General features: G+C 51.8%; 3 protein-coding genes, 2 long non-coding RNA genes and 2 pseudogenes across 12 annotated transcripts; 3 read left to right on the top strand and 4 right to left on the bottom strand.

The window, feature by feature from the left end:
• Positions 1–289: 289 nt before the first annotated feature.
• Positions 290–5,726, bottom strand: LOC128930731 (ADP/ATP translocase 3). Its single transcript, XM_054251640.2, has 4 exons — positions 5,512–5,726; positions 2,281–2,767; positions 1,298–1,438; positions 290–806 (listed from the first exon to the last, which is right to left on the bottom strand). The coding sequence occupies exons 1-4, from the start codon at positions 5,620–5,622 to the stop codon at positions 649–651; spliced, it is 897 nt and encodes a 298-aa protein (XP_054107615.1). The 5' UTR covers positions 5,623–5,726; the 3' UTR covers positions 290–648.
• Positions 5,727–5,983: 257 nt separating this feature from the next.
• LOC128930730 (uncharacterized) lies at positions 5,984–13,970 on the top strand. Of its 4 annotated transcripts, none has more exons than XR_013531658.1 (6): positions 5,984–7,415; positions 9,128–9,347; positions 10,363–10,426; positions 11,901–12,066; positions 13,446–13,487; positions 13,651–13,970. It is a non-coding gene; the product is annotated as an uncharacterized LOC128930730 (long non-coding RNA). The 4 variants fall into 4 exon arrangements; XR_013531656.1 differs by having other exon boundaries at positions 11,898–12,066; XR_013531659.1 differs by lacking the exon at positions 10,363–10,426 and having other exon boundaries at positions 11,898–12,062.
• Positions 11,579–38,527, bottom strand: LOC118150588 (putative bifunctional dTTP/UTP pyrophosphatase/methyltransferase protein). Of its 3 annotated transcripts, XM_078363533.1 has the most exons (3): positions 38,356–38,527; positions 36,530–37,138; positions 11,579–11,926 (listed from the first exon to the last, which is right to left on the bottom strand). In XM_078363533.1, the coding sequence occupies exons 2-3, from the start codon at positions 36,873–36,875 to the stop codon at positions 11,706–11,708; spliced, it is 567 nt and encodes a 188-aa protein (XP_078219659.1). In that variant the 5' UTR covers positions 36,876–37,138; positions 38,356–38,527; the 3' UTR covers positions 11,579–11,705. The 3 variants fall into 3 exon arrangements, 2 of the variants coding, with proteins under 2 accessions (XP_078219659.1, XP_078219658.1); XR_013531655.1 differs by lacking the exon at positions 36,530–37,138; XM_078363532.1 differs by having other exon boundaries at positions 11,579–37,138.
• A 375-nt stretch (positions 38,528–38,902) lies between these two features.
• LOC108589957 (uncharacterized) lies at positions 38,903–52,473 on the top strand. Of its 2 annotated transcripts, none has more exons than XR_013531663.1 (4): positions 38,903–39,008; positions 40,163–40,268; positions 45,807–47,206; positions 51,433–52,473. It is a non-coding gene; the product is annotated as an uncharacterized LOC108589957 (long non-coding RNA). The 2 variants fall into 2 exon arrangements; XR_013531662.1 differs by having other exon boundaries at positions 38,903–39,231.
• On the bottom strand, positions 46,822–92,598 carry LOC128930662 (putative bifunctional dTTP/UTP pyrophosphatase/methyltransferase protein). Of its 2 annotated transcripts, XM_078363528.1 has the most exons (13): positions 92,459–92,598; positions 84,944–85,075; positions 80,776–80,823; positions 78,977–79,041; positions 76,344–76,405; positions 72,083–72,191; positions 70,583–70,949; positions 68,359–68,521; positions 63,105–63,289; positions 60,632–60,764; positions 59,727–59,870; positions 54,901–55,023; positions 46,822–47,167 (listed from the first exon to the last, which is right to left on the bottom strand). In XM_078363528.1, exons 1-13 carry the CDS (start codon positions 92,549–92,551, stop codon positions 46,947–46,949), a joined length of 1,845 nt encoding a protein of 614 aa, XP_078219654.1. In that variant the 5' UTR covers positions 92,552–92,598; the 3' UTR covers positions 46,822–46,946. The 2 variants fall into 2 exon arrangements, with proteins under 2 accessions (XP_078219654.1, XP_078219655.1); XM_078363529.1 differs by lacking the exon at positions 54,901–55,023.
• Positions 52,919–55,690, top strand: LOC144581156 (uncharacterized; annotated as a pseudogene).
• Positions 92,599–97,209: 4,611 nt separating the features above from the next.
• On the bottom strand, positions 97,210–97,289 carry LOC118150686 (small nucleolar RNA U3; annotated as a pseudogene).
• Positions 97,290–121,896: the final 24,607 nt, after the last annotated feature.

The following is a 121,896-nucleotide window of genomic DNA, read 5'->3' as shown; positions in this document are numbered from 1 at the left end:
CAGCCGTCGTGGGGGTCTCGCCATCTACTGGGGAGCCCGCCTCCTCAGCCTTGTTTCAACACCACCCCTTCCCAGCTGGGACACCGGCCTCTGTCCCCGGCGTGCTGGGAGGCAGCACCCAGGCCAGGGAAATGGGGGGAGAGTGCACGGCCCCGCCGTGTCCCTGGACCCAATGCCCAGTTCTGGAGCCCAGGCGGGTGCCCTGCTCTGCGCTGTACTGTTTTGCAGTGAAACTGCCACACGTGGAAGCTACGTACAAGTACCCTGCTGTGCAAAGGAGGGGCAACGCTTACGTACAAACAGAAGACATGGTTCTCTTGTTTTAAATAAATAGTTAAACACGACTTGGGTCCTACAAGCATCTGGACTGCAGGTCTGAGCACTGGAGTGTCTCACCCGGGGCCCGAGAGGAAGCCATGGTTCCCTCCCCCCGTGATCAAGACATGGAATCGGGCATGGATGGCTGGATCACAGTGTGCCCCCTTTTCTAGAACCTTCCCTGGCTGTCTGCACGCAGGATCCGGCTGGGAAAGAGACTGGAATTTCTGGAAGGTTGATGGTCCGCTCGGTTGAGGATTCTACGTGGTTGTGTTGGGGTGTGTGTATGTGTGTGTGCGTGTGTGTATGTGTGCGTGTGACGCCGCACCCTTAGATGACCTTCTTCAGCTCGTCGTACAGGACCAGCACGAAGGCGCCCCCCATGCCGCGGAGGACGTTGGACCAGGCACCCTTGAAGAAGGCCTTGCCCCCCTCGTCTCTGAAGATCTTCCGCCAACAGTCGACGGTGCCCGTGTACATGATGTCAGCTGCAACGAGAGGCAGAGTCAGGGCATCGCCGCACGTTCCTCGGGACGCGGACGCCACCTGGACCCCCGCAGATGCTTCATAGAAGGGACATCCCAGACGCCTGAACTACAGTTCTGATTATAGGGGCGGAAACTGAGGCCCTGGTCACCGAGTGCCCCCAGCTCAAGCCGTCCTCCTAAGCCACTGTCTCCTCGATGACTTGACAGTGGACTTGAGGCCCCACCCGGGGAGCCCCCAGCTCCCCCTGCATCCAGGCAGAGAGGGCAGGATCAAGGGTGCGTATGTAACCAGTGGTCCTGGGAGGTGGGATTTTGAGATTACTGCCTGGACCATGAAATCTCAAAAAGATCCGAAGCTGATCATGCAGGAAAACGCTTCCACATCGCAGGGTTACTGTGTGACACGCCACTGCTAACAGGCCCCGGCCTCCCACGGGCCCATGCCCAGGAGCCCCTGGCTCCCCTTACGGCCACCTCAGCCCGCGCGGTACCTCCTTTGCGGCCTGACTGCATCATCATGCGCCGGCGCACCGTGTCGAAGGGGTAGGAGACCACGCCGGCCACAGCCGTCACCGTCTGCGCGATCATCCAGCTCACCACGATGTGTGTGTTCTTGGGGTCGGGCAGCATGCCTGTGGGGAAACGGCATGTCACCTGACGGCGCCTGCAGTGCCACCCGAGCTCTGCCAGGACCCCCAGAGCTGGAGCAGGGCCAGGAGGGGGAAATGCCACCTGCCGCCTGCCGGAGTCCGGTAAGACAGCCCCAGAGGCCGGGTGAGGCCTGTGTGAGGAAGAGCACAGGGCCACGTGCAGGTGTTTCTGCCATGTCAGGGCAGGTGACCTACCCGAGGTGTTTCTGCCACATTGTGGGAGCCTTTATTTCCGCAGGCCTGGGCCTGACCTTCTGAACGGTCACGGTTACTATGAGACTTACACCGTGTCCTTGAAATCCACAAACTGAAGTCCCAGCCCCCACCCCCAGACCTCAGAATGCAGCTGTCCTTGCATATAAGATCTTTAAGTCTAAAGGAGGTCAGTAGGGCAGGCCGCGATCCTATGGGCCTAGTTCTCTTCTAAAGAGAGATGAGGACAGACACACACACAGAGGGACGACCCTGTGAGGACACGGGGAGAAGACAGCGTCTCCAAGCCCAGGAGAGAGGCCTCAGGAGGAGCCGGCCCTGCCCGCACCTGGATCTCAGACCTCCCGCCTCCAGGACTGTCGGAGAATCAACGTCTGCTGTTTCTAAGCCACCCAGTCTATGGTGTTCTGTGACAGCAGCCTGAAATGGACTCGGAGATATCAACAGAAGAGGTGAGGGCACAGACACACAGAGGGACGACCGCTTGAGGACACGGGGAGAAGACGGCCTCTGCAGGCCCAGGAGCGAGGCCTCAGGAGGAGCCGGCCCTGCAGGAATGTGCGTGTGAAGCCCCAGCCTCGGGCCGCCGCGCGGCAGCCTCAGTCACGTACCCTTGGCCGTGTCGTAGACGCCGAAGTAGGCGGCGCGGTAGATGATGATGCCCTGCACGGAGACGCTGAAGCCCTGGTACAGGCCGCGGACGCCGTCGGACTTGGTGATCTTCACCAGGCAGTCTCCCAGGCCGCGGAACTCGCGCTCTGTGCCCGACTTGCCCACGTCGGCGGCCAGGCGGGTTCTGGCGAAATCCAGGGGGTACACGAAGCAGAGGGAGGTGGCGCCGGCCGCCCCGCCAGAGGCCAGGTTGCCCGCAAAGTACCGCCAGAACTGCGTGTGCTTGTCCACGCCCCCCAGGAAGATCTGCTTGTACTTATCCTTGAAGGCGAAGTTGAGGGCTTGCGTGGGGAAGTAGCGGATGACGTTGGCCAGGTTGCCCCTCCAGAAGGACAGCACGCCCTGCTCCTTGGGGATGCGGACGATGCAGTCCACGATGCCCTTGTACTGCTTGTCCGCGGCGATCTGCTTGCTGGCGTGCTGGACCTGGGGGCGCACAGGGCGTTCGTGCATTCAGACCACTCCTGTGCCCAACCACCCGGAAACAGCCCCACTAGACACGGCACTCCCCTTTGTTTTTGAGACAAATTTTTGCTCTCGTTGCCCAGGCTGCAGTGCAATGGTGCAATGTCGGCTCACTGCGTCCTCCACCTCCCGGGTTCAAGCAATTCTCCTGCCTCAGCCTCCCCAGTAGCTGGGATTAAAGGCACTCACCACCACACTCGACTAATTTTGTATTTTAGTAGAGACAGGGTTTCTCCATGTTGGCAAGGCTGGTCTGGAACCCCTGACCTCAGGTGATCCGACCACCTCGGCCTCTCAAAATGCTGGGATTACAGGCGTAAACCACCATGCCCGCCTTTTTGAGACAGTTTCACTCTTGCTGCCCAAGCAAAAGTGCAATGGCACGTTCTTGGCTCACTGCAACCTCCACCTCCCGGGTTCAAGCGATTCTCCTGCCTCAGCCTCCTGAGTAGCTGGGGAAGTGCAGGGATTACAGGTGTGAGCCAGGCACCGAGCCAGGGTGCATCCTGTTTAGAAAATTACCTTGTGTTACCTGGAATACTCTCAGGGAAAAAAACAAAACAAATAAAAAAATTAGCCTGGGTCACTGAGTGTGGTGCCTCACGCCTGTACTCACAGCACTCCGGGAGGCCGAGGCGGCCGCATCACCCGAGGTTGGGAGACAGAACTCCCATGCGGGCATTAATGGTAAGTTGTCCTTGTGCCTTTCACCTGGACAAGCCCCTTTCTTTCTCTCCTTTTTTTTTGAGACAGAGTCTCACTCAGTTGCCAGGCTGGAGTGCAGTGACGTGATCTCGGCTCACTGCAATCTCTGCCTCTCAGTTCAACAAGAGATTCTCCTGCCTCGCCTCCCCAGTAGCTGGGACTACAGGTGCCCACCACCATTCCCAGCTAATTTTTGGTATTTTTAGTAGAGACGGGGTTCACCACGTTGGTCAGGCTGGCCTCAGTCTCCTGACCGCAGGTGTTCCTCAGCCTCCTAAAGTGTTGGGATTACAGTTGTGAGTCACTGAACCGTTTTCTGTTTGTTTTTTAAAGAGACATGGTCTCACGTACTTCACTGCCACAGCCTCCAAATGCTGCATTCTGTCATCCTCCTACCTCAGTCTCCTGAGTACCTGGGCCTACAGGGGCGCAGCCATGAAACCTCACTAACTCAAAAAATTATTTCTAGAGATGGAGTGTTGCTATATTGCCCAAGCTAGTCTCAAGCTACCGAGGCTCAGATGATCCTCCCTGGGCCTCTCAAAGGGCTGGGACACCCCACGCTGCTACGCTTAAAAAATTTTCCTGGCTGGCTGCGGTGGCTCCCACCTGTAATCCCAGCACTTTAGGAGGCTGAGGTGGGTGGATCACCTGGAGGTCAGGAGTTAAGAGACCAGCCTGGCCAGACCCCGTCTCTACTAAAAATACAAAAATTAGCTGGGTATAGTGGTGTAGGCCTGTAATCCCAGCCTCTCGGGAGGCTGAGCCAGGAGAATCGCTTGAACCTGGGCTACAAACCCAAGAAACTCCCATCTCAAAAAAAAGTAATTCGTTTTTAGAAGTGGGGGTCTTGCTATGTTGTCCTGGCTATTTGCAAACTCCTGGGCTCAAGCGATCCTCCCCCCAGGGCCTCTCTGCTTTGTTAAATGACAAAAAAACTTTTTTTTGAGGTGGGGTCTTTCTCTGTCGCCGTGGCTGGCCTCAAGCCATCTTCTGCAGGCCTCTCAAAGCGCTGAGATGGCAGGCGGGAGCCACCAGGCTCAGACCACACCTGTCCCTAGAACCAAGCCTGTTAGTCCGATTCCCAGTATCACCGGGAGTGCAGCTACCAATGACATCCTCATCAGCAATGTCCCTAACCATGATGCCAGTTTATTGTTTTTTTGAGACGTGGCCTGACCCTGTTGCCAGGCTGGAGTGCAGTGGCGTGACCTCTGCCCACGGCAACCCCCCCCCCGCGTCCCGGGTTCAAGTCATTCTCCTGCCTCAGCCTCCCGAGTAGCTGGGACTACAGGCAACGGCCACCACACCCGGCTAATATTTTTAAAATCCGTGATAGATACGCGCTTTCACCATGTTGGCCAGGGTGGCCTTGAACTCCTGACCTCGTGATCCACCTGCCTTGGCCTCCCAAAGTGCTGGGATTACAGGTGTGAGCCACCACGCCCGGCCCCATCATGCCACTTTTAATAACACTTCAAAGTGTTATTGACACTTGGGAGCAAGAGATAAAAACAAGCATTGCTCTGCATGAAAGTGGCGCAAATGGGCTACGAAGGGGTTAAGAACCAGCAGAACCACACGCTGGCTATTCCAGGACACCTGCCGGCAGGCTCGCTGCCCCGTTGGCCTTAGAGTTGCCATTCTCGGAGGAGGGTGCAGAGCAGACACTGGCCAGCAGGGGTGGTCTGAGTCCCGCGAATCTGCAGGATGACGAGTTCAAGGTCAAGACCCGCTCGCCGCAGGTTCACGTTCATGCGCCGTGCGGCCCGCACCTCATTTCCCCCTCCCGCCGGGCCCAGTGCGCACGCGTGAGGTCCCCACCCCTGCGGCAACAATCACGTGACGCAGGCCCCGGAAGCCGGCGGCGCGTGGACAAAGCGCCCGCGGCCTTCCACTTCCGGTGCCTGCCTGCAGGGCCGGCTGACCTCGACCCGCCCGGCCAGGCCACCCGGTTCCCATCCCCTCGCCGCGGGGCGGCCGCGCCCGCGTCTCCCCACCTGCAGCAGCAGTTTGACCCGCTCAATCGGGGCCACGGCCGTCTTGGAGATGGCGGCGGCGATGCCTCCGGCGAGGAAGTCCTTGGCGAAGGAGATGGCCTGTTCCGTCATGGTGGCGGGGCGGGCAGCGGGGCGGGTGGACAGCCGGAGAGCGGGCGAGGAGAGTCAAGGGAGGGTGTCTCTGGATCAGCCCTGCCGCCGCCGGGACCGAAAGGATGGGGCTACCAGCACGCAGCCGCTAAGACGCCGACGCCACACCCACTCCCCGCCCCGCGCCCCCGCGCGCTGCGTTCATTGGCTGCGTCGCCCGGCCACGCCCCTCCCTCAGCCTGCGTACCTCGCCCTCGAGGGCTGCCGGGTACCGCGCCGCGGCCCGCCCGGCGCACCAGCGTACGGCGCCCATTGGCTGCGCTCCCGGGCGACGCCGCGCCCCGCACCGTGAGGTATGCCGGGAGCCCGACCCCGCCCATGCGCAGTAGGGGCTGGGGGGGGGATGTGTAGAGGCGTCCGCAGCAAACTTGACCTTGTGAAGGTCACGGCGTTGCCGGTGCTCGAGTGGGCGGCCGGGCGTCTGCGGAGTCAGGAGTCCATCCCGTTGGAGGTGACTTCCGAGAGCGCCGTCCGCTTTCTCCCGGAGGCCGCGGCGATCTCGCCGGGACGCACTACACGTGGTTCCCCTATCCCCGACCTTTGACCCTTGACCTTCAAGCTGGTGGGACTCCCCCCTCCCCCAACTCCTCCGTCTCCAGGGTGGCGCGTCGGGAGACCCTGGCCCCTGCCCGCGTGAGGCCTGCGGCGGTTCGGTCCCGCCTCGGAACTGGGACCCCGCGCCCGGCCTGTGCGAGGCGCGGGGGTGGGTCCCTGGGCCTCTGACCTTTGACCCCGCGGTGCCTTCCGCGGCCTGCCTGGGGGGTCCCTGGCCGCGCCCACCTGCCCGGGGCACCCGCCGTCTCCCTGTGTCTGCCCGGCTGGGGCTCGCCGTCCATCCTCCTCTCTCTTCCCGGCCTCCTCCCTCCCTCCTTCCTCCCGCCTTTTCAGCCTCCTCCTACTGCGTTTTCTCCTTTCTGGCTCCCTCCTTCCCTCCCTGCCTTTGCTCTTTTCCTCTTTTCCCCTTCCTCCTTTTTCTGCCTCTTTCCGTGTCTCGCTCCCTGCTTTCCCTCCCTCCCCCCTTTCCCTCCCTTTCCTTCCTTCCCTCCCTCTTCCTTTCTTTCATTTCCCATCTCCCTTCCTCTTCTCTTTCTCCCCTTTTTCTCTATTCTGCTCCCTCTTTTTATTTCCTTCCTCCGTCCTTTCCTTTTTTTTTTCCTTATTTTCTTCCTCCGTCTTTCCTTTTTTTTTCTTTCTTTTTTTTAAAAAATATGTTTTTATTCTTAAAGACGGGGTTTCACCATATTGGTCAGGCTGGTCTGGAACTTCTGACCTCAGGTGATCCGCCCGCCTCAGCCTCCCAAAGCGCTGGGATTACAGGCGTGAGCCAGCACGGCTGGCTGTTTCCTGTATTTTTTTCTTCCCTCCCTCCTTTTTCTCCCTCTGTCTCTCTCTCTCTCTCTCTCTCTTTTTCCTCCCTCCCTCTTACTCTTTCCTTCCTTCCCTCCCTTTTCCTTTCATTTTCCCATCTCCCTCCCTCCTTTCTCTGTCTCCCCTTTTTCTCTTCTCCCTCGTTCTCCTTTCCTCCCTCCTTCCTCTCTCCCTCTTTCCATCTTTCTGTCCCTGCTTTTCCTCTCTTTTCTTCCTTCCGTCTCCTTTTCTTCTTTCATTTCCCATCTCCTCTTCCTTTGTCTTTCTCTCGCCTTTTTTTTTTTGTTTTTAGGAGAAGGGATTTCACCATCTTGGTCAGGCTGGTCTCTATCTCCTGACCTCTTGATCTGCCGGCCTTGGCCTCCGAAAGTGCAGCGATGACAAGTGTGAGCCACCGCGTAGAGCCTTTCCTCCATCTGTCCTGCCCTGTTTTTCTTTCCTGTCTCCCTCCATCCCTCCTTACTTTCTTTTCTCCCCTCCTTTCTGTTTTTTTCTTCCTCTCTCCCTCCTTTGTTTTTCTCCTTCCCCTTTCCTCTTTATTTCCATTTCCCTGTTCCCTTTCTCTCTGATTTTCCCCGTCTCCCCCATTTTTCTTTTCTTTTTTATTCTCCCTTTTTTAATTTATTTATTTGGAGACAGAGTTTCGCTCTTGTCACCCAGGCTGGAGTGCAATGACGCGATCTCGGCTCACGGCAGCCTCCGCCTCCTGGGTTCAGGCAATTCTCCTGCCTCAGCCTCCCGAGGAGCTGGGACTACAGGCACGCGCCACCATCCCCAGCTAATTTTTGTATTTTTAGTAAAGACGGGGTTTCACCTTGACCAGGATGGTCTCGATCTCTTGACCTCGTGATCCACCCGCCTCGGCCTCCCAAAGTGCTGGGATTACAGGCTTGAGTCACCGCGGGATTTTTTAAGAAGGAGTCTGGGTCCGTGGCCCAGGCTGGAGTGCAGTGGCTCAATCTCGGCTCACTGCAACCTCCACCTCCCGGGGTCAAGCGACTGTCCTGTCTCAGCCGCCTGAGTAGCTGAGATTACAGTTGTGTGTCACCACGCCCGGCTAATTTTTGTCATTTTTAGTAGAGACGGGGCTTCACCATGTTGGCCAGGCTGGTCTGTAACTTCTGACCTCAGGGGATGCGCCCTCCTCAGCCTCCCAAAGTGCTGGATAACAGGCTGAGCCCCGCGCCCGGCCTTCCTTCCCTTTTCCTTTAGTCCCTCCCGCCCTGCCTCCGTCTTTCGTCCCTCCTCCTCCTTTTTTCTTTTTTTTCTTCTCTCCCTCCGTCCTTTCTCCACTTTTCCCTCTTGCCCCTTTTTTTCTCCCTTCTCTCTTTTTCTTCCTTTCCCCGTTTCTCCCTCCATCCCCTTTTTTTCTCTTTCCTATCTCCCTGCCTCCTCCTCTTCTCTCTTCCTCCGTTTCTCCCGCCCCTCCCTTCCTTCTTCCCTCCCCTTCCTTTCATTTGCTGCCTTTCCCCGTCTCTCCCTCTTTCCCTTTTTCCTCCCCGTCTCCTTCCTTCTTCCATTTTCGTCCCTCCCTCCTCTTCTTTCCCTGTGTGTTTTTTCTTTCCTTCTGCTTCCTTGTCCCCTCCTTTCTTTTCTCTCCGTGTCTGTCTTTCTCGCTCTTGCTTTTCCTGTCCCTTGTGTACTGGGAAGGCGGTGGTCCCTGACTTGGGTGAACCCTTAGTGCAGTGTCGCTGTGAGCCCTGCCTGAGGCCATTCCTGACCTCTGGGGAGGGCGGTTGGAGCGGGCTCTGGGTGCTGGGGTGGCTGCTGGATGGGGAGACGGTGGCTCAGAAGTCACTGAGCCGTGGAAAGGTCTGACCTCGGGAGATTGCTGTGGGGAGGGCTGTGGAGACCAAGCGCATTCCTGACGCTTTCCCGCTAGGACCCAGACTGAGCCAGGTTCCCTGCATGGGCCCTGGAGTAGGGGACAGAGGCTGGGCGGGGGTGGGGAGTTTGCTGAGGCCCAAGTTCATTTCCCAGCATCAGCCGGTTCTCAGCGCCCAGGGAGCCGGAGCTGCTGTTTCCAGATGTTGGTTTGCAGGTGCTCCGGCAGGGGCTGCAGGCCTGGTGTTCCAAGTCCGCAAATCCTGTCTTACAGGAGAAGAAGGTCCCTTCCATGCGGGCGGGGACCGCTAACAGTGTCCAGACGCTGAGACGGCCCTCTGTGTGCTGAGCCCTCAGCTGACCCGGGCTTGCTGACTGTGACAGGCAGGGCGGTGCTGTCTGCCGGCTTTGAACGATGCCTGGGTGCCTGGGCCTCGCACCCAGGATGCGCTCAGCAAATGCTTCTGGAATGTATGAATGAATTGCTGAGTAGGGTGAGTGAATGCATGAATTGCTCCCTGGGATGAAAATGAATCACTAACTGGGATGAATGAATGAATGCCTAAATGGGGTGAATGAATGAATTGCTAACTGGGGTGACTGAATGAATGCCTAAATGGGGTGAATGAATGAATCACTAACTGGGGTGAATGAATGAATGCCTAAATGGGGTGAATGAATGAATTGCTAACTGGGATTGGGATGAATGAATGAATTAGTCGCTAATCAGGGCTGCACGTGGACTTAGCCTTGGACACTCATGCGTTTTCCTTTCCTATCTGGGAGGTAACAACACACTCCCTGGGCCTGAATAGCACCTGACCTGGGAGGTCTCGGGGGCCACCTGCTCCCGAACGTGGAGACACGGCCTTCCTAGAAGAGGAGGGTCCAGGTGGGCCTCGCACCCGGGAACTGGGAATGGGAGACACAACATCTGCTGTGGAGTGGGGGCAGAGCTGTGTGTCTCACCACCCGCCCCCTCCAAGAACCGAGGACAGAGGAATGAGGCACTCCCCTGCCACCTGCCAGTCACCCTTCTCTGCCAGCCTCTGATGAAATGACCGGTGGGCATTAGAGATCACAGCTGCCTGATAAGCAGATGCCCTCGTGGAATCTGCATCCTGAAAGGCCCTGGCGGGGCAGAGCTGCTTTGTATTTTTTTTTTAATTTTTTTGAGATGGAGTCTCACCCTGTTGCCCAGGCTGGAGTGCAGTGGCGTGATCTCGGCTCGCTGCAACCTCTGCTTCTGGGTTCAAGCCTCCCCTGAAGAACTGAAATTACAGGTTTCTGCCACCACGCCTGGCTGATTTTTGTATTTTTAGGAGAGATGGGTTTTGCCATGTTGGCCAGGCTGGTCTCAAACTCCTGACCTCAGAACATCTGACGACCTCAGGCTCCCAGATTGCTGGGATTACAGGCGTGAGCCACCGTTCCCGGCCAGAATTTCTCTGTGCTTATGTATTTGAGAAGTTACGTGGGTGTCTAAACCCCTGCGGCTGTTTTCTACAGGAACGCGAAGCCTGCGGGAAACGTGTAAGCTCAGGGAGCCTGTTTGAAAGTGCTAGATGGACAGGTGGGTGTGGTTTTCTTCAGAGGTCACACACGTCTCAGTAACCCCCAAATCAAGCCGCTCCACCCTTACAATTGCCTGACATCAGGAAAGAATCTCTAGGAGGTTTGGTGCTTGTTTTTTTTATAAAGACGGGGTTTCACCATGTTGGTCAGGCTGGTCTTGAACTCCTGACGTCAGGTGATCCACCCGCCTTGGCCTCCAAAGTGCTTGGATTACAGGCGTGAGCCACCACACCCGGCCGTTTTGTGCTTAAGAAAACAGATAAACTAGGCCTGGCGAGGTGGCTCCCAGCACTTTGGGAGGCTGGGGCGGGTGAATCAGCTGAGGTCAGGAGTTTGAGACCCGCGTGGCCAACGCGGTGAAACCTAGTTTGTACTAAAAATACAAAAAATAGCGGGTGTGTTAGCAGACGCCTGTAATCGCAGCTACTCGGGAGGCTGAGGCAGGAGAATCGCTTAAACCCGGGAGGCAGAGGTTGCGGTGAGCCGAAAGTGCGCCATTGCTCTCTGGCCTTGGCAATGAGAGCAAAACAGTCTGGGGGAAAAAAAAAAAACAGGCTGGAGTTCAGTGTGTGGTAATTTTTCCTCCCCAGATGCACCCTCCTTCCCTTCCTCCCCAGATGCACCCTCCTTCCCTTCCTCCCCAGATGCACCCTCCTTCCCTTCCTCCCCAGATGCACCCTCCTTCCCTTCCTCCCCAGATGCACCCTCCTTCCCTTCCTCCCCAGATGCACCCACCTTCCCTTCCTCCCCAGATGCACCCTCCTTCCCTTCCTCCCCAGATGCACCCTCCTTCCCTTCCTCCCCAGATGCACCCTCCTTCCCTTCCTCCCCAGATGCACCCACCTTCCCTTCCTCCCCAGATGCACCCACCTTCCCTTCCTCCCCAGATGCACCCTCCTTCCCTTCCTCCCCAAATGCACCCTCCTTCCCTTCCTCCCCAGATGCACCCACCTTCCCTTCCTCCCCAGATGCACCCACCTTCCCTTCCTCCCCAGATGCACCCTCCTTCCCTTACTCCCCAAATGCAGCCTCCTTCACCTCCTCCCCAAATGCAGTGTCCTTTCCCTCCTTCCCCTCCTCCGCAGATGCAGCCTCCGTCCCAGATGCAGCCTCTTCCCTCATCAAACCCCCCACAGAGGAGCCAGACACAGGCTTTCGCTTTCTTTATTCACCCACGACTGCATGTTTCTGTGTGACTGTCCTGTGGCAGCTGGGGATGGGGCGGCCCCCTGCAGCCTGCGGGAGGGTGTCCCTATCATGAGCATGCTGCCTGGGTTTCAGGGACCCACTCTGGTGGCCAGCATGGCATCCAGGATACCCCCCAAGTGTGCCACCTGCACCTGGCAGAAGCCGTGTTGCTCTAGCAAGCGCTGGTACTCGCCCGGGCTCCGCTCCTTGCCCCCCACCTGCACCAGCATGTTCAGCGACTGCAGCAGGGCGACCCGGGCCTCCCTCTTCTCTTCGTCCAGCAGTGTCTCCACCAGCAGCAGGCCGGCCCCTGAGGGGAGAGCAGAGAGCTGGAGTCTTGGCCAGCCAGGCAGGGATCCTTCAGGGGCCAGCAGGGCACACAGCGGGCAACTGGAGCTCAGAACAGTGAACAGAGGCTGCCGAGAAGCCCTGCCCAGGAGAGCCACGCAAGTAGGGGAGGGGAGAGAGATGGAGACTCCATGCAGGGCGGAGAGACAGGGAGAAGATTAGATTGAGAGATGGCTGGCTGGCTGGCTGCATGGCCTGGGCCTGTTCCCGTTCTCCTGGATGGATGGATGAACAGATGGTAGAAAGATGCATGGATGATGGATGGCAGATGGATGGATGGATGCATGCATGGACGAGAAGGATGGATGGATAAATGGGACATGATGGGTGGGTAGGTAGAGAGATGGACGGATGGATACATGGATGCAAGGATGAGAAGGATGGATGGATGAATAGATGCTGGGTGATGCATAGGCGGATGGATGGATAGATTGATGGATGGATGAATAGATAGATAATGCACACCGAGATAAATGGATGGATAGATGGAGGCATGGATGAGAAGGATGGATGAGTGAATACATGGTGGGTGATGGATAGGTGGATGGATGGATGGGTGCATGGGTGAGAAGGATGGATGGGTGAATAGATGGTAAATGATGGGTAGATGGATGGATGGGTGAGAAGGTGGGTGGGTGAATAGATGGTAGATGACGGATGGGTAGATGGATGGATGCATGGGTGAGAAGGATGGATGGATGAATAGATGATAGATGATGAATGGATGAGATGGATGGATGGATGGGTAGGTAGGTGGATGGATGGATGCATGGGTGAGAAGGATGGATGGGTGAATAGATGGTAGATGATGGGTAGATAGATGGATGGATGGATGCAGGGTGAGAAGGATACATGGGTGAATAGATGATGGATGATGGGTGGATGGATGGGTAGGTGGATGGATGGATGGATGCATGGGTGAGAAAGATGGATGAATTGATGGGTAGATGGACGGATGGATAGATAATAAATGATGGACAGAAGACGGATAGGTGACAGATGATTGTTACAAGGCCAGACACTGTGGCTCACGCCTGCCATGCTAGCACTTTGGGAGGGTAAGGTGGGGGGATGGTTTGAGCCCAGGAGTTTGAAACCAACCTGAGCAACGTAGTGTAGTTAGTCCCAGCTACTCAGGAGGCTAAGGTGGGGGGATGGCTTCAGCCCCGAAGGCAAGGCTGCCGGGAGCTGTGACTGTGCCACTGCATACCAGCCTGGGTCTCCGGGTGAGACCTTGTCTCAAAAACATAAGTGAGCAGATACATATGGCTGGGCGCAGTGGCTCAGGCCTGTAATCCAAGCACTTTGGGAGGCTGAGGTGGGTAGATCACGAGGTCAGGAGTTCTAGACCAGCCTAACCAATATGGTGAAACCCCATCTCTACTAAAAATACAAAAATTAGTAGAAACCCCGTCTCTACTAAAAATATAAAAAGTATGAGCATATGAGCGATGCCCTCAAAGCCTTTCTTTAATATCTAGGTGCTTTTATAGGAAGAACAACTCTCCTATCAATTGCAGTTGGTAAGATAACCTTTCTGAGGTTTCTTACGTGATAATGATGCTCGATTTCTATTAAGTGCACGAATCTGCTTCGTAACATCTAAATGCTTTAGAAAGTAGCTGTCATTTCCGTTGGGTGGGGTTGTTCTGGATCTGATCGGCTCCCCTTCATTATTTAAAACAGAGATTGTGGTCGAGCGCGGAGACTCAGGCCTGTCATCCCAGCACTTTGGGAGGCCGAAAGGGGAGGATCGCCTGAGGTCGGGAGTTCGAGACCAGCCTGGCCAACACGGAGAAACACCGTCTCTACTAAAAATACAAAATTAGCCGGGCGTGGTTACCGGTGCCTGTAATCCCAGGTACTCGGGAGGCTGAGGCAGGAGAATCACTTGAACCCGGGAGGCGGAGGTTGCAGTGAGCTGAGATGGCGCCATTGCACTCCAGCCTGGGCGAGACAGCGAGACTCTGCCTCAAAAAATAAATAAATGACACCGAGATTCTTCTGAGCCCGAATATCAGCCCCAAAGTGAGGTCTGGAATGACAGGCAGGCGGCCCTCCACCAATACGGTAGGAGGAAGGGCTGTTGCTGTTGCCTTTGGCGAGCAGGAATACCTGACAAGCAGGTCACGTGCCCGGGTCCCGCGTCGCACATTCCCGGGGCTCCCCGTCCCACATTCCCGGGTTCCGCGTCGCACATGCCCCTGGTTCTGCGTCCCACATGCCCCGGGTTCCCCTTCCCACATTCCCGGGGTTCCCCTTCCCGGGTTCCCCGTCCCACATGCCCCGGGTTTCTCATCCCATATTTCCGGGGTTCCGCATTTCACATTCCCCGGGTTCCGCGTCCCGCATTCACTGGGTCACCATCCCGCATTCCCCGGCTTTCCGTCCCACATGCCACGGGTTCCCCGTGTTCCCCGTCCCACATTCTCGGGGTTCCGCATCCCACGTTTCCTGGGTTCCCCTTCCTACATGCCCCCGGTTCCCCGTCCCACATTCCCAGGGTTCCGTGTCCCAAATGCCCCGGGTTCCCCTTCCCACGTTCCGCGGGTTCTCCATCCCACATTCCCGGGGGTCCCCGTCTCTCATTTCCTGGGTTCCCCTTCCCACATTCCCGGGATTCCGCGTCGCACACGCCCCTGGTTCTACGTCCCACATGCCCCGGGTTCCCCGTCCCAGATTCCCCGAGTTCCCTGTCCCGGATTTCCGGGGCTTCCGTCCCACATGCTCCGGGTTTCTCATCCCACATTTCCGGGGTTCCGCATTCCACATGCCCAGGGTTCAGAGTTCCACGTTCCCTGAGGTCCCCGTCTCACATGCCGCGGGTTCCGCGTCCGAAATTTCTGGGGTTCCCCTTCCCACATTATCCGGGTTCCCTGCCCCACATTCCCCGGGTTCCGTATCCCACATTCCCTGGATTCCCCTTCCCGCATTCCCCAGGTACCATGTCCCACATTCCCTGGGTTCCGCGTCCCGCATTCCCCGGGTTCCACGTGCCACATTCCCAGGGTTGCGCGTCCCACATTCCCGGGGTTCTCCTTCCCACATTCCCCGGGTTCCACGTCCCGCATTCACCGGGTTCCCCTTCCCGCATTCCCTGGGTTTCCGTCCCACATGCCACGGGTTCCCCGTGTTCCCCGTCCCACATTCCCGGGGTTCCGCATCCCACATTTCCTGGGTTCCCCTTCCTACATGCCCCCGGTTCCCCGTCCCACATTCCCAGGGTTCCGTGTCCCAAATGCCCGGGGTACCCCTTCCCGCGTTCCGCGGGTTCTCCATCCCACATTCCCGGGGCTCCCCGTCTCTCATTTCCCGGGTTCCCCTTCCCACATTCCCCGGGTTTCCGTCTTACATGCTCCGGGTTCCCCGTCCCACATTTCCCGGGTTCCCGTCCCACATTCCCCGGGTTCCCGTCCCACATTCCCTGGGTTTCCGTCCCACATGCCCCGGGTTTCTCATCCCACATTTCCCGGGTTCCCCGTCCCACATTCCCCGGGTTCCCCGTCCCACATTTCCGGGGTTCCGCATCCCACATGCCCCGGGGTTCCCCGTCCCACATTCCCCGGGTTCCGCATCCCACATGCCCCCGGTTCCACGTCCCGCATTCCTGTCGTTCCGCTTTCCACATTTTCTTGGCACGTGGCTAGTGAGGGCCCCCTTCCTGCAGTCCGGGAAGTAAAAACTGCGTGGCTGAAAGATCCTCTGTCTCAGGGCTGATTTTCTTTGCAGCACTGAGTATCTATTTCCAACACCGTCATCTCTGAAATTCATGGGTTAAAGCCTGAACCCCGAGGACCTCAGAGTGTTAGGATGTTTAAAGAGGTAATTCGGGTAAAATGAGGTCATCAATATGGGCTCTAATCTGATATGAATGTTGCTGCACCAGGAGAGGGATTAAGACCCAGACATGCTTCCTGCCTCCCAGATCCTCTAGGGATGGACGGACTTCTCCTTCAGCGTCTGTGTCTCCTCGTCTGTCTCTTAAAAGGACACGTGTCATTGCCTGTAGGGGCCTTCTTATACTGAGAACGACGTTGGAAGAGTTCATATTATGTGTTCACTTGACTGGAGCATGGGGTGCCTAGGTGTTCGATTGAACATTACTCTGGGGTATCTGTAAGGGTGGAAGGGAGGATCCTTCTGGCCTCCCCGAGGTCTGGGGGCTCCAGCATCCCTGGGCTTGTGGCCGCAGCACTCCACTCTGTGCCTCTGTCCCCACGTGGCCTTCTCAAGGGTCTGCTATAATGACCTCCTCTTGACTTAATTCCATCTGCAAAGATCCTATTTCTAAATTAGGTCCCAGTCAGAGGTATTTGGAGTTAGGACACTAGAAATATAAATTCCATTTGACCCAGGAATCCCATTACTGGGTATATACCCAAAGGACTATAAATCGTTCTAGTATAAGGACACATGCACGCGAATGTTCACTGCAGCACAGTTTACAATAGCAAAGACCTGGAACCAACCCAAATGCCCATTGATGGTAGACTGGACAGGGAAAATGTAGCACATATACACCATGGAATACTACGCAGCCATCAAAAAAGAGTTTGTATCCTTTGTAGGGACATGGACTAAGCTGGAAACCATCATCCTCAGCAAACTGACAAAAGAACAGAAAATCAAACACCACATGTTCTCACTCATAGGTGGGTGTTGAACAATGAGAACACATGGACACAGGGAGGGGAGCATCACACACTGGGGTATGTTGGGGGAAATAGGGGAGGGACAGTGGGGGGTGGGGACTTGGAAAGAGATAGCATGGGGAGAAATGCCAGATACAAGTAATGTGGAGGAAGGCAGCAAATCACACTGCTACGTGTGTACCTATGCAACTATCCTACATGTTCTTCACATGTACCCCCAAACCTAAAATGCAATAAAATTATATATATAATACATAATAAAAATTTTAGTATATATTATGTATTATATAATAATTAAATAATATATAATTATATATAACATATATATATAAAACATATATATATAATTAATGGTGGCCGGGGGCAGTGGCTCAAACCTGTAATCCCAGCACTTTGGGAAGCTGAGGCAGGTAGATTATTTGAGGTCAGGAGTTTGAGATCAGCCTGGTCCACATAACGAAGCCCCGTCTCTTCTAAAAACACAAAAATTCGCCAGGCATCATGGTGGGTGTCTAATCCCAGCTACTTGGGAGGCTGAGGTGAGAGAATTCCTGGAACCCGGGAGGCGGAGGCTGCAGTGAGCCGAGATGGCATCACTGCACTCCAGCCTGGCCTAGAGAGCAAAACTTCACCTCAAAAAGGAAAGAAGAGTGAATGGCATATGAATGAAGCCCTCAAAGCCTTTCTTTAATACTAGGTGCTTTTATAGGAAGAACAACTCTCTTATCAATTGCAGTTGGTAAGATAACCTTCCTGAGGTTTCTTACGTGATAATGATGCTCGATTTCTATTAAGTGCACGAATCTGCTTCGTAACATCTAAATGCTTTAGAAAGTAGCTGTCATTTCCGTTGGGTGGGGTTGTTCTGGATCTGATCGGCTCCCCTTCATTATTTAAAACAGAGATTGTGGTCGAGCGCGGAGACTCAGGCCTGTCATCCCAGCACTTTGGGAGGCCGAAAGGGGAGGATCGCCTGAGGTCGGGAGTTCGAGACCAGCCTGGCCAACACGGAGAGACCCCATCTCTACTAAAAATACAAAATTAGCCGGGCGTGGTGACGGGTGCCTGTAATCCCAGGTACTCGGGAGGCTGAGGCAGGAGAATCACTTGAACCCGGGAGGCGGAGGTTGCAGTGAGCTGAGATGGCGCCATTGCACTCCAGCCTGGGCGAGACAGCGAGACTCTGCCTCAAAAAATAAATACATGACACCGAGATTCTTCTGAGCCCGAATATCAGCCCCAAAGTGAGGTCTGGAATGACAGGCAGGCGGCCCTCCACCAATACGGTAGGAGGAAGGGCTGTTGCTGTTGCCTTTGGCGAGCAGGAATACCTGACAAGCAGGTCACGTGCCCGGGTCCCGCGTCGCACATTCCCGGGGTTCCCCTTCCCGTATTCCCCGGGTTCCCCGTCCCACATTCCCGGGTTCCGCGTCGCACATGCCCCTGGTTCTGCGTCCCACATGCCCCGGGTTTCCCTTCCCACATTTCCCGGGTTCCCCGTCCCGCATTCCCCGGGTTCCACGTGCCACATTCCCAGGGTTCGGCGTCCCACATTCCTCGGGTTCCGCGTCCCGCATTCACTGGGTCACCATCCCGCATTCCCCGGGTTCCCCTTCCCACATTCCCCGGCTTTCCGTCCCACATGCCACGGGTTCCCCGTGTTCCCCGTCCCACATTCTCGGGGTTCCGCATCCCACATTTCCTGGGTTCCCCGTCCCACATTCCCAGGGTTCCGTGTCCCAAATGCCCGGGGTTCCCCTTCCCGCGTTCCGCGGGTTCTCCATCCCACATTCCCGGGGCTCCCCGTCTCTCATTTCCCGGGTTCCCATTCCCCGGGTTTCCGTCTTACATGCTCCGGGTTCCCCGTGTACCCCGTCCCACATTCCCCGGGGCTCACCGTCCCACATTCCCCGGGTTCCCATCCCGCATTCCCGTGGCTCCCCGTCCCACATTCCCCGGGTTCCCCGTCCCACATTTCCCAGGTTCCGCATCCCACATGCCCCGGGTTCCCCGTCCCGCATTTCCCGGGTTCCCCGTCACACATTCCCGGGGCTCCCCTTCCCACATTCCCCGGGTTCCCATCCCACATTTCCGGGGTTCCCCGTCCCACATGCCCCAGGTTTCGCATCCAACATTTCCGGGCTTCTGCATTACACATGCCCCGGGTTCGGAGTCCCACATTCCGTGGAGTCCCCGTCTCACATGCCGCGGGTTCCGCGTCCGAAATTTCTGCGGTTCCCCTTCCCACATTCCCTGGGTTCCACATCCCACATTCCCGGGATTCCCCTTCCTGCATTCCCCGGGTTCTCCGTCCCGCATTTCTCCGGTTCCTGGTCCCACATTCCCCAGGGTTCCCCTTCGCACATGCGCCGGGTTCCCCATCCCAAATTCCCGGAGTTTCGCGTCCCACATGCCCCGGGTTCCCCTTCCCACATTCCCCAAGTTACCCGACCCACATTCCCAGTATTCCCCCGTTCCACATTCTCCGGGATTCCCCTTCCCACGTGCCCCGGGTTCCCTGTGTTCCCCTTCCCACATTCCCCGGGTTCCCGATCCCACATTCCCGGTGTTCCCCGTCCCACATTCCCGGTGTTTCCCGTCCCACATGCCCCAGGTTCCCCATCAGGTATTCTCCAGGGTTCCCCTTCCCACATGCCCCTGGTTCCGCGTCACACATACCCGGGGTTCCCCTTCCCGCATTCCCCGGGTTCCCCTTTCCACATGCCCCGGGTTCCCCGTCCCGCATTCCCCGTGTTCCGTTTCCCGCATTTCCCGGGCTCCCCTTCCCACATTCCCTGGGTTCCCGTCCCAGATTTCCAGGGTTCCTGGTCCCACATTTCCGGGGTTTCCCGTCCCACATGCCCCAGGTTTCGCATCCAACATTTCCGGGCTTCTGCATTACACATGCCCCGGGTTCGGAGTCCCACATTCCGTGGAGTCCCCGTCTCACATGCCGCGGGTTCCACGTCCGAAATTTCCGCGGTTCTCCTTCCCACATTCCCTGGGTTCCACATCCCACATTCCCGGGATTCCCCTTCCTGCATTCCCCGAGTTCTCCGTCCCGCATTTCCGGGGTTCCCCTTCCCGCATTTCTCCGGTTCCCCGTCCCACATTCCCCAGGGTTCCCCTTCGCACATGCGCCGGGTTCCCCATCCCAAATTCCCGGGGTTCCGCGTCCCACATGCCCCGGGTTCCCTGTCCCACATCCCCCGGTGTTCCCCTTCCCACATTCCCCAAGTTACCCGACCCACATTCCCGGTATTCCCCCGTTCCACATTCTCCGGGATTCCCCTTCCCACGTGCCCCGGGTTCCGCGTTCCACATTCCCCGGGTTCCCGATCACACATTCCCGGTGTTCCCCGTCCCACATTCCCGGTGTTCCCCGTCCCACATTCCCGGTGTTTCCCGTCCCACATTCCCGGTGTTCCCTGTCCCACATTCCCGGTGTTGGCCGTCCCACATTCACGGTGTTTCCCGTCCCACATGCCCCGGGTTCCTGTTCCCACATGCCCCAGGTTCCCCATCAGGTATTCTCCGGGGTTCCCCTTCCCGCATTCCCCGGGTTCCCCTTTCCACATGCCCCGGGTTCCCCGTCCCGCATTCCCCGTGTTCCCTTTCCCGCATTTCCCGGGCTCCCCTTCCCACATTCCCTGGGTTCCCGTCCCAGATTTCCAGGGTTCCTGGTCCCACATTTCCGGGGTTTCCCGTCCCACATGCCCAGGTTCCGCATCCAACATTTCCGGGCTTCTGCATTACAGATGCCCCGGATTCGGAGTCCCACGTTCCGTGGAGTCCCCGTCTCACATGCCGCGGGTTCCACGTCCGAAATTTCCGCGGTTCCCCTTCCCACATTCCCGGGATTCCCCTTCCTGCATTCCCCGAGTTCTCCGTCCCGCATTTCCGGGGTTCCGCATCTCACATTTCCGGGGTTCCCCGTCCCACATTCCCCAGGGTTCCCCTTCTCACATGCGCCGGGTTCCCCCCGTCCCACATTCCCCAGGGTTCCCCTTCTCACATGCGCCGGGTTCCCCCCGTCCCACATTCCCGGGGTTCCGCGTCCCACATCCCCCAGGTTACCTGACACACATTCCCGGTGTTCCCCCGTTCCACATTCTCCGGGATTCACCTTCCCACGTGTCCCGGGTTCCCTGTGTTCCCCTTCCCACATTCCCGGTGTTTCCCGTCCCACATTCACGGTGTTTCCCGTCCGACATGCCCCGGGTTCCAGGTCCCACATGCCCCAGGTTCCCCATCACGCATTCTCCGGCTTTCCGTGTCCCACATGCCTCGGGTTCCGCGTCCCACATTCTCCGGCTTTCCGTGTCCCACATGCCTCGGGTTCCGCGTCCCACATGCCTCGGGTTCCGCGTCCCACATGCCCTAGGTTCCCCATCACGCATTCTCCGGGGTTCCCCGTCCGGCATTCCCCGGGTTCCGCGTCCCACATGCCTCGGGTTCCGCGTCCCACATGCCTCGGGTTCCCCGTCCCACAGGTATATTTAGTAGAGATGGGGTTTCACCATCTTGGTCAGGATGATCTCTGTCTCTTGACCCCATGATCTGCCCGCCTCGGCCTCCCAAAGTGCTGGGAGTACAGGCACGAGCCACCGTACAGTCCCTTTAGAATTGAATGCTAGGAATAGGCCACTGGCCGTAGAATTGGCCACGCCGTTCTTCTCAATAAGACAAGGAGAAGTATCAGAGCAATGACATTTCCCTCTGGCTCCGGAGAGGCCCAGAGGCAGTCCACTTGCTACACAATTTCCTTAACAACACTTCAAGGTGGCTGAACGCTCGTAGCTCTTGCTTCTTTCACATATATATAAATACATTTTAATTCTGTGAATAAAGCACACGGTCTACGTATCGTAACGGAGGCGGTGAAAGGGAAGTATCCTCGGTCCCCAAAATCAAAAGCTAAAAAAACAAAGTCAAGCTGGGACGTGCTCAAGGGCAACCTGCTTCCATTCTGCGCACTCAGCCCTGCGGTCACTGGGGTAGACGGATGTCTCACGGCCGCCTTGGGAAACACTTGGCTGGGCATGCTGGCTGTCATCCCAGGACTTTGCGAGGCTGAGGCAGGCGGATCATGAGGTCAGGAGATCGAGACCACCCTGGCCAACATGGTGAAACCCCGTCTCTACTAAAAATACAAAAAATTGGCCATGCCTGTACTCCCAGCTACTTGGGAGGCTGAGGCAGGAGAATCACTTGAACCTGGGAGGCAGAGGTGCGGTGAGCCGAGATTCTGCTACTGCACTCCAACCTGGGCAACACAGCAAGACTCCATCTCAAAAAAAGAAATAAGAATGCACCATTTCTATCTCACCCACCTGTGAACCGGAAGCCCCCTCCCTGCCCCAGTTGTCCGTGCCTCTCAATGACTGTATTTCCTTTTTTTTTTTTTGCTCTTGTAGCACAGGCTGGAGTGCAAGGCACAGTCTCAGCTCTCTGCAACCTCCAACTTCTAGGTTCTAGTGATTCTCCTGCCTCAGCCTCCCCAGTAGCTGGGAGGATAGGTGCCCACCACCACGCCTGGCAAATTTTTTGTATTTTTAGTGGAAATGGGGTTTCACTATGTTGGCCAGACTGGTCTCGAACTCCTGACCTCAGGTGATACACCCAGCTCAGCCTCCCAAAGTGCTGGGATTACAGGTGTGAGCCACCGAGCCCGCCCCAATGTACTTCATACATATATTAATTGATGTCTCACATGTCCCTACAGTAATAAAACCATGCTCTGCCCTGACCACCAGGAACATGTATCATCAGGATCTCCTGAGGCTATGTCACGGGCATGCGTCCTTAAGTTTGGCAAAATAAACTTTCTACATTAACTGAGTCCTGTCTCAAATTGTCGGGGTTCAGCAAACCATCTCAGATGCAGTTTGAATATCTGCATGCTATTTATGCTAAATAAATAAAGACTAAAAGCATAAAAGAACGTTTAACACATTCAAAAGGGTAAAAGAAACACACAGTCATCATATGCATTTCAGAAAAACGCATCAGTGAAGAGCCAGTGCATCTTACCTACAAAGGCCTTTCCTAAGTAAGAATAGAAAACGGAAATAAACGAACGACACTTTGACCTGAGGCTTTGGAAAAGAAGAATCACAACGCTTTCCCATGGAAAACGCGCAAAAGAAAACCAAAAAGATCACAGCAAATGAGAAACAGAGATGAAAACGGTCTACACATACGCGAAATCACGGGGGAACACAGCCTGGCGCTGCTTTCTTTTCCCTGACCTTGTTGTTTTTACTTCACAGAGTCTCACGCTGTTGCCCAGGCTGGAGTGCAGAGGTTCGATCTCGGCTCACCGCAACCTCCGCCTCCAGGGTTCCAGCGATTCTCCTGCCTCAGCCTCCTGAGTAGCTGGGACTACAGCCGCTCGCAACCACACCCAGATGATTTTTAAGTTCATAGTAGACACGGGGCTTTATCAGGAGAGCCAGGCTGGTCTCGAACTCCTGACGTTAGGTGATATGCCCGCCTCGGCTTCCCAAAGTGCTGGGATGACAGACATGAACGGCTGGCCCTGGTGTTGCTTTGTCCTCTTCCTGTTATAAAATGTTCAATAGACACCATATTTCCCAGATGAAAAGCAGAACTTCACAACTACAGAGCAGACAGGAAACTATATAAAACAATTAGATACCCGCTATATTAATGTATTTATTTTTTCATAAAGTAAATGAACAAAACCAACAATTATGCCTCTGTTGGGTCTCAGAAAAGGACACCCTAAAATGAAGAGCTTATAAGCAGCCTCAGAAGCAAACCTTTCTCTCCGACCTTCTCCCACCCACCTGTCTCTCAGACCGATTTTGCCCCAAGGAAGCCATAGAAACTAGAATCCGTCTTTCCCAACGTGGGTCCTAGAAACCGAAACACCTGTACCTCAATGCCAGCCATAAACCCTAAAAACAGAACTCTAACTTTCCCTCCACCCTGAGGATATAAAAGCTGGCCATAAAGAAATTCCCTGGCCTGGCACGGTAGCTCACGTGTGTAATCGAAGCACTTTGGGAGGCTGAGGTGGGTGGATCACTTGAGGTCAGGAGTTCGAGACCAGCCTGGCAGACATGGAGAAATCCTGTCTCTACTAAAAATACAAAATTAGCCAGGCGTGGTGGCAGGTGCCTCTCATACCAGCTACTTGGGAGGCTGAGGCAGGAGAATCGCTTGAACCCGGGAGGCGAAGGTTACAGTGACCTGAGATGGCGCCACTGCACTCCAGTCTGGGTGACAGAGTGAGACTCTGGGGAAAAAAAATTAAGAGACTGCAAGAATTAAGACAAGGAAATTGAGCTGTTCAGAGCTCAAGTCCCCTCTCTGATCCAAGATAAACCGCAAACCCCCAATTACTGTCGAGATATCTTTTTAGGCAAACTTCTCTGATCTCCTCACCTCGGAAAATGGGGGAACAGGGAGTCATTAAGAGCAGGGAGGCACAGACTGGCTTTCCTGCTGCGTCTTTTAACTGTCACGTACCAGCATTTGCTTCTCAATCTGCGGGGTTGATTGATGGGTAAGACGAATGGTTACTTTAAAAAGCAGAGCATGTACCATCCAAAGGCGGATTTCTCCAGGGTAAATGGATGGTCTGTGTCGGCTTTATGCCGTCGCGTGGAGAAGAGAGAACTAACATTGTTTAAATGTACCTTGTTTTTGCTTAGAGAAGAAAAAACAAGTAGAGTGGAAGTGTCTGAAGAGAAACTGAATACATATGGGGAAATGTGATGATGGTTATTGATAGGTTATTCAATAAATTGTGTTTTGGAAGAAAAAAATATTACAAAAACTGCAAAAAAAAAAAATACACTGTGGGGGCGGGGGAAAGTCAACAAATGTCTCTACAGGAGGTGTAGAAATGAGTTGAACAGGGCACGTAGTTTCAGCAGAGATTCCCTGGGGTGGAAGTTAGGGATAAAGCCGTATCCACACCATAAATGGGAAAGAATGGGCCGGGCGCGGTGGCTCGCACCTGTAATCCTAGCACTTTGGGAGGCCAAGGTGGGCGGATCACCTGAGGTTGGGAGTTAGAGACCAGCCTGACAACCTCAATGGAGAAAGCCCATCTTTACTAAAAATACAACATTAGCCAGGAGTGGTGGCACATGCCCGTAATCCCCGCTACTCAGGAGGCTGAGGCAGGAGAATCGCTTGAACCCGGGAGGCGGAGGTTGTGGTGAGCGGACATGGTGCCATTGCACTCCAGCCTGGGCAACAAGAGTGAAACTCCATCTCAAGAAAAAAAAAGAATAAATAAATAAAAAGAAATGGGGAAGAATGAAAGCAAATACACAGGAAGCCACAGTTGCCCATGAAGGTTTCTAAATGAAACCCTCAAGACGGACAAAACTCATTGGTATTAGGCGGGGCGTGGTGGCTCACACCTGGAATCCCAGCACTTTGGGAGGCTGAGGCAGGCGGATCACGAGGTCAGGAGTTTGAGACCAGCCTGGACAACGTGGTGAAACGCTGTCTCTACTAAAAATACAAAAATCAGCTGAGCGTGCTGCTGAGTGCCTGTAATCCCAGCTACCAGGGAGGCTGAGGCAGGAGAATCGCTTGAACCCAGGAGGTGGAGGGTGCAGTGAGCCGATATCGCGCCACCGCACTGCAGCCTGGTGACACGGCGAGACTCTGTCTCAAAAATAAAAGTAAAAGAAAGAAATCATGAAGACTGAGCCGACTTTGAGTGCTGATGATAGGAAAGGGGCTGTTTCTATGTTACCGTGTAAGTACTGTAGAGTGTACACATGTAATATCTTGGTACCCCACCAGCCAGCCTCTGTAAACGGTGCCCTTTTATATGGATCAACAGGCAGTATTTTATGCACTCTGAGACGCAGTGGTGTAGAAGCAGAGACAACGGAATGGTCTTATGTTCACTTCCTGTGAACACGTTGCATTGCAGTGCATTTCCATTGCAGGAGAGGAGTGGGTAATCACGTGGCAAATGCAATTATGGAAACTCAATCTGCTACTCATGACGTAGTTGAACGTACGTATTTTTCCAGTGCTCGTTAAACCTGATGACAATCACTGTTTCAACGAGTAACTATGGCTGGCATCTAATACACTGATAACAATCCTTCGTGTCTACATTGAATTTTCCCTTTGAGAGGACAAATAACCCTGGTATATTCTTTCTAGGATACCTACATTTAACATACTTGATAGCTGCCATCTATATGTAACATTCTCCACAACTATCACCTACATGGAACGTTCCCGACAACTATCACCTACATGGAACATTCCCGACAACTATCACCTACATGAAACGTTCTCGGCGACAACTATCACCTACATGGAACTTTCCCGACAACTGTCACCTACATGAAACGTTCTCGGCGACAACTATCACCTACATGGAAGTTTCCCGACAACTGTCACCTACATGGAACTTTCCCGACAACTGTCACCTACATGGAACATTCCCGACAACTATCACCTACATGAAACGTTCTCGGCGACAACTATCACCTACATGAAACGTTCTCGGCGACAACTATCACCTACATGGAACTTTCCCGACAACTGTCACCTACATGAAATGTTCTCGGCGACAACTATCACCTACATGGAAGTTTCCCGACAACTGTCACCTACATGGAACTTTCCCGACAACTGTCACCTACATGAAACGTTCTCGGCGACAACTGTCACCTACATGGAACTTTCCCGACAACGATCACCTACATGAAACGTTCTCGGCGACAACTATCACCTACATGGAACTTTCCCGACAACTGTCACCTACATGGAACTTTCCCGACAACTGTCACCTACATGGAACTTTCCCGACAACTGTCACCTACATGGAACTTTCCCGACAACTGTCACCTACATGAAACGTTCTCGGCGACAACTGTCACCTACGTGGAACTTTCCCGACAACTGTCGCCTACGTGGAACTTTCCCGACAACTGTCGCCTACGTGGAACTTTCCCGACAACTGTCGCCTACGTGGAACTTTCCCGACAACTGTCGCCTACGTGGAACGTTCCCGACAACTGTCGCCTACGTGGAACGTTCCCGACAACTGTCGCCTACGTGGAACGTTCCCGACAACTGTCGCCTACGTGGAACGTTACCGACAACTGTCGCCTACGTGGAACGTTCCCGACAACTGTCGCCTACGTGGAACGTTCCCGACAACTGTCGCCTACGTGGAACGTTCCCGACAACTGTCGCCTACGTGGAACGTTCCCGACAACTGTCGCCTACGTGGAACGTTCCCGACAACTGTCGCCTACGTGGAACGTTCCCGACAACTGTCGCCTACGTGGAACGTTCCCGACAACTGTCGCCTACGTGGAACGTTCTCTAGAACTATGGCCTAAATGGAACGTTCTCTAGAACTATGGCCTACATGGAACGTTCTCTAGAACTATGGCCTACATGAAACATTCCCGACAAGTATCACCTACATGGAACGTTCCCGACAACTATCACCTACATGGAACGTTCCCGACAACTATCACCTACATGGAAGGTTCTCGACAACTATCACCTACGTGGAACGTTCCCGACAACTATCAGCTCCATGGATCTTTCCCGACAACTATCACCTACTTGGAACGTTCCCGACAACTATCACCCACATGGAATGTTCCCGAGAACTATCACATACATGGAAGGTTCCCGACAACTATCTTTCCCGACAACTATCACCTACATGGAACTTTCCCGACAACTATCACCTACATGAAACGTTCCCGACAACTATCACATACATGGAACTTTCCCGACAACTATCACCTACATGGAACTTTCCCGACAACTATCACCTACATGGAACGTACCCGACAACTATCACCTACATGGAACATTCCCGACAACTATCACCTACATGGAACGTTCCCGACAACTATCATCTACATGGAACGTTCCCAACAACTATCACCTACATGAAACGTTCTCGAAGACAACTATCACCTACATGGAACGTTCCCGACAACTATCATCTACATGGAACGTTCCCGACAACTATCATCTACATGGAACGTTCCCAACAACTATCACCTACATGAAACGTTCTCAAAGACAACTATCACCTACATGGAACGTTCCCGACAACTATCACATACATGGAACTTTCCCGACAACTATCACCTACATGGAACGTTCCCGACAACTATCACCTACATGGAACGTTCCCGACAACTATCACCTACATGGAAGGTTCTTGACAACTATCACCTACGTGGAACGTTCCCGACAACTATCAGCTCCGTGGATCTTTCCCGACAACTATCACCTACTTGGAACGTTCCCGACAACTATCACCCACATGGAATGTTCCCGAGAACTATCACATACATGGAAGGTTCCCGACAACTATCTTTCCCGACAACTATCACCTACATGGAACTTTCCCGACAACTATCACCTACATGAAACGTTCCCGACAACTATCACATACATGGAACTTTCCCGACAACTATCACCTACATGGAACTTTCCCGACAACTATCGCCTACATGAAACGTTCCCGACAACTGTCGCCTACATGAAACGTTCCCAACAACTGTCGCCTACATGAAACGTTCCCGACAAGTATCGCCTACATGAAACGTTCCCGACAAGTATCGCCTACATGAAACGTTCCCGACAAGTATCGCCTACATGAAACGTTCCCGACAAGTATCGCCTACATGAAACGTTCCCGACAAGTATCGCCTACATGGAACGTTCCCGACAACTATCACCTACATGGAACATTCCCGACAACTATCACCTACATGGAACGTTCCCGACAACTATCACCTACATGGAACGTTCCCAACAACTATCACCTATATGGAACGTTCTCGAAGACAACTATCAGCTACATGAAACGTTCTCGAAGACAACTATCACCTACATGAAACGTTCCCGACAACTATCACATACATGGAACTTTCCCGACAACTATCACCTACATGGAACTTTCCCGACAACTATCACATACATGGAACTTTCCCGACAACTATCACCTACATGGAACTTTCCCGACAACTGTCACCTACATGGAACGTTCCCGACAACTATCACCTACATGGAACGTTCCCGACAACTATCACCTACATGAAACGTTCTCTACAACTATCACCTACATGAAACATTCTCTAGAACTATGGCCTACATGAAACGTTCCCGACAACTATCACCTACATGAAACGTTCCCGACAACTATCACCTACATGAAACGTTCCCGACAACTATCACCTACATGGAACTTTCCCGACAACTATCACCTACATGAAACATTCCCGACAAGTATCGCCTACATGAAACATTCCCGACAACTATCGCCTACATGAAACGTTCCCGACAACTGTCGCCTACATGAAACGTTCCCGACAACTGTCGCCTACATGAAACGTTCCCGACAACTATCGCCTACATGAAACGTTCCCGACAACTATCGCCTACATGAAACGTTCCCGACAACTGTCGCCTACATGAAACGTTCCCGACAACTGTCGCCTACATGAAACGTTCCCGACAAGTATCGCCTACATGAAACGTTCCCGACAACTGTCGCCTACATGAAACGTTCCCGACAAGTATCGCCTACATGAAACGTTCCCGACAAGTATCGCCTACATGAAACGTTCCCGACAAGTATCGCCTACATGAAACGTTCCCGACAACTATCGCCTACATGAAACGTTCTCGACAGCTATCGCGTACATGTAACATTCTCGACAGGTATCGCCTGCATGGAACATTCTCGACAGCTGTCGCCTGCATGGAACATTCTCGACAGCTGTCATCTACATGTAACATTCTTGATAACTGTCATCTACATGTAACATTCTTGATAAGTATCATCTACATGTAACATTCTTGATAAGTATCATCTACATGTAACATTCTTGATAACTAACATCTACATTTAACATCCTTGATATCTATCGTCTACATGTAACATCCTTGATATCTATCATCTACATTTAACATTCTTGATAACTATCATCTACATTTAACATTCTTCATAACTATCATCTACATTTAACATTCTTGATAACTATCATCTACATTTAACATTCTTGATATCTATCATCTACATGTAACATTCTTGATAACTAACATCTACATTTAACATCCTTGATATCTATCATCTACATGTAACATCCTTGATATCTATCATCTACATTTAACATTCTTGATAACTATATCTACATTTAACATTCTAGATAACTATCATCTACATGTAACGTTCTTCATAAGTATCATCTACGTTTAACATTCTTCATAAGTATCATCTACATTTAACATTCTTGATAACTATCATCTACATTTAACATTCTTGATATCTATCATCTACATGTAACATTCTTGATAACTAACATCTACATTTAACATCCTTGATATCTATCATCTACATGTAACATCCTTGATATCTATCATCTACATTTAACATTCTTGATAACTATCAACCCAACTCAGAACATACTGTGAACGAAGAGACTTCTTTGAGTTTTTCCATTAAGAGAAAAAAGACAAAACAACCCGGACATGGCATGTATCTTGTAACCGGTAGCCTCATCCAAACACCCTGATACTTTGGCTAATAGACACACAGTGAGTGTAGCAGTTGCCTGATGTGTATCTCTCAACACAGGAGGAACGTGTTAAACCTTTACTGAAATCCGAATCGCTACTGGATAGCACACTCAAAACACGTTTCACAGCTCACAGTCTATACACGATAGTTTCACCGGATGTGAAGACATGTTTAGAAACAAAATAATAAAGAAGTGACCCGAAGTTACCTAAGTTGAGAAACTCAAACCAAACCAGCCACGTTCACAGAGAGGCACTCCCATACCTACAACACCTCCATCACTGCGTCTTTAAAGGGACATCAGAGGGAAATAAAGAATTTCTTATATAAAGAATCTACGATGGCTGGATGCGGTGACTCATGCCTGTAATCCCACCATTTTGGAAAGCTGAGGTGGGTGGATCATTTGAGGTCAGGAGTTCAAGACCAGCCTGACCAACATGGTGAAAACACATCTCTACAAAAAAATACAAAAATTAGCCGGGCGTGGTGGTGGTGCCTATAATTCCAAGCACTCGGGAGGCTGATACAGGAGAGTTGCTTCAATCTAGGAGGCGGAGGTTGCAGTGAGCTGAGATCACGCCACTGCACTCCAGCATGGCTGCCTGATGGATCCCAAGAGCAAAACTCCATCTCAAATAAAATAAAACATAACAAATTTAAGGGTCTCACAGGAAAGGAATCTTAAGGATTAGAAGATATGTTGGGAGATATGTGTCCCTTTTTTTTTTTGAGAGGTTGTCTTGTGCTGTCACTCAGGCTGGGCTGGAGTGCAGTGGCTCGATCTTGGCTCACTGTAACCTCCCCTCCCTGGTTCAAGCAATTCTCCTGCCTCAGCCTCCCAAGTAGCTGGGATTGCAGGCGACTGCCACCTAGCCTGGTTGATTTTTTTGTAGAGATGGGATTTTGCCATGTTGGCCAGGCTGTTCTCGAACTCCTGACCTCAAGGGATCTCTCTCCTCTTCTGGAACTTTGTTTTCAATAGCTCATGCCTGGCAGGAAATACAGACACTGTCTACAGACACTCTTCATCCATGATTTAATGACTGTAGCAGAAGGGACTGAGTCAAAGGTCAGCAGGTGCACTGCACACAGATCAAACACGGAGCTGAGGTTCCTGAACTGTGAGTGTGAGACCCAATCTAGATGCTGAAGTAAAGCATAGTATCCCAGTGACTAGAGAAGCTAGGCGGGAGGATCGCTTGAGGCCAGGAGTTCAAGACCAGCCTGGGCAACACGGCGAGATCCTGTCTCTACAAAGTATTTAATAATTAGCTGGGTGTGGTGGTGCACATCTGAACCCTCAGCTACTGGGAGGTGAAGCAGGAGGATCACTTGAGGCCAGCAGTTCAAGACCAGCCTGGGCAACATAGCCAGACCCTGTCTCTACAAATAAAATTATAAAAACCAGGTGGGCATCGTGGCACACACCTGTTGCACCAGCTACATGGGAAACCGAGGTAGGAGGATCATTTGAGGCTGGGAGGTCGAGGCTGCAGTGAGCAAATGATGCCACTGCACTCCAGCTTGGGTGACGGAGCAAGACCGTTTATAAAAAAACAAACAAAAAAAAAAAACAAAAAAGCAATTCCTCGTCTACTCATCAATAAATTAAATAATGAACAGTTGATATGTTGAAGTTTTTTTCTGCTTGTAATTGGAGCTACTGTAAAAACTGGAGTGTTTGTTTCCTGGCAACAGGACTTCCCGGCACGTCGTGCAATTGACGGACCTTGTGCACAGATACTCTCTACTGTCATTTCTTAACAGGAACATGCATCGGGTGGTGGACAAACTAGAAATAACGGTAACGGAAATAATCCACGAATGTTTATCCCCGACCACTAAAGATTTTTTTTTTTTCCCGAGATGGAGTCTTACTCAGGCGCCCAGGCTGCACATGCCCCGGGTTCGGAGTCCCACATTCCCTGGGGTCCCGTCTCACAAGCCATGGGTTCCGCGTCCGAAATTTCTGGGGTTCCCCTTCCCATATTCCCGGGATTCCCTTTCCCGCATTCCCCGGGTTCCGCATTCCCCACGTTCCCCTTCCCACATTCCACGAGTTCCCCGTCCCACATTCCCCGGGTTCCGCATCCCACATTTCCGGGGTTCCCTTCCCACATTCCCCCGGGTTCCCCGTCTCACATTTCCGGGGTTCCGCATTCCACATGCCCTGGTTCGGAGTCCCACATTCCCTGGGGTCCCGTCTCACATGCCGTGGGTTCCCCGTCCGAAATTTCTGGGGTTCCCCTTCCCACATGCCCCGGGTTCCCCGTGTTTCCTGTCCCGCATTCCCGGGGTTCCCCTTCCCACATGCCCCGGGTTCCCTGCCCCACATGCTCTGGGTTCCCCGTGTTTCCCGTCCCACATTCCCGGTGTTCCCAGTCCTACACCCCCCCGGGTTCCCCGTCCCGCATTCCCGGGGTTCCCCTTCCCACATGCCCCGGGTTCCCTGCCCCACATGCTCTGGGTTCCCCGTGTTTCCCGTCCCACATTCCCGGTGTTCCCAGTCCTACACCCCCCCGGGTTCCCCGTCCCGCATTCCCGGGGTTCCCCTTCCCACATGCCCCGGGTTCCCTGCCCCACATGCTCTGGGGTCCCCGTGTTCCCGTCCCACATTCCCGGTGTTCCCAGTCCTACATCCCCCCGGGTTCCCCGTCCCACATTCCCGGTGTTCCCAGTCCTACACCCCCCCGGGTTCCCCGTCCCGCATTCCCGGGGTTCCCCTTCCCACATGCCCCGGGTTCCCTGCCCCACATGCTCTGGGTTCCCCGTGTTTCCCGTCCCACATTCCCGGTGTTCCCAGTCCTACACCCCCCCGGGTTCCCCGTCCCGCATTCCCGGGGTTCCCCTTCCCACATGCCCCGGGTTCCCTGCCCCACATGCTCTGGGTTCCCCGTGTTTCCCGTCCCGCATTCCCGGCGTTCCCAGTCCTACACCCCCCCGGGTTCCCCGTCCCGCATTCCCGGGGTTCCCCTTCCCACATGCCCCGGGTTCCCTGCCCCACATGCTCTGGGTTCCCCGTGTTTCCCGTCCCACATTCCCGGTGTTCCCAGTCCTACACCCCCCCGGGTTCCCCGTCCCGCATTCCCGGGGTTCCCCTTCCCACATGCCCCGGGTTCCCTGCCCCACATGCTCTGGGTTCCCCGTGTTCCCAGTCCTACATCCCCCCGGGTTCCCCGTCCCGCATTCCCGGTGTTCCCAGTCCGACATCCCCACGGGTTCCCCGTCCCGCATTCCCGGTGTTCCCAGTCCTACATCCCCCCGGGTTCCCCGTCCCGCATTCCCGGTGTTCCCAGTCCGACATCCCCCCCGGTTCCCCGTCCCGCATTCCCGGTGTTCCCAGTCCTACATCCCCCCGGGTTCCCCGTCCCACATTCCCGGTGTTCCCAGTCCTACATCCCCCCGGGTTCCCCGTCCCACATTCCCGGTGTTCCCAGTCCTACACCCCCCTGGGTTCCCCGTCCGGCATTCCCAGTCCTACATCCCCCCGGGTTCCCCGTCCCACATTCCCTAGGTTCCGCATCCCACATGCCCCGGGTTCCCCATCCCACTCCGTGCGTTGCTCAGTGACTGTTGTCTGCAGCACGAGCTGCTGGCTGTGCCGAGACCCCTCCTAACTCCTGCCTCCTCCCTCCTCCCTCCCGCCAGGCCCTCCTGCACAGCAGGCACCACACACACTCCTGGAGCCCCGAGTGGCTGTCACAGCAGGCTTGCCCCCCCATGCACCCAGCCCTGCCTCCGGCCTGGGGTTAGGAAAACCAGGCATGGCAGGGCTGTTCTTGCTAGGGCGTCCCAGGTAAATCCTTCAGCATGGAGCCAGAGGCGGGAGGTCTACGCGGTCCTGCAGGGAGAGCTGATGGGAAGGATGCATGGAGCATCACACCCTGAGCACCTCTGTCCTGCAGACACAGGGAGCACCGTCCCCAGAGCACCGGTGTCCAGCAGATGCAGGGAGCACCACTGCCCAGCAGACACAGGGAGTACTGTCCTCAGAGCACTGGTGTCCAGCAGACACGGGGAACACCGTCCCCAGAGCACGGCTGCCCAGCAGACACAGGGAGTACCGTCCTCAGAGCACTGGTGTTCAGCAGACATGGGGAACACCATCCCCAGAGCACGGCTGCCCAGCAGACACAGGGAGCACTGTCCATAGAGCACCGATGTCCAGCAGATGCACGGAGCACCACTGTCCAGCAGACACAGGGAGCACTGTCCATAGAGCACCGATGTCCAACGGATGCAGGGAGCACCACTGCCCAGCAGACAAAAGGAGCCCCGTCCCCAGAGCACCTGTGCCCAGCACATTCAGGGAGCACCGTTCCCAGAGCCACTATCCCCTACATGGAACATTCTTGACAACTATCATCTACACTGCACTCCAGCCTTGGTGCCTGATGTATCCTAAAAGCAAAACTCCATCTCAAATAAAATAAAACAAATTTAACGGTCTCACAGGAAAGGAATCTTAAAGATTAGAAGATATGTTGGGAGATACGTGTCCCCCCACCCTTTTTTTTTGACAAGTTGTCTTGTGCTGTCACTCAGGCTGGGCTGCGGTGGAGTGGCTCGATCTTGGCTCACTGCAACCTCCCCTCCCTGGTTCAAGCGATTCTCCTGACTCAGCCTCCCGAATAGCTGGGATTACAGGCACCTGCCACCACATCCAGCTAATACTTTTATTTTTGGTAGAGACAGGGTTTCACTGTCTTGGCAAGGCTGGTCTCAAACTCCTGATCTCAGGTGATCCTCCTGCCTCAGCCTCCCAAAGTGCTGGGATTAGTGAGCCACGGTGCCCAGCCAATTGTGTTTCTTTAAAAACTAGAAAGGTACCCAGAAACCTTGGGGGGAAGAGGGGCATGGAGGTGCCCAGCACCTCTGCCCGCAGGCCTGGCTGACGTTGGATGCTGCCGAGTTATGGCTCGGGAGGTGTCTCCTCTCAATCCGTGCGGGCACCTGCGGCCGCGACCTGGAAGTTCTCCCCTCACTCTAACCTGGGGCTGCCCTGTTGCAGCTCTTGTGTGGTTTCCTTCTGTGGCCTCGGTGCCGTGGACGCCCGTGGTCACGGAGGTCAGCCGTTACCCTTCCCCCCACCCCCCACCTGGCCCAGTACCTACACCCAGGATAGCTTCACACAGCCGCCCACCTGGTGGTTCTTTTGTATTTATTATTATTATTATGTTCTTGTTTATTTGAGGTGGAGTTTTGCTCATATCCCAGGCTGGAGTGCACTGGTCTGATCTCGGCTCACTGCGACCTCCGCCTCCCTCCTGGGTTCAAGTGATTCTTCTGCTTCAGTCTCCCGAGTCGCTGGGATTACAGGTGCCCACCACCACACCCAGCTAAGTTTTTTGTATTTTTTGTTTTTTAAGATGCGGTTTCACCATGTTGGTCAGGCTGGTCTTGAACTCCCGACCTCAGGTGATCCACCTGCCATGGCCTCCAAAGTGCTGGGATTACAGGCGTCAGCCACCGTGCCCGGCCGAGTTTTTTGTATTTTTACTAGAGATGGGGTTTCTCCATGTTGGTCAGGTTGGTTTTGAACTCTCGACCTCAGGTGATCCGCCCACCTCGGCCTCCCAAAGTGCTGGGATTACAGGTGTGAGCCACCGTGCCCGGTCACGTCTACCTGTTTAGAGATGCCTTCGTGTCTCTGTGTACCCACACACACACATCCACAGGCATACCCACGGACGCAGACAGACACACATGCATCACATGCCACAAACAGGCACCCACAGACACGCACGGACACGCAGAGATACACCCGCAGACAGGGACATGCAGACGGAGACAAAATGCAGAGATGGGCACCCACAGACGTGGACATGCAGAGACTCACTGACAGGTACCCACACGCAGACAGATGCAGGCACACACACACACACACATGTACAGAGATGCAGAAACACACACAGACACACAAACGCGGATGCAGCAGTCACATATGCACACCCACAGCCACACACCATGCACACAGATGCAGACACACACACAGGCACACACATACACGCAGCAGTCACATATGCACAGGCACCTATGACACACACCACACAGCACAGACATGCCATGCACACACACATGTGCAGACGCAGACACAGAGACAGAGTATCACGCACAGACACACAAGGTCATACCACACAGAGACACACATACACACACACCACACATACAAGGACATAGCACACAGAGACACACAAGCACAGCACAGTCAGCTATGCACACAGACACCCAGAGACACACAGCGTGGAAACGCACACGCAGAAACACGCATGCACGCACGCCGCCCCGCGTGCTCTCTGGAAGGCGGTGAGGCAGCAGGGCAAACGCTGGGAAGCCTCACCGGCAGCGAATCGGACCTGAGCCGCCTGCGGCCCGGCGGGTTGGAAGTGTGCGGCCAGCTCGATGGTTTCGGGGAGGTCGAACACGGTCACCTGCAGATGCGGGTTCTCCCGGACCAGCTCTTGGGCCAGCGCGCCGCGGAAGCAAATGCCTGCTGTGCGGCCGGGTCGTCCCGGCGCCGATGGAACCCTGACCACCCTCCAAAGCTCTATCGAGCAGAAGTAACGTTCACGCAATGGCCGGTGCCACAGCAGCCATTCTGGGCCACGTGTGGGGACACAGACTTGGAGGGAAATCCTTCCAGCCCGGGGTGGGGGTCTGTACTCCTCCCTTCTCCTTCCTGCCATGGGGATGCAGACACCATGGCCAGGGACGGTGGCTCACGCCTGTCATCCCAGCACTTTGGGAGGCCGAGGCGGGTGGATCACCAGGTCAAGACATCGAGACCAGCCTGCCCAAAAATTAGCCGGTTGTGGTGGCAGGTGCCTGTAATCCCAGCTACTCGGGAGGCTGAGGAGGAGAACTGCTTGAACCCTGGAGGTGGAGGTTGCAGTGAGCCGAGATTGCACCACTGCACTCCAGTCCGGGCAACCAGAGCGAAACTCCGTGTCTAAATAAATAAATAAATAAAATAAAATAAAATAAAAATAAAGCAAAGCAGTCTTACCATAATTATTCTTTCAATAAAACTGGAAAGAGAAAAATTATGTTTCAAAGCCTGTCGTCACACCTGCTGTTACATTCTGGTCTTGTCTAGCGGTTTTTGGTTTTTATTATTTTCTCCAGTTTGTATTCAATTCTAATTCTTCTGGCTACAAGCCTTCAAAGTAATGTTTTCAGGTTTTTTTCCTTTTTCTTTTTGCCATTTGTTCTAACTGAAAACCACTGAAACCTAAGCTGTGCTTTCTCATAGCTCTATGAATGAAAAACTAGATGTTTCAACGGGGGATGGCTGGAAGCCCTCCAAAATAAAGACCGGGAACAAACCAGTCTTCTCCCCTCCAGTGCTCTCCGCCATGTGATTAGGCTTCCAGAAGAAGCAGACACCCACTGCCTAGGCGCCTAGCACCCACAATCAAATCTCCCCCACCCAGGGTTCCAAAAAACACTTCCCACAGGCCACCTGCAAAGCCAACTTTCAGCCACTAGGACCCACTCCATCCCTAGAAGACTGAAGTCCCTCTTTTCTCCCACATCACTAGGAGTCCTGGGTCACTCTGCCCCCTCCCCTCATCCCTAGGGGTCCCGGGTCACTCCCCTGCCCCTTCGCTATGGGTCCTGGGTCACTCTCACCCCCTATCCCTAGGGGTTCCAAGTCAGTCTCCCGTCCCCCACTCATACAGGTCCAGGTCGCTCTCCCCTCCCTCATCCCTAGGGGTCTCTCTCCTCCTCCATCCCTAGGGGTCCCGGGTCACTCTCCCCTCCCCTATCCGTAGGGGTCCCGGGTCACTCTCCCCGCCCCCATCCCTAGGGGTCCCGGGTCACTCTCCCCTCCCCCATCCCTAGGGGTCCCGGGTCACTCTCCCCTCCCCTATCCCTAGGGGTCCCGGTAACTCTCCCCTCCCCCATCCCTAGGAGTCCCGGGTCGCTCTCCCCTCCTCCATCCTTGGGGGTCCCGGGTCGCTCTCCCCTCCCCCATCCCTAGGGGTCCCGGGTCGCTCTCCCCTCCCCCATCCCTAGGGGTCCCGGGTCGCTCTCCCCTCCCCCATCCCTAGGGGTCCCGGGTCACTCTCCCCTCCCCCATCCCTAGAGGTCCTGAGTCGCTGGGCCCGGCTGGTTCGGCCCCTCCGTCCCCGTCCCCCCGCCCCGCCCAGGCCCAGGCCGCACCGCGTTGCTGAGGATCTCCTGGCGGCGTGGAGAGGCGCTGGCCAGCACCACGCGTTTGTGCAGCAGCTTCCCGATAACCGGGAACAGCACCATGGCGTCCACGCCGGGAGCCGGGAGGCCGCAGACTTCAGCCCGGAGCCGCCGGCGTGAGCGGCGCGGATCCGGAAATACCGCGGCCGGAGATACGCCTCCGCGAGTCCACGCCTAGACCACGCCTCCATCGACCTCCCGCGAGGTCAAGCTAAGCCCCACCGCTCTTGATCTCGCCACTAGGCCACGCCCAGACCACGCCTCCATCGACCTCCCGCGAGGTCACGCCCAAGCCCCGTAGCCATTGACCTCCAGTGAGGCCACGCCCAGGCCACGCCTCCATCGACCTCCCGCGAGGTATCGCCCAAGCACGCCTCCATTACCTCCCTCGAGGCCACGCCCAGCCCACGCCTCCATCGACCTCCTGCGAGGTCACGCCCAAGCCACGCCCCTATGCCCTTGCCTCTAGGCCACGCCCAGGGCACACACCTCCGGGCTCCCGTCAGGCTCCGCCCCCGCTGCTGGCGAAACTCCGCCCTTATCCTGGCCTCCCGGGCTCTGTCCGCGCCCCTGGCGCTAGCCCCGCCCGCCCGCGGAGGCTGACATTCCCGCTGGACCCGCAGGTTGGGGGCGTCCCTTGGGAGGAAAGGCGGGAGTGGATGTTTGGGGTTCCTTGCGGGCGCCACGTGGATCATGGAAATGCTGGTGTTCCCTTGGCTGTTGTACTGGGCAGCTGTGGGGCTGGAGGTTTCTTATCCGCACAGGAGGGCCGGGCTTTGACATGGGGGTCTTGTGGGCACCACGTCTGAGAATGTGGAGGAGACGGGGGTTCCCCGAGGGCCAGGGGTGAGTGTCTTGGAGTTGGGGGCTCCCTCTAGGCCAGGTGCGGGTGGCGTGGAGTTGGAGTCCCGGGTTACTCTCCCCTCCCCAGTCCTTAGGGGGCTCCGGTTACTCTCCCACCCCTAACCCTCGGGGGTCTCGGGTTACTCTCCGCTGCCCCATCCAGGTTGGAGGGGCGCGGATATGGGGGTCCCCGAGGGCACGGTGGGAGGGGCGTGGGGGTTGGGGGTTCTGTCGTGCCAGGTGGGAGGGGCGTGGATATGGGGGTCCCCGCGGGCATGGTGGGAGGGGCGTGGAGAAGGGGGTCCCCTCGGGCCAGGTGGGAGGGGTGTGGAGATGGGGGTCCCCTCGGGCCAGGTGGGAGGGGTGTGGAGATGGGGGTTCCCTCAGGCCAGGTGGGAGGGGCGTGGGGGTGGGGGTACCCGTCGTGCCAGATGGGAGGGGCGTGGGGCTGGGGGTCCCCGCGGCCATGGTGGGAGGGGTGTGGAGAAGGGGGTCCCCTCGGAGCGTGGTGATGGGCGCGGCGTGGGGACTCTCTGTGGGCGCAGGGTGGGCGCTGTGAGGTCTGGGGCACCTTGGTGTCGGCTGTGCCTTCACCCCCTAAACGGACCCCACCTCCAGGTCGCCGGGTCCCTGGCGCGCCGCAGGCTGCAGGGGGCGCCCGTGAGCTGTGCGAGGAGTTTTTTTCTTAAACCCCAGGAAGTTTCACACCCACCTGCTGGGTGCACACCCAGTGTGCTGTGGAGACTCGGGTACCGTTTCCCAGCCTCTGTGACGCAAAAGATTGTGAAATAAAATGTTAGAAATAATCATGTGGGCATTATGGTCCAAGGTAATAGTAATAATAATGTACCCAGATCATATTGCAGTCATGTCTATGCACAGAAAATAATTACACAGTTAATTTTGTTAACTGTGAAAATCCCACCATGTCCAGCACATTCTGGGGAAAACGAAGAACCGTATTGACAGAAGTCACAGAAGAGTCGGATCGATGGGAGGAAAAAAACATGGAAACCGTGTGATGTCTCTTTTTAAATATGGTAAGTTTTTGAGAAACAATTTTTTTTACAGAGCGGCAAATAGATTGTGATTTCAGATTTTTGCAGGAGTAAGTGTCTCCATTTTGAAGCAATAGAAGGAACCACAGCTTCACAGACCGTGGTGCATATAAGATAAAGTCGTGTAGGCGAGTTTTGTTTCTTTCCTTGTTTTCTAATTATTTATTTTATTATGTGTTTATTTTGAGATGGAGTCTCCCTGTGTTGCAGTGGCCTGATCTCAGCTCAGTGCAACCTCTGCCTCCCGGGTTCAAGCGAGTCTCCTGCCTCAGCTTCCCTGAGTAGCTGGGAGCATGGTGGTGCATACCTCATATCCCAGCTACTTGGGAGGCTGAGGCAGGAGACTCGCTTGAACCCGGGAGGTGCAGGTCGCAGTGAGCCGAGATCGTTCCCCTGCACTGGAGCCTGGGAGACACAGCGAGAGTCCGTCAAAAAAAAAAAAATTCACCATTTCAATCTTCCACCATACAGGGCGTATTAGCGATGGTTCTCTAGGGGGACAGAACTCATATATATGTATATTCCATTATATATATATACATTCTATTGTATATATATGTGATAAATACACCTTATATATATTTCATTATATGTTATATATATTCCATTATAAATATGCATTTATATTCCATTATGCTGTACACACATTATAAATATATGTTATATATATTCCATTATCTATACACCTTATCTATATATTCTGTTATACATATACATTATATATATTCTATTACAAATATGTATTATATATCCATTATATAAACATATGCTATATATATTTCATTATATATACATTTTGTATATATTCCATTATATATACAATTATATATATTTCATTATAAATATGCATTATATATTCTATTTATATATATGTTATATATATTCCACTATATATACCTTCTATATATTCCATTATATATGTACATTATGTATATTCCATTATAAATATGCATTATATATATTCCATTATATGTGTTATATATATTCCATTATGTATACACCTTGTCTATATTCCATTATATATAAATTATGTATATTCCATTATAAATATGCATTATATATATTTCATTATATGTGTTATATATATTCCATTATATATACACCTTGTCTATATTCCATTATATATAAATTATGTATATTCCATTATAAATATGCATTATATATATTCCATTATATGTGTTATATATATTCCATTATATATACACCTTGTCTATATTCCATTATATATAAATTATGTATATTCCATTATAAATATGCATTATATATATTCCATTATATGTGTTATATATATTCCATTATATATACACCTTGTCTATATTCCATCATATATAAATTATGTATATTCCATTATAAATATGCATTATATATATTCCATTATATGTGTTATATATATTCCATTATATATACACCTTATCTATATTCCATTATATATAAATTATGTATATTCCATTATAAATATGCATTATATATTCTATTATATATATAAATATATGTTATGTATATTCCTGTATATATACACCTTATACATATTCCATTATATGTATACATTATATATAGTATTACAAATACGCATTGTATAGTCCATTATGTATATAAACATATATGTTATATATATTTCATTATATAAACATCTTATATAGATTTCATTATATATACATTATATATATTCCATTATAAATATGCATTATATATTCTATTATATATATAAATGTATATGTTATGTATATTCCTGTATATATACACCTTATATATATTCCTATATATATTATATATTTATATTCCATTATAAATATGCATCATATATATTCCATTATGTGTTATATATATTCTATTATATGTACACCTTATATATAGTCCATTATATATACATTATGTATATCCATTATAAATATGCATTATATATTCCATATGTTATATTTATTCCATTATAGATACAGCATATATATATTTCAATATATATACATTATATGTATTCAGTTATATATACCTTATATATTCCATTATGTTTATATATTATATGTTCCATTATAAATATGCCTTATGTGTTCCATTATATGTTATATATATTCCATTAAATATACACCTTATAATATATTCCATTATATATATACATTATGTATATTCCATTATAAATATGCATTATATATTCCATTATATATGTTATATATATTCTATTATATATACACTTTATATATATTTTAACATATATATACATTATATTCAATTATATATACCTTATATATTCCATTGTTTATATAATATATATTCCATTATAAATATGCATTATATATTTCATTACATATAAATATATGTAATGTATATATATTCATTATGTATATACCTTATATATATTCCATTATACATTATATATATTCCATCATAAATATGCATTATATATTCTCATGTATATGCATTATATATACCATTTTTAATATACACATATACATAAATACATATCTAATATATAAATATATAATGTATACATATAAATATATATAACTTCCATATGTATATATAGTAGCTAATTAGTAATTATATATAGATACATTTAAAAAGGAAGTATATACATATATAAAGAAGTTTTATTTATATATATTTATGTATCTATATATAAAGGACTTAATGACTAACTGACACAGTCACAAGGTCCCACCATAGGCCATCTGCAGGCTGAGGGGCAAGGAGAGCCAGTCCGCGTCCCCACAGTGAAGAACTTGCAGTTCAGTATTTAAGAGCAGGAAGCGTCCAGCACGGGAGAAAGGTGGAGGCTGCGAGGAGAGGCCAGGCCCTGTTTTACATTTCTCTGCCTGCTTTATACTCCAGCCGTGCCCCCGCGCCCAGCCAGAACTGGAGCATTTGGAAGGTGTAAGTGGACGTGGTGTCTGCCCTCAGGCCCCCTTCTCCCATTAGACGCAGGTCTCGCAGCCTCAGCACTGCTGATGTTTGGGGCTGGAGGCTTCTTTGCTGTGGGCCACCCTGGGTGCTAGAGGGTACTGAGCATCATTTGTGGGCTCCACCCACCAGGTGCCAGGAGCACCCCCCACCCCCATAGGGACACCAAAGATGAACGCAGACACTGAACAGTGTTCCCCAACGGGGGATGGGGTGGGGGGACCTGCTCTTGGTTGAGATCCAATGCCATATGCACAAAGGTATATATAGAGAGATAGATGGGTAGATGAATACATAGATAATAGATGGATAGGTGATGGATAAAGATATATGGATAGATAGATGATGGATATATAGATGATAGATGGATAGATAGATGATAGATGGACAGATGATGGATAGATGATAGATGGATAGATGATGGATAGATAGGTGATAGATGGATAGATGATGGATACATCGATGATAGATGGATAGATAGATGATGGATACATAGATGATAGATCGATAGATGGATAGATAGATGATAGATGGTTAGATGATGGATAGATAGATGATAGATGGATAGATGATGGATAGATAATAGATGATGGATAGATGATAGAGAGATGATAGATGATAGATACATGTACACATAGATGAATGATAGATAATGGATAGATAATAGATGATGGATAGATGATAGATGGATAGATGATGGTGGATAGATAATAGTAGATGATGGATAGATGATAGATGGATAGATAGATGATAGATACATGTACACACAGACAAATGATAATGGATAGATAATAGATGATGGATAGATAGATGATAGAGAGATGATAGATGGATAGATGATAGATGCACACATAGACGAATGATAGATAATAAATAGATGATAGATGGATAGATAGATGATGGATATATACATGATAGATGGATAGATGATAGAGAGATGATAGATGATAGATACATGTACACATAGATGAATGATAGATAATGGATAGATAATAGATGATGGATAGATGATAGATGGATAGATGATGGTGGATAGATGATGGATAGATGATAGATAGATGATGGATAGATAGATGATAGATGGATAGATGATGGATACATCGATGATAGATGGATAGATAGATGATGGATACATAGATGATAGATCGATAGATGGATAGATAGATGATAGATGGTTAGATGATGGATAGATAGATGATAGATGGATAGATGATGGATAGATAATAGATGATGGATAGATGATAGAGAGATGATAGATAGATGATAGATACATGTACACATAGATGAATGATAGATAATGGATAGATAATAGATGATGGATAGATGATGGATAGATGATAGATGGATAGATGATGGTGGATAGATTATAGATGGATAGATGATAGATGGATAGATAGATGATAGATACATGTACACAGAGACAAATGATAATGGATAGATAATAGATGATGGATAGATAGATGATAGATGGATAGATGATAGATGTACACATAGACGAATGATAATAAATAGATGATAGATGGATAGATAGATGATGGATATATACATGATAGATGGATAGATGATGGATATATACATGATGGATAGATGATAGGTAGATGTACACATAGATGAATGATAGATAGATGATGGATAGATGATAGATGGATAGATAGATGATGGATACATGGATGGATAGATGATAGATGGATAGATAGATGATAGATGGATAGATAGATGATGGATGGATGGATAGATGATGCATAAATACATGATAGATGGACAGGTATGGCTTTCTTCAGTGGGGACACACAGTCTCAGTAACCCCCAAATCAAGCCGCTCCACCCTTCCAATTGCCTGACATCACGAAAGAATGTGTAGGTGGTTTGGTGCTTTTTTTTTTATAAAGACGGGGTTTCACCATGTTGGTCAGGCTGGTCTTGAACTCCTGACGTCAGGTGATCCACCCGCCTTGGCCTCCAAAGTGCTTGGATTACAGGCGTGAGCCACCACGCCCTGCCGTTTTGTGCTTAAGAAAACAGATAAAATAGGCCTGGAGAGGTGGCTCCCAGCACTTTGGGAGGCTGGGGCGGGCGAATCAGCTGAGGTCAGGAGTTTGAGACCAGCCTGGCCAACGCGGTGAAACTCCGTTTGTACTAAAAATACAAAAAATAGCGGGTGTGGTGGCACACGCCTGGAATCCCAGCTACTCGGGAGGCTGAGGCAGGAGAATAGCTTAAACCCGGGAGGCAGAGGTTGCTGTGAGCCGAGATTGCGCCATTGCTCTCTGGCCTTGGCAACAAGAGCAAAACAGTCTGAAAAAAAAAAAAAGCCAGACGAGGTGGCTCATGCCTGTAATCCCAGCACTTTCAGAGGCCGAGGCAGGTGGATCACCTGAGGTCCAGCGTTCAAGACCAGCCTTGCCAGTGTGGCGAAACCCCGTGTCTACTAAAAACACAGAAAAGCTGAGGCACAAGGATTGCTTGAACCCACGTGGCGGAGGTTGCGGTGAGCTGAGACAGGCCACTGCACTCCAGCCTGGGTGACAGTCAGACTCCTTTTTTTTCCCCCCTACTCTTAGGATATGCTTAAGTTAGAGACTCCATCTCAATTAAAAGAAAAATGTGTGGGTTGCTTTGTGCTTTCAGAAAACAGCTGAAGTAGGCCAGGCGCGGTGGCTCACGCCTGTAATCCCTGCCCTTTGGGAGGCCGAGGTGGGCAGATCCCCTGAGGTTAGGAGTTCAAGACCAGCCTGGCCAACACGAAGCCCTGTCTCTCCTAAAAATACAAAAATTAGCCCAGCATGGTGGTGCACACCTGAATTCCTAGCTACTCAAGAGGCTGAGGCAGGACAATCACTTGAACCCGGGACGTGAAGGTTGCGAGGAGCTGAGATCCTGTCACTGCACTCCAGCCCAGGTGATAAGAGTGAAACTCCATCTCAAAAAAAAAAAAAAAGATGCATTTCAGTCCCGCGGCAGGGGCTAGAGGGAGTCCCGCTCATGGGAGTTGCTGCACCAAGTCAGGAGACATGGAAGCTGCCTGGAGAACTGTCGCCCCACGGCCTGTGGGCATTCAGGGGTGAGCAGCAGTGATGCGATGGTGTCCCACGCAGGAAATGCCCTGGAAATCGTGCGGAAGAGGGGAAGATGCAGGCAGGACTGAGACCCTGACAGGCAGACACGGGCACCGTCACAGCGGCCGTCAGACCGTGAGGAAGCATGAGAAAGCCCTGTGTCCACCACCTGCCCCGGGAGTCCACACCGGCTACTCTGCAAGGCTCCTGGCTCCCAGGATGTCTCCTGGGCTGAAGTGTCATCCCTGGCTGTCCCTCTGTTCCCTCCTCCACAAACTCAGCCTCTGTCTTCTCCTCCCCAAATGCAGCCTCCACCGCTCCTCCCCAAACTCAGGCTCCTTTCCCCACTCCCTAAATCGAGCCTCCATCCCCTCTGCAAATGCACCTCCTTCCCTTCCTCCCCAGATGCACCCTCCTTCCCTTCCTCCCCAAATGCAGCCTCCTTCCCTTCCTCCCCAAATGCAGCCTCCTTCACCTCCTCCCCAAATGCAGTGTCCTTTCCCTCCTTCCCCTCCTCCGCAGATGCAGCCTCCGTCCCAGATGCAGCCTCTTCCCTCATCAAACCCCCCACAGAGGATCCAGACACAGGCTTTTGCTTTCTTTATTCACCCACGACTGCATGTTTCTGTGACTGTCCTGTGGCAGCTGGGGATGGGGCGGCCCCCTGCAGCCTGCGGGAGGGTGTCCCTATCACGAGCATGCTGCCTGGGTTTCAGGGACCCACTCTGGTGGCCAGCATGGCATCCAGGATACCCCCCAAGTGTGCCACCTGCACCTGGCAGAAGCCGTGTTGCTCTAGCAAGCACTGGTACTCGCCCGGGCTCCGCTCCCTGCCCCCCAACTGCACCAGCATGTTCAGCGACTGCAGCAGGGCGACCCGGGCCTCCCTCTTCTCTTCGTCCAGCAGTGTCTCCACCAGCAGCAGGCCGGCCCCTGAGGGGAGAGCAGAGAGCTGGAGTCTTGGCCAGCCAGGTAGGGATCCTTCAGGGGCCAGCAGGGCACACAGCGGGCAACTGGAGCTCAGAACAGTGAACAGAGGCTGCCGAGAAGCCCTGCCCAGGAGACCCACGCAAGTAGGGGAGGGGAGAGAGATGGAGACTCCATGCAGGGCGGAGAGACAGGGAGAAGATTAGATTGAGAGATGGCTGGCTGGCTGGCTGCATGGCCTGGGCCTGTTCCCGTTCTCCTGGATGGATGGATGAACAGATGGTAGAAAGATGCATGGATGATGGATGGCAGATGGATGGATGGATGCATGCATGGACGAGAAGGATGGATGGATAAATGGGACATGATGGGTGGGTAGGTTGACAGATGGATGGATGGATACATGGATGCAAGGATGAGAAGGATGGATGAATGAATAGATGCTGGGTGTGCATAGGCAGATGGATGGATGGATATATGGATGCATGGAAGAAGAAGGATGGATGGATGGATGAATAGATAGATAATGCACGCCGAGATAAATGGATGGATACATGGAAGCATGGATGAGAAGGATGGATGAGTGAATACAAGGTGGGTGATGGACAGGTGGATGGATGGATGGATGGATGGATGAGGACAGATGGGTGAGTGAACAGATGGCAGATAATATATAGGTAGATGGATGGATGGATGGATGGGTGCATGGGTGAGAAGGATGGATGGGTGAATAGATGTTAGATGATGGGTAGACGGATGGATGAGATAGATGGACGGATGGGTAGTTAGATGGATGTATGGGTGAGAAGGATGGATGGGTAAATAGATGGTAGATGATGGATGGGTAGATGGATGAATGGATGGGTAGGTGGATGGATGGATGCATGGGTGAGAAGGATGGATGGGTAAATAGATGGTAGATGATGGGTAGATGGATGGCTGGATGGATGGGTAGTTAGATGGATGTATGCGTGAGAAGGATGTGTGGGTAAATAGATGGTAGATGATGGGTAGATGGATGGATGGATGCATGGGTGAGAAGGATGGATGGGTGAATAGATGGTAGATGATGGGTAGATGGATGGATGGATGCAAGGGAGAGAAGGATGGATGGGTAGATGGATGGATGGATGCATTGGGTGAGAAGGATGGGTTGATGGGTGGATGGATGGGTGAGATGGATGGATGGGTGAATAGATGATGGATGGGTAGATGGATGGATGATGGGTGGATGGATGGATGGATGGATGGATGGGTAGGTGGGTGGATGGATGGATGCATGGGTGAGAAGGATGGATGGGTGAATAGATGGTAGGTGATGGATGGGTAGATGGATGGATGGATGCATGGGTGAGAAGGATGGATGGATGGATGCATGGGTGAGAAGGATGGATGGGTGAATAGATGGTAGATGGTGGATGGGTAGATGGATGGATGGATGCATGGGTGAGAAGGATGGATGGGTGAGAAGGATGGATGGGTGAATAGATGGTAGATGGTGGATGGGTAGGTGGATGGATGGATGCATGGGTGAGAAGGACGGATGGTGAATAGATGGTAGGTGATGGATGGGTAGGTGGATGGATGGATGCATGGGTGAGAAGGATGGATGGGTGAATAGATGGTAGATGGTGGATGGGTAGGTGGATGGATGGATGCATGGGTGAGAAGGATGGATGGGTGAATAGATGGTAGATGATGGGTAGATGGATGGATGGGTGTATAGATGATAGATGATGGATGATGGGTGGATGGATGGATGAGATGGATAGATGGATGGGTAGGTAGATTGATGGATGGATGCATGGGTGAGAAGGATGCATGGGTGAATAGATGGTAGATGATGGGTAGATGGATGGATGGGTGTATAGATGATAGATGATGGATGATGGGTGGATGGATGGATGAGATGGATAGATGGATGGGTAGGTAGATGGATGGACGGATGGATGCATGGGTGAGAAGGATGCATGGGTGAATAGATGGTAGATGGTGGGTAGATGGATGGATGGGTGTATAGATGATAGATGATGGATGATGGGTGGATGGATGGATGAGATGGATAGATGGATGGGTAGGTAGATGGATGGATGGATGGATGCATGGGTGAGAAGGATGCATGGGTGAATAGATGGTAGATGGTGGATGGGTAGGTGGATGGATGGATGCATGGGTGAGAAGGATGGATGGGTGAATAGATGGTAGATGATGGGTAGATGGATGGATGGATGCATGGGTGAGAAGGATGGATGGGTGTATAGATGATAGATGATGGATGGATGATGGGTGGATAGATGGATAGATGGATGGGTAGGTAGATGGATGGATGGATGCATGGGTGAGAAGGATGCATGGGTGAATAGACGGTAGATGGTAGATCGTGGATGGGTAGGTGGATGGATGGATGCATGGGTGAGAAGGATGGATGGGTGAATAGATGGTAGGTGATGGGTAGATGGATGGATGGATGGACGGATGGATAGATAATAAATGATGGACAGAAGACAGATAGGTGACAGATGATTGTTACAAGCCCAGACACAGTGGCTCACGCCTGCCATGCTAGCATTTTGGGAGGGTAAGGCGGGGGGATGGTTTGAGCCCAGGAGTTTGAAACCAACCTGAGCAACACAGTGAGAGAGACCCTGTCTCTATTGTATTTTTTTAAAGGAGGATGACAGATGATAGATGTATAAAGAGAGACACAGACGGGGTGGGGAGAGGGAGGAAGAGACAGAGAGACATAAGGCAGGAGCGGAGAAGGAGGAAAGAGGAGAAACAGAAAGATATTGATGATAGATGAGACACATAAAAAGACAGAGGAGGAGAGAGAGGAAGAGGAAGAAAGACAGAAAGACAGGGTGCAGTGGGTCACATCTTTAACCCCGGCGCTTTGGGAGGCTGAGGCGGGAGGATCGCTTGAGCCCAGGAGTTTGAGAGCAGCCTGGGCAACATAGCAAGACCCCATCTCTACAAAAAAACAAAACATTTTTAAACTATCAGGGCATGGTGACATGTATGTGAACTCTCAGCTACTCGGGAGGCCGAGGTGGGAGGATTGCTTGAACTCCGGAGGTCAAGGCTGCAGTGACTTATGATGACAGATGGTCCTCCAGCCTGAGTGACAGAGTGAGACTCCAATCACCATAAAAAAAAATTTTTTTTTTTTTTTGAGACAGAGTCTCGCTGTGTCGCCCAGGCTGGTGTACAGTGGCGAGATCTCAGCTCACTGCGACCTCTGCTTCCGGGTTCAAGCCATTCTCCTGCCTCAGTCTCCATGGTATTACAGGCGGCCACCACCACACCCAGCTAATTTTTTATATTTTTAGTGAAGATGGGGTTTTACCGTGTTAGCTGGGATGGTGTCGATCTCCTGACCTCGCGATCCACCCGCCTCGGCCTCCCAAAGTGCTTGGATTACAGGCGTGAGCCACTGCGCCCGGCCACAAAAAACTTTTTTTTTTGAGACCAAGTCTTGCTCTTGTCATCCAGGCTGGGGTGCAGTGGTGTGACCTCGGCTCACTGCAACCTCCGTCTCCCGGGTTCAAGTGATTCTCCTGCCTCAGCCTCTTGAGTAGCTGGGACTACAGGCACCCACCACCATGTACAGCTACTTTTTTTTTTTTTTTTTGTATTTTTAGTAGAGACAGGATTTCACCATGTTGGCCAGGCTGGTCTCAAACTCCTGACCACAGGTGACTCACCCCACTTTGTCCTCCCAAAGTGCTGGGATTACTGGTGTGAACCACCATGCCAAGCCACAAAAAAAAGTTTTAAAAAATTAGCTGGGCATGGTGACGCATGTGTGTAGTTAGTCCCAGCTACTCAGGAGGCTAAGGTGGGGGGATGGCTTCAGCCCCGAGGGCAAGGCTGCCGTGAGCTGTGACTGTGCCACTGCATACCAGCCTGGGTCTCCGAGTAAGAACTTGTCTCAAAAAAATACGTGAGTAGGTAGATATGGCTGGGCGCAGTGGCTCATGCCTGTAATCCAAGCACTTTAGGAGGCTGAGGTGGCTGGATCACCCGACGTCGGGAGTTTGAGACCGGCCTGACCAACATGGTGAAAACCTCTCTACTAGAAGAAATAAAAAATTGCAAATATTAGCCGGGTGTGGCGGCTCACGCCTGTAATCCCAGCCCTTTGGGAAGCTGAGGCAGGCAGATCACGGGGTCAGCAGTTCGAGATCAGCCTGGCTAACACGGTGAAACCTTATCTATACTAAAAACACAAAAAATTAGTTGGGTGTGATGGTACATGTGTGTCGTCCCAGCCATTCAGGAGGCTGAGGCGGGAGAATTGCTGGAACCCGGGAGGCAGAGGCTGCAGTGAGCCGAGATCGCACCACTGCCCTCCAGCCTGGATGACAAGAGCAAGACTCCATCTCAAGAAGAACAAAGAGAGAAATGGATACGCACACACACAGAGAGAGAGAGAGGGAGAGAGAAATGAGTGGAGGCCCCTTGAGCAGCTGAGCCTGTGGGGAGTCCCGTTTCAACCCACAGGAAGTGAGGCTCCTGGCCCTGGCTCTGTTAAGCTCATCAAGCGTTTTCTCTGCAAATATTCGAGGAATTTTCACTGCGGCTGCAACGTTCAACTCTTGAGTCCGGGAACAGAGCCTGAGCACCTGCGAGACTGCCTCAGGGCCAGCTCCTGTCACTGTGGAAATCTGGTGCATGGCCCTTGCTGGACCCCTGGAGCTTGGGGTTCCTGCAGCCCCACCTGCTCCAGGAGCAGCCTGGGTACTCGGGGAGACACGTGGTGTGAAGACTTTGAGCTGAGATGCTGTGTGCTGTGTGTGTGCACGGGCACGGGTGCCTGTGTAGAAACATACATTAGTCACAGCTGACCCTTGAGTAACATGGATTTAAACCGCAGGGTCCACGGCTGTGTGCATTTTCCTACGTCTCGGCCACCCCTGACATGGCAGGAGCTACTCATGCTTCCTCCTCCTCTGCAGCCTCCTCAAAGATAAAGATGTTTGAGGCCGGGCTCGGTGGCTCACAGCACTTAGGGAGGCTGAGGTGGGCAGATCACGAGGTCAGGAGTTCGAGACCAGCCTGGCCAACATGCTGAAACCCCGTCTCTACTAAAAATAGAAAAATTGCCTGGATGTGGTGGTGCGTGCCTGAAATCCCAGCTACTCGGGAGGCTGAGGCTGGAGAACCGGTGAACCTAGGAGGCGGCGGGTGCGGTGAGCCGAGATGGCGCCACTGTATTCCAGCCTCGGAGACAAAGCGAGACTCCACCTCAAAAATAAATAAATAAAAGATGACCCACTTGAATACTAAATAAACTTTACTATTTGAATGAACACTAAATACACTTTCTCTTCCTTAGGATTTTTATTTTTTTGGATTCGGAGTCTCACTGTGTTGCCCAGGCTGGGCAGTCTTCATCTCGGCCTCCCGGGTTCAGCTCCTCCTGCCTCAGCCTCCCGAGTAACTGGGAATAGAGGCGCTTGCCATCACGCCTGGCTAATTTTTTTTTAGCAGAGATGGCATTTTGCCACGTCGGCCAGGCTGGTGTTGAACTCCTGACCTCGGCTGATGTACCCAGCTTGACCTCCCAAAGGGATGTGAGTCTGCGCCTGGCTGGCTGAGATGAACATTTCACTCAGCAGACTTTGGGGTGTTTTTATTGAGACAGACGCTCACTCCTTCGCCGAGGCTGCATTGTATGGGCCGGGTCACAGGTCTCTGCAGCCTCAAACTCCCGGGCTGAAGCCATTCTCCCACCGTGGCCCCCTGCCTGTGGGGATGAGAGGTGTCTATTGGCCTACTTTACTTTTAAACTTTTTTAATTTTCAATTTTTGAGATGGTGTTTCGCTCTTGTCGCCCAAGCTGGAGTGCAGTGGCGCGATCTCGGCTCACCGCAGCCTCTGCTTCCTGGGTTCAAGCGATTCTCCTGCCTCAGCCTCCTGACTGTCTGTGTGTGTGTATCTGTGTCTGTGTCTCTGTGTATGAGTGTGTGTCTGTGTCTCTGTGTATGTGTGTGTGTATGTGTATATGTGTGTGTGCCTGTATATGTGTATGTGTGTGTATGTGTATATGTGTATGTGTGTGTATGTGTATATGTGTATGTGTGTGTCTCTGTATATGTGTATGTGTCTGTGTATATGTGTGTATGTGTATGTGTGTGTCTGTGTATATGTGTCTCTGTGTGTGTGTATATCTGTGTGTCTGTATGTGTATGTGTATCCCTCTTGTTGCCCAGGCTGGACTGCAATGGCACGATCTCAGCTCACCGCAGCCTCTGCCTCCTGGGTTCAAGCGATTCTCCTGCCTCAGCCTCCTGACTGTCTGTGTGTGTGTATCTGTGTCTGTGTCTCTGTGTATGAGTGTGTGTCTGTGTATATGTGTATGTGTGTGTGTCTGTGTATATGTGTGTGTGTGTGTCTGTGTATATGTGTATGTGTGTCTGTGTATATGTGTATGTGTGTGTGTATGTGTATGTGTGTCTGTGTATATGTGTCTCTGTGTGTGTGTATATGTGTGTCTGTATGTGTATGTGTATCCCTCTTGTTGCCCAGGCTGGACTGCAATGGCACGATCTCAGCTCACCGCAGCCTCTGCCTCCTGGGTTCAAGCGATTCTCCTGCCTCAGCCTGCTGTCTGTGTGTATGTATCTGTGTCTGTGTCTCTGTGTATGAGTGTGTCTGTGTATATGTGTATATGTGTCTCTGTGTGTGTGTATATCTGTGTGTCTGTATGTGTATGTGTATCCCTCTTGTTGCCCAGGCTGGAGTGCAATGGCGTCATCTCGGCTCACCGCAGCCTCTGCCTCCTGGGTTCAAGCAATTCTCCTGCCTCAGCCTCCTGTCTATGTGTGTGTATCTGTGTCTGTGTCTCTGTGTATGAGTGTGTGTCTGTGTATATGTGTATGTGTGTGTGTATGTGTATACGTGTATGTGTGTGTCTGTGTATATGTGTGTGTGTATGTGTATATGTGTATGTGTGTGTCTGTGTATATGTGTATGTGTGTGTGTATGTGTATATGTGTATGTGTGTGTGTATGTGTATATGTGTATGTGTGTGTGTCTGTGTATGTGTGTGTGTATGTGTATATGTGTATGTGTGTGTGTATGTGTATATGTGTATGTGTGTGTGTCTGTGTATGTGTGTGTGTATGTGTATATGTGTATGTGTGTGTGTATGTGTATATGTGTATGAGTGTGTGTCTGTGTATATGTGTATGTGTGTGTATGTGTATACGTGTATGTGTGTGTGTCTGTGTATATGTGTGTGTATGTGTATATGTGTATGTGTGTGTCTGTGTATATGTGTATGTGTGTGTGTATGTGTATATGTGTATGTGTGTGTGTATGTGTATATGTGTATGTGTGTGTGTCTGTGTATATGTGTATGTGTGTGTGTATGTGTGTCTGTATGTGTATGTGTATCCCTCTTATTGCCCAGGCTGGAGTGCAATGGCATGATCTCCGCTCACCGCAGCCTCTGCCTCCTGGGTGCAAGCGATTCTCCTGCCTCTGCCTCCTGAGTAGCTGGGATTACAGGCACCCAACCGCACGTCTGGCTAATTTTGTATTTTTAGTAGAGACGGGGTTTCACCATGTTGGCCAGGTTGGTCTCGAACTCCTGACCTCAGGTGATCCTCCTGCCTTGGCCTCCCAAAGTGCTGGGACTACAGGCGTGAGCCACCGTGTCCGGCCACCTGTGGAAACTTGAACCAAAGACACAACGTGCGAACGAAAACGTGAACCTGACGAGTGTTGCTCACCTGGCTTGCAGCTCTGGGCGACCCTGCTGAGTATCTCGTGAACTCTGTCATCCGGCCAGTCATGGATGATCTGGCACAGGATGTACAGGTCTGCGGGGGGGAGGCGGTCCCGGAAAAAGTCACCTGGTTTAAAGGCAAAAGGTAACACGTCCGTCAGGTATGGGAGAAGTGGTCCTCCATTTTTTTTTTAGACAGAGTCTCACTCTGTCGCAGAGGCTGGAGTGCAGGCCACAATCTCAGCTCACTGCAACCTCCGCCTCCCAGGTTCAAGTGATTCTCCTGCCTCAGCCTCCCGAGTAGCTGTGATTACAGCCGTGCAGCAGCACACCCGGCTAACGTTTTTATTTTTAGTAGAGACGGGGTTTCACCATGTTGACCAGGCTGGTCTCGAACTCTGGACCTCGTGATCACCAGCCTTGGCCTCACAAAGTGCTGAGATGACAGGTGTGACCCACGAAGCCATCCTGCCATGACAGATGCTGGGACGGCCACCCGCGTCCTAAATCAGGCAGGGAGAAGAGATGGGCGTGGGTGTGAATGGGTGTGCCCGAGGTATATCCCCGTGGGGACTTGAACGCAGCACCGTGAAGAGCTGGTTAGTGATGTCCCACCCGTGTGATTTGATTCCGGCAGGGAAAGGATCAGCCGCGGTGGCTCACCCCTGTAACCTCGGCACTTTGGGAGCCTGAGGTGGGTGGACAGTCTGAGGTCGGGTGTTCCAGACCAGCCTGGGCAACATGGCGAAACCCCACATCTAATCGCTACTAAAAATACAAGTTAGCCGGGCGTGCTGGCGGGTACCTGTAATTCTAGCTGCTTGGGCAGCTGAGGCCGAACAGTCGCTCGAACCTGGGAGGGGGAGGTTGAAGGGAGCCGAGATTGCACCACTGCCCTCCAGCCTGGCTGACCAAAAAAAATTTTAAAAAAAGGCAGGAAATTCAGGGGTGTGATCCGGGCAAGGCAGGCAGAGTCAGCATGAAGCAGAGTCTCCGTCTGCCAGGGGGGAGTCAGGTCTTCGCTGGCAATTCCCCGATTCAGGCGCCCGGGGAGGGTTGGGTGCAGGGGGTGTACGTAGCTACACACCGCTCGGTAATTGTGGAAATAAGATGGTCTGCTGTAGGGCAGTGAACGGTCTCCCCTTAAAACATACATTCAAGGCTGGGCGCGGTGGCTCAGGCCTGTAATCCTGGCACTTTGGGAGGCCGAGGCGGGTGGATCACATGTGCTGAGGAGTTCGACATCAGCCTGGCCAACGCGGTGAAACCCCGTCTCTACTAAAAAAGCAAAACTTTGCTGGGTGTGGCGGCGTGTGCTGTCGTCCCAGCTACTAGGGAGGCTGAGGCAGGAGGACCACGTGCACCCGGGAAGTGGAGGTTGCCCTGAGCTGAGACAGTGGCACCGCACTCCAGCCTGGGCGACTGAGGGAGACACCGTCTCAAACTCAAAAAGGAAACAAAACAAAATAGCTGGGTGCAGTGGATCATGCCTGTCATCCCCGTACATTCAGAGGCCGAGCTGAGCGGATCACCTGAGGTCAGGAGTTTGAGACCAGCCTGGCCAACGTGGTGAAACCCCGACTACCTACTAAAAATACAAAAAACCCATCTATCTACTAAAAATACAAAAATTACCCGGGTGTGGTGTGGGCGCCTGTAATCCCAGCTACTCGGGAGGCTGAGGCAGGAGAATCGCTCAAACCCGGGACGTGGAGGCTGCAGTGAGCTGAGATCACACCACTTTACTTAAGCATGGCTGACAGAGCAAGACTCAAAAAGTAAAATAAACTTTAGCATTTCTGTTTCTCCTGCAGACGAGCTGTAGGGCGACTGTGGCGTGTGTGTGGACGTTTTGAGATGGAGTCTCTCTGTGTCACCGGGCTGCAGTGGCTCGATTATCGGCTCACTGCAACCTCCACCTCAGCGATTCTCCTGCATCAGCCTCCTGAGTAGCTGGGATTACAGGCACCTGCCACCACATCTGGCTAATTTTTGTATTTTTAGTAGAGACAGGGTTTCACCATGTTGACCAGGACGGTCTCGATCTCTTGACCTTGTGATCCTCCTGCCTCAGTCTCCCAAAGTGCTGGGTTTAGTGATGTGAGCCACGGTGCCCGGCCAATTGTGTTTCTTTAAAAACTAGAAAGGTACCCAGAAACCTTGGGGGGAAGAGGGGCATGGAGGTGCCCAGCGCCTCTGCCCGCAGGCCTGGCCGACGTCGGATGCCGCCGAGTCACGGCTCGGGAGGCATCTCCTCTCAATCCGTGCAGGCACCTGTGGCTGCCACCTCTCTCAGTCTAACCTGGGGCCGCCCTGTTGCAGCTCTTGAGTGGTCTCCTTCTGTGGCCTCGGTGCCATGGACGCCCGTGGTCACGGAGGTCAGCCGTTCCCCATCTCCACTCCCCACTGACTACCTGCACCCAGGACAGCTTCACACAGCCGCCCACCTGGTGGTTCTTTTGTATTTATTATTATTATTTTCTTCTTTATTTGAGATGGAGTTTTGCTCTTGTTGCCCAGGCTGGAGTGCACTGGTCTGATCTCAGCTGACTGCTACCTCCGCCTCCCTCCTGGGTTCAAGTGATTCTCTGCCTCAGCCTCCTGAGTAGCTGGGATTTCAGGCACCAGCCGCTAAGCCTGGCTGATTTCTTTCTATTTTTTTTTTTTGAGACGGGGTTTCGCTCTTGTTACCCAGGCCGGAGTGTAATGGCACGATCTCGGCTCACCGCAACCTCCGCCTCCTGGGTTCAGGCAATTCTCCTGCCTCAGCCTCCTGAGTAGCTGGGATTACAGGCACGTGCCACCACGTCCAGCTAATTTTTGTATTTTTAGTAGAGACAGCGTTTCACCTTGTTGACCAGGATGGTCTCGATCTCTAGACCTCCTGGTCCACCCGCCTCGGCCTCCCAAAGTGCTGGGATGACAGGCGTGAGCCACCACATCCGGCGTATTTACCATTACTATTATTGTTTTATTTATTTATTTTTTCCGAGGTGGAGTTTCGCTCATTGCCCAGGCTGGAGTGCACTGGCCTGATCTCGGCTCACTGAGACCTCCACCTACCTCCTGGGTTCAAGTGATTCTTCTGCCTGAGTCTCCCGAATAGCTGGGATTACAGGCATCAGCCACCACACCAGGCTAAGTTTTTTGTATTTTTTTTTTTTAAGATGGGGTTTCACCATGTTGGTCAGGCTGGTCTCGAACACCCGACCTCAGGTGATCTGCCCACCTTGGCCTCCAAAGTGCTGGGATTACAGGCATCAGCCACTGTGCCCAGCCGAGTTTTTGTATTTTTACTAGAGATGGGGTTTCTCCATGTTGGTCGGGTTGGATTCGATCTCTCCACCTCTGGTGATCCACCCACCTCGGCCTCCCAAAGTGCTGGGATTACAGGCATAAGCCACCGCGCCTGGCCACGTCTACCTGGTTAGAGATGCCCTCGTGTCTCTGTGTACCCACACACACACACACACACACACACAGGCATACCCAGGGACGCAGACACACGGGCATCGCACATATAGCCACACAGATGCACCGACGCACATACAGTCACAGACACACATGCATCACACGCCACAAACAGGTACCCACAGACATGCACGGACACGCAGAGACGCACCCACACACAGGTACACACACACACACACGCAGCAGTCACATACACACAGACACCCACAGCCACACACCATGCACGCAGAGGGAGACACACAGACATGCACTCATACACCCGCAGAGACACACACACACACACACACCCTCTCAGAAACATACACAACCACACACCACAGAGAACTGCACACACACACACACGCACACACACAGACGGTCTCATGCACAGACACACATGGAAGAACATAACAGACACACATGCATACACAAACACCCACACGGCCATACACAAACACAGAAAGCCACACAGACACACACACGCAACAGTCACATACGCACAGACATCCACAGCCACACACCATGCACACAGAGGCAGACCCACAGACATGCACATATATACCCGCAGAGACACACGCACACATACATACATACCCTCAGATACATACACAACCACACACCACACAGAACTGCACACACACACACACACACACACACACACGGTCTCATGCACAGACACGCATGGAAGAACATACCAGACACACATGCACACACAAACACCCACATGGACATACACAAACACAAAAACCCACACAGACACACACACACCCGCAGCAGTCACATATGCACAGACACCCACGACACACACCATGCACATAGATGCAGACACACACACACACACACACAGAGACGGTCTCATGCACAGACACGCATGGAAGAACATACCAGACACACATGCACACACAAACACCCACACAGACATACACAAACACAGAAACCCACACAGACACAAAAACAGGCACACACACACCCGCAGCAGTCACATATGCAGAGACCCACGACACACACCATGCACATAGATGCAGACACACACACAGACACACACACACCCGCAGAGACGCACGCACCTATACACCCTCACAGACACATACACAACCACCACACACCACAGACATGCCATGCACAGACACATGTGCAGACGCAGACACAGAGAGTCTCACGCACAGACACACAAGGTCACACCACACAGAGACACATATACACCACACACAAGGACATAGCACACAGAGACACACAAGCACAGCACAGTCAGCTATGCACACAGACACCCAGAGACACATACTGTGGAAAAGCACACACAGAAACACGCATGCACGCACGCCGCCCCGCGTGCTTTCTGGAAGGCGGTGAGGCAGCAGGGCAAACGCGAGGAAGCCTCACCGGCAGCGAATTGGACCTGAGCCGCCTGCGGCCCGGCGGGTTGGAAGTGTGCGGCCAGCTCGATGGTTTCGGGGAGGTCGAACACGGTCACCTGCAGATGCGGGTTCTCCCGGACCAGCTCTTGGGCCAGCGCGCCCGTGCAGCCTGTGGGGAAGCAAATGCCTGCTGTGCGGCCGGGTCGTCCTGGCGCCGACGGAACCCTGACCACCCTCCAAAGCTCAACCGAGTAGAAGTAACGTTCACGCGATGGCCGGTGCCACAGCAGCCATTCGGGGCCACGTGTGGGGACACAGACTTGGAGGGAAATCCTTCCAGCCCGGGGTGGGGGTCTGTACTCCTCCCTTCTCCTTCCTGCCATGGGGATGCAGACACCACGGCCGGGGACAGTGGCTCACGCCTGTCATCCCAGCACTTTGGGAGGCCGAGGCGGGTGGATCACCAGGTCAAGACATCGAGACCAGCCTGCCCAAAAATTAGCCAGTTGTGGTGGCAGGTGCCTGTAATCCCAGCTACTTGGGAGGCTGACGCAGGAGAATCGCTTGAACCCGGGAGGTGGAGGTTGCAGTGAGCTGAGATCAGACCATCACACTCCAGCTTGGGCGACAGAGCAAGACTCAACCTCTGCCTCCTGGGTTCAGGCCATTCTCCTGCCTCAGCCTCCTGAGTTGCTGAGACTGTAGGCGCACGCCACCATGCCCGGCTAATTTTTGTATTTTTAGTAGAGACAGGGTTTCTCCATGTTGGCCAGGCTGGTCTCGAACTCCTGACCTCAGATGATCCGCCCGCCTTGGCCTCCCAAAGTGCTGGGATTACAGGCGTGAGCCACTGCGCCCGGTTAATGCCTGCAGCTTAATACAGACAAAGTCACGGGTGGAGTGGTGGCAGGGCAGGGGGGTTGTACCCACCTCCCACGTCGCAGGCGGAGGAGAAGCCAGACAGGTCGAAGGCGGTGGCTATGTACCGCGCATTCAGCTTGGACAGGCCATGCATGGTTTGCATGAACCACAGCCGCGTCTCGGGGCTCTGGTAGAGCACGTCCTGGAACACAGCGGGAGCTCAGGGGCGCACGGGCCGGGGGCTCGCCCGGCCTGTCCCCAGGCAGAAAACACACAGGCCCTGGCGCCTGCGCTACAGAGGGGGCTTCATGGCACAGCTGCGTGGGGCACCCATGTCTGTGCCAAGGCTGGGGACAGAGGACCCCCAAATCGGAGGTGATCTCCTTGGAATCACTGGGTCCACACACGGCATGATCTGCAAGCATCCGAGTTTCCCAGACAAGGAGGCTTTTCACCCTGGAAGCTCCGGGTCACCCACGGACATCTCAGCGTGGAAAACCGGGGAGAGGGAAGCAGAGGGGGGGTCCTCCCGGACAGAGAATATGGTCCTCTTAGCTGCCCCAGGTCTCATGGTGGTACCCACCCCGGCCACAGAGGAACCCAGGTCAGTCCTGGTCAGGGCTGCGCTCACCACTCCCACCCTGGATGTGCCTTGTCCCCCCCGGGCAAGGAAGCCCTGCCCAGCCTGCTCCTGAGCCTGGCTCCCAGGGGACAGACCCTCCACCCTGGCTCCCCAAATCCCTCGGGGCCTCCCCGGCTCTCCTCTTGGCGGGCGGCAGCGACAGAGTCACGGCATCCTCCTCGAGGCCCAGGCTGCCTGCTCACTCCGGCTCGGGGACCCTGTCTGCGCCTCTCGGCTTCTCTCTCCACCGCTGGCTTCTGTCTCTGTGTCACTCTGTCTCCCTTCGTCTCTGTTCTCCTTCTATCTCACCATCTCCTTCTGTCTCTTCCTGCCTCTATCTCTGTCCCTCCAAGCCTCCTTGTCTATCTCCCTATCTCTGTCTCCCTCTGTGTCTCTGTCTCGCTGTCTCTGTTCTCTATCGCACCATCTCCTTCTGTCTCTTCCTGCCTCTATCTCTGTCTCCCTCTGTTTGTCTCTGTCTCGCTGTCTCTGTTCTCTATCGCACCATCTCCTTCTGTCTCTTCCTGCATCTATCTCTGTCCCTCCAAGCCTCCTTGTCTGTCTCCCTATCTCTGTCTCCCTGTGTCTCTGTCTCGCTCTGTTCTCTATCTCTCCGTCTCCTTCTGTCTCTCTCTTCCTCTATCTCTGTCCCTCCAAGCCTCCTTGTCTGTCTCCCTATCTCTGTCTCCCTCTGTGTGTCTCTGTCTCGCTGTCTCTGTTCTCTATCTCTCCGTCTCCTTCTGTCTCTCTCTTCCTCTATCTCTGTCCCTCCAAGCCTCCCTGTCTGTCTCCCTCTGTGAGTCTGTGTGTCCCTCTGTGCGTCTCTGTCTCCCTCTCTGTTCTCTTTCTATCACTCCATCTCCTTCTGTCTCTCTCTCTGCCTCTATCTCTGTCTCTCCAAGCCTCCCTGTCTCTGCCTCCCTGTCTCAGTCTCTCTGTGTTCTTGACAGAGACACAGAAACAGAGAGACAAGAGTATCTCCAGCCTGTGTGGAGATGAATGGGATCTTGGCTCACTGCAGCCTCCGCCTCCCGGGTTCAAACGATTCTCCCACCTCAGCCTCCCGAGTAGGTGGAATGACAGGCCCGCCACCAAGCCCGGCTAATTTTGTGCATTTTTGGTAGAGATGGGGTTTCCCCATGTTGGCCAGGCTGGTCTCGAACTCCTGACCTCAGGTGATCATCCCACCTTGGCCTCCCAAGCTGGCTGGGATGACCGGCTCATGCCACCAAGCCCGTCCTCATCTTTCATTGTTTTTATAGAGATGGGGTTTCACTGTGTTGGCCAGGCTGGTCTCAAACTCCTGGGCTGAAACCATCCTCCCAACTTCGTCTCAAAAAGTGCAGGGATTCCAGGTGTGAGTTCCGACGTACGGCCTCCAAACCCCTTTCTGGGAGGAAATTCTGGTTTCTTATTTTTTTTTTTCAGATGAAGTTTTGCTGTTGTGTCCCAGACTGAAGTACAATGTCGCAATCTCAGCTTACTACGACCTCCGCCTCCCGGGTTCAAGCGATTCTCCTGCCTCGGCCTCCTGAGTCGCTGGAATTACAGGCGCCCACCACCACACCCAGCTGATTTTTTGTATTTTTATCAGACGGTTTCACTATGTTGGTCAGGCTGGTCTTGAACTCCCGACCTCGTGATCCACCCACCTCGGCCCCTCCCCAAGTGCTGGGACGACAGGCGTGAGCCACCGCGCCCGGCCAGTGGCAGTTCTGTTTGCAGCTGCTGCGGGGTAACAGTGGACGATAGCTACGGTGGGCCTTTCCAGAGGTGACTGAAGACACAGCCACAGCACCAAGGCTTTGGGATGTGCCGGCCTGGAGACCGACTGATCCAGGCGCCCACGCTGCCCTGTGCGCCAACGTGCCTTAGCAGGACGCACGCCAGGCGGAAAGGCTCCGCGGCGGCTCCCCCTACCTGGAACACATCTTCCGCCTTCTTCCCCTGCACCCGGTGGTGCTGGTTTCTTCCCTCTCGGACGGCGAACTCCAGGTGCGTAAAGAGGTTCCAGGTGACCTCACTGCTGTACATGATGAAGCCATGAAGAGACCAGTCACCATCCGACGTCAGGTAGAGGTTTGCCGCCTCTGTGTTACTGTAACCTGAAGAAACAGGATGCTCACGTGACCTCAGAACAAGGAAACCCAAGGAGGCCGGCTGCGGTGGTTCATGCGGTCACCCAGCACTTCGGGACGCCGAGGCGGGCGCATCACGAGGTCGGGAGTTCGAGACCAGCCTGACCAACATGGAGAAACCCCATGTCCACTAAAAGTAACAAAAATTAGCCAGGCGTGGTGGTGGGCACCTGACATACCAGCTACTCAGGAGGCTGAGGCAGGAGGATCACTTGAACCCGGGAGGTAGAGGTTGCAGAGAGTGGAGGTCCTGCCACTGCACTCCAGGCTGGGTGACAGACCAAGACTCTATCTAAAGAGGCCAGGCGCGGTGGCTCATGCCTGTCAACCCAGCACACTGGGAGGTCGACATGGGCAGATCACGAGGTCGGGAGTTCGAGACCAGCCTGACCAACATGGGGAAACCCTGTCTCTACTAAAAATAGAGGCGTGGTGGTGGGCACCTGTAATCCCAGCTACTCGGGAAGCTGAGGCAGGAGAATCGCTCGAACCCCGGAGGGGGAGGTTGCAGTGAGCCTAGATCGTGCCACTGCACTCCAGCCTGGGGGACAGAGCCAGACTCCTTTAAAAAAAAGAGGCCAGGCATGGTGGCTCATACCTGTAGTCCCATCACTTTGGGAGGCCGACGTGGGTGGAACATGAGGTCAGGAGTTTGACAGCAGCCTGGCCAAGATGTTTTCCCATCTCTACTAAAAATAACAAAAATTAGGCAGCTGGGGCGGCGCACACCTGTAGCCCCAGCTGCTTGGGAGGCTGAGGCAGGAGAATCGCTTGGATGCAGGAGGTGAAGGTTGCAGTGAGCTGAGATTGTCCCAGTGCACTCCAGCCTGGGCGACAGAGTGAGACTCCATCTAAACAATAAATAAATAAATCTTCTAGGTTACATCCTAGGGGTTCTGTTGCCCTGGAGAGCCCCGAGTGATACAGGGAAGTTCTTCCTTCCACCCACTTCATGCCCAGGTCAGCTGTCCGCAGACGCAGCCCGCAAGCTCCCTGCCAGGACGCCCCCTCCCACAGAACGAGAGGCTGGAAGGCGGAGGACCTGTCAGTGGACACCCATACGTGTAAACAGAAGGCCTGGCACCTCTCTGGTTCTGCTGTGTCAGAAGCGGCCCTGGGTTCACGTTGGTCATGAAAGGTGACCGTTCCTGACACCTACTGTGGAGCAGGCAGCCCGTGCAGACGACAGCTGCTCCTAGACGTCAAGTGCACAAAGCCCTTCTCCATATTCATCATGATTTCCTTCCCTCCTTCCTTTCTTCCCTCCCTCCCTTCCTTCTCTCTCTCCTTCCCTCCCTCCCTCCCTCCCTTCACTCTCTCTTTTCTGACAGTGTTTTGCTCTTGTTGCCCAGGCTGGAGTGCAGTGGCACGATCTCGGCTCACTGCAACCTTCCCCTCCTGCATTCAGGTGATTCTCCTGCCTCAGCCTCCCAAGAACCTGGGACTACAGGCACGCGCCACCACACCTGGGTAATTTCGTATTTTTAGTAGAGACGGAGTTACACCACGTTGCTCAGGCTGGTCTCAATCTCCTGATCTCAGGTGATCCACCCACCTTGGCCTCTGAAAGTGCGGGGGATTACAGGCATGAGCCACCATGAATTTTAGTACAGGAGAATGGCACTGAACTCCTCTAGCTGGGAAGACGTTCTGCCTCCTATGCTCCGAACTCTTAACGATATAGTCACGTGTCTCTGCGGCAAGGACGCAGCCTCTGGGGCCTCGACTTGAGCATGCTTTGTGTCCTAATCTGCTCAGGCGTCGTCTGTCCTCCTGCCCTTCCCAAGCTACTCAAGGACTTGGCCATGGGCTCTCTGTTCTAGCATCGTGCTGAAGAGTTCTGTTTGATTCACAAAACACATCATCCATCCACCCATCCATCCACTTATCCATCCATTCCCCACCCATCCATCTGTTCACCCACCCTCCCGATCACCCACCTACTCATTCACTCATCCATCCACTCACCCACCCATCCATCCAGCCATCTACCCACTCACCCACTCATCCCCCACCATCCCAATCAGCCACCGGGTCATTCACTCATTCATCCACTCACCCACCCATACATCTACCCATCCACTCACTCATCCATACATTCCCCCACCTAACTACCCATCCACCAATCCACTGATATTGATGGATATCCCTCTCATCCATCCATCTATCCATCCATTCACCCACCCTCCCAATCATGCACCTAGTCATTCACTCATCCATCCATTCACCCACCCATCTATCCACCCATCTACATACCCACTCATCCATCCATCCAACTACCCACCCATTCATCCAACCATCTACCCACTCACCCACTCATCCATACATTCCCCCACCCAACTACCCATCCACCGACCCACTGATACATGTATTCATCCAGCTTCTCATCCATCCATCCATCTATCCATCCATCCATCCATCCATCCATCCATCCATCCAGCCATCCAGCCATTCACCCACCCTCCCAGTCACACAGCTAGTCATTGACTCATCCATCCATTCACATACCCATCCATCCACCCATCTACACGCCCACTCATCCATCCATCCAACCGCCCACCCATTCATCCATCCATCCACTCACCTAACTCATCCATCTATCCATCCACCCATCCTTCCAACCATCCATCCATCCATTCACCCACCTTCCCAATCACGCACCTAGTCATTCACTCATGCATCCATTCACCCAGCCACCCACCCACCCACCCACCTACATGCCCACTCATCCACCCATCCAACCGCTCACCCATTCATCCATCCATCAACACACCTAACTCATCCATCCACCCATTCATTGATTCACTGATCCACCCATCCACCCACTCATCCATCCATTCCCTCACCCAACTATCCATCCACTGACCCACTGATACATGTTCATCAACCCTACCATCTATCCATCCATCCATCCAATTATGCACCCTCCCACCCATCCACCCATCCATCCACCCATCCAATAATCCACCCATCCATCCTCACATCCACCCCATCCATCATCCACCCAATCACCCACCTACTCATCCATCCACCCAACCACTGATTCACTGATCCATCCATCCATGTATCATCCACCCGTCCACACCCATCCATCCACCCACTTATTCATCCATTCCCTCATGCAACTACCCATCCACCGATCCACTGATACATCCATCCATCCACCCACCCATCCATCCATTCACCCACCCTCCCAATCACCCATCCATCCATCCACACATCCATGCATTCATTCATCCAATCCCCTCACCCAACAACCCATCCACCGATCTGCTGATACATCTATTCATACACCCTCCCATCCATCCATCCATCCGTCCATCCATCCACCCATCCAATTTTGCACCCTCTCATCCATCCATCCACCCATCCACCCACTCATCCATTACCTCACGCAACTACCCATCCACCCTCCCATCCATCCATCCACCCACCCACTCATCCATCCATTCCCTCACGCAACTACCCATCCACCGATCTGCTGATACATCCACTCATCCACCCTCCCATCCATCCATCCACCCACCCTCCCAATCACCCATCCATCCATCCACCCATCCACCTACTCATTGATCCATTCCCTCACGCAACTACCCACCCACTCATCCACGAATACATATATTCATCCACCCTCCCATCCATCCATCCATCCATCCATCCACCCACCCACCCATGCAATTATGCACCCTCCCACCTATCCATCCATCAATCCATCCACCCATCCACGCACACACTCATCCATCCATTCCCTCATGCAACTAGCTATCCACCAATCCACTGATATATGTATTCATCCACCCTCCCATCCATCCATCCATCCATCCATCCATCCATCCATCCATCCACCCACCCATGCAATTATGCACCCTCCCACCTATCCATCCATCAATCCATCCACCCATCCACGCACACACTCATCCATCCATTCCCTCATGCAACTAGCTATCCACCAATCCACTGATATATGTATTCATCCACCCTCCCATCCATCCATCTACCCACCCATCCAATTATGCATCCTCCCACCCACCCATTCATCCATCCATCCATCCACCCACCCACTCATCCATCCATTCCCTTACCCAACTACTCATCTACTGATCCAGTGATACATCTATTCATCCATCTTCTCATCCACCATCCATCCATCCATCCATCTATTCACCCACCCTCCCAATCACCAATCCATCCATCTACTCATCCATCCATTCCCTCACCCAACAACCCATCCACCGATCCAATGATACATCTGTTCATCCACACTGTCACCCATCCATCCAAGCATCCACCCATCCATCCATCCATTCATCCATCCACCCATCCACCCATCCAACCATCCACCCATCCATCGATCTAGCCACCCATCCATGCACCCATCCACCGATTCACCAATCCATCCATTCGCTACCCACCCTCCCATTTACCCATCCATCCACCCACCCACCCACCCACCCACCCACCCATCCGTTCACCCATTCACTGATCTACCAACCCATCCACCTTCCCATCCATCCATCTATCCAGTTACTATCATCTATCCATCCATTCATCAATGCATCCATCCATCTATCTATCCATTTACATATCTATCAGCTCTACTTATCATCTATGTCTATCCGTCTCCATCATCCATCTATATCGAGGTATCTATACATTTATCGTCTATCCATGTATCTGTCTACCCACCCATCCAGGTTATCTGTCTATAAACATAAATAAACAAGTAAAGACATGTCTGTGTCCCCGTGTTGGGTTTTTTTCTCAGGAGAACACTGACTAGATACGCCCACTTTGAGACCAGACCTCATAAGGAGCCTGCATTTCTCCTGCCTACTCGCAGCCACCGCTGTTCCCTCTCTCATCTACCGTCTGCTTCTAATCCTTTTGGGAACAGCAGCGACCCTGAGGGCAGAGAGGGGACAGAAGGTCTGGCCCTCCTTCCTCACCCTGCCTGGGCTCCAGGTCACCATCCCTCAGTGACTTACTTCCCCCTGCCAAGATTCTCAGGGCCAAAGCCGAAGTTAGAGTCTCATTACCTTGCTCTGACTTCTCCAGGAACCCCAGGCATGCGCAGAAGTCCAGAAGCCTCTCCGTGCCGCACACAGAGGCGTCCACTTTGCTGGCAATGCCCGCGGCCTTCTGGGGAGCTTCGTCTTTTAACAGATCAAACACCTTCAGCTTGCAGGCGGTGAATAGGGCCTGCCCGTTAAAAACAGGTGCGGGGGGACTCAGTGAGTCACTTGCCAAGCCCTTTTTCCTCCCACAGACCCTCCACGAGATCCTGGAGGCCAAGGGTGTCGAAACTGTTTCACGTGGCCGCTGAGCTTTCTCTTAGAGCGAGCAGTGGGGATTACAGGATCAAGTCCCCAGCTACGAGGCATAAAAGCACATCTAGGAATGTCATGTAGGAAAACCAGCCCACGGGGGGAAAATCAACATGCTACAGATATGGGTCAAGCCCAAAACCCACACATTCAATCCCTAATCCCCACAGTATCTCAGGATGTGACTCCATTTGTAGGCAGGTTTTTTTTCCCTAATTAAATTTTTTTTTTTTAATTTATTGAGATGGAATCTTGCTCTGTTGCCCATGCTGGAGTGCAACGGCACGATCTCGGCTCACTGCAACCTCTGCCTCCCAGGTTCAAGCAATTCTCCTGACTCAGCCTCCAGAGTAGCTGGGACTATAGGTGTGCACCACCACACCCGGCTAATTTGTGTGTTTTTAGCAGAGACAGGGTTTCACCGTGTTGGCCAGGACAGTCTCGAACTCCTGACCTTAGGTGATCTGCCCACCTAGGCCTCCCAAAGTGCTGGGATGACAGGGGTGAGCCACTGTGCCCGGCCTGTAAGCGTGGTTTTAAAGAGATGATAAAGGTAAAATGAGGTCATTTGGGTGGACCAGATCCAATGGCACTCCGGGGTGCTTATAGGAAGAGGAGGTGAGGACACAGGCACGCACAGAGGGACGACCCCGTGAGGACACAGGGACAAGATGGCGTCTCCAAGCCCATGAGAGAGGCCTCAGGAGGAGCCGGCCCTGCCCACACCTGGATCTCAGACCTCCAGCCTCCAGGACTCTGTTGTTTATAAACCTCCCAGTGGCTAATAAATTATATAAATTATGTAATTTATATATCTCTTCTTCTTACAAGGACCCCAGTCCTATTGGATTTGGTCCTCCCAAATGACCTCACTTTACCTTAACTATAATTACACGATTATATATAAATATGTAATCACAGAATTATATATTTAACTAACATATATTTGAACTAATATAAACATATTAATTACATAATTATAAGTTATATAATTACATATTTATAAATTACATAAATGTACATAATTATATTATATAATGGTATACTTATATAATTATGATTATATAAATTATGTGAATTATATGCCTTATTTATATAATTATTAAATTATGTAAATCATATAGCTTGTATAAATTATACAAGTCAAATTATATATACAAGTTATATAATCATATAACTCATATAATTTATGTAATTATATAATTTATATTTATATAATTTATGTTATTTATGTAATTATGTTTATATAATTATGTGATTATAAGCAACTATATAATTATAAATAAATTATAACTATAAATTAAATTTTAAATTATAATCATAATTTATCAATTCTTATTAAATAAGGATCTCTAATTTAACAATGGTGCCATCTCAGCTCACCACAACCTCCACCTCCCAGCTTCAAGCGATTCTCCTGCCTCAGCCTCCCGAGTAGCCGGGACTACAGGCATGCACCGTGCCCAGCTAATTTTTGTATTTGTAGCAGAGATGGGGTTTCCCTGTTGGTCCGGATGGTCTCCATCTCTTGACCTTCTGAACTGGCTACCTGAGACTCCCAAAGGGCTGGGATGACAGCTGTGAGCCACCACGCCTGGCCGGGATCTTATTTGAAAATAAAAGGGTCTTTGTGAGCTAGGGGAGTTGAGATGAGTCGGGGTCAGTGGATGAGGGAGATGCAGGCACACAGGAGGAGGCCGCGTGGAGACACAGGCAGAGACTGCAGTGATGGGGCCACAAGCCCAGGGATGCTGGAGGTGCCAGGAGCTGGGAAAGGCAGGAAGGACCCTCGCTAGAACCGCCAGAGAAGGCGTGCCCCTGAGACACCTTCATCTCAGATTGCCACCCTCCAGGACTGTGACGACAAGACTCCTGTGGATTTAAGCCCTGCGTGTGGTCATTTGGGACAGTGGCCCGAGGATGCAGACACAGGTACCTTCGATGTTTTGAAGCCATTGATGAGTTCCAGGAGGCGTGTGGGGAACGGGGGCAGGGTCTCACGGGTCCTGTTCCCCTCAGCCTCTGCTGTGGCGTCTCTGGCCACTCCAGCCTCAGCCTTGTCCCTCCGAGTGGGCGCCGGGCCGCCCTCGTCCACGTCACTGAGGTCTTCGAAGGTGTCCACGGCCGGGATGGAGCCGTGCTTGACGCGCTGCAGGTCCTCCGGCCGGGGCGGGTCGTACAGCTGCATCAGCTGCTTGCAGAAGTGGTTGAGTGGGAAGCCGACGACATTGAGGAAGTCCCCGTGCACCGACTCCACCAGCATCCCGCCGAGAGCCTGGATCCCATAGCCGCCTGCCTTGTCCCTGGCGGGGGCAGTGGAAGGGAAGAGGTCACAACCAGGAGAAACATCTCCCCTGGTTAGATATGCCACAGCCACCAGGGCCGGGCGCGGTGGCTCACACCTGTCATCCCAGCACTGTGAGAGGCCGAGGCTGGAGGGACACCTGAACTTGTGAGTTCAAGACCAGCCTGGCCAACATGGAGAAACCCCGTATGTATTGAAAACGTAAAGATCAGCTGGGCATAGTAGCTCACGCCTGTCATCCCAGCACTGTGAGAGGCCGAGGTGGACGAACTCCTGAGGTCGGGAGTTCTAGACCAGCCTGGCCAACATGGAGAAACCCCGTCTCTACTAAAAATGCAAAAATCAGCCAGGCATGATGCTGGGAACCTGTGATCCCAGCTACTCAGGAGGCTGGCGCAGAAGAACTGCTTGAACCCGGGAGGTGGAGGTTGCAGTGAGCCGAGATTGCACCACTGCCCTCCAGCTTCAGAAACAAGCACAAGATTCCGCCTCAAAAAAAAAAAAACCTACGGCCAGGGCTGCCCTCCACTTTGGGCAGTCAGGCCAGAGGGTACAAGAGCCAGACGCATCTTCTCTGGGTAGCTTCCTATTAAGGAGAGTTCAGTGCTGGGCCGAGGCTCTTTTCTCTCTTTAAAAAAACACTTTTATTTATTTTTCACTTTTATTTTTTGAGATGGAATCATCATATTACTATTAGTTGATATAAATTAAAATTAATCATTTAACAATAAGCATTAATCAAAATTATATTTATGTATATTACAGTATAACCTATTATATATAAACATATACACATTCATATGATGTATATTGTCATATATATCCATATATAGTAATATCTAATAACCGTTAACATGTATGTAATTAACGTATTACATACAATCAACATGTAATATATAAATTATGTGAGCGTGAATACAGTTCCATGTTACATTATGTCATGTATAATTACAGACACACTGTATGTTGTATGCTATAGATAACTGTGGTACATGTCCCTCTGCCACACAGCCTCAGGCTCAGCCCTGTGGGGGCAGGTACCGGGCCTCCTTTCCCAAGGCTGGCTGGGACCCCACGTGTGAGGGTGGGCAGGCCTTCGTGTCTCCCCGCCCCCAGCGCCCCGAGACTCACATGGGCTCCCCACTGTGGATGTATTCCCAGAGCAGGTCCTCCGACAGCTCCGAGAACTTCACCATCGTTTCCTCGTAGAATTCCGAGACCCTGGTGTCCAGCTTATTGTCTGCAAGCACAGGGCCATGGTGTGAGCGAGGATGCCAGCTTGTCCCCTGCAGGGCCTGACACCTGCAGGGCTGTGGTGCGCTGTTTACCTGAGCGTAGCGCACAGTTCAGACACGGAGGTTCGCGGTGGAAAAGGTTTTATTTCAGACAAGTAAAGAGTGGGAAGTAGAAAAGTGCCCTTTTAAAGTTTCCTTTCTTGTTAAAGAATAAGTGTGCTAATAACTCTCTGTGAAGCCCCATCCTACGTAGCTGTTAGACATGCTGAGCTCACAGGCACATAGGACATTCTACGTCCTTGTCCTTTCACCGAGATATCAGAGCTGGACGTGCTCACAGGCGGGTCCCAGCTCTCCGTGGCTGTCACCTGTTTAGAAAAGTTTTAAGTTGTCAGCCAGTCGGGTTTTAGTTTAGATGCTGAGATCTGGCTCCGGCCCATGGGGCTCAGACACGGCAGGAAGGACGACCCCACATGCGTCAGGGATACATGTGTGTGTTTTCCTTGGTTCATTGTACTCTCGTGGCAAGATGGCTACTGAGGGTCCCCTCCCTGCAGCCCAGGAGGTAAAAACTGTGTTGCTGAGATCCGCTGTCTCAGGGCTGATTTTGCTTTGCGCCACTGAGCATGTTTCCAACAAAAAGAGGGAAAGGACAGAACAAAAAAGAAGCCAATAAAATCACGGGGCGTAGGAGGAGGCCGAGAGCGCGACCCACGCTCCAGCAGGAAGAGCACCGGTCTTCTGTGAAGCCTTGGCGTGAAAGTTTTGGGGTCAACACGAGGACTTCAGCAGCGGGTGGAAAAGCCACAAGCATAGCATGAGGGCAGCTTGGGGGACCTGCAGGAGAGCTCCCCGATCAACTGGCCTGGGTCCAAGGGGCTCCCCCAAAATCCATGTCCACCTGGAACCTGGGAATGGGATCTTATTTTGAAATAGGAACTTTGCGGATGAAATTAGGGAAAGGGTGTCAAAATGAAATTATCTTGGGTTCAGGGTCGGTCCTAAAGCCAATGACAAGTGTCTGTAAGAGAGGCAAAAGAGGAGACACTGACACAGAGGAGGAGGCCTCGTAGAGACGGAGGAGGTGGAGGCTGGAGTGATGGGGCCAGAAGCCCATGGATGCTGGAGCCCAAGGAGCTGCGAGAGGCAGGAGGGAGCCTCCCCTAGTGGCTCCAGAGGGAACTACACACAATTGTACTGGATGGAATATTAGTTCCCACAAAGGTTTTCGTGTTTTTTAAACTTCGAATTCCTAACAAACTATCCAACATCAAATGATAATTATTTTTCCTGGTCTGATTAATCCTTTAAAATACTATTAATAGGTTCCCTAAAGTTGAAAAATAACCTATGTGGCTTATTTAGTATAAAAATTACACAGGAGGCTGGGCGTGGTGGCTCACGCCTGTAATCCCAGCACTTTGGGAGGCCGAGGTGGGTGGACCACGAGGTCAATAGATCGAGACCAGCCTGGTCAACATGGTGAAACCCTGTCTCCAGTAAAACACAAAAATTAGCTGGGCGTGGTGGCGGGCACCTGTAATCCCAGCTACTGGGGAGGCTGAGGTAGGAGAAGGGCTTGAACCCGGGAGGCGGAGGTTGCACTGAGCCGAGATTGCGCCACAGCACTCCAGCCTGGCGTCTGGCAACAGAACAAGACTCTGTCTCCAAAAAAAAATAATAATAATACACAGAAAACATGGTCAAATATAGAATTGTGTATTTTATATTTTTAATATAAATGTTTTTATTATATAAAACATATAAAATAAATATTATGTATTTTTCATAGAAATATAAAATGGTGCATCTGTATCTTAGGGCTGGATTCTATACCTATGTTATTAGCACGTGTTCCAAAATCATTAAAAAAAACTCCTGTAATTCTAATATGAGTTAGTGTACACCATCAGTAATAATTACAATTGTTACGGTGTATGACACAGAGGTAACCAATGTCCTTATGTTTCACTACCGCGGCCCTAAAACTTTCTGTCATCCACAGACAGTCGGTGTCTCGTTTTGCTTCTCTTTATAAAATGGTTCTATAATCAACTATAGACCTCTAATGGGAGGCCGCGCACGGAGGCTCACTTTGGGAGGCCGAGGTGGGTGGATCACAACGTCGGGAGTTTGAGAGGTAGGGTTTCACCTACATGGTGAAACCCCGCCTCTACTGAAAATACAAAAGTTAGCTGCTTGTGGTAGCGGGCGCCTGTGATCCCAGATATTCAGGAGGCTGAGGCAGAAGTGCTTGAACCCGGGAGGAGGTTAGAGTGACCTCACATCACGCCACTGCACTTCAGCCTGGGCGACAGAGCAAGACTCTGTCTTGGGGCGGGGGGACGGGAAACAAGTACATTTACATACAGGTTTCTAACGACTTTCATTTTTTCTTGTTTTTTTGAGACAGAGTCTTGCTCTGTCACCCAGGCTGGAGTGCAGTGGTGAGATCTTGGCTCGCGGCAACCTCCGCCTCCCTGATTCAAGGGATTTTCCTGCCTCGGCCTCCCGAGTAGCTGGGATTACAGGCGCCCGCCACTACGCCCCGCAATGTTTTGTATTTTTAGTAGAGATGGGGTGTCACCGTGTTGCCCAGGCTGGTCTCGAACTGCCAGCATCCAGTGATACACCCGCCTCGACCTCTCGAAGTGCTAGGATTATGGGCGTGTCACTGCACCTGCTCCGGTTTCTGATAACTTTAAAGATTGTGACATCAAAAATAAACACGAAAAAAGTTAAGACCCCCGGAAAACTGAAATGTTCGTAAATATCAAAGAAAACCAAACTTAACCGCATGGAGGAAACGAGTAAAAGTCTGAAGCAACGCTGTTAACTTTTTACTTAAAACGTTACTGGCCCTTTGTCTGGTTTTCAAGAAAACTGTTTTTTTTTGGACAGAGTTTTGCTGGTTGCCCAGGCTGGAGTGCCACTGTGGGGCGATCTCAGCTCACTGCAACCTCCGCCTCCCAGGTTGAAGCGATTCTCCTGCCTCAGCCTCGCCAGTAGCTGGGATCACAGGCATGGACCACCACGTCCAGCTAATCTTTCTATTTTCAGTAGAGAGGGGGTTTCATCATGTTGGTCAGGCTGGTCTCGAACTCCTGACCTGAGGTGATCCACCCACCTTGGCCTCCCAAAGTGCTGAGACTACAGGTGTCAGTCATTGTGCCTGACCTAAAACTTTTCTTTTAAGCTATTAAAATCCCAGCTACTCAGGAGGGTGAGGCGGGAGAATGTCTTGAACCCAGGAGTCGGAGGCTGCTGTGAGCCGAGATCGCACCACTGCACTCCAGCCTGGGCAACAAGAGGAGACTCTGTCTCCCCCTCCCCCTCCCGAAACCAAAGAAAGAAATACCAAAAGGAGTTATGCCATGAGTCCCATGATGGGGAGCAGGCTGGGCAGGGGTGTTTGTACCCCTCCTTTTTGAGCTGAGAAACAGCTGAGCTGCATTAAGGTTAAAGCTCAGATCATGAGATGGAGAGAAGGGTCTCTCTGTGGTCATAAGACACCACATGCCGACAGGACTCTGCCGTGGCATCACAGACATGCCAGACCCTGACGCAATCACAGTATTTTACACCACGTGCTTGGAAATCATCCTGCAAAGCCCTCTCCTGGCGTAGAAACGATTCTGTAGACACATTCCTTCCACTTCTAGGTCTTTTCTTTCTGTTTTTGAGATGGAGTCTTGTTCTTGTTGCCCAGGCTGGAGTGCAGTGGCGCGATCTCAGCTCACTGCAGCCTCCGCCTCCCAGGTTCAAACGACTCTCCTGCCTCGGCCTCCCTAACTGCTGGGATTACAGGTGCCCACCACGATGCCTGGCTAGTTCTTGTATTTTTAGTAGAGACAGGGTTTCACCATGTTGCCCAGGATGATCTCAAAGTCTTGACCTTGTGATCCACCTGCCTCAGCCTCCCTAAGTGCTGGGATTACAGGCCTGAGCCACCGCGCCCGACCTCTTCTGCATGTTTATAAGACAAATGGCACATTGTCCTTTCCCCTGCACTCTTCCAAATCAGCAAACAACTTTCGCAAGCACGCCATAAGCCCAGGTCCCCACGGGGGCGTGGGCAGCCGCCATCCTCCCTCAAGGCCATGGTCCCTCCAGTGTCCCGGCCCACGTGGACACCCCAATCCCCGGGCCACGGTTACCTTGGCTGGAGCACTGGACGATCGCCACACCTGTGCACACACTGTGTTCTCTGCCACTCAACCTGTCAGACAGAAGCGGTGCCCTCACTGTGAAACGTGGCAGTCACAGAACGGGTTTCCCAAAACCAGAGAGGCAGCCAGGTGGCCTCCGCCCCGGTCCCTCCCCAGCCTCTTCTCCCGGATCGGCCCGCCGTGGCATCACCAGGGAAACTACTGAAAAACGCTGGGAGTATGTAAAAAATACACTGAATGATAAGAGGAATGATGGCAAGGAAAACCCGGCCACCCCCCACCCACAAGCGGAAAACGGCTTGGCACATTCTCAAGCAGCAAAACGATCTAGTTTATCAGTCACTCAGCTTCTCCCAACAGCAAACCTTTACGGACAGGCTGGGGAAGGGGGCACAAATCCCACGGGCAGCGGCCCTAACCGGAGGTCCCAGGCCGGGCACCTCTCAGCTGGGCCTGCTGTCCCAGGGTGTTTTCCATGTCCTGAGATGGGAGTGGAGGACAGGCTGTGGGCTCAGGTCCAGGACGCCCTGTGGAAAGAACAGGGCACGGCCCACTTCTCCCGAGGGTAACAGCCTGCGGTGGGCCCCACACCCTCTGTGATCAGCGCTAAGAATCCCAGACAATGAACAGCATGGAGGGACGGGGACTGCCTCACTGCACAGCTCACACGGCACAGCACACACGGCACAGCTCACACGGCACAGCACACACGGCACAGCTCACACGGCACAGCTCACACGGCACAGCACACACGGCACAGCTCACACAGAACAGATCACACGGCACAGCTCACACGGCACAGCTCACACGGCACAGCACACACGGCACAGCTCACACGGCACAGCTCACACGGCTCAGCACACACGGCACAGCACACACGGCACAGCTCACACGGCACAGCTCACACGGCACAGCACACACGGCACAGCTCACACAGAACAGATCACACGGCACAGCTCACACGGCACAGCTCACACGGCACAGCTCACACGGCACAGCACACACGGCACAGCTCACACGGCACAGCTCACACGGCTCAGCACACACGGCACAGCACACACGGCACAGCTCACACGGCACAGCTCACACGGCTCAGCACACACGGCACAGCACACACGGCACAGCTCACACGGCACAGCTCACACGGCTCAGCACACACGGCACAGCTCACACGGCACAGCACACACGGCACAGCTCACACGGCTCAGCACACACGGCACAGCACACACGGCACAGCACACACGGCACAGCACACACGGCACAGCACACACGGCACAGCTCACACGGCACAGCACACAAGGCACAGCACACACGGTACAGCTCACACAGAACAGATCACACGGCACAGCTCACACGGCACAGCTCACACGGCTCAGCACACACGGCACAGCACACACGGCACAGCTCACACGGCACAGCACACACGGCACAGCTCACACGGCTCAGCACACACGGCACAGCTCACACGGCACAGCACACACGGCACAGCTCACACGGCACAGCTCACACGGCACAGCACACACGGCACAGCTCACACGGCTCAGCACACACGGCACAGCTCACACGGCACAGCACACACGGCACAGCTCACACGGCACAGCACACACGGCACAGCTCACACGGCACAGCACACACGGCACAGCTCACACGGCTCAGCACACACGGCACAGCACACACGGCACAGCACACACGGCACAGCTCACACGGCTCAGCACACACGGCACAGCTCACACGGCACAGCACACACGGCACAGCACACACGGCACAGCTCACACGGCACAGCACACACGGCACAGCTCACACGGCTCAGCACACACGGCACAGCACACACGGCACAGCTCACACGGCACAGCTCACATGGCTCAGCACACACGGCTCAGCACACACGGCACAGCTCACACGGCACAGCACACACGGCACAGCTCACACGGCATAGCTCACATGGCTCAGCACACACGGCTCAGCACACACGGCACAGCTCACACGGCACAGCACACACGGCACAGCTCACACGGCATAGCTCACATGGCTCAGCACACACGGCACAGCACACACGGCACAGCTCACACGGCACAGCTCACACGGCACAGCACACACGGCACAGCTCACACGGCACAGCACACACGGCACAGCTCACATGGCACAGCACACAAGGCACAGCACACATGGCACAGCTCACACAGAACAGATCACACGGCACAGCTCACACGGCACAGCACACATGGCACAGCTCACACGGCACAGCTCACACGGCTCAGCACACACGGCACAGCTCACACGGCACAGCACACACGGCTCAGCACACACGGCACAGCTCACACGGCACAGCACACACGGCACAGCTCACACGGCTCAGCACACACGGAATAGCTCACACGGCACAGCTCACACGCCACAGCACACATGGTACAGCACACACGGCACAGCTCACATGGCACAGCTCACACGGCACAGATCACACGGCACAGCACACACGGCACAGCTCACAAGGCACAGCAACACGGCACAGCTCACACAGAACAGCACACATGTAACAGATCACACGGCACAGCTCAGACAGCACAGACGGCTACTCTGCGGCCCGGAACCCGAGACTGCCCGGCGGCCAGCACGGCGCTTACTGTGACAGCATTCTGTAGGCGTCCTGCTTGTCCACCGGCTTCTCCAGAATCAGCCGCCCCACGGTCTGCGAGAGGAAAGGAGGGAGTTGGTTCCCGCCGTGTGAGTCAGGTCTGCTAACCTCACTGAACCATTCACAGAAGTCAGCTGTTTTCCGGAAATGAAACTGACACAGCCTGAGAGTCACCATTTTAAACAAGTAACTGCGCTTACCACGTCCTGCCTGGTTCCAGAATGTTCTCATCACTCCGAAAAGGGACCCTGTGCCCCTGAAGCTGTCCCCCCGCCCTCTCCCCCGGCCCCTGGTAACCACCAATCCTCTTTCTTTCACTGTGCATTTCCCCGTTGTGGACACTGCAGAGAGACTGAATCCCACAGCCGGCTGCGGTGGCTCGAGCCTGTAATCCCAGCACTTTGCGACGCTGAGGCAGGAGTTCGAGACCAGCCTGGCCAACACGGTGAAACCCCGTCTCTACTAAAAACTACAAAAATTACCCAGGCATGGGGCGGGTGCCTGTAATCCCACCTACTCGGGAGGCTAAGGCAGGAGAATCGCTTGAACCCGGGAGGCGGAGGTTGCAGTGAGCTCAGATCGCGCCACTGCACTCCAGCCTGGGAGACAGAGCGAGACTCCATCTCAAAATAAATAAATAAATAAAACAAAGAAAGAAATGGAATCCTGTAACGTATGGTCCTCTTTGACGTCCTCAAAGTTCATCTATGTGGCAGCCTTTTTAGAGTCGCTCCCCTCCTGCCTCCTCCCCCCTCCCCCCTCCCCTTTCCTTTCCTATGCTGCAGCCTTTTTAGAGCCCCTTCCCTCTCCTCCCCTTTCCTTGTTTTTGAGATGGACTCTCGCTCTGTCGCCCAGCCTGGAGTGCCGTGGCGGGATCTCGGCTCCCTGCAACCTCAGCCTCCTGTGTTCAAGCGATTCTCATGCCTCAGCCTCCAAAGTAGCCGGGATTACATTACAGGTGCACACCATCACGCCCAGCTAATTTTTTGTATTTTTTGCAGAGATGGGGTTTCATCGTGTTGGCCACACTGGTCTCGAACAGCTGACCTCAGGTGAGCTGCCCGCTTCGGCCTCCCAAAGCACTAGGATGGATGACAGGCGTGAGTCACCGCAGCTGACCAACTTTGTTCCTTTTCATAGCTGTGTAGTATTCCACCGTGTGTGGATGGTCCATGATGTAATTACTTTTACCCACTCACGGACACTTGGGCCGTTTGGACCTTTTAGCTGCTGTGAAGATTCACGTATAAGTTTTTGGGTGAACACCTGTTTGGGTTTTTTTTGGAGACAGAGTCTTGCTTTGTTGCTGTCAGCTCAATGCAACCTCCGCCTCCCGGTTCAAGAGATTCTTCTGCCTCAGCCTCCTAAGTAGCTGGGATGACAGGTGTGATTATTATCACGCACAGCTGTTTTTTCTTTTTTTGTATTTTTAGTAGAGACAAGGTTTCACTATTTTGGTCTCGAACTTCTGACCTTGTGATCCGCCCACCTCGGCCTCCCAAAGTGCGGGTATTACAGGCGTGAGCTGTCGCTCCTGGCCCTTCCTGTGCCTTCAGGCCTCTCATTTGGTGGTACTTTCCGGATGGAAAGTGATGGTAGTTTCCGGAACTGAGTCCAGCCCTTCCCTCTGCCTCCGAGGTTTATTCTGGGAGTGGCTCATCACCAGCAGGCATTGCCGGCGACCCTCAAAGGACCTGCTGTCTTCACAGGGACCCAGAACAGGCCGAGCCCCCAGGCACGTGAATAGCAAATGGAACGTTAGAGAAGAGACACCCTGAAGGCACTCACCACAATCGTGTCTGCTCCGATGACCATGTCCGGGGCTCGCAGGTCCTTCTGTAAGAAAGCCAGACTTCGAGTTATTTATTTATCCGTCCATCCCCAGGTCCTTCTGTAAGAAAGCGAGACATCTATCTATCTATCTATCTATCTATCTATCTATCTGGGACAGAGTCTTACTCTGTCACCCAGGCTGGAGTGCAGTGGCGTGATCTCGGCTCACTGCAACCTCCGCCTCCTGGTTTCAGGCAATTCTCCTGCCTCAGCCTCCTGAGGAGCTGGGATCACAGGCGTGTACCACCACGCCCAGCTAATTTTTTCTGTTTTTAGTAGAGATGGGCTTTCACCATGTTGGCCACGCTGGTCTCGATCTCTTGACCTCGTGATCCGCCGTCCTCAGCCTCCCAAAGTCCTGGGATCATTACAGGCGTGAGCCGCCTGGCCAGGTGTCTCGCAGAGAGGCTTACCTGACAGTATGACTACGAAACAGCACCACAGGGGCAAAGCCAGGCTGACTTCGGAAGGTGAGGCCGGGAGGCCTCAGGGCCAAGAGCAAGGACACGAGTGGGTCCACCAGGGGTCCCCTGGCAGGCGCTGGAACATGGGTGAGGCTGGAGCCCGCAGGGGCTGTGCAATCAGGGCTGAGAGAGTCACGGAGAATCTCACAGGTGCCACGGAAAACATAAGAGCTGTTCTATAAGCTTTTCTTCTTTGAGGGGGGCAGGTAAGCTTCCACGTGGGGTCGATTTGGGGGCCCCACCTCTCCCTGAGTTACCCTGCATTAAGGCCAAAGGTTTTTGTTGTTGTTTTGAGACAAAGTCTCCCTCTTGTCCCCGAGGCTGGAGTGCAGTGGCACAATCTCGGCTCACTGTGACCTCCGCCTCCCGGGTTCAGGCCATTCTCCTGCCTCAAGCTCCCAAGGAGCAGGAACTACAGGTGCCCACCACCTCGCCCAGCTCATTTTTGTATATTTAGTAGAGATGGGGTTTCATCACATTGGTCAGGCTGGTCTGGAAGCCTGACCTGACGTGATCCACCCGCCTCGGCCTCCCAAAGCCCTGGGATGACAGACCTGAACGCCACACCCGGTCAAGGCCAAAAACTTTTTGATCGGTTCAACGTAATTTCAGAAAAAGGTCCTTAGGGCCGGGCGCGGTGGCTCAGCCCTGGCGGATCACCTGATGTGAGTTCCAGACCAACTGGCCAACATGATGAAATCCTGTCTCTACCAAACCCACACAAAATGAGTCAGGCGCCTGTCATCTCAGCTAGTCGGGAGGCTGAGGCACAAGAAGCTCTTGAACCCAGGAGGTGGAGGTTGCAGTGAGCCGAGACGGCGACAGAGCGAGACAAATCCAGGTTGACCATTCGGCCTCGGAGCTGCATGTGCTCACGGGATATCCGCATGTCACCGTGACCTTAGCTGCCTGAGCACTGGTTCCCCTAAGCTCTGCTCTGCCAAAACCCACAATGGAGATTCTTGTTATTCAGAGCAGTGCTCGCCACAGCATTACCTCCAATGCATTTCCTTCTCTTTTCTTTTTTTTTTTTTGAGATGCAGTCTTGCTCTGTCGCCCAGGCTGGAGTGCAGTGGCGTGATCTCGGCTCACTGCGACCTCCGCCTCCCAGGTTCAAGTGACTCTCCTGCCTCAGCCTCCCGAGTAGCTGGGATGACAGGCGTGTGCCTGCATGCCCCGCTAATTTTTGTATTTTTAGTAGAGACGGAGTTTGACTACGTTGGCCAGGCTGGTCTTGAACTCCTGACCTCGTGATCCACCCACCTCGGCCTCCCAATGTGCTGGGATGACAGGCGTGAGCCACTGTGCCCAGCCTGCTATGGTAATTGTATATATTATAACCGATAGCATAGTGAATGCAGTAGTGCATCACGTAACACATAATAATCGATAAGCCACATTATTTCTATGTCGTAAATGATACCCAAGTTCATTGCAACAGTGTGTTATGATGTTAATTATATGAACTATGTTAATATATTGTAACTGATATTAGTGTTCTTGTTGTTAATTTTTTTTTCCTTTGAGACGGAGTCCGGGCTGGAGTGCAATGGTGCGATCTCAGGTCACCGCAATCTCCGCCTCCCGGGTTCAAGTGATTCTCCTGCCTCAGCCTCCAGAGCTGGGATTACAGGTGCGCCACCACGCCCGACCGATTTTTGTACTTTTAGTAGAGATGGGTTTCACCATGTTGGCCAGGCTGGTCTCGAACTCCTGACCTGGTGATCCGCCCGCCTCGGCCTCCCAAACTGCTGGCATTACAGGTGTGAGCCACCGTGCCTGGCCTGTATTTCTCATATTTTCTGCAACGGTGTACTGTATGGTAACCCACAGCCATGGCTAAGCTACAGTAACTCTCTGCCCTCAAGGACACCGTGAGGTTCATTGTGACAGCGCGTTACGACACAGTGACAGCTATGGTAATTGTACATACTGTGGACGATAATACATTAATTGCAGTTGTCTGTTACACAACATATAGTAATCCATAAGCTACAATAATTCTATATCCTAAATGATACTAATGGCTTCCTTGTCAGTGTGTTAGAACACACAGTAATAGCTATGTTCATATGATATATTGTAACTGATATTATTATTATTTTTTAATTTTTTAGATGGACTCCAAGCTGGAGTGCAATGGCTCAATTTCAGCTCACTGCAATCTCTGCCTCAGGGTTCAAGGTGTTCTTATGCCTCAGTCTCCCGAGTAACTGGGATTACAGGTGCGCCACCACGCCCGACTGATTTTTCTATCTTTAGTAGAGACGGGGTTTCACCATGTTGGCCAGGCTGGTCTTGAACTCCTGACCTCAGGTATCTGCCCACCTCAGTCTCCAAAAGTGCTGGGATTACAGGTGTGAGCCACGGCACTTGGCGGCAAGTGAATATTATAACACGGAGTCATAGATAAGGTCCAGAAATTCTATACCATAAATGATGCTGTTACATCAGTTGCGAGAGAATATTATAACACATAGTCAAACATAAGCTCCATTCATTCTACAACATAAATAATACTGCTGGGCACAGTGGCTCACGCCTGTAATCCTGGCACTTTGGGAGGCCGAGGCAGGCAGATCACGAGGTTAGGAGTTCGAGACCAGCCTGGCCAACATGCTGAAACCCATCTCTACTAAAAGTACAAAAATCGGTCGGGCGTGGTGGCGCACCTGTAATCCCAGTTACTCGGGAGGCTGAGGCAAGAGAATCGCTTGAACGTGGGAGGCGGAGGTTGCAGTCAGCTGAGATCGTGCCATTGCACTCCAGCCTGGGCAACAAAGTGAGACTCCACCTCAAAAAAAAAAAAGATACTATTATGTCAATTGCAAGAGAATATTATAACACATCGCAATAGATAAGCTCCGTTAACTCTACATCACAAATGATGCTATTTTATATCAATTCAAGAGAATATTATAACATATAGTCACATAAGCTTCATCAATTCTATATGATAAATTATGCTATTCTATCAATTGCGAGAGATTCTTATAACACATCGCAATAGATAAGCTCCGTTAATCCTGTACCATAAATGATGCTATTCGTCACTTGTCATAGTACATGACATTATAACATAGTAACAGCGAGGCTGTGCCACCAATTGCATCTTGTAAATGACATTTATTTGTATCATATATATTTAAGACCTGCAAATCCCCTTGTTATAGCAAAGAAACTTTCTTTTATTGTTTTTTTATTGAGATAGTCTCACTCTGTGGCCCAGGCTAGAGTGCAGAGGCATGATCTCTGCTCTCTGCAATATTCGCCTCCCGGGTTCAAGCAATTCTCCTGCCTCAGCCTCCTGACTACCTCGGATTACAGGTGCACCCGCTACCACACCTGGCTAAGTTTTGTATTTTTAGTAGAGACAGGGTTTCACCATGTTGGCCAGGCTGGTCTCGAACTCCTGACCCTGTCATCCACCCCATCAGCCTCCCAAAGTGCTGGGACTACAGGCGTGCACCACCAAACCTGGCTAATTTTTGTATTTGTAGTGGACACGGGGTTTCACCATCTTGGCCCAGCTGGTCTTGAACTCTAACCTTGCGATGCACCTGCCTCGGCCTCCCAAAGTGCTGGGATTACAGGCCTCAGCCTGCGCGCCCAGCCTATCAATGGAATGGTCATGAGGGCGAAAGGAAGGGCCCCCTTGCCTGGTACATGCGGTTGGCCACTTCCAGAGCCTTCTGCTTGGCGGTCTCCATGGCGTACCCATACGGCGTGGCGAAGGAGGCTTTGTCCAGCTTCTCTTTGAACCTGGAGGGGACCACCTCAAACCGGAGACCCTGCAACAGAAGAAAGGGGTCAGGAGGGTTGACGACAGACCCCGAGAAGACGGAACGTAACGCGCAAGATGAGCAGGACGCGTGGCGTTGGCTACACTCCCCGGTCCTCTCCTGGGTGACCTCATCCATCTGCTGAGCTTTCCCTAAGTGTGGCTAGGGGGCCTTCGGGGGTCCGGCCAGGGGACTTTAGGGACTGACAAGGGGTCTTTCTGGCTCTCGAGGGAAAAGGCTGGCAAAGGAAAAAGCCAGAACAGAGAGGCTGGCAGGGAATGCCGACTCGGGCCATGAACCCACAAGCCAGCCTCGTCAGAGGGTTCCTGGAGCCCGGAAGTTTGGGACAGACAAGAACATCCATCCATAGAGAATTCCGGAAAAATGCCAGCAATGGCGGCTGCATGAGGGGCATGAAAGCTGGCTCTAAGTCAATCCCAGACCACACCATCTGCTGGGAGACCTGGCCTGGAGGCAGTGACCCCCGCAGAGGCTGTGGAGTCAGGAATGATGGTGGTCACTGCCCCCAGTGTGGGTGGCCATGGCTGCCACACCTGCCAAGACCCAGGGAACTCCACATCTCGCCTCTGACTGAGCAGGAGCATGGCCATCTTGGACACACGCCTCCATCTTGGACACATAGCGCCATGTTGGACACACGCCGCCATCTTGGACACACACAGCCATGTAGGACACACACAGCCATGTAGGACACACGCCAACATGTTGGACACACACAGCCATGTAGGACACATGCCAACATGTTGGACACATGCCTCCATCTTGGACACACACAGCCATGTAGGACACATGCCAACATGTTGGACACATGCCGCCATCTTGGACACACAGCGCCATGTTGGACACACGCTGACATGTTGGACACATGCCGCCATCTTGGACACACAGCGCCATGTTGGACACACGCTGACATGTTGGACACATGCCGCCATCTTGGACACACGCCTCCATCTTGGACATACAGTGCCATGTTGGACACACGCTGACATGTTGGACACATGCCGCCATCTTGGACACACGCCACCATGTTGGACACACGCCGCCATCTTGGACACACGCCTCCATCTTGGACACACAGCCCCATCTTGGACACATGCCACATTCTTGAACACACAGCACCATCTTGGATACATACACTGCTGTCTTGAATACACTCAGTGCCATCTTGGACACACGCTACCATCTTGGCCAGACAGTGCCATCTTGGACACACAGCACTATTTTGCACACAGAGTACCATCTTGGATATACACACTGCCATCTTGGACACACACTGTGTTGGACACACTGCACCATCTTGGACGCAATCCACCAACTGGGACACACGGCACCATCTTGGACACATGGCGCCATCTTGGACACAGACTGCCATTTGAAGTTCCCTTGATTAAAAACCACCTAAATCCAGCAGAAAAACATCAGCCTAATGGCTGATATCAGCATGATCAGAAAGATTCCAGCTCTGGAATAAACGCCCTGCGACCAGAAACACGCCAACCCCAAGATAACCTCCCTTCCAACCAGAGACACGTCAACCCCGCGATAAACTTTCCCTCACACAGAGACATTCCGAGCCTGCAATATGCTCCCCCTTCCTAAACCCTTAAGCGCCCTGAGTCTGTAGGAGAGAACGCTCCTGACCTAACTCTACCGGAAGCCCCGCTCAGGTTTATCCTCCAAAATAAACCTGTCGTTCACAGTTGAGCCACTTTTCTTGTTTCCTTCCTCTTTCTTTAACTTACATTTGGTGCCAAAACCTGGGATGGGTGTTGGGGGCAGAGGCTCTCTTGCAACCCAGAAGCAGTGGGTAGCAGCAGACTTAGGTAGAAGAAATCTTGGGGATGCCGAGTTTCTTCTTAGGTTGACCATCCTCTTTTAATTTTTTTTTTTCTTTTTGAGATGGAGTTTCATTCTGTGGCCAGGCTGGAGTACAGTGGCACGATCTCGGTTCACTGTAACCTCCACCTCCCAGGTTCAAGCGATTCTCCTGCCTCAGCTTCCTGAGTAGCTGGAATTACTGGTGCCCGCCACCATATCTGGCTAATATTTTCAGATTTTTAGTAAAGACGGGGTTTCACCACGTTGGCCAGGCTAGATTCGAACTCCTGACCTCGTGATCCACCTGCCTTGGCCTCCCAAAGTGCTGAGATTACAGGTTTGAGCCACCGCGCCCGGCCCCATCCTTTTTCTTAATGAAAACGGTCCACAGGTCTCTCCTTCCTTGGAAACCTCTTCCTCCCAAACCCCTTTTGATCCTGCAGATAAACTCTCTGTACTCTCAAACCCTGCATCCGTTCCTCACCCATCCTCACTCTCCGTCCCTCCTGCCCGCAAGCCTTTAGCCCCAAGCCTGGCCTCTCCCGTTTTCCATCCTAAAATGGTTCAAGCAGTCCAAGCTAGGCTGCCCTTCTCCCGATCTGGGAGGTGCCTCGGGCTGAAGGCAATGCTTGCTTCCTGCACTTCTCCAGGTCTGATTTATCACAGATCGAACAGCTCCTGAGATGGTCCTCTGAAAGTCCCTCTCATTATCACATGTAATTCCTGTACATAACCCAATCATTTAATGTAACTTGGCACAACATGTATGTCATTCTAACCTCCACCCTCAGCCATGCTTTAAAAAACAAACAAAAGAGCTCAGCTTCATTAAAATAGATATCCAAGCTGTAAATATACTCAAAAGGCCTTTATGGTTTTCTGTTCCTAAATATTTTTTTTGGCAGGACACGGTGGCTCAGGTTTGTAATCCCAGGACTTTGGGAGGCCGAGATGGGTGGATCACGAGGTCAGGAGTTCCCGAGCAGCCTGACCGATATGGTGAAACCTTGATCCTACCAAAATTACAAAAATGAGCAGGGCGTGCTGGCATGCGCCTGTAGTCCCAGCTACTCGGGACGCTGACACAGGAGAATTGCTGGAACCTGGAACCCGGGAGGCGGAGGTTGCGGTGAGCCGAGATTGCACCACTGCGCTCCAGCCTGAGTGACAACGTGACGCGTCATCTAATAAATAAATAAATGAAAAATAAATCTTGTTTTCCTGGAAAGGTTTTTTGCTCATTCGACTTGATTTCTTTTCTCCACTCTGTCCTGTCTCCCATGCTGCATGTATAAGAGACCCTAAGACAAGTTCTGGTGGCCTGGGACTCCTTGAGAAAACAGAAAAGGCACCACAAATCCCATTTGGGGAAAAATCTGTTTTCCTTATGGAACCCCTGGAATTAAAAATGAATAGGAGGCCGTGCGCGGTGGCTCACGCCTGTAATCCCAGCACTTTCGGAGGCCGAGGTGGGTGAATCACCGGAGGTCAGGAGATCAAGACCAGCCTGGGTAACGTGGTGATACCCCATCTGTACTAAAAAGACAAAAATTAGCTGGGTGTGGTAGTGGGTGCCTGTAGTCCCAGCTACTCGGGAGGCTGGGGCAGGAGAATCCCTTGAACCCGGGAGGCGGAGGCTGCAGTGAGCCGAGGTCACGCCACTGCACTCCGGCCTGGTGACAGAGCAAAACTCCGTCTCTACAAAAAAAAAAAGAAAAAAGAAATCTTATAATTAGTGAATCTTCTTCTGATTTCCTATGTGACTATCTGTGCCGTATGTGTGCCATGTCTATTAAAAGAGCTCCATGTAACTGGCCTATAAAAAAATAAGCACTTAAGACAAATACTTTTTTTTGAGACGGAGTCTTGCTCTGTCACCCAGGCTGGAGTGCAGTGGCGTGATCCCAGATCACTGCAACCTCCAGGGTTCAAGCGATTCTCCTGCCTCAGCCTCCTGAGCAGCTGGGACTATAGGTGCGTGCCACCACACCTGGCTAATTTTTGTGTTTTTCGTAGAGACGGAGTTTCACTATGTCGGCCAGGCTGGTCTCAAACTCCTGACCTCGTGATCCTTCTGACTCGGCCTCCCGCAGTGCTGGGATTACAGGCATGAGCCACCTTGCCCGGCCTTAAGTCAAATATTTTTGGGGAAAAAGCAAAAGCTCTGAGATCAGTCAGTTCATGTAACTTGAATGTTTAAAAATTATGGGTACAGCAGCATTAAAAGTGCCTTAAAGGCTGCCGGCCTACATATTTCTGTGTGTTTATCAATCAAATGGTTTCTTACTTACCTCTGCCAAATACTACAAGGTGTCACAACTTGGCATAAAGGCTACACAAGTATAACTCAGCCCAAACAGAATCATCTTTGCTTGTGCATTTTTTTAGTAAATAAAACACCGATACTGGACCTTGAACTACTTAGGAGAACACCTTAACTTCTGATCTTGTGGCCTCAGGCAGTTCAGCCCAGAGATGTGAAGGAAGCTGGTTCTGGGAAAGGGCTGTTAGCGTCTCTGCCTCAAAGCTAAACATAAACTAAGTCAATAAATAAAACTAGGTCAGGCCTGCAGACATTTGAACTGAGCCATCCAACTTAGTAAGTTTGGAATTTTTTTTTTTTTTTTTTTTTGAGATGGAGTCTCGCTCTGTCGCCCAGACTGGAATGCAGTGGTGTGATCTCGGCTCACTGCAACCTCCGCCTCCCGGGTTCAAGCGATTCTCCTGCCTCAGCCTCCCAAGGAGCTGGGAATACAGGTGCCCGCCACCACACTCAGCTAATTTTTGTGTTTTTAGTAGAGATGGGGTTTCGCTGTTGGACAAGCTGGTCTTGAATTCCTGAACTCAGGAGATCCACCTGCCTCCACCTCCCAAAATGCTGGGATGGGGAGCCCCAGTGCCCGGCCTGATCCTGCTTAAAAGGTGCTTTTATAATCAGCTGCAAAGCTCTAACAGATGCTCGTGAATGCAGGTTTCTGACAACTTTGGAGATTGTCACATCAGAATAGAAAGGAAAGAAGTTTGGGATTTTTGAAAAGCCAGAATATTCATTAATATCAAGTAGGACGGAAATGAACGGAATGGACTCAACCAATAGGAGACTGGGGTGATCTTTTTCACATTTTAATTCTTCTTAATTTATGGCAATAAAGTTATTTGCGTAAGTGCAGTAACAATCTGCTTTCTGGCCAGGCTGGGTGGCTCACGCCTGTGATCTCAGCACTTTGGGAGGCCCAGGCGGGTGGACTGCCTGAGGTCAGCTGTTCGAGACCAGCCTGGCCGAGATGTTGAAACCCCGTCTCTACCAAAAATACAAGAACTAAGCTGGTCATGGTGGCGTGTGTCTGTAATCCCAGCTACTCGGGAGGCAGGAGAATCACTTGAACCTGGGAGGTAGAGGTTGCACTGAGCCAAGATGATGACATTTCACTCCAGCCTGGACAGAAATGTGACACTCCGTCTCAAAAAGAAAAACAAAAAAAAAATCTGTTTTCTTTAGTAAGAGGACACAACGGGAAAAACTGGTTATTTTGTGAAGGCTTTGGCTGGAATGGTGTGCACCCCTCTACAAAATCAAACTTGAGGCCGGGCCCAGTGGCTCACGCCTGTAATCCCAGCACTTTGGGAGGCCGAGGCGGGCGGATCACGAGGTCAAGAGATCGAGACCATCCTGGCCAAAATGGTGAAACCCCGTCTCTACTAAAAATACAAAAAAATTAGCTGGGCCTGGTGGTGCACACCTATAGTCCCAGCTACTGGGGAGGGTGAGGCAGGAGAATCGCTTGAACCCGGGATGCGGAGGTTGCAGTGAGCTGACTGTGCCACTGTGCTCCAGCCTGGGCGACAGAGCAAGACTCCGTCTCCCAAAAAAAAAAAAAAAAAAAAATCCCACTTGACTTATGGAGCCAATAAAACCGTTGGAAACTGGCCTCATCTTCTGTGTACACAGTCACCGTACAAAGTCCCTAATCCGCGCTAAGACTGTCCCTTTCTCACAGGCCAGGAACCCCAAATTACCTTGAAACCTCAAGAGGAAAGGAATTCGCCCAACTCATAGGTATTTAATGGTGCAAACCCATGGTGGGCTCAGCTTTAAAGAGGTCCTATCTGGGGCCAGGGGTGGTGGCTGACGCCTGTAATCCCAGCACTCTGGGAGGCGGAGGTGGGTGGATCACGAGGTCAGGAGTTCAAGACCAGCCTGGCCAAGATGTTGAAACCCCGTCTCTACTAAAAATACAAAACTTGGCTGGGTGCAGTAGCAAGCACCTGTAATCCCAGCTACTCGGGAGGCTGAGGCAGAGAATCACTTGAACCCGGGCGGGGGGGGGGGCGGAGATTGCAGTGAGCTGAGATTGTGCCAGGGCACTCCAGCCTGGGTGACAGAGTGAGACTCCGTCTCAAATAAAAAAAGGTCCTTCCTTAGATTCCTTGTGCGGAACAAAGTTCCATCAAAGCCAATTTAAAGGGCCTATGTAAAAATGAATTTATTCTTGGCCGGGTGTGGTGGCTCAGACCTGTAATCCCAGCACTTTGGGAGGCCGAGGCAGAAGAAGCAGACACCCACTGCCTAGGCACCTACCACCCACAATCAAATCTCCCCCACCCAGGGTTCTAGAAAACACATCCCACAGGCCACCTGCAAAGCCAACCTTCAGCCACTAGGAACCACTCCATCCATAGAAGACTTAGGTCCCTCTTGTTTCCCACATCCCTAGGAGTCCTGGGTCATTCTGCCCCCTCCCCTCATTCCTAGGGGTCCTGGGTCACTCCCCTGCCCCAACCCTATGGGTCCTGGGTCACTCTCACCCCCCATCCCTAAGGGTTCCGTCAGTTTCTCCTCACCCACCCCTACAGGTCCAGGGTCACTCTCCCCTCCCTCATCCCTAGGGGTCCCTGGTCTCTCTCCTCCCCCATCCCTAAGGGTCCCTGGTCACTCTCACCTCCTATCCCTAGGGGTCCCTGGTCAGTCTCCCCTCCCCCATCTGTAAGGATCCCGGGTCACTCTCCTCCCTAATCTCTAGGGCTACAGGGTCACTCTCCCCTCCCCATCCCTAGGCGTCCCAGATCACTCTCCCTTCCCCATCCCTAGGGGTCCCAGGTCACTCTCCCTTTCCCATCCCTAGGGGTCCCGGGTCACTCTCCCCTCCCCCATCCCTAGGGGTCCCTGGTCACTCTCCCCCCCCCCCCCCGCCATCCCTGGGGTTCCCGGGTCACTCTCCCCTCCCCCATCCCTGGGGTTCCCGGGTCACTCTCCCCTCCCCCATCCCTAGGGTTCCCGGGTCTCTCTACTACCCATCCCTGGGGGTCCCAGGTCACTCTCCCCTCCTCCATATCTAGGGGTCCCGGGTCACTCTCCAGCTCACCATCCTTGGGGGTCCCGGGTCGCTCTCCCCTTCCCCATCCCTGGGGGTCCCGGTCACTCTCCCCTCCTCCATCCTTGGGGGTCCCGGGTCACTCTCCCCTCCCCCATCCCTAGGGGTCCTGAGTCGCTGGGCCCAGCTGGTTCGGCCCCTCCGTCCCGGGTCCCCCGCCCAGCCCAGGCCCAGGTCGCACCGCGTTGCTGAGGATCTCCTGGCGGCGTGGAGAGGCGCTGGCCAGCACCACGCGTTTGTGCAGCAGCTTCCCGATAACCGGGAACAGCACCATGGCGTCCACGCCGGGAGCCGGGAGGCCGCAGACTTGAGCCCGAAGCCAGCTGCGTGAGCAGCGCGGCTCCGGAAATACCGCGGCCGGAGTTCCGCCTCCGCGAGGCCACGCCCAGACCACGCCTCCATCGACCTCCCGCAAGGTCACGCCCAAACCACTACGCCAGCGACCCCGCCTCTAGGCCACGCCCAGAGCACGCCTCCATCGACCTCCCGCGATGTCTCGCCCAAGCCACGCCTCCATTGACCTCCCGCGAGGCCACGCCCAGGCCACGCCTCCATGGCAATAGAAAGTGTGTGCTGCACGGGGTAGGAACAGGGAGTGTGTCCCGCTAAAAGGAGACACAGGAAGTATGTCTCACACAGGGTAGGAACAAAAATTGTGTCCTGCATAGAGGATAAACGGGAGATGTGTCCTGTACAGGGGAGACAAGAAGTGTGTTCTGCACAGAAAAGAAACAGGAAGTGTGTCCTGCACAGATGGGAAATAGAAAGTGTGTGCTGCATAGGAGAGGCACACAAAGTGTGTCATTAACAGAGCTGAAAGAAGAGGAGTGTCCTTCACAGAACAAAAGCAGAAACTGTGTCTTGCACAAGGAAGGAATAGAAAATATGTCTGTTTTGCACAGGGTAGGAATATGTCTGTCTTAGGAGAGTGACAGGAAGTGTGTCTAGCACAGGAGAAACAGAAGAAGTGTGTCCTGCACAGAGAAAGAAAAGGAAGTAGGTCTGACTCTGGACAGCAACAGGAAGCGTGTCCTGCACAGGAGAAACAAGGAAGTGAGTCCTGCACAGAGAAAAAACAGGAACTACATCTGTCAGGAGAGCAACAGGAAGCGTGTCCTGCACAAGAAAAACACAGGAAGTGTGTCATGCACAGGGGAAGAACAGAAAGGACGTCAGTCTCAGGGAAGCAACAGGAAGTGAGTCCTGCACAGAGGAAAAAGAGAAAGTACATCTGTCTCAGGAGGGCAACAGGAAGTGTGTCCTGCACAGGAGAAACAAAGAAAGTGTTTCCTGCGCAGAGGAAGAACAGGAGGTACATCGGTCTCAGGAGAGCAAAAGGAACTGTGTCCTGCACGGGAGAAAGACAGGAAGTGTGTCCTGCGCAGAGGAAAAACAGAAAGTATGTCTGTCTCAGGAGAAACACAGGAAGTGTGTCCTGCACAAAGGAAAAACAGGAAGTACGTCTGTCTCAGGAGAGCAACAGAAAGTGTGTCCTGCACAGGAAAAACACAGGAAGTGTGTCCTTCAAACAGGAAGAACATGAAGTAGGTCCATCTCAAGAGAGCAACAGGAAGTGTGTGCTGCCCAGGAGAAACACAGGAAGTGTGTCCTGCATAAAGGAAGAAAAGGAAGTACATTAGTCTCGGGCGAGTGACAGGAAGTGTGTCCTGCGCAGAGGAAAAACAGGAAGTACGTCTGTCTCTGGAGAGCAACAGGAAGTGTGTCCTGTACAGAGGAAGAACATGAAGTGTGTATGGGCCTGGCATGGAGCCTCACGCCTGTAATCTGAACACTTTGGGAGTCTAAATCAGGCAGATCATGGGCTTTGGAGTTCGAGACTAGCCTAACCAAATGGTGAAACACCATCTCGACTAAAATAGAAAAATTAGTTATGCTTGGTGGTACACGCCTGTAATCCCAGCTAATCAGGAGGCTGATGTAGGAGAATCTCTTGAATACAGAAAGTGGAGCTTCCAGTGAGCCAAGATTGTACCACTGTACTCCAGCCTGAGTGACAGAGAAACCTAAAAACAACAACCAAAATAAAAAGAAGTGTGTCTGTCTCAGAACAGTTACAAGAAGTCTGTCCCACACAGGACAGGAACAGAAAGTGTGTGCTTCACAGAGTATGCACAGAAAGTGTGTCCTTCACAGGGGAGGAACAGGAAGCGTGTCCTTCACAGGGGAGGAACAGGAAGTGTACCCTGCACAGGCAAGAAACAGGAAGTGTGTCATGCACAGGAGAGACACAAAAAGTGTCTCATTCACAGGGGAAGAACAGGAAGTTTGTCTTTCTCAGGAGAGTAGCAAGAAGTGGTCTTGCACAGGACAGATACAGAAACCATGTGCTGCACAGGGTAGGAATATGACGTGTGTCCTTCACAGGGGAGAAACATTAAGTCTGTCTTGCACTGGCAAGAAACAGGAAGTATGTCATGCACAGGGAAGAACAGGAAGTGTGTCTGTCTCAGGAGAGTAACAAGAAGTATGTTCAGCACAGGGGAGACACGGGAAGTGTGTCATGCACAGAGAAAGAACAGGAAGTTTGTCTGTCTCAGGAGAGTAACAAGAAGTGTGACTTGCACAAGACAGAAACAGAAAGTGTGTGCTGGGCAGGATAAGAACAGGAAGTGTGTCCTGAACAAGGCAGGAACGATAATTGTGTCTCTCTCAGGAGAGTAACAGGAAACATGTCCTTCACAGGTAAGACACAGGAAATGTGTCCTGCACCAGGGCGAAACAGGAAGTGTGTCTGTTTCAGGAGAGTAACAAGAAGTCTGAACTGCAGAGGGAAAGAACAGAAAGTGTATACCCCTCAGAGGAGGAACAGATAGTGTGTGACACAAGGGGAGACACAGGGAGTGTGTCTTCCGCAGGGAAGGAACAGGAAGTATGTCTCTCAGGAGAATAACAGGAAGTGTGCTATGCACAGGGGGGACACCAGTAGTGTGTCCTGCAATAGGTAGACATAGGATATGTTTCCTGCACGGGGAGGGTCAGGAAGTGTGTCCTGCACAAAGGATAAACAGAAAGTGTGTCCTTCACAGGGGAGAAATAGGAAGTGTGTCCTGCACAGGAGAGACACAAGAAGTGTTTCTAAGGAGAGTAACAGGAAGTGTGTCCTGCACAGAGAAGAAACAGGAAGTGTGTCCTTCACAGAAGAGAAATAAAAATGAGTTCTACACAGAGGAGGAACAGGAAGTGTATCTCTCTTAGGAGAATGACAGGAAGTGTGTCCGTCACAGGGGAGACACAGGAAGTGTATCTCTCTTAGGAGAATGACAGGAAGTGTGTCCGTCACAGGGGAGACACAGGAAGTGTGTTCTGCACTGGGGAGGAACAGAAAGTTTTACATGGAAGAAACAGGAAGTGTCCCATGTTGGTCTCCAACTTGTGGACTCAAGGGATCCTCCTACCCCAGCCTCCCAAAGTGCAGGAATTACAGGTGTAAGCCACTGTGCCTGGCCCTCAGATCATTTCTTTTTTTTTTTTTTCTTTTTTTTTTTTTCTTTTTATTTTTTTAATTTTTTATTGGATTATAGGTTTTGGGGTACATGAGCAGAGCATGCAAGACAGTTGTGTAGGTACACACATGGCAGTGTGCTTTGCTTTTCTTCTCCCCTTCACCCACATTTGGCATTTCTCCCCAGGCTATCCCTCCCCACCTCCCCCTCCCACTGACCCTCCCCTTTTCCCCCCAATAGACCCCAGTGTTTAGTACTCCCCTCCCTGTGTCCATGTGTTCTCATTTTTCATCACCCACCTATGAGTGAGAATATGCGGTGTTTCATTTTCTGTTCTTGTGTTAGTTTGCTGAGGATGATGTTTTCCAGATTCATCCATGTCCCTACAAACGACACGAACTCATCATTTCTGATTGCTGCATAATATTCCATGGTGTATATGTGCCACATTTTTCCAATCCAGTCTATTATCAATGGGCATTTGGGTTGATTCCAGGTCTTTGCTATTGTAAACAGTGCTGCAATGAACATTCGTGTACATGTGTCCTTATAGTAGAACGATTTATAGTCTTTTGGATATATACCCAGTAATGGGATTGCTGGGTCAAATGGAATTTCTATTTCTAAGGCCTTGAGGAATCGCCACACTGTCTTCCACAATGGTTGGACTAATTTACACTCCCACCAACAGTGTAAAAGTGTTCCTTTTTCTCCACATCCTCTCCAGCATCTGTTGTCTCCAGATTTTTTAATGATTGCCATTCTAACTGGCGTGAGATGGTATCTCAATGTGGTTTTGATTTGCAACTCTCTGATGACCAGTGACGATGAGCATTTTTTCATATGATTGTTGGCCTCATATATGTCTTCTTTCGTAAAGTATCTGTTCATATCCTTTGCCCACTTTTGAATGGGCTTGTTTGTTTTTTTCCTGTAAATCTGCTTGAGTTGTTTGTAAATTCTGGATATCAGCCCTTTGTCAGATGGGTAGACTGCGAAAATTTTTTCCCATTCTGTTGGTTGCCGATCCACTCTAGTGACTGTTTCTTTTGTCGTGCAGAAGCTGTGGAGTTTCATTAGGTCCCATTTGTCTATTTTGGCTTTTGTTGCCAATGCTTTTGGTGTTTTGTTCATAAAGTCCTTGCCTACTCCTATGTCCTGGATAGTTTTGCCTAGATTTCCTTCTAGGGTTTTGATGGTGCCAGGTCTTATGTTTAAGTCTTTAATCCATCTGGAGTTAATTTTAGTGTAAGGTGTCAGGAAGGGGTCCAGTTTCTGCTTTCTGCACATGGCTAGCCAGTTTTCCCAACACCATTTGTTAAACATGGAATCCTTGCCCCATTCCTTGTTTTTGTCAGGTTTATCAAAGATTGTATAGTTGTATGTATGTTGTGTTGCCTCTGGTGCCTCTGTTTTGTTCCATTGGTCTATATCTCTGTTTTGGTACCAGTACCATGCTGTTTTGATTACTGTAGCCCGGTGCTCTACACATTCAGAGAAACTTCTCTAGTAACATACTATAGAAATGATCCCTGAAAGTATAGTCTTAGATCATTTCTTTATGGCCAGTTTTTACAAGGAAAGGCGGGTGGAGGGAATTTGAGTCATATTTTTAGGTTTTATGCCTGGCTTTGGGGAAAAGGTGGTCTTGTTTCTAGGACCCATCTTGGGGAGGAGAGATTCTAGTTTCTATGGTGCCTTGGGGGTGAATGGGACTGACATACTCAAGATGGTGAGTAGAGTGATGTCTGATCGTCCTCCCTGCTACACTCCCACCGGCGCCATGACACTTTGCAAATGCCTTGGCAACATCAGTTAATTACCTACCGTATATGGTCTAAAAAGAGGAGATTGAAATAATCAACCCCTTGTTTAGCATTTGAATAAGAAATAACATAAAAATGGTCAACCAGCAGCCCTCGGGGCTGCTCTGTCTACGGAGTAGCTGTTCTTTTGTTCCTTTACTTTCCTAATAAACTTGCTTTCACTTTACTCTGTAGACTTGCCCTGAATTATTTCTTGCGACAGATCTAAGAATCCTTATTTGGGGTCTGTTTCCTGGACCCCTTTCCTGTAATATTTGTTCAAAATAAATCTCTTCAAATATTTTACAGAGTTTGACTCTTCTCATTAAAATTCCTATGAGTCGGGGTGAAAAAATTCATAATGTTTTAGGGAAGAGAAAAATATGTGAAACTAATAGAGTACAGGGATTTGTTTTCTGCCTTTAGTCCTGGGCCTGTTGGCTTTTTAAGTATAGCTACCCCAGGTGGTTGTGTGAGCTCTCTCTCTCTCTCTCTCTCTCTCTCTCTCTCTCTCTCTCTCTCTCTCTCTCTCTCTCCTTCCTACCCTCTCTGTTCTCGCTCTGTTTCACACTGCATTTCTCATATTCTCTTCTCTCTCTACACTCTCTCCTTTCTATATTTCTTACTCTTTCTTTCTCCTATCTCTCTCCTCCTTTTCTTCCCCATCTCCTCCTCTTCCTCCTTTCTTCTCCTTCTCTTTCTCTCTTCTCTTCCTCTCTCTCCCTCCTGTTTTCCCTCTTTTCTGTCTCTAATTTTTCTTATTGTCTCTCTCTCTCTCTGTCCCTCTGTATCTCTCCCTCCTGCCCACCTCTCCGTTTACATTGAAGTTTGCAGAGAGTTCCCATGTCTTGTAGACACTGAGATTTGTAGACATCACCAGGGTAGCTCACATGTACCCTAGGATATGATTTCCTATTTGGTCTGCTGAAGGAGTGAAGGACGTGCCTTCCCAAAATATGCCGGATTGGTATCTTGCATATTTTGAGTCAGAAACACTGGAGAAATTGTAGTTTCGGAAAGGGCTAGCCAACCTGTCTCTTCCTGCAGGCAGCACGGTCCATGTTTTCCTTTGTTAATCTGCCCGGTACCAACTTGGTTTCTGTTTGCAGCTACAGAGCTCACCAAGAGCTGAAGGGGGTTGAAGGGGACATCTGGCTCCCCTGCCCCACACCATGCACACAGGGGAGCTGACCCGCTGACCCCCTGGACACCTCATGGACGGCTCAGTGGGACAGGAGCCCCAGGGGTTATAGGGGTGTTTCTGCAGACCCCAGTGGCTTCCTGGGAGGAACAGGATTCAGCAGATCAAAGTCTTCCCGCATCTGTGATAGTCTGAGGCTCTGAGGAGTGAAGGAAAATACTCTCAACCCAGCCCCAGGTGTCACGAGCATTCAGAGGGGAGGAAAGGAGCAGAGAGGCTTGAGTCTCTGAAGAGGGCACAGCGGAAAGCAGCTCCAAGCAGACACTGCTGGCGTCTTCACTTCACTTCTGTGCCTTTTCCCTCTGCTGTCTCTTGAATTACATTTGTTTTTCCACAAAAGCAAAAAATAAAAAAAAAAAAAAATGACAAGGATTCTTCTGCCTTTGGTCACCATGCATTGAAATGTCCACATTTCTTCTTCTCTCCTCCTCCCTCTCCTCCTCCTTCTCCTCCTCCCTCTCCTCCTCCTTCTCCTCCTCCCTCTCCTCCTCCTTCTCCTCCTCCCTCTCCTCCTCCTTCTCCTTCTCCCTCTCCTCCTCACTCTCCTCCTCCTTCCTTTCCTCCCTCTTTTCCTCCTTCTTCATCTCCCTCTCCTCCTCCCTCTCCTCCTCCTTCTCCTCCTCCCTCTCCTCCTCCTTCTCCTCCTCCCTCTCCTCCTCCCTCTCCTTCTCCCTCTCCTCCTCCCTGTCCTCCTCCTTCTACTCCTCCCTCTCCTCCTCCTTCTTCCTCTTCCTCCTCGTCCTCCTTGTTCTTCTTCTTCTTAAGACAGGGTCTCACTGTGTCACCCAGGCTGGACAATCATAGGTCACTACAGCTTCGCCCTCCTGGGCTCAAGCAATCCTCCCACGTCAGCCTCGCAAGTAGCTGGGACTTTAGGTATACGCCCCCACACCCAGCTACTTTTTGTATTTTTTTTGTATTGATCTTGCTGTGTTGCCCAGGCTGGTCTTGAACTCCTGGCCTTAAGTGATCCTCCTTCCTCAGCCTCCCAAAGTGCTGGGATTACAGGCATGAGCCACCACACCTGGCAAGGATGTCTAGCATCCTAAGAGCCGGTGGACAGGCTCTAAAAAGAAACCTCCTTTCTTCTCTGGCACAAATTGCCACAGGTCCCTTTTCCCAGGACTGACATTTGTGTCCTCAGCATTAATGGTCTCCACTTTGTGAGGGGTGAGGCTCATTTCCTCCCAACCATATGGGAATATGCACGCTAAGACTTTTCGTGGTGTAAGCGCTAATGGGACTTTCCCAGTAAGAAAAAGTGTGTTAATCTCAGGATTTTAGTTTTGTTGTTAACCCTTTCCAGGTTTCTGTGGGGTGGTGACGTAGGAGGGATGTCTCTTTTTCCCCTTTAATTTCTGAAACAATCTTTTCCTCATTTTAAGGATGAGCACTCACAGATTGCAAAAGCTTCCATGCAGCATGAGCGAGGGGAGTCATGGCCTCGTGAGTGCCTATAGTCGCCAGCATTGCCTGAAGTGACTGGAGGCAGAGTCAGAGCACCCGTCTTCATCCATTACCGCTCCATTCTGGAAGCGCCGTGTTATCTTCCACAAATATACTCCATACTTCATTGCTCCCTTCTCTGCTGGAGTCTTGCAGCATCAAAACATAATTCAATATTTTTGTCAGTGCAGTATGAAAAAAAGATCACGCACGTCTGTGAGTTTGCAAGGACACTGGGCGTCTTACTCTTTCCAGTGCAACTCGGAGACTGTCATCGGCATTAGGATGTGGGAGAAATTTCGTTTTCATCTCTCACAGCGGTTACAAAACGTGGGATCCTGGTAAACACACACACACAGAGTCACATACACACACACTCGTGCACACACAGCCACACACATACGACAAACAACGTTTTTTCCGCAAGAGACATTTTTCTGATTTATTTTCCTTCTATTTTCCCACCAGAAATAGTGGCTTCAAAGCCACAAGTTTCACACTCAAAAAAAAAAAAAAAAAAAAAAAAACCAAAAATCAAGCAAACAGAGCAGTGCAAATTTCATTCATTTCTTTCTCTTACAATCTTCCAAAGTGGATGTAGAATGGTATAAAGTAAAAGTGGAAGAAGCAAAGTTTTTGTCAGAACCTGTGATGTTACGGCGTAGCCTTTTACTTTATTTTTCTGAGAACAGTTAAAGGAAGTCGTCTTTTTGGGGAAGCATGAAGTTTCTGTGAGTGTTTTGTGGGGTTGGAGACTGAATAAATCAGGAAAGGAGCAGATGTTTGGTGCGATTAGCACGTTTGATTGACTGCAACCAGCTTTGAAGTCTAATCGAAGACATTTGACATGAATACACTGAGATTATTTTGGTGCTGAGCAAAATAAAATTTAAAATGAGAGCCAGCAAAGGAAAAATATAGAATATGACACATTTGTTGGCCAGGTGAGAGACTATGCTGATGACATTATCATTGGCATCTGAAGACTCCCACTTCGATTGAAATTTATTTAAATTTCCCATTCTACTCAGCGGCGTTTTGCTGAATACAGAATAAAACTTGTGGAACATGAAAACTAAGCTTAAGTATCTTTTGCAAAATCAATAGATGTAACTAGAATAGTTTAACACAAGATATACAATTAACAACTATTTGGAGAAGGAAGATGAAGAGGGAGATGAATGGGAAATGAATGTCTTATATCTCAGATCTGGAAGTCAAAACATCCTGCTTAAAAATAGATTGGCAAAGAAATACAGATATCTTGTGTAGAATTTCGGAGATTATCATTCAAGGATTAAAAACTGCCCGGGGCGCGGTGGCTCGTGCCTGTAATGCCAGCACTTTGGGACACCGAGGCAGGCGACTCACCTGAGGTCAGGAGTTCGACCGGTAATGCCTGGTCAACATGGTGAAGCCCTGACTCTACTAAAAATCTAGCTGTGTGTGGCGGTGACTGCCTGTAATCCCAACTACTCAGGAGGCTGAGGCAGGAGAATTGCCTGAACCCCGTGTTGACCAGGTTGGTCTTGAACTCCTGACCTCGTGATCCACCCACCTTGGCCTCCCAAAGTGCTGGGATTACAGGCATGAGCCACCGCACCTGGCCTTTTTTGTTTCTTTGTTCTGGGATGGAGTCTCTGTCACCCAGGCTGAAGTAAACCGGTGCCATCTCAGCTCACTGTAACCTCCGCCTCCCAGGTTAAAGCGATTCTCCCGTTTCAGCCACCACGCCCAGCTAATTTTTTTTTTTTTTTTTTTTTTTTTACGGAGTCTAGCTCCGTCACCCAGGCTGGAGTGCAATGGCGCAATCTCTGCTCACTGCAACTTCTGCCTCCTCAGTTCAAGCGATTCTCCTGCCTCAGCTTCCTGAGTAGCTGGGGAGATGCAGGAACCCACCACCACGCCCAGCTAACTTTGTATTTCTAGTAGACATGGGGTTTCACCATGTTGGCCAGGCTGGTCTCAAACTCCTGACCTCAGGTGATCCGTCCAGCTCAGCCTCCCAAACTGCCGAGGCTTGGGAAGCCGAGGTGGGTGGATCATCTGAGGTCAGGAGTTCGAGACCAGGCATGAGCCACCGCGCCCGACTCAAATTATTCTACGTCATTTTTTCTGCATTGGGAGGCCCTAAAGTGGGCTGTAAAGAGAAGCTGTTTTTAATTTTTCTTCTCTGAGACCATTCCCGGCTAATTTTTGTATTTTTAGTAGATGCAGGGGTTCACCGTGTTGGCCAGGCTGGTCTCGAACTCCCGACCTCATGATCCGCCCACCTTGGCCTCCCAAAATCCTGGGATTCCCGGGATGAGCCACCATCCCCAGCAGAGAAGCTGGTTTTTATCACCGTATTTACCCAAATCCCGCAACCTTAAAGCCAGTCACGCGGTTTTCCACCCATGGACTCGACTGCCCCCTGCTGGCCCATTCCTGTGATTGCAGGCGTGCGGTGCTGGGAGAATCGGGCTTTGAGTTGTCATTTGCTGGGTGGGTACTTTTCGGGGGCAGATGGAGCAAAAGGGCCTTAAAACGACTGGAATCGGCCGGGCACGGTGGCTCAAGCCTGTAATCCCAGCACTTTGGGAGGCCAAGGTGGGTGGATCACGAGGTCAGGAGTTCAAGACCAGCCTGGCCAACCTGGTGAAACCCCGTCTCTACTAAAAATATAAAACTTACCTGGGCGTGGTGGCGGGTGCCTGTAATCCCAGCTACTCAGGAGGCTGAGGCAGGAGAATCGCTTGAACCCGGGAGGCGGAGGTTGCATTGAGCCGAGATCACACCACTGCAGTCCAGCCTAAGCTACAAGAGCAAAATTCTGTTTCAAAAAATAAATAAAAAATAACCATTTATGCCTAGTGTTCCATTACTGGAATGCTAAGCTTGTGGGAGTTATTTATATCTTACTGCTCAAGGTCATCATCCAGGTCTCATTTTTCTTTTCTTTTCTTTTTTTTTTTTTTGAGACTGAGTCTCGCTCTGTCCCCCAGGCTGGTGTGCAGTGTTGAGATCTCGGCTCATGGCAACCTCTGCCTCCGGGTTCAAGCGATTCTCCTGCCTCAGCCTCCTGAGTAGCTGGGATTACAGGCACGCACCACCACGCCCAGCTAATTTTTTGTATTTTTAGTAGAGACAGAGTTTCACCATGTTGGCCAGGCTGGTCTCGAACTCCTGACCTAAGGTGATCCACCTGCCTCGGCCTCCCAAAGTGCTGAGATGGCAGCCGTGAGCCGCCGCGCCTGGCCAGGTCTGATTTTTTCCCAAAACGATTTGCAACCTCTGGCATAAATGACTTTATTTTAATTTTATTTTTATTTTTTAAGAGTCTCAGCTGGACTGCAGAAGTAAGATCTCAGTTCACTGCAACCTCCCCTCCCGGGTTCAAGCAATTCTCCTGCCTCAGCCTCCTGAGTAGCTGGGATTACAGGTGCCTCTCACCACATCCGGCTAATTTTTGTATTTTTCATGGAGACGGGATTTTGCCATGTTGGCCAGGGTGGTCTCGAACTCCTAACCTGGGGTGATCCACCCGCCTCAGCCTCCCAAAGTGCTGTGATTTCAGGCATGAGCCACCGTGTCTGGCACAATATCGGTTTATTTTTCTTTAATTTATTATTATTGTTGTTGTTTTTGAAACAGAGTGTCTGTCGCCCAGGCTGGAGTGCAGTGACGCAATCTCGGCTCACTGCAACCTCCCCCTCCTGGATTCAAGCAGTTTTCCTGCCTCAGCCTCCCGAGTAGCTGGGATTACAGTTGCTGACATAATTTTTGTATTTTTAGGCCAGGCGCGGTGGCTCACGCCTATAATCCCAGCACTTTGGGAGGCCGAGGCGGGTGGATCACGAGGTCAAGAGATCGAGACCATCCTGGTCAACATGGTGAAACCCCGTGTCTAGTAAAAATACAAAAATTAGCTGGGCATGGTGGTGCGTGCCTGTAATCCCAGCTACTCAGGAGGCTGAGGCGGGAGAATTGCTTGAACCCAGGAGGCGGAGGCTGCGGTGAGCCGAGATCACGCCATTGCACTCCAGCCTGGGTAACAAGAGTGAAACTCCGTCTCAAAAAATCATAATAATAATAATAATAATTTTTGTATTTTTAGTAGAGACGGGGTTTTTCCACGGCGGTCAGGCTGGTCTCGAACTCCTGACCTCAGGTGATCCACCCGCCCCCTTCGGCCTCCCAAAGTGCTGGGGCGACAGGCGGGAGCCACGTCGCCCGGCCACGCATGGGTTAAAGTGTCCCTGCTGAAGTCATTGACCTGCAAGACCCTGTCACCCCCCACGCCCCCCACCCTGCACCCCGCCCACCCCTCCCTCCGGGAATCACACCTTTAATTTGGAAGTTTCAGACACTAGGGGGCAAAAGCGTCCTCTGCAAATTCAGCCCAGGCAGGCTCAGCCCCCTCGGCAGTGAAGGGGTTACAGGAGGAACTGAAGAACCTGGTCTAGGGGGGTTTGGGGTTGGGGCTGGGGCCCGGCTGCCTCTGCAGCCTGAAAGGCGCCCAGCAGGTTGGCTGAACCCCTCCTGTGGGAGGCGCCAAGCGGTGGGAGAAATTTGGGGTGAGGGTACCTGGGGATGCCGGCGTCCCCTTCTGCAAGAGCTGCCCCTGAGACAGAACCTGTCATCAAGGAAGTCCCTTTCTGGGACCTCCCTCCGTGTGGACCGAAGCCCAGGAGAGTCTGTCTTTGGCATTTCTGGGTTTTATTCACTTTGAGATGCCCAGGCGGGTGGATCACCTGAGGTTGGGAGTTCGAGACCAGCCTGGCCAACGTGGAGAAACCCCGTCTCAGGCCAGACGTGGTAGCTCACGCCTGTAATCCCTGCACCTTGGGAGGCCGAGGAAGGCGGATCACCTGAGGTCGGGAGTTCGAGACCAGCCTGGCCAACGTGGTGAAACCCCGTCTCACTAAAAATACAAAAATTAGCCGGGCCTGGTGGCAGGTACCCGTAATCCCAGCTACTCGGGAGACTGAGGCAGGAAAATATCTTAAATCTGGAAGGCGGGAGTCCAGGTACTGAAACTTAACCCACAGCTGCTTGGGAGGAGGCTGTGGTTACAGAAATTCAGTGTGAACTGACAAGCTGGACAGGGAACGCCTGGCCCCCTCAAACCCCGACAAGACCCCCTCTTGACTCACAGGCCCTGGGGGTATCTGAAGCAGGTGTAAAAATCTAGGTAGGTTATTTTTACTTTTTTTTTTTTTTTTGAGAGTGTTTCACTCTTGTCACCCAGGCTGGAGTGCAAATGACGCGATCTCAGCTCACTTCGACCTCTGGCATAAATGAGTTTATTTTAATTTAATTTTTTTTTTTTTTTTGAGACGGAGTTTCGCTCTTGTTACCCAGGCTGGAGTGCAATGGCGCAATCTCGGCTCACCGCAACCTCTGCCTCCTGGGTTCAGGCAATTCTCCTGCCTCAGCCTCCCGAGTAGCTGGGATTACAGGCACGCGCCACCAGGCCCAGTTAATTTTTTGTATTTTTAGTAGAGACGGGGTTTCACCATGTTGACCAGGATGGTCTCGATCTCTTGACCTCGTGATCCATCCGCGTCGGCCTCCCAAAGTGCTGGGATTACAGGCTTGAGCCACCGCGCCCGGCCTTAATTTTCATTTTCATTTTTTTGAGATGGAGTCTCAGTCTGTCACCCAGGCTGGAGTGCAATGGCGGGATCTCGGCTCACCGCAACCTCTGCCTCCCGGGTTCAAGCAATTCTCCTGCCTCAGCCTCCTGAGTAGCTGGGACTACAGGCACCTGCTATGACGCCCAGCTAATTTTTGTACTTTTAGTAGAGATGGGGTTTCTCCATGTTGGCCAGGCTGGTCTCGAACTCCTGACCTCAGGAGATCCACCCAGCTCGGCCTCCCGAAGTGCTGGGGTGACAGGCCTGAGCCAGGTAGGGACCTTGCTTTATTTCTTTTTACATCTCTTTCTTGCCGGCTGCAGGGTGCAGAACCGGCTCTTCAAGTTAAAACTCTCTGAAACCTTATCTGCTGGGGTTATCACCTCTGTGGGTGCCCCGGAAACCCCCCTTCCCGCCTCCAGGGGTGGCCTTGAAACAAATCTTCACAAGAAAAGAGAAATCCGATGCCTTCTAGAACAGGCCACAGCGGGTGGGGAGGATCTCTGGTTTGCTAAGTTTTAAGTAAACTTCCCGGGCTGGAAGACAGGAAAACGGGGCTGGGGGCAAGTCCCAAGCGCCGGGGTCCTTCCTGGGTGGGGGAATCTCCCAGTATCTTTGCTGGCAATCCCGCCCCCCTTGGCCCCCCGCTGTTTTCTCCAGTGGGGCTCTGCCCCGGCCCTCAGGACAGAGTCCCACACCCTGAAACCAAGGACTGAGTGTGGGATGACTCAGCTGGGAACGGGAGGGGCTGCAGCGGTTGTTAAACTTTATTTTTTTGAGACAGAGTCTCCCTGTGTCCCCCAGGCTGGAGTGCAATGGCGCGATCTCGGCTCACGGCAGCCTCGACCTCCCGGGTTCAAGCGATTCTCCTGCCTCAGCCTCCTGAGTAGCTGGGATCACAGGCTCTCGCCAGCACGCCCGGCTAATTTTGTATTTTTAGTAAGAGACGAGGTTTCTCTGTGTTGGCCAGGCTGGTCTCGAACTCTCGACCTTGTGATCCACCGGCCTCAACCTCCCAAAGTGCTGGGGTGACAGGCGTGAGCCACTGCGCCTGGCAAACTTTTTTTTCTTTTGAGATGGAGTGTGGGTAACACCCCCCGCCATGGGCACGGAGGAAGGACAATTGTCCAGACCCCAGGCACCATGAGGGCCTGAAGAATCTTAGTTTACAGTGTCATTGCTCGGCTATTTCCTTTATATAATCCTTCTATATATAATCATATATTAGTTGATACAGTCAGTGCCTGAAGTATGACTTCCTGCTTACATGTATGTATCTTATATAATCAAAGTTAATAGTTACATCTACTTATTTGTATATCTTTCTATATAATCATGTAATAACTTACTGCTGACTATACTACGTTATATATATCTAGGATGCTTAGTCCCATATAATCCTTCTATAAAATCATGTAATAACATACTGCTGACTATACTAGGTTATATATATCTAGGATGCTTAGTCCCATATAATCCTTCTATATAATCATATAATAACTTACTGCTGACTATACTAGGTTATATATATCTAGGATACTTAGTCCCATATAATCCTTCTATATAATCATGTAATAACTTACTACTGACTATACTAGGTTATATATGTCTAGGACGCTTAGTCCCATATAATCCTTCTATATAATCATATAGTAACTTACTGCTGACTATACTAGGTTATATATATCTAGGGTGCTTAGTCCCATATAATCCTATATAATCATATAATAACTTACTGCTGACTATACTAGGTTATATATATCTAGGATGCTTAGTCCCATATAATCCTTCTATATGGTCATGTAATAACTTACTGCTGACTATACTAGGTTATATATATCTAGGATGCTTAGTCCCATATAATCCTTCTATATAATCATATAATAACTTACTGCTGACTATACTAGGTTATATATATCTAGGACGCTTAGTCCCATATAATCCTTCTATATAATCATATAATAACTTACTGCTGACTATACTAGGTTATATATATCTAGGACGCTTAGTCCCATATAATCCTTCTATATAATCATATAATAACTTACTGCTGACTATACTAGGTTATATATATCTAGCACACTTAGTCCCATATAATCCTTCTATAAAATCATGTAATAACATACTGCTGACTATACTAGGTTATATATATCTAGGATGCTTAGTCCCATATAATCCTTCTATATAATCATATAATAACTTACTGCTGACTATACTAGGTTATATATATCTAGGATACTTAGTCCCATATAATCCTTCTATATAATCATGTAATAACTTACTACTGACTATACTAGGTTATATATGTCTAGGACGCTTAGTCCCATATAATCCTTCTATATAATCATATAGTAACTTACTGCTGACTATACTAGGTTATATATATCTAGGGTGCTTAGTCCCATATAATCCTATATAATCATATAATAACTTACTGCTGACTATACTAGGTTATATATATCTAGGATGCTTAGTCCCATATAATCCTTCTATATGGTCATGTAATAACTTACTGCTGACTATACTAGGTTATATATATCTAGGATGCTTAGTCCCATATAATCCTTCTATATAATCATATAATAACTTACTGCTGACTATACTAGGTTATATATATCTAGGACGCTTAGTCCCATATAATTCTATATAATCATATAATAACTTACTGCTGACTATACTAGCTTATCTATATCTAGCACACTTAGTCCCATATAATCCTTCTATATAATCATATAATAACTTACTGCTGACTATACTAGGTTATATATATCTAGGGTGCTTAGTCCCATATAATCCTTCTATATAATCATGTTATAACTTACTGCTGACTATACTAGGTTATCTATATCTAGGGTGCTTAGTCCCATATAATCCTTCTATATAATCATATAATAACTTACTGCTGACTATACTAGCTTATATATATCTAAGGTGCTTAGTCCCATATAATCCTTCTATATAATCATATAATAACTTACTGCTGACTATACTAGGTTATCTATATCTAGCACACTTAGTCCCATATAATCCTTCTGTATAATCATATAGTAGTTTGTAGTAGGAGGAATGCCCAGAGCAGACACAGAACAGAAGCAGCACATGGGAAAACAGCCAGACCAGGACGAGAACCAGAGACCCCGGCGGTGGCGTCCCTGCCTGAAAGGGCAAACGCTGTGTGGCAGGTTTGGAGCAGGAGCTTCTCCTCCTGATAGAGGAGCTGTAGCACCTGCATCCAGTTCCTGTGGAAAGTCGGCCTGAGGCCTGAGATCCTGGAAGTCACCGAGGGAGAAGAACCCCCCTGGTGTGACCAGTCATGGCAGCTGTCCACCCTGTCAGTCCCTTCTCATTTCTGTGCTGGCTGAAAGCAGCCTCCCGTAAATATCTTAAGAGAAGAGCACACGTCTGTCAGCTCCCAGGGCACTGGCTTACAGTATCCTTCTATTAGAAACTCTTTCAATTCTCCAGCCCCCATGTAAGAAGTGTTGCCCAGGACACCTGCTGCGCACAGCCCACCTCCGTGCCTCGGTGACCTAATGGGGGTGGACCCCTTTCCTGCACACGACCCTCTACTGATGCACACAGCAGGGCCCCCTGCTGCACACTTGGGGGCCCTTGCCAATCTCCACTCATAGGTGCTGTGACCCCCGTCCCCGGGTCCAAATGCTCTTCACCAGCTCTTCAGTGTCCTGTGTCTTCAGTTCTCGGACCCTGCAGGTCAGCACAGCATCAGGGACACCCCATGACCCTGTGGGGCCCAACAGCACTGCAATGGAGTCTTGCTCTGTCGCCCAGGCTGGAGCGGGTGGTGCAATCTCCCCTCCCCTCCCCTCCCTTCCCCTCCCCTCCCCAGCTAATTCTTTCCCTCCCCTCCCCTGCCCTCCCCTTCCCTCCCCTCCCCTGCCCTCCCCTTCCCTCCCCTCCCCTGCCCTCCCCTTCCCTCCCGTCCCCTGCCCTCCCCTTCCCTCCCCTCCTCTCCCCTCCACTCCCTTCCCCTCTCCTCCCCTTCCCAGTTAATTCTTTCCCTCCTCTCCTCTCCCCTCCCCTTCCCTCCCCTTCCATCCCCTCCCCTCCACGGTTAATTCCTTCCCTCCGCTCCCCTCCCCTCCCGCCCCAGTTAATTCTTTCCCTTCCCTTCCCAGCTTCTCTTGAGGCTGAGGCAGGAGAATGCCCTGAACCTGGGATGTGGAGGTTGCAGTGAGCCGAGATGGTGCCTCTGACCTCCAGCCTGGGCGACGAGGGTGAAACACCATCTCAAAAAACAAACAACCAAAAAATAAAATAATATAAAGATAAATGACGCATTTATGCCTAGTGTTCCATTATCGGAACGCTAAGCTTGTGGGAGTTATTTATATCTTACTGCTCAAGGTCGTTGTCATTTTATTTTGTTTTTTGAGACCGAGTCTTGCTCTGTTGCCGAGGCTGGAGTGCAGTGGTGCGATCTCAGCTCACTGCAGCCTCCGAATCCCGGGTTCAAGTGATCCTGCTGCCTCAGCCTCCCGAGTAGCTGGGATTACAGGTGCCCGCCACGACGCCCAGCTAAGTTTCGTATTTTTAATAGAGACAGGGTTTAACCGTGTTGGCCAGGCTGGTCTCGAACTCCTGACCTCAGGCGATCCCCCCCACTTCAGCCTCCCAAAGTGCTGGGGTGACAGGCGTGAGTCACTGTGTCCAGCCAGAGTTTGACTCTTTTTCTGGACAAGGCCCATCGGCGTGTCGGAGGTTGGTGGGTGTTTGGGAATATTCCCACCTGATCCTCACGCCGCCTTGGAAGGCCAGAGAGCCGCGAGCCAGGCCTGCCTGTGACGTGGATCTGCCTGGACACAGCCTTGAAACGTGGCTCACCAGGTGACCCCAGGCCGAGTTCCCCGTCTCCGAGTCCCCAGAAGCCCAGCCCTGCCCAGAGCCGCCCCACACGTGGGGAAGTGGAACAGGGAAGTGGACAGAAACCGCAGCTTCCTGGGGCTGAAATATCTCATTCTGGACGTCTGACAAAGTCCTTCCCCCCGGCACATACGGCCCCGGCCTCCTCAGGCTGTGTCTGAAGCCAACTCTCTCTGCATCCTGAAAGATTCTGGGTCAGAACCAAATCTTCACTCACACAGATGAAATCACAACAGGCTCCTCACGTGATTCTGCACTGAAAATAAACACACCGGTCATCCCAGCACTTTGGGAGGCCGAAGGGAGTGGATCACAAGGTGGGGAGTTCGAGACCAGTCTGGACGGCGTGGTGAAACCCCGTCTCTTCTAAAAATACAAAAGTGAGCGGGGCCTGGTGGCCGGCACCTGTAACATCAGCTACTCGGGAGGCTGAGGCAGGAGGATCGCTTGAACTCAGTAGGCGGAGGTTGCAACGAGCCGAGATCTCCTCATTGCACTCCAGCCTGTGCAGCAGAGCAAGACTCTGTCTCAAAATAAATAAACAAATAAATACAAAAATAAAAGTAAGCCGGGAGCGGTGGCTCAAACCTGTCATACCCACACTTTGCAAGGCCGAGGAGGGTGGATCATGAGGTCAGGGTAGGGGATTGGGGGAGGGAGAGCATGGGATGGGGGACTAGGGGAGGAAGAGCAGGGGTGGGGGTCAGGGGAGGGAGAGCAGGGGGTGGGGGGCTAGAGCAGTGAGAGCAGGGGGTGGGTGGCTAGGCGAGGGATAGCAGGCAGTGGGGGGCTAGGGGAGGGAAATCAGGGGTTGGGGTCCAGGGGAGGGAGAGCAGGGGTGGGGAGCTAGGGGAGGGAGACCAGGGGATGGGGGCATGGGGGGGAGAGCAGGGTGTGCAGGGCTAAGGCAGGGAGAGCAGGGGGTGGGGGGCTAGGGGAGGGAGAGCTGGGGGTGGGGGACTAGGGGAGGGAGAGCTGGGGGTGGGGGACTAGGGGAGGGAGAGTTGGGAGTGGGGGGCTAGGGGAGGGAGAGCAGGGGGTGGGGGCCAGGAGGGAGAGCAGGGGATGGGGGGCTAGGGGAGGGAGAGCAGGGGATGGGGGACTAGGGAAGGAGAGCAGGGGGTGGGGGCCAGGAGGGAGAGCATGGGGTGGGGGACTAGGGGAGGGAGAGCCGGGGTGGAGGACTAGGGAGGGAGAGCAGGGGGTGGGGGCCAGGAGGGAGACCAGGGGATGGGTGCATGGTGGGGGAGAGCAGGGTGTGCAGGGCTAAGGCAGGGAGAGCAGGGGGTGGGGGGCTAGGGGAGGGAGAGCAGGGGGTGGGGGACTAGGGGAGGGAGAGCTGGGGGTGGGGGACTAGGGGAGGGAGAGCCGGGGGTGGGGGGCTAGGGGAGGGAGAGCTGGGGGTGGGGGACTAGGGGAGGGAGAGCAGGGGGTGGGGGGCTAGGGGAGGGAGAGCTGGGGGTGGGGGACTAGGGGAGGGAGAGCCGGGGTGGAGGACTAGGGAGGGAGAGCAGGGGGTGGGGGCCAGGAGGGAGAGCATGGGGTGGGGGGCTAGGGGAGGGAGAGCAGGGGATGGGGGACTAGGGAGGGAGAGCAGGGGGTGGGGGCCAGGAGGGAGAGCATGGGGTGGGGGGCTAGGGGAGGGAGAGCCGGAGTGGGGCCTAGGGCAGTAGAGGCAGGAGAATCCCTTGAACCCGGGAGGCGGAGGCTGCAGTGAGCTGAGATTGCAGCACTGCACTCCAGCCTGGGCGACAGGGCAAGCCTCTGTCTCATAATAAATAGATAGAAATAAAGGTAACTAAAACAATAAGACACCCTTCCGCTGCACACATAGCATCCTCTGCCGGGGCGGGGAAGGGCTGTCTTGGTTATGTGGGCTTCATCTGGTTTCCATATGAAGTTTTGTCTCCCTTTTGACAATAACAAACACTAGGAACCAACCAACTGCCCATCAGTGATAATCTGGATAAAGAAAATGTGGCTCATACACACCAGGGAATACTATGCAGCCATGAAAAAGGATGAGTTCATGTCCTTTGTAGAGACATGGATGAAGCTGGAAACCATCATTCTCAGCAAACTGACACAAGAACAGAAAATCAAACACCGCATGTTCTCACCGATAAGTGGGTGTTGAACAATGAGATCATATGGACACAGGGAGGGGAGTATCACACACTGTGGCCTGTTTGGGGGTGGTGGGTTAGGGGAGAGATAGCAGGGTGTGGGGGGCTAGGGAGGGAGAGCAGGGGGTGGGGGCTAGGGTAGGGAGAGCAGGGGTGGGGAGCTAGGGGAGAGAGAGCAGGAGTGGGGGCCAGGGCAGGGAGAGCATGGGGTGGGTGGCTAGGGGAGGGAAGCAGGGGGTGGGGGACTAGGGGAGGGAGAGCAGGGAGTAGGGGCCAGGAGGGAGAGCATGGGGTGGGGTACTAGGGGAGGGAGAGCCAGGGGTGGGGGGTTTTGGTAGGGAGAGCATGGGGTGGGGTACTAGGGGAGGGAGAGCCGGGGGTGGGGGGTTTTGGTAGGGAGAGCATGGGGTGGGGTACTAGGGGAGGGAGAGCAGGGGGTGGGGGACTAGGGGAGGGAGAGCAGGGGGTGGAGGACTAGGGGAGGGAGAGCAGTGGGTGGGGGCCAGGGGAGGAAGACCAGCGGATGGGGGGCTAGGGGAGGGAGAGCAGGGGATGGGGGGCTAGGGGAGGGAGATCAGGGGGTGGGGGGCTAGGGGAGGGAGAGCAGGGGGTGGGGGGCTAGGGGAGGGAGAGCAGGGGGTGGGGGGCTAGGGGAGGGAGAGCCTGGGGTGGGGGGCTACGGGAGGGAGAGCCGGGGGTGGAGGACTAGGGGAGGGAGAGCAGTGGGTGGGGGCCAGGAGGGAGAGCATGGGGTGGGGGACTAGGGGAGGGAGAGCAGTGGGTGGGGGCCAGGAGGGAGAGCATGGGGTGGGGGACTAGGGGAGGGAGAGCAGGGGGTGGAGGACTAGGGGAGGGAGAGCAGTGGGTGGGGGCCAGGAGGGAGAGCATGGGGTGCGGGACTAGGGGAGGGAGAGCAGTGGGTGGGGGCCAGGAGGGAGAGGCGGGGGTGGGGGGCTAGGGGAGGGAGAGCCGGGGTGGGGCCTAGGGCAGTAGAATCCCTTGAACCCGGGCGGTGGAGGCTGCAGTGAGCTGAGATCGCACCCCTGCACTCCAGCCTGGGCGACAGAGCGACACTCTGTCTGAAAATAAATAGACAAAAATGAAAGTAAGTGAAGCAGTAAGACCCCCTTGCAGTCCACACATGACATTCGCGGGCCGGGGTGGGGAAGGGCTTGCGTGAGCTGCCGGCTCCGGCCACTGAGGAGTGTCTCGCTCAGCACTCAATCTGATAGCAGACCGCACAAAGCCTTCTTTCCCTTGACGATCAGATCCCGCCGCTTTGGCAGATTTTTCAAACCGAAACGTTGACACTAGAGATAAGACATCACCCCGGCGTGTACTTGCTGCCTCAGTGAAACACAGAGGGGCCCCACATTTCGGGCTCAGGCGTTGGGCTTGCGATGGCCACACCTAGTCTTCAGTGAATGCTAGAAGCTAAGGGTTGTTTTTCTATTTGAGGTAACTCTAGGCTTTATTTTATTTTATTATTTTTGGGACAGAGTCTCAGTCTGTTGCCCAGGCTTGAGGCTGGAGTGCAATGGCATGCTCTAGGCTCCCGGGTTCAAGTGCTTCTCCTGCCTCAGTCTCCCCAGTCACTGGGATTACAGGGGCGCACCACCAGCCCACCTAATTTTCTTTTGTACTTCTAAGTAGAGACCGGGTTGCACCATGTTGGCCAGGCTGGTTTCGAACACCTGACCTCGTGATCCACCCGCCTCAGCCTCCCAACGTGCTGGGATGGCAAGTGTGAGCCAATGCGTCTGCCTTATTTTCTTTCTTTCTTTTATTTTATTATTTAAATTAAAGTGTTATTTATTTATTTATTTGTTTGTTTCCTTGTTTGTTTTTCTGAGATGGAGTTTTGCTCTTGTGGCCCAGGCTGGAGAGCAGTGGTGCGATCTCAGCTCACTGCAACCTCCGCCTCCCGTGTTCAAGTGCTTCTCCTGCCTCAGTCTCCCCAGTCACTCGGATTACAGGTGCCTGCCACCATGCCAGGCTAATATTTTTTTTCCTATTTTTAATAGAGATGGGGTTTTACCATGTTAGCCAGGCTGGTTTCAGTGTTAGCCAGGCTGGTCTCAAACGCCTGACCTCAAGTGACCCACCTGCCTCGGCTTCCCAAAGTGCTGGGATTACAGGTGAGCCACTACACCTGGCCGAATTTATTTTATTTTATTTTATTTTATTTTGAGATGGAGTCTTGCTCTGTCACTGAGGCTGGGGTGCGGTGGCGTGATGTTGGCTCACTGCAACCTCCGCCTCCCGGATTCAAGCGATGCTTTTGCCTCAGCGTCTGCAGTAGCTGATATTACAGGCGCCCGCCCCCGTGCACAGCTAATTTTTGTATTTTTAGTAGACTCTGGGTATCACTACGTGGACCAGGCTGGTTCCAAACTCCTGGCGTCCTGAGGCACCAGCCTGGGCCTCCCAAAGTGCTGGGATTACAGGCGTGAGCCGCGGTGCCTGGCTAACCCTAGACTTTATTAAAAAGAAATACGTATTGTGGAGAAATAAGAGTGGGTGTAAACGGTTCACAGAGCCCTTTCCCAGCCCCCAGGAGAGCTGAAGTTCACTTTCCCTCCCACCGAGTCTGCGGTAACCCCTGATTTGCTTTGCCCAATAGAATGTGGTAGAAATGGGCACGGCATAGTGACTCACACCTGTCATCTCAGCACTTTCGGAGGCCGAGGCAGGTGGATCATGAGGTCAGGAGTTCGAGACCAGCCTGGCTAACACGGTGAAACCCCGTGTCTACTAAAAATACAAAAATTAGCCAGGTGTGGTGACAGCTACCTGTAATCCCAGCTACTCAGGAGGCAGAGGCAGGAGAATCCCTTGAACCCAGGAGGCGGAGGTTGCAGTGAGCCAAGATCATAACACGGCACTCCGGCCTGGGCAGCAGAGGAGACTTCGTTTCAAAAAAAAAAAACAGAAAACTTTGTCAGGTACAGAGGCTCATGGCTGCAATCACAGCACTTTGGGAGGCTGAGGCAGGTGGATAACCTGACGTCAGGAGTTCGAGACCGGCCTGGCCAACGTAGTGAAACCCCGTCTCAACTAAAAATACAAAACATTAGCCAGGTGTGGTGACAGGTGCGTGTGATCCCAGCCACTCAGGAGGCTGAGACAGCAGAATCCCTTGAACCCAGGAGGCGGAGGTTGCAGTGAGCAGAGATCGCGCCATTGCACTCCAGCCTGGGCAGCAATAGTGAAACTCCATCTCAAAAAAAAAAAAAACGTGGTAGAAACGAAAGTCATGTCAGTGTGAAATCTAGAATGTTCCGGTTCTATCAGCCTTCCAGATGGCCACATTTAATTAATTAATAAATTTATTTATTTATTCTTTTGAGATGGAGTCTCACTCTGTCACCAGGCTGGAGTGAAATGGCGTGATCTTGACTCACTGCAACCTCCGCCTCCCGGGTTCAAGCCATTCTCCTGCCTCAGCCTCCCAAGTAGTTGGGATTACAGGCACCCACCATCCCTGGCTGATTTTTGTATTTTTAGTAGAGACGGGGTTTCACCGTGTTGGCCAGGATGCTCTCGAACTCCTAACCTTGTGAGGGACCTATCTAGAATGTTCTGGATACATTAAGCCAGCAGATAGACACAACCCAAGTCACCTGACATCCAGCCCAGCTTCCAGGCATGTGACTGAGCCAACTAGAATGTTCTAAATCTACTAAGCCAGCAGATAGACACATCCCAGGTCGAGCTCTCAGTTGAACTTCAGCCCGGCTTCAAGACATGTGATCGAAGCACCTGAAACAGCAGTGCCCAGTCCACCCTCCAGTTCCCTCCAGTTCCCTCCAGCCCCAGCCAACACCATGTGGAGCAGAAGAACCACCCAGCTGAGCCCTGTCAGCCCTCACAGTCACACAGTTGCAGTTCATCAGCGTCTCTACGTCTACAGGGTAATCTATCTATCTATCTATCTATCTATCTATCTATCTATCTATCTATCTATCTATCTATCTATGTATCTGTCTATCTATGTATGTATCTATCTCTGTGTCTATCTATCCATCCATCTATGTATCTATGTATATATCTATGTGTCTATCTATCTCTGTATCTATCTATCCATGTATCTATGTATGTATATATCTATGTGTTTATCATCTATCTATGTGTCTGTCTATCATCTATGTGTCTATCTATCTAATCTATGTATCTATGTATCTACCTATCTATCATCTATCTATCTATCTATGTATGTATCTATCTTCTGTATCCATGTATCGATGTATCTGTGTATGTATCTATCAATTTATGTATCTATCTATGTATCTATGTGTCTATCTATCTACATGTCTATCTATGTGTCTATCCATCTATCTATCTATGTATCTATCAATCCATCTATGTGTTTATGTATGTATGTATGTATGTATGTATCTATCTGTGTATATATCTATGTGCCTATTGATCTATCCATGTATCTATGTGTCTATCTATGTATCTATGTATGTGTCTATCTATCCATGTATCTATCTATGTATGTATGTATCTATGTGTTTATCTATCATCTATCTATGTGTCTGTCTATCATCTATCTATGTGTCTATCTAATCTATGTATCTATCTATGTATCTATGTATCTATCTATCTACCTACCTATCTATCTACCTACCTACGTATCATCTATCTATCTATCTATCATCTGTGTATCTATGTATCTGTGTATCTATCTATTGATCTATGTATCTATGTATCTATCTATGTATGTATCTGTCTACTTATGTATCTATGTATCTATCTATGTGACTATCTATTCATCTATGTATCTATGTATCTATCTATCCATCTATCTATGTGTTTGTGTATGTATGTATCTATGTATGTATATATCTATGTGTCTATCTATCAGTGTATCTATGTGTCTATCTATGTATGTGTCTATCTATCCATATATCTATGTATGTATATATCTATGTGTCTATCTATGTGTCTATCGATCTATCTATATGTCTATCTATCTATCATCTATGTGTCTATCTATCTATCCATGTATCTATCTATGTATCTATGTGTCTATTTATCTATGTGTCTATTTATCTATTTTAATGTTTCTATTCAACTATGTATTTATTCAACCATTCTTCTATCATTCTATGTATGTATTAGTATCATCTATCTATCCATTTATCTGTCTATTCATCCATTCTTTCACCTTTCTATGTATCTATCTAACCACTCATCCACCTATTCATCTATCATCATATCTATCTGTCTATCTGCCCATTCATCTATCTATTTATCTGCCTATGTATCTATCTATCTTGTATCTATTTGTCAATTGATCGTCAAAACAATCCACTCACTCAGGATTAGTGAAAAGCAATCTATGGAGGAAACAGAAGAAATAAGAAAGGCCTTGCTTAGAGGAGAGGTTCCATGTCCATTTTCCTTCCAGCTGACTCATCGTCAGAGCCTGCAGATGCTGAAGAAAGGGAAGTGGGAGACGCGGGAGGGTGTCGTCGGCACGACAGGCAGGGTGACCTTCAGAGCACACGCAGAGGCAGTTCCCACTCTGGGTGCCAGAAGGGACGACGTGCTTCGCCTGCCCCATTCAGAGCTCAGTGATGACACTGACATCCTGCCCCACCTCCACCTGCACACAGTGTAGACAGCACAGCCTGCCCACCTCCACCTGCACACAGTGTAGACAGCACAGCCTGCCCACCTCCACCTGCACGCAGTGTAGACAGCACAGCCTGCCCACCTCCACCTGCACGCAGTGTAGACAGCACAGCCTGCCCACCTCCACCTGCACGCAGTGTAGACAGCACAGCCTGCCCACCTCCACCTGCACCCAGTGTAGACAGGAGGAGACCCGGCCCCACCTCCACCTGGACCCAGTGTAGACAGGAAAAGACTGCCCCACCACCACCTAGACCCAGTGTAGACTGGAGGAGACCCTGCCCCACCTCCACCTGCATCCAGTGCAGACAGGAGACCCTGTGCCACCTCCACCTGCACCCAGTGTAGACGGGAAGAGACCCTGCCCCACCTCCACCTGCACCCAGTATAGACAGGAGGAGACCCTGCCCCTCCTCCACCTGCACCCAGTGTAGACAGGAGGAGACCCTGCCCCACCTCCACCTGGACCCAGTGTAGACAGGAAAAGACTGCCCCACCACCACCTAGACCCAGTGTAGACAGGAGGAGACCCTGCCCCACCTCCACCTGAACCCAGTGTAGACAGGAGACCCTGCCCCACCTCCACCTGCACCCAGTGTAGACAGGAGGAGACCCTGCCCCACCTCCACCTGCATCCAGTGTAGACAGGAGAGCCTGCCCCACCTCCACCTGCACCCAGTGTAGACAGGAGGAGACCCTGCCCCACCTCCACCTGAACTGAGTATAGACAGGAGGAGACCCTGCCCCACCTTCACCTGCACCCAGTGTAGACAGGAAAAGACCCTGCCCCACCTCCACCTGCATGCAGTGTAGACAGGAGGAGACCCTGCCCCACCTCCACCTGGGCCCAGTGTAGACGGGAGGATACCCTGCCCCACCTCCACCTGGACCCAGTGTAGACAGGAAAAGACTGCCCCACCACCACCTAGACCCAGTGTAGACGGGAGGAGACCCTGCCCCACCTCCACCTGAACCCAGTGTAGACAGGAAAAGACTGCCCCACCACCACCTAGACCCAGTGTAGACTGGAGGAGACCCTGCCCGACCTCCACCTGCATCCAGTGCAGGCAGGAGACCCTGTGCCACCTCTACCTGCACCCAGTGTAGACGGGAAGAGACCCTGCCCCACCTCCACCTGCACCCAGTATAGACAGGAGGAGACCCTGCCCCTCCTCCACCTGCACCCAGTGTAGACAGGAGACCCTCCCCCACCTCCACCTGCACCCAGTGTAGACAGGAGGAGACCCTGCCCCACCTCCACCTGAACTGAGTATAGACAGGAGGAGACCCTGCCCCACCTTCACCTGCACCCAGTGTAGACAGGGGACCCTGCCCCACCTCCACCTGCACCCAGTGTAGACAGCATAGCCTGCCCCACCTCCACCTGCACCCAGTGTAGACAGCACATCCTGCCCCACCTGCACCTGCTCCCAACGTAGACAGGAAGAGACCTTTCAGTGGATGGATCTATGAAGTGTGGAGGATACAGATTCTGTGGTTTAGACGGAGAGGGAAAAGAACATGGGATGTGTGAGTTTCCCATGAGGCAGAGGGGAGACCCCATTGCTTCCTTCTGTTTCCACCTCCTCCTTCCCCTCCCCTCCAGATGGGAAGGGGGGTGAAAAAGAAAAAAAATGGAATTTCTATTTCTAGGTCCTTGAGGAATCGACACACTGTCTTCCACAATGGTTGAACTAATTGACACTCCCACCAGCAGGGTAAAAGTGCTCCTATTTCTCCACATCCTCTCCAGCATCTGCTGTCTCCAGATTGTTTAATGATCGCCCTTCTAACTGGCGTGAGATGGTATCTCAATGTGGTTTTGATGGGCATTTCTCTGATGACCAGTGAAGACACATGTACACGTATGTTCATTACGGTGCTGTTTACCATAGCAAAGAGCTGGAACCATCACAAATGCCCATCAGTGATAATCTGGATAAAGAAAATGTGGCTCATAAACACCAGGGAATACTATGCAGCCATGAAAAAGGATGAGTTTATGTCCTTCGCAGGGACATGGATGAAGATGGAAACCATCATTCTCAGCAAAGAGACAGAAGAACAGAAAACCAAACACCGCATGTTCTTACGCATAAGCGGGGGTTGAACAATGAGAGGACTTGGGCACAGGGAGGGGAAGAAGACTCACAGGACTAGGTGAGGGGGTGGACGGGAGGGAAGGGGAGGAACAGGGATGGGGGTGAGGATGCAGGACGTGCCCATGGACCCCAGAGCCCAAAGTACAATTAGAAAAATAACGCCGGGCTCAGCGTCTCACTCCTGTAATCCCAGCAGTTTGGGAGGCCGGGGTGGGTGGATCACCTGAGGTCAGGAGTTCAAGACCAGCCTGGCCATCATGGAGAGACCCCATCTTTATAAAAAGAAAAATAAAGGGAGCTGGAAAGATGACTCCCTTTGTGGTTCCTGGTGTCTCTTCGATCTGTAAGCCTCGAAATGGCTACAAAGGAATGTCCCCCCTGCCGGCTGGAACCCTGCGGCTCTGGGTCAGGCCCCCACGTCTGCACGGCCCAGGGTCCCTCCTGGAAACGCGTCTGCCAGCTAATCATTCAGGGCCTCCGTCCTGTCTCTGCAAGCCCCCTCCCCTGCGGGTACCCGCTCACACTGCATAGGAACTAGCAAATCAATGAACCCAAAGGATTGTGAGGTCGGACATCCAGACAATGGACAGTGACGTGGCTCCGCCTCAGTTTCCCCTTCGGCGCCGTAAGCCTATAAAAAGGGAGAGAAGCTGCTTCCTGGGGAGCTCGGTGAATGAGGCTGTAGCCCCTGCAGCTCCCGGCGGAATAAAAAGCCCCTTCCTTCCTCCGCTCGGTGTTGGAGAGGTTCGTGTCTCACCCCTCCTGCTTCAACATCACAGGTGCCCCCAATTTAATCGACCTGAGTAGCTCTAAGAACCCACTTTCCGGAAACACACGCTTCTGATTCCATAGAAGACCCGTGTCTCCAGATGACCATTCCTGAGTCTCAGAAGAGCCAGGGGAAGCCGGCTTGTCCGCTTCAACTTCAGATGGGCCTCCTTGGCCCAGCACGTCTACCCCGGCCATCAGCCTGCCATTCTCTCCCCTTCGGGTGTCACGTTCCTGAAATGACAGCTGTTAGAAGGGAACTGGAGGACAGCTGGGAGCCCCATTACCCTGAGGCCCTGGGGACAGCTGGGAGCCCCAGTTACCCTGAGGCCCTGGGGACAGCTGGGAGCCCCATTACCCTGAGGCCCTGGGGACAGCTGGGAGCCCCCGTTACCCTGAGACTCTGGGTACAGCTGGGAGCTCCAGTTTCCCTTAGGCTCTGGGGACAGCTGGGAGCCCCAGTTACCTTGAGGCCCTGGGGACAGCTGGGAGCCCCAGTTACCCTGAGACTCTGGGGACAGCTGGGAGCTCCAGTTTCCCTTAGGCTCTGGGCACAGCTGGG

Source organism: Callithrix jacchus, chromosome X, assembly GCF_049354715.1.
Source record: "Callithrix jacchus isolate 240 chromosome X, calJac240_pri, whole genome shotgun sequence".
In the NCBI taxonomy this organism is placed as follows: domain Eukaryota; kingdom Metazoa; phylum Chordata; class Mammalia; order Primates; family Cebidae; genus Callithrix; species Callithrix jacchus.
The sequence above is the reverse complement of the archived record's forward strand: the minus strand, read 5'-3'. Positions and strand labels throughout refer to the sequence as shown.

Coding starts and splice junctions, on each gene's coding strand:
- LOC128930731 (XM_054251640.2), bottom strand. CDS start 5,622: ATGACGGAACAGGCCATCTCCTTCGCCAAGGACTTCCTCGCCGGAGGC. Junction 2,768..5,511: donor GGGTCAAACTGCTGCTGCAG/GTGGGGAGACGC, acceptor GTGCGCCCCCAG/GTCCAGCACGCCAGCAAGCA. Junction 1,439..2,280: donor CGTCTACGACACGGCCAAGG/GTACGTGACTGA, acceptor GTTTCCCCACAG/GCATGCTGCCCGACCCCAAG.
- LOC118150588 (XM_078363532.1), bottom strand. CDS start 20,353: ATGTTGGATGCGGAACCTGGGCATGTGGGACGGGAAACCCCGGAAATG.
- LOC128930662 (XM_078363528.1), bottom strand. CDS start 92,551: ATGGTGCTGTTCCCGGTTATCGGGAAGCTGCTGCACAAACGCGTGGTG. Junction 85,076..92,458: donor AGGAGATCCTCAGCAACGCG/GTGCGACCTGGG, acceptor CTTCTGTTGCAG/GGTCTCCGGTTTGAGGTGGT. Junction 80,824..84,943: donor TGGCCAACCGCATGTACCAG/GCAAGGGGGCCC, acceptor GCTTTCTTACAG/AAGGACCTGCGAGCCCCGGA.